Source organism: Zootoca vivipara, chromosome 9 (assembly GCF_963506605.1).
Source record: "Zootoca vivipara chromosome 9, rZooViv1.1, whole genome shotgun sequence".
In the NCBI taxonomy this organism is placed as follows: Eukaryota; Metazoa; Chordata; class Lepidosauria; order Squamata; family Lacertidae; genus Zootoca; species Zootoca vivipara.
The window spans coordinates 46,806,400-46,950,578 of record NC_083284.1 but is presented as its reverse complement, the minus strand read 5'-3'; the positions used below and the strand labels follow the sequence as shown (position 1 = coordinate 46,950,578).

The following is a 144,179-nucleotide window of genomic DNA, read 5'->3' as shown; positions in this document are numbered from 1 at the left end:
GCCATTTCCATAGCTTTGGGGTTTCAAGCCCCACTTACCCCATGAGCATCATCTGAGATGGTAACTATCAGATGCTACATTTAAAAAGATGAGGAGAGAGTCAGATATTATTTTTTTCTCCATGTCAGACTGAAAGTGGGGCAGTTTATCATCCAAGTTAATGACAAAGTGGGCAGCATGACTCAGAAAGAAAGAAAATCAAAGCTCTTCTAGGTAGCCCTTGTATTCCCATTAGGCAAGCATCAGACACTGCAGTGAAGTTCAATGAATCTGTCAGTTCAAATCGGTCCACCATAAACTGTTGAGCGGTGGGTTTGATCTGTCACATTTTTAGAGCCTTTAAGTGAAACATCACGCCCATTTAACAACAGCAGGAAATGTTAGCAGATTTTGATTTTGGATATCCATACCTGTTGCAGCAGTGCTCTGGCAAGGAAAGAGGATCAGATGTGTTGTTCTGACAGATGAAAGGAAACATTTTACCATTTAAATGCAAAGCTTATCAGCCACACATCCTTTCTGTAGGAACAGTTGGGCTATGGAACAAATTTCCCAGGAAAGCTTTGGAATCTTTTTGTCTTCAGATAAGGACATAAGAACAGGCTGGATGGTTCTATCTAGCATTCTGTCTCCAACCTGACTAGCCAGCTGTTCCTGGAAAGCTCACCAGTTTACTGTGACGAGCTTCATTCCTCATACGTTCGCATAATTTTTTGGATAGAAACCCCAATCCCCTGAAGCCTTTCTTCTTACGAAGATGACCTGACCTTGTAATCATACTAGTTGTTATTTTCTATTGGTGCACACAAACATGCAATGTCAGTGTTGAAATTGCTGTGGAAGCACACTCACAGTATTTTTGACACATGTCGGGGAAGCCTGTTTTCTGTTGTTTCAGAAGAAGATGGTTTTCCACATTGATTGGCTTGAATTTGTGTCATGAAGCTATCCCCCCCCCCCCCGATCTGCTTAGAGCAGGGCTGTGCACAGTGCTGATTGGCTGGTGCCTGGACTGTCAGTCTCTGCATGTCACTTACTGGCTTGATCTTGTGTCAGTGTGTCAGCCATGAAGCGCTCTCTCTCTCTCTCTCTCTCTCTCTCTCTCTCTCTCTCTCTCTCTCTCTCTCTCTCTCTCTCTGTCTCTCTCTCCCTGTGTGTGTGTGTGTGTGTGTGTGTGTGTGTGTGTGTGTTCTATCTCATAGCAGGGCTGTGCACAATGCTGACTGGCGGGCCCCTTTGTGTATGTCATCTCATTGGAGCAGTTTCTAATATGTATTTATATTTAAAGAAGGAAAAAAGACTTTGGCAAAGGACATAAGAAATGCTTAATTACAGTAGGTAATCAAGCTGGATTCCTTGGAAATCTTAATAAAAACGAAGTGGGCTACCAGCATGAGAGAAAGGCAAGGAGAGATAGTAGTTGTGTGCTGAGGTACCAAGACATCCCCCCAATAACTCACACCTCACACAATATTTTAAGTTTAAGGTTTTGGGCATTAATTTGGCCACAACTTTATTTAAATACAACTGAATGTGAGTGGTTGATTAGGCATTGGTTCTTGCCATCTGTCCCCCACCTGGGACAAATCTGACTCTCACTAGCCTAGTAGGGGAGCCAGGAGGTAAGCACCCTCTGGGAGAGATTGGGGCAGGGGCCACGCCCTTGACCTCATCCCTCAGGTGCTCCCCAAGGCTCATGCGTGGCCCTTGCCCCTACCGGGGATACACGGACTACATGTATAGCCCCAGGATTCCTTTAAAAGAATACCCCTAAAGGCAGCAGCAACCATGAGGGGCAGGCACAACCGAAATCCGTACCCCTCTACCATCCAATTTGAACCAATGCCTAACCGCCAACCTTACAAGTTGTGACATTGCAGAGTAGTAGGCAAAAACCACCTGGCACCAGCCAATCAGCCAAGTGGCAAAATTCCTACCAGGCCCCTGATCCAAAACAGGCGACCCCATGAGAGGCGCAGCAAGGCCAATGCAAAAACGCCTAAAATTAGAGGAGGGCAGGCGGGAGATTCATTGTGAGCAGCAAAAGTGGAACTGAAAGCTGCTCTCTAAGCATATATAGGGTAAGGCTGTCAATCAATCATTTGCTACAAGCAGATTTCCCCAGCAACAGCACACCCACCAATCACGCATGTTGCCATCCAAACTGACCCACCTCTCCCACCCTGGGATGTCTTGTTAACCCTTCCGCAACCCATGTTCTCCTTTAGGGGAAGAACCTGCTCCATCAGCTTCACTTGTACAGTGAACTCCATCAGCTTCACTGATAGAGTGAACTCCATCAGCTTCACTCCATCAGTACTCCATCAGCTTCACTTGCAGCTTCACTTGTACAGTGTTCTAAATGTGAGCACTCCATAGATTTATAAAAGGGCATTTAAAATCTTTTAAGGAAGTGAGATACCCACCACTTTGGAGTACACTAGTCTTTACTAAGTTACACAGATAGTCAACAATCCCTTCTAGGAAAGCTACCGGTATTTGCCTTCACCATCCCCCCCCCCCAAGAAGAACTGGGTAGGTTTTACAAAGCATCACTAGAAGCCTGCAACTGAGACCATTGCATTTCCACATTCAGTCCTCAAGCTTTGGCAGGAGTTGCTTGTCAATAGGAAGACAGAGTATAGGGCTTCCGGTCCGTCGCGCTGGTGGAGTAGGACGCAGGGACTTCACGCTCCGAAGTCCCTGGCTTCGTGGAGGGGGGGGGGGAAAGTCCGCAGAGCGAGCGGACTCCCCGAAAAAACACCGGGTAGAGAGTCCCGGTGACATAGCGCCCAGCTGCCTGCTCCAGACGCGATTCCTCCGCTGCCTGAGAGCTCCGTAGAGCGATCGAGAGCCAGCAGAGTGGAGTCGCGGGAGCCATTTTTGGGTTTCATCTTACCTCCTTGAAGTGAAGCTCCGAGTCCTCAGCCTGCAAGCGGCGGATTCTTCCAAGAAAATAAAAGACTTTTACAAAGTAAGTCAAATCTCTATCTGGACTTAAATTTGAAGAGAGGAAGAGATTCTAAAGTAACGGAAGCCGATCTCTTCCAAATGGTCAATCGGGAGGCGCATTAAATATCCTCAAGCCGAAAGGGGAAAAGTTTTTTCTGATTGTGGACCCGAGAGAAAGAAAGACTTTTTCAAACCTTCCCAGCCTCCGGTGTCGATACCCCTTGAGGTTCAGCAGTAACAAGGGGGAAGATGTTTTGACAGCTGTCAAAAGCTGTCAAAGTGCTAAAGGATTAAGAAAATTGATTTTACTGTTGTGGATTGTAAAAACTGATTGAAGAGGATTCAGAAGTAACTTAAGTGGATTTTAAATTCGAAATGTAATGAAGTTAAAGACAAAGGACAAGGTCAGCCAAGATGGAGTCGACAACGTGGTAGAGAGGAATTTTCCAGTACCCTTTGGTCCTTATCTCTGGTCTGCCTGTCGTTAAGTGAACTATGAAAACAAAGTTCTCTCGAGCCTTCCAGGAGGCTGTGCTGAACTATCTACAAACATGAGAAGATATTTACAAGGAACGGCAATGTATGAATCCAACAGCAAAGGAGAATGAGGTACAAGATCAAGAACTAGAGGACAATTTTGATGCTGAGATTGTGTATGAGGAGCAACAATTTGAGGATAATTTGGAGACTGATTTGGACCAAAAAAAATATGTGTTGGATGATGAAAAGGAAAGATCTGAATATGGAGACGAGGCCGACAAGGAGAAGCAAAGTGAAGAGAAGATTGATGGAAATGAAAATCCTGGAGGGACTGAAATGTGGAGTGGTGTTAGTGAGGGGAGGGATAGGCAGGAAGAGGGGGGAGCAAAGGCCTGGAAGTGGAAGTGGGAAAGAATTGGTGTGGGGTGAAAACTTTAGTTTAAGGTTTCTTTTTTTTGTTGATGAATAACGGTGTCTGAATCTTGGCCTGCTAAAGGATATGCTGATCCAATTGGGGGAAGGGACATTGGGTGGGGGGAGGGAGAGATTATTATAGTGTAGGGTTAAGAGTTTTCTGGAGGGACAGAAGAATGGCTGAGGAAATATGTTAGAGTTTGTTTTTAATATTCTTGGTGATCAGAGGTGTCTGGGTAGAGAACTGCCTGTCTCCCTCTCTTTACTCTTGGCATCCAGTGGCAGGGGGTGTTTTGAGGGGAGAGGGAGGGGTGGAAGGAAACCCAGACACAAAAATGGAACCTTTTGACTGCTGAACCCCTCGGGTTACCCTAGTGGCAGGAGGGGACTCAGAGGGGGACAGCATGAAGAAGGAGGAGGATTAAGTTAATATTATAAGGATAGGATTTTGAATTAGAATAGAAAACCCGCCATAAGCAAGTAAAGAAGTTAGGAAATCCAGGAGGAAGAGAATCGTGGAAGCCGCTAACAAACTGTTAAGAAAATAAGATTTGGAACTAATATTTTCTTCTTCTTTTTTCATCTTTCTTTTTTATGTTTTTTCTTTTTTCTTTTTCTCTCTTTTTTAGTATAGTGTTATATTGAAGAATTAGCTGGGGGACAAGCCAAACCCCAGAGATCCTCCGCCTCTGTCCTCTTAGTGGCAGGGGGGGGAGGGGGGAGGGAGGGGGAGGTTAAACCCAGCTTAAAATGGACCCCTTTGTTTCCCAATGTCCATGGGTATCACTGGTGGCAGAAGTGGTCTTGTGGGTGGAGGGAAAATGAAGGGACAGAATTTATTTTGTATGTTTTGTATGTTTTGTATGTTTTGTTCTCATAAAAAATTAATAAAAATTATTATAAAAAAAGGAAGACAGAGTATAGACAATGGTTATTGTGACCTTTAACCACATACCTCAATGGAACTGAGCAACTATTTTCCTCAGATCTGATCACCCCTCCACAAAGCTCCATGATGCTTTATAAGCACAAGGTGAAATCCAGCCTCTGTCAAAGTGAATGGCAATAAGCCCATTGGCTTCAAAGGAGTCAGAAGAAAACCATGCAATCTTTTACAGATCTGGGTTCATGCCAGCAGGATATACTATTCACAAGAATGAGAAGGCATGAATCTCTGTTCATGAATGAGACTGGTGATTGACTGAGCTAAAGGGTTATTTGCTTTCTAAAAAGTAAAAGTTACTGTAGAATTCTGGCTAAGAAACTAAGCCATGATCTGAGAAGTCACTTGTTTAACCTCTTCTCCTCCACGAAGACACTGAGTGGTTTTAATCAGTATCTTCCCAACCTGCAATTCAGGGACAATAACACTGCCCTACCTAACAGGGTTGTTGTCCGGATTGCTGAGACAATGAGTCTGAATTGTACTCTGAAGAATGATGTAAACATGATTTTTTTTAATTAAAAAAATCTAATTCTGATGTCAGATCACTGTAAAAATAGGTCTTAATTTTCATTTGTTAGGATATATCAGCCTTTGCCAATCTTGCATCCTCCAGTTGTTTTGGACTACAGTTCCCATCAGTCTCAACCAGTGCTGGCAGTTGTAGTCCAAAACATCTGGCAGGCACCCAGCTGGCAAAGGATGGGCTATACCAACCAGGTTCAAAATTCTGGAAGACACGTGTGTCAGGCACTTAATATAAAAGACATGAGTCAAAACTGACAGACTCCAGTAAAGTCTCCTAGGAGTGAGGTATTGCCAAGATTTTTTTGGCTCAGAACCATGGAGTTGCTCATCTATTTAGCAAAGGGAAGATATCTTCTAAACATGGTTTCTGCTTTCAATTGCATTGTGCAGCATAAATCATTATTTCATTCTTCCAAATGCCAGTATCTGTTTGTACGGTTTATTTACAGGTGGCCATAAATAATCACCAGGACTAGTGGTTTAAATAAGACAAAAACTTCAAATAACCTGATTAGAGACCACAAGAGAATTCTAGCATCAGACCTGAAGTGCCCAAGAATGTTAAATGCCTGGCTTTCCCCTAAACGTTTGTGAAAAATGAAATGTACCAAAAAAAGGGGGGGTGGGGAGACCTGGACACTTGCCACAACACCCATTATAGTGCAGTCTGAGGCCTTGACCTCTAATGTTATCCTTATTGTGTTTTTGACACATTTAGTCAATTAAAACGGCTGAAGTGTAATTTGTTTTTCTTAAGTTTAATACAGCATGTCAATAGAAGTTAGCCAAAATTTATAGTAGGAACACTAAAACTGCCATGTGCACTTAAACAAATGAACCACAATTTATCATGGTTGAAATAAAAATGAACATCACGCACGCTGGACTCTATGCTCCACATGCGCACGCGGGTTGCCAAATATAGCAAAGCATGTTGCAGCTGACACTTCCAATGGAAAAGACATTGCAGTCCGCATTAAATATTGGCGTGAAAAATCTGGACGCCCTCCAAACCTAAGAAGTGTTAACGTTGGCACTTCCACTGTGTACTTTTACTGTAAATTGTTGCAGCGTTTATTTGACATGGAATACCCGGTGGATTGATGACTGAAGAAAGGAAGACTTTTTATTGTACCATGTTACCTTTTTCAGTCATACATACTAAGCCTTTATGTCTTAGGAGTTTAAACAAGTCTCCACCTGTACTCAATCGGTGAAAGTTATTTTTCATGCAACTATAGTTTGCCTTTTTATAAACCCATGAAAGCACACATTTTCCATTTTATTGGCCAAAAACAATGGCTGATTTAACTATAAAACTTTTTAAAAGCTGGGGTTTTTTACAGAGATATCTGCTGCTTCTTTTTTTATAAAAAACCCACCTTGTTTAAATACCTCAGAACAAGTTAGCTCACTCCATGCCTTTCTGTTTCTCAGCAGAAATGAATTCTGATTTTCCATATATTTTTGTTCAAAATATGCAATATGACTATGATCTTCCATATATATATATATATATATATATATATATATATATATATATTCTCAAAAGGGACACGGGTGGCACTGTGGTCTAAACCACAGAGCCTAGGGCTTGCCGATCGGAAGGTCGGCGGTTTGAATCCCCGCAACGGGGTGAGCTCCCGTTGTTTGATCCCAGCTCCTGCCCAGCTAGCAGTTTGAAAGCACGTCAAGTGCAAGTAGATAAATAGGTACCGCTCCGGCGGGAAGGTAAACGGCATTTCCATGCACTGCTCTGTTTCACCAGAAGCAGCCACATGACCCAGAAACTGTCTGTGGACAAACGCCAGCTCCCTCGGCCTATAGAGCGAGACGAGTGCGCAACCCCAGAGTCATCCACGACTGGACCTAATGGTCAGAGGGTACCTTTACCTTTACCTTTATATATATTCAAAATATAGAAATATGACTATGTTGTTAACTCTTAGGAAGAACAAAGAGTACTGATGTAAAATTCCTAGGGGGAAAATATTAGTTCAGTTTAATAATAAACCTATATGTAAAGTCCACAGAAGCTAAAACTGGGGACATTAATATGCTTTATTGACACCTTTCCTATGTAAGAAAACTTAGCAAAGCAGAGTTCATCCTAAATTTTCATTTTTTAATAAAAAATCTATACTAGGGATGAGCCACTTAGGCTGCAGTTCTGATCTGTGTCATATTTATCAGACACACACACCCAATCCGCTGTTCTCTATTAGCTTCCACTGGTCTCAGCTGGCAGGGAGGAACTCCATACCCTCCAACATTTCTCCGACGAAAATAGGAACATTTCATTCCATAATGATAATTTTACTGTTTATATCCCACAGTTCTTACTGGGCTGCCCCAGCCACTCTGGGCAGCTTTCAAGATATTTAAAAACATAATAAAACATTAAACATTTTTTTAAAACTTCCCTATACAGGATTGACTTCAGGCAGCTTGGGGGGGGTCAGATAACTCCACACCCTCCAACATTTCTCCAATGAAAATAGGAAAAGTGGGACATTCCTGGATCAAATCAGAAACCGGGATGGCTTCTCTAAATGAGGGGTGTCCCTGGAAATTGGGGGCACTTGGAGGGTTTGGAACTCTGCTGTTGAAGCCTCCACCGCAGCCACAGAAACTAGTGTGAAAGGTTGCAACACTATAACACCAATGATACCCCAAAATGCGGTGAGGTGGGGCAGCAACAGAACTGGACCTGCCATGGAACAGGATATTTGATATTAAGTCTGTCTAGCTCACGTCTGGAGGTGGTGTGGTCAAAAATCCCTGAAAAGCTCTCCCTGCACCTTGTGCTCTGCCTGGCAGAAACAGTCAGACTTCGGGTGTGATGGCACATTTGCTGCTTTGGCCGAAGTGTAGCAGAGCTATCCTACAAGAGTTCAGTGGGACTCATCTGACCTTTGAGCAAAAGTGGCGTATGGCATCATGCTTGCCATGCCAGCTGCACAGCAGGCTCTTTAAAGGAGCCAGAACTGGAGCCATGATGTGATTATAGACACAAAAGGAAGCTGGCAAGGAGGAAACATGTAGAAGGATATCAGGAAGCTGGTAAAGAGAGATGATTTGTTTACTTGTGACATTCTATTAGGCCCTGGGGATAGCCGTGACTTCTCTGGTCTGTCCAGCTGAATAAGAGAGTGCTTGGTTTTAAAGTAGCATTAAGACCAATAAAGGGTTCAGAAAACATTGTTTCATAGAACTGGTTTTAGGCACCCATGAGCCAAGGCTTCCCCTTTCCTCCCAGAAATACCTTATAATGAAAACAACCTCTTCTGCTGCTTTTCTTTTTCTTTTTGTCAAGTTGGTGATAGTGTCAACCCTGAACTTTGGCGAGGTTAACCTGAGGTTCTGCATTTAATTCATATTCATCTTGTTTCTGTGAGAGGCTATAATAGCTGGGGTGGATGAGTATTCCATATTTGAGGAGCTGTGCCACTTTCCCTTCCCGATTGTGCTATCATCTTTAATGGTAACCGTAACTCACAGATGTCAGGAAGACAATCTTTCTTTGTTATTCATAGATCATTAGAAAAGTCTGGCTGCTACATTAATGCCTGCTAAAGCTATACGTACGGTTTCCATTTTATGGCTCGCTGTCAAGCCTGTCTCTGATAGCTGGTTTCCAGCTCCATTCTGTCTACTTTAAACAAACCCCTTTTTATTAGTCCCATCTCATTAGCACATACTCACTTTTTTGGACTTCTATCTTATTCTCTTTTAGCATTCACTGATCAGCACCTTGCTGAGGTCTATGGAAAAGATTTTTGTTTTTGTTTTGTTTTTTTATTTTAGTCAAGGCAACAACTTCAAGAGATACGTGGCAATGCAAGGCATATATTTTATTGGGACTGTAGAGGAAGGAAACAATAAAAGGACAACAAAAAACCTGACCCTACATGACTGCAAAGCATTCCAAGGGGCAGAAGGCAGGGGGAAGCCTCTGGACTTTTGTGGCAGGTTCTAGATTTTCTGCTGTGTGTGTGTGTGTGTGTGTGTGTGTGTGTGTGTGTGTGTGTGTGTGTGTTTAGAAAGAGCGAGAGATTGCTTCCAGGGTACCCATTATCTTAATTTCCCTAAGACATTTATGCATATAAATTAACATATGCAGATTTTATGCTGTGGGTCTCTGCCTCAGTTCTTTAAGCACCTAGCAAAGCATTGCCACACAGGAGGCTAAAATAATCTTGGATCCTCTTATGTGATGTTTAGGTTTCTGTGAAAGTGAAAGACAGAGGAGGTGAACCGTTTGTTAGGCACGCAGCCAATGTAGGTTTGACATTCTAATTCTAACCCTGGCAGAAGACAGGCTACATCCCTAACTACCAGGACCAGTGGTCAGGGTTGATGGGAGCTGTAGTCCAACAACACCTGGGGAACCAAGGTTGAAAAAGGTTGCTTTATACTTTTGTGTCAGTTGAAACATGTGTGACCCTGTCCCTGATACATTGTACCCCTTCCAGTGGTAGCCACCCATAATTTGTAGGACATATTACACATTTTCTTTTATAGCACTATCACAAAAAACATTGCTGAATCTGACAATGTCCAGTTTGAATGATCAAATGCATGCCAGGATTTCTAAAAACGTGTATGCGAAGCTCCTTGAACACTTTAAATGTGCTGTTGTTGTTACAATTACAAGGACTATTCTATTCTGCTCTTCCTCTAGAAAGCTTGGAGCAGCTCACCCTTAATAGCAAACACATTATTAGGAGGCCAAATCAGAAGGGCACCACGTGAAAGCAGAGAAAGCACACTGGCAAAGTACACTGATAAGGAATTGAGAAGGGAGCAAATCTCAAATGGCACTGACAGACATGTACTTCAATCCTTTATTGTTTTGTCATTGCAGAGGCAGCCTTTTGAATGGTAATCAGCAGTTTGTGTGGCCATCAGTAGGAAATAATAATAATAATAATAATAATAATAATAATAATAATAATACCGTAATAATAATAAATTTTTATTTATACCCCGCCCTCCCCAGTCAAAACCAGGCTCAGGGCGGCTAACACCAATAAAATTACAATAAGACATAAAAGAAAAGAAAACAATTAATTAAAATACAGATTAAAATACAATATTAAAATTTAAAATGCAGATGAGGGGTGTGAAGGAACTGTGAGGGGAAGGGGCAGGGTTGGGTGAGGTGTAAAAGGATGGGGTGAGTTGGCAATGGGGTGCAGGGTAGGCAAGCAACAGGAACAGGGGCATCAGCCCCTAGTTCCCATATAACAGGCATGTCCAACTCCCAAGAGACTGTGATCTACTCCCAGTATTAAAAAAAACCTGGCAGTGATCCACCCATTGTCATTGGAGGGAGGAGAAGCATGGGTGCGGTGGGTGGATTGCCCAGAGTTGTTGAGCTTTCTTGCTTTTGGGGGAAGGGATCACAATCTACTGGTTGGACACCCCTGCCATATAAAATCAATACAGCTTGTTATTACAAAGAAGAGCTTTGTTGTTAAGATTCATGGTCAGCACACTGAACCAAAGAACTGCCTGGCCGAAGGTGTTCAGTCTCATTGCTCTCATTCTAAGGAAAGTGAATTCCGAAGGTTAATGGAATGTTGTACTCCTGCTCAAGCAATGGGATCATCTACATGAAAACCTACATCTTAAGGCTTTGGGGAACAAAAGGAGATCTTAAAGTGGTTTTATCTGCATTTTCCAGTAGAACAGAAGTGATTACAAATTTTTAAATTAAGCTATTCCCCTCCTTGAATTATGGTGCTGGAGGAGACTCTTGAGAGTCCCATGGACTGCAAGAAAATCAAACCTATCCATTCTTAAGGAAATCAGCCCTGAGTGCTCACTGGAAGGACAGATCGTGAAGCTGAGGCTCCAATACTTTGGCCACCTCTTGAGAAGAGAAGACTCCCTGGAAAAGACCCTGATGTTGGGAAAGATTGAGGGCACAAGGAGAAGGGGACGACAGAGGACGAGATGGTTGGACAGTGTTCTTGAAGCTACGAACATGAGTTTGACCAAACTGCGGGAGGCAGTGGAAGACAGGAGTGCCTGGCGTGCTCTGGTCCATGGGGTCACAAAGAGTCGGACACGACTAAACGACTAAACAACAACATTCCCCTCCTATTGGAAACAATGGGAGACAAATATGCCAGCTCCAGAGTTTGTGGGGATGTCAGGGGACTGGGAAAACATTGGATCCTTTGAACCTAAGGCTTCCTCAGGTCCTTCCCCAGAACACTTCCAATCTGCCTTTGGAGAAAGAGATCTGGTCCACTGCCATGGGTTGTCTTTTATTTGCTGCATGGCATATTGTTTAGGCACCTGCACCACTGAATGATTAAGTGTGGCCTGTGGCAAACATCTGCCATTTCTTAGTCATGGAGTGGATACAAATTGCACCAGCATCTGTAGCAGAAAAAATATGATAAGCTGTTTAATGCAAACACAGACACAAAAGTGCTACCTAACGATGTTATGATTTTAGCTTAGTTATTACTTTCTCAGTGTGGAACACTTCTTTTTTAGAGGCAGGATCTCAGTTCCAGCCCTGAAATTAAATTTCCTATAGCAACAGACCTACCAACCCACTGTCGTTTGCCTCTTTCCTTTTTTGGCCCATCCTGGCTAACACACTAGAGGAGAATGAAAACAAACAACTCTGAAAACTAAGAGTAAAACTCCCCATCTGCTCTTTGTAGGAAGCTACTGATGCTTCAGATTAAAAGCTCATCCAATGATGTATCTAATAAATAAACTCAGCTCTGTTTTAAATCTAGCCCGTAAGTGCCTGAAACTGTCCCACACATTTGGGATGGGCCTCCTGTTTTAGTCATCATTTGTAAAGCTGTAAGATATAATAAAGCAATGATGAATCTGAGCTAACAATAAACAATGTTTGCATGGGGAGTGGGGAGGGGGAAGAGTCCTGGCTATAATAAGTTATGGAGGCTTTTCTTTTCTTTTCTTTCTCCCCCACTCCCCCCCCCCCCCCGGGCAAGCTGTCTGATTCTGTCATCCACTGGAGAGCAAGTTGTTACCTCCCACTTTGGACAGGAATGCCTTGGCTTCATTTCGGTATATATCTATTAGGTGCGGAGTGATGAGTCTATCTGACTGTTGATTCACACACAGGCTTTTCCTGGGGTAACATGTGACTGCTATCCCTCTGTGACCAAAAGGATATTTTCCATCAGCGGGAACAGATGTTACTTATTCGGAAGATCTAAATAAAGCATAAGATGTTGCAAAAGAAAGAAAGAAATGCCTCGTGTTCATCTGATGGCCGCTAAAGCAAGAGGCACATGTTGAAAAGCACTTTGGAATTGCTTTAGAAGTTAATAATTAGCACACTTGTGATTTTCATGTGTAAAACAGGGGGTAGGCAACCTGAATGCCTTCCTCTGAGGACTGCATGCAGCCTTGGGTGAATGCTCAGGAACCACACATTTTCATATACTGTATACACACAAACACCATCCTCATCTTCAAAGATTCTCCCTGCTGGGGCAGAGATTGGTATAAAGTACATTGAGGTCATCCAGCTTCTGGAAGTGAGATATGAAGGAGACGATGTAGGCGACAACAGCAGCACAGATGCTACTAGCCCAGAGATGGAAAGAAGAAAGAGTCCCTACCAGAGAGGAATGGCAAACTAAGCTATTACCGAATAAGCTATTAGCTACGCCGAAATGGCAAAACTGACCGGAAAGCTCGGACCAAGAAGACAAAAACTTCAAGAGGGAATATAATTTATTTGGGAGACCACTGTAGGCAGATGAAAACATTAGCCGGATTTTAATCTCACTTGTAATGTAACAAATACTATGGAAAATATGGATAGATATAAAATATAGATTATGAAATAATATGCAATTGAAAATGTTGACATTAGGACCCATGGAGGGGATGGGGGGAAGTCTAAAGGTGCAGAGAAATCTCTTTATATGGATATAAATTTATATTTGTAAAATCAAATAAAAATGATGAGAGAGAGAGAGAGAGAGAGAGAGATGAAGGGGACAGTATAAGCCAAATTTATGCACATATTTTGAAGTGTTGTGTTTTCAGATTGTTTCTAGAAATCTGAATTGACAAGACCTTTACAGCAAAAGATTTTGCTAGTTAACGTAGTTCAAAAGTGTACATGAAATTCCTTACTTCCTTGTCGCATTGCCATTATCTGCTTTTTCTGTCTAATCCATAATTCCTCAGATGCTGGAGTTCCCTTGCTTTTCCCTTGCACAACCTACCCTTCCCCTGCATCACACTAAGAACACAAAGCCCCTCCTGTCCCTTGGCCCTGGGTGAAGTTTTCATTACTGTACATACAGTATAAATTCACCTTTCACTTCCTGCACAGGGCTGTGCTATTTCTCAGTGTTCTAGTGCTAATGCCTGGTTCACATGATCACTTTGAGAAGTAGCTGCTGCTTAAACAGGAAACCATTCAGGTGTCATTTCACATGGGAGGCCAGATTTACGTGATGTCTCCCCAATAAAATTGATTTCAAGCATGTGAGCCCAACCCACTGAATATATATATATTCCCTTAAAGTTTCAACTTATGTGATTCTGAGATTTTTTTAATGCCTTTTCTTAATGTATACACACTTCTGAAGAAACAGCTGAAAATTGTGACTGTTCCGTGGTGATTTTTTTTCTTTATCTTTTTTCTTTTATGGGATATTATTGTTAAGAATGTATTCTGGACTTTTTGATGCTGCACAAACATATTCAAACATTGAGAAATACATCATAAGTGCACATATGACTGATGTTAATTTTATCTGTAACCTCTTTGGAACAGAAAACGAGACGTCTTAGCTTTTATTTTAACCCTAAAACAATGGATTTGAACAGATGTGAACCAGGGAGGAAATTTGTTCTCTTGGGCCTAATCTGAAACCTCAGAAATCAAGGAGCATATCTTTGCTGAGGATATGTTTGCAAAATATTGTGGATTTCTTTTACTTTTTCATTTTTTTCAGCTATTCCTTAGCTGATATTCCATCTTGAAGACTCTGGCTAAATGCAGACTTTATGACTTTATCTGTTTTTTCTGTCTAGTCCAGGTTTTTGCTCACTATTTTGTGGCATTCTTGTTGGTCCTAATAAAAGTTTTGCCAAACTACGGATTTTGGAATTCGTTTTTGTTACAGACCAGCAGAGCTTCCTAAGCCTTTTATTCTGATGCTGTTGCCCTTCAGATCACCAGAATAGGCAATATTTACTTGATAGTTTAATGGGTTTTTAGTCAGTTTAATGGAGAATAACTAGGATGTAATGTGACTCAGCTCATTTGGGTCCAATCTGGGAATACAGTTTACAAAGGAATGTGGGAAGCTGCCTTCTCCTAATCAGACCACCAATTGTTCCATCTAGCTCAGTAACAACTTGCAGCAGCTATCCAGGTTTTCTGGCAGGATTCTCTTCCAGACCTACTGAAGATGTCAGGAACTGAATCTTGGACATTCCACATGCAATGCAAATGCTGTAGCACTGAGCTATGGCCCTTCCCCATTTATAGTATGCATTGAATGCCAGGATCCAACCTTAGAATGCAAGTGATGGCTGTAGCCCTTTTTCTGATGTTCATTTGCACTCTTCAAGCATTTTCCCAATTGTGACTACCACAGTGTGAGGGGAGGAAGGCGACATGCTCCCTGGCCCCTCCCTCATGTCACTATCACTGCTTTCACACCCTGTTTAGGGCTAAACATCTGCAACATGGGGACTGTTCTTCTTTTGAAGGTTCCCCCATGTGATTTAGAATCTTGGAAGATCGGTTTTCTAAACTGCATTGGGTCAGGGGCAGAGCTAGTGCTCTGGTTCCCTCTCTCCATCTTCATATGAGGGATTAACATCCCTGCAGAGGATTCTTTTGCTACCAAAGAACATGTGGAAAGAGGTGGCTGGAGTTATGCATGCTGGCCTGCCTTCAAATATTATTTTGCATAGACCCTACCTATTCAAACTGAAACACGCACTGGGAACACTCAGTTTTCTAAGATAACCAAATAGAGCTTATTGGAGCCTACACACATACATATGTATACACTTAGATTCTGTTCAAACTGTGGACTTGAATGTCTGGCGATCACCTTTGCCAATGTCTCTTAACATGTGCAGAGGACTTCATGAGCAACCATGTCCAACCCTTACTTATTTGGAAGGGAGAGTCCTCGTCAGAGGCTAGAGTTTCTATGCAGCGCTGAGTTCCAACATCCCTTTTTAAAAAGCTAACTTCTGCAAACAACTTATGTTTGCAAGCTACACAATGTGCGAGTTTTCTCAAAGGGCAATAAAATCTTAACAGACACAAGGGACAATGCTCTTCAAAGTCTGCTATAATTACACTTTCAGTTTGGTAATTCACCAAAGCATTTGTTTATATCTTGCTAATATTGGAACCAAAGTGTGTTGTTTATTGACATAATGAAAGCTATGTCAAATATAGACCAGCCCACAGGAATTTACTGGAATTCTGGAAACATTCAATCTAATTCAGCTTTTTGGTTATATATGTATTAAGGCATTCTCCCCAGAGTAAAAACAAATGTCTCTGATGTAATACCCTCTTCCAAAAGTTAGAAAGTCTGTCATCTTTCTCAATATACTCACTTCATTAAATAGTTTACAACTTGCGAGGGGATCACAAAGTTTGCAGAACAAAATGACTGTCCTGACAGATTCAGACAATAAAATGACCAGATTGCAGCCTGAAGGCTTTCTCAGAGACTGTTGCTGCAGCACATACTAAATACAAATATTGAAACACCTGCATGATGTCCATAATACTTTTAGCAGATGTTAATCCCCTCTGCATGTAACCAGTGGATTTAGATCACATCACTGCACCTTACCCCCTTCAGCCCTGCCTGGAAAACGGCCAGCTATCTGAATACATTCCAAGCAGAGCAAGGCTTGTCCCTTGCATTTGCAGTTTCATTGTCAAGTCTGGAAGCATTTGTACACGAGTTTGCAAGCATATCTATTTATCCATCAGGCAGACCTCACTGTTTAGCCATTTGTGTGTCACTTCACAGTACAGTACAAGGCTATTTGTTCCTTTCTTAGGGGTGATTAGTGTGTGCTTATACTTTGGTGAGGTGGGGCAGCATCAAATGATGAACTGTTTGTGTGAATGAGATGTTGCAGATCAAATGCCAGAGGCAAATTTTCACAGAACCTGACATATCACCATACTCTTACATGAAAAGCTTTGCTTTATCTTAGAAGCAAGATACTGATTTATATTCCTGTCATTCATTTGGAGTCCCCAACTAGGGGGTGAGCACTTTTAAAAACACACACACACACATACATACAATTAAGAGGATGCAAGTGAGGGGAGTCAAACCTTTCCCCCCTTTCCAACTCTACCTCTTTGTACTCTGTTGCTTAAAGAAAATTTCTTCCAGCCCAATAAGAGAAGTGAGCTGGGCTAGACAGAAAATTTCTTAAAGCATCAGATCACAGCAAAGGAGGAAGGGGTGAGAGAGGGTTTAGTTCCCCTCACCCTTATAGTCCATTTCATGTTAAAAACAGACCCACCTGTTAATCTAATATGACTAAGGATGCAGTTATAAAATATGCATTGGATAATGAGATCTTAATAGGACATTTATTTTTTATAACAATTCAATTACAATAAAGGGTTTTCGTTGTTGTTTTTAAAGACCCCTACATACTTACTTACTTCTTTTCCCTGCTTTGTAGGGGAACAGGGCAGAATCCTAAATAAAACACATATGACTGCCTCCAACCATATAACTAGAGTTTGGTCCTTACTCATATTTATCTTCTTCTTCTTCTTTGGTGATCACTCGTAGCCAAGTAAGATTGTCTTCCATAAACACGGTTTTAAAAATGAGTCCATAAGTGACTGTGGAGGCCAATTCTGGATCCACATGTCCTCCCACAGTGGGGACATTGGTTTCTGGGCAGGAGTTGATCACGGTGGGGATTTGCCAAGCATGCCTTCCTCTTAGCACATTTCTCCCTTGTGTCCTGAGTTCGAGTGTCTTCAAAGCCCATGACACCTTTGGTAAAGGCTGTTCTCCAACTGGAGCGCTCGCAGGGTTTCCCAGTTGTCAGTGTTTATACTACATTTTTAAAGATTTGCCTTGAGACAGTCTTTAAACCTCTTTTGTTGACCACCAGCATTACGCTTTCCATTTTTAAGTTTGGAATAGAGTAGTTGCTTTGGAAGACGATCATCAGGCATCTGCACAACATGACCAGTCCAACGAAGTTGATGTTGAAGAATCATTGCTTCAACACTGGTGATCTTTGCTTCTTCCAGTACTCTGATGTTAGTTCGCCTGTCTTCCCAAGTGCTGTGTAAACATTTTCGGAGACACCATTGATGGAATCTTTCGAGGAGTTGGAGATAGCGTTTATAAGTGGTCCATGTTTCACAAGCATACAGTAAGGTTGGTAGTACAATAGCTTTGTAAACAAGCATTTTGGTTTCCCTGCAAATGTCCCGGTCCTCAAACACTCTGCACTTCAATCGGGAGAAAGCCGCACTTGCAGAGTTCAGGCAATGCTGGATTTCGGCATCATTGTTGGCCCTTGTGGAAAGATAACTGCCTAGGTAGGAGAAGTGATCAAAATTTCCAAAGTTACACCATTGAGTTGGATGTGTGATGATGCAGAGGGGTTATTTTGTACTTGTTGGTGCAGCACTTTGGGGTTTTTTTAGATGTTGAGTGATAGGCCAAGCTTTTCGTATGGTGCAATGTTGCAAAGATATTTAGGATGGTCCTTACTCATATTTATATGCCATGCTAACCCTTCAACACAGAGCACAATGAACATTCTTCAAAGATTGCTTGAGAAGATGAATAGGTAGCTAAAATAAGCCTATGCTTATTTGTAGTCATTAAATGTCAACTTCAAGTTTTTGTTTTTGTTTCTTTTTTTGTTAAAAACTGTATTTTATCCCTGTAAAGATGGTCAGGCTTGAACTTTGGCAGACCTTCAGGAGACGGAAATATCAGAACTAGAGAGCTGTTGCCAAAGATGCTTCCCTCTTTGAGCTTTCGTCTTCCAGGGGAGCAGCTTATTAGGCTTTAGCAGTGAGGTCACAGGTCCTTCACCGGGGCTTTGGGGTTTTGTATGTGCCCTGCACATTTTGAGCAGTGGCCAGGTACAAAATCTGTATATCAGCCTTCAGTATTGTAACTGAAGAATATCCTCTAGTAGATAAAAAAAATATATTATGATAGAAAGACACATTTGCACATTAGTGACTAACCCTGTTTACTGTGCCCTAGGGAAACACATGCTAAAATGAACCAATCCTATACACACTTACCTGGGAATGAGCCACATTGAAATTAGTGGGACTTACTTCTGAGTAGACATGTATAGGATTTATTTATTTATAATCCTAGGCATGTCTTGTCAGAAGTAAGCTTTGTTGATTTCACTACATTGCTCCAAAGTAAATAGGATTGCAGCAATCCTACACACCAGGGAAACCAGATACTGTTGGACTCTCATCAACCACTCACAGAAAAATCAATAATTTTATTATTATTTATTAAATTTGTATACCACCCTATACCTGCAGGTCTCAGATAATGATCAGGATAATGGAGTTGTAGTCTACATCTAGAAGGCCATATGTTCCCTGTCCCTGCTGTATACTTACCTAGCGGAAGGTCCCATGTAATTCAATGGGACTTACTTCTGAGTGGATGTGCATTGCACATCAACCACATTTCCCCCCATTTATCAGTGGGTAACATCAAAGTCCAGGGAGATGTTGCTCTTTGCTTCTCTCCTCAACATATACGCACACTACAATCACTAATGAATTCACACATGGCAGATAATAGTAAAGCTCTTGCAACAGTATCATGTAAAGAACTATCATATGACTTATAGCTTGGATTTTGCAAGTAACCTCAAAGGATACTGAATGGTCCTCATCTCCCTTTTAGGCTGCATTATTGCAGCCCATGCATGTGATGCCTTCCTTGTGTTAATCTGCAAGTAAGCAATCGATGCCAGACTTTCCATGTTATGGGTTCCCTCCCTAAGCTGTCCTGCTGCCAAAAAAGATAGCAGCAGAGCTTTCAGATTAGTGGGGGAAAGCCCAACATTACATCAGGCAACATTAAAAATGATAAGTAAACAACAACAGTAGATGGTGCCTGAAAACATCCCAGGTTGTGTACATACCATATATTTACGGTACACCCCCCCCCCAAAAAAAAGTCTTGGGAACTGTGGTTTGTTAAGGGTGCTGAGAATCATAACTTTGTGATTAATTAACTACAACTCCCGTGTTTCTTCGGGAGGGAAAGGTTCTCTTAAGGAAGAAGGGGAAAGGTGCCATCAAAGGCTCAACCTTACATATAAAACCACCACTTGTTTCTCTCAGACATTCCCTTTTTATGCAACCGCCCCCAAATCCATTCTGTCATAGCTCCCTCTGGTGTGTCCCTAATGCCCCCAGTTTTCAAACTGATTGCCCCCCAAAAGTAGTGATGGTAACGTGATTTCTATTTTCCCATCAGGTCATGTCCCTTTGGGAGAACTGCTGCACCAGAAGTTACTATGCCTACAATTTGCATCCAATGCTGGCATGGAGGGAAAGACTTCAGAAGTTATCTGCTCAATTAAAAAACCCTGAAATTTGATAGGATTAATCCAGTCTCCAGGAGATAATTTGCCTGCAAATTTTATCCACTTATGTACAAAGGCGAGAAAGTCATAGCCATTTTTATGTTCCCTATTATGGTTCCCTATCTGTACCAGGTATCCACAGTGGCAAGCAGACCAATAGTTGCAACACCATACATTACTCAGAGTGAGCAACTTGGTTCAACAAAAGCCAGAGGTGAACTGAAGCTTTATGGGTCTCTTCCTCTGGCCCACCTTCTCCAAGCTCCACCCCTTGGCCTAAAGCCTCTGAGCTTTAGGCTAAGACACTATGCTTTGAACATATGATAAACTATGAATTTAAACTTGTTTCTAATCTGTTTAACTGCCCATGTCTCCCAACCTGAGCATTATAGTGCTTTAATGGATTTGGGACCTCTAACCAAGATTTTTAGTGCTCTCATCAAACTAAGATCCTTAGGGAAGGGAAGCCATGACCATCAAACTAGATATAACCTGGCTTAACATTGCAGTGTTGATTAATTCTATTCATGATCCATCCAGCAGCAAAACAATAGTTTCTTTTTTATAGTTGATTTCTTCCTTGGCACAGAGCTCAGGCAAGATTGGGCATGGTCAAGGTAGTATGGCTAAAGGCCCCATGGCATAGGAAAAGAGGAATGTGGGAACTAGATTTCCTTAGATTTCCTCTCCTCCCATACCAGCTTGTTTACTCCCTGGATTTGCTGGGGACACTCCTTCTCATCCCAGTGATAACAGAGGCATGACTAGCTGGAATGTGAGAGGGCTTTTCTCTGGCTGCACCTAGATTGGGCAGTTTCAGACTGTCATTATTTTGGGGTGGGATTCAATTACATACCAGCAAATTCGGGTTCATTGGGAGGTCTTGCACAACAAACCTGCTTTCCCCAAAAGACTGGACTTTTGTGATACAAAAGTGACAAAAAATGCCCTAGAAATTGTAGGGTAACGCTTGCTTTGATGCAAGCATTTGATCTCCTAAATTAAGGTGTTCCAGTGGAATGGCTCCTTGCTCTTTTAAAGCTGTTTTTATCTGCTGTGCCTGTCTGCATTTTGTTGTGTTTTCTTATATTTGCCCTTATTTTGTAGCTTTTAAATTGTTGTTAGCGGATCTGAGCAATATGACTACAATGCAAGGGCAGGATAAAGATGGTCTTCAGTATATTGGGGGCAGGGGGGATAGATGTGGGAATTACATGGTGAAGCAAAATTGTCCATAGACAATACATGAGTCCTCAAAGTTCAAGGAAAATATTCTACATTGCTAGTACAGTTCAGCTGGTATTTCTCATAATTTCTAATCTTGCTCTTTCTTTTCAAATCCATTTTAACATGCACCAAAACCAGGCATGGTAGAACTACTTGCCCATTGGATAGACATGAAAGGTTTGGCTAACGAGCTTTACTGCAAAAGTGTATATGTCAAGTCCTGCTGATGAGAAATTTGACATTTGTTTTTTTATAAAGCCCCACCACCAGCGCAAGTGATCTGGAGGTTCCTTCTCTGGTATTCCATCATGCAACCTTCTTTAGCTCTCAGATATGTGGGCCAATCCTTTAAGGGTTTAAGTGTTCTGCATTTTAGCTCCTGGAATGTAGTTTATAGAATATTAGTGAATAACAGGGGCAGCTTTGTCTAGCTACTATAATCTATGGTAGACTTTTGGGTTTCCCACCCCACAGGTTGGCAACTGTGAAAGCAGGATGCTGGAATAGGTGGGCCATTGGCCTGATCCAACAGACTCTCATTATGTTCTTCTGTTCCATTGACTTTCCTGTGATATACATCCTAGCTAAGTCATGTTATATCTTTCAGTTGCTTGTTTCTAAGATACTTGTATGAAAAAGCAAGGGTCCATGGATTATAATATCCATGCCTGTAGTCTTCAAAGAGATTTTCTACAGCAACTTCTGACGAGCCTCCCGAAAAAGCAAAACAAAACACTGTTTTTGAATTGGAGGATCTAATAGGACAGTGATGGGGAACCTGTGACCTCCAGACAACATTTGTACTCTAACTCTCATTAGCCTCAGACAGTATGCCAAATGGTCAGGGATTATAGGAGCTGTAGTCCAACAACATCTGGGGGGCTACAGGTTCCCCAGTCTGTATTAGGACTTCTGATGGGACAGGTTTATTTCTATACACAAATGTGCATACAGCATAACTGTCATTGCTTTGTCTGCCTTTCTCCTCTCCCTATGATTTTTATGTGAACTGTAAAATGTGTCCAGACATTGGGTGGAATTCAATGTAGCACTAAGGAGATCATTCCTCCCGTACAATGAGTTCTGCTTGCCCAAGAGAACAATCTCCCCTTTCCTTCCTCTGTGTGATGTTCTGGATTTCTCTTGACTCTCCAGAGTGATTTGGGGGAGGCACGAATGGGGAGAGGAAGAAATGTCATTGCAGGAGTCTTTGTGCTCTGCCTTCTGCTAGCAAAAAGGATTGTTTGAATACATCCCAATGTATCTGATGCAAGCAAGTTCCTCCAATGCCTTTAAAAATGAATCAAATCAAATGGGAAAATGAAATTAATGATATTTCATTTGTTTTTTCCCCTATTCATTATTTCCCCATTCATTTTTAATACAAATAGACAGGGTGCATTCATATTTATTCGTTTTAAAAGGACAAAGAGCTTGAATGGTAGAAGAACACAATGCAATACTTTTCACACTGAGCAGATGCAAACACTAAAGCACAAGTCCAGCAGCAGTAGCTATGGTATAAACCTTTTACAATGAATAGAAATACAGTGGTACCTCTCTTTACAAACATAATTGGTTCTGGAAGTCTGTACTTAAACTGAAGTGTACTTAACCTGAAGCGAACTTTCCCATTGAAAGTAATGGAAAGTGGATTAATCTGTTCCAGACGGGTCCGCCAAGTACTTAAACTGAAAATACTCAAACCGATGTGTACTTAAACCAAGGTATGACTGTATTATTTTCAGTATTAACCCATTTCCCTCCAATAATTTTCCTTCTACTCAATGGCAATGCAAATTATTCTCTTTTTCAGGTGATATGCTTGCACATACAGAAGGGAGTCTTTTGCACAGTGTGAATTATATGGATGTAAAGTTGTAGCAAATATTTCCAATCACCTTTCAAACACATAGAAAAAAATTAGTCATTCTTTGTATGTGTAGCCTGCATAAATACATAAATCAGAGGACAGTATGAAGCATAATGTCAAAGATACTTTTTGACACTTCATCCATTAGGCAAATGCTGCCGATAAACAGTTGTGATTAAGTTATGGTTTGAAATGTGGGTCCCAAGTGGTCTGTGGTTCCTGGGGTGTTTTTATACAGCTTCTGTCACTATTGATTTGCAGTGCATGCCCAGACACCTGCGGTCATTACCAATGCTACTGTTACTTTATGCACTCTCACTGACTATAACATACAAATGCTACCAGTCCATCTGCGTCACTGAGAAATGTACCATTTGGTTGTCATCACATACATTGCCCATGACCTTCCACTTCAAAATCCAACAGGACAAAACTTGGGGGAATAGAAGCATCTTAGCTTTGAATGCACTTGTCTTCTACAAGGTCTTTAGGTTAGTTTAGAATGAATGACCTTCATCATTCATGAAAAAATAAGCACTTAAATTGAAATTACACCATTTCAGTGTACACTGAGCAAGGAATGAATCTCCATCTACTCTTCTGATTTCAGCTCCATAACAAACCCCCCCATTTGTGGATTCCTCCCACCCTAGACACACAGAAACAGACCTATCTATTGCTGTGCCTTCTGGGATGCAGAATTTCACATGGGATCTCATGGCACAGGGGAAGAAACAATTACCATGCTTTGCATGACCATCTAGTTTTCCCAGGCTAGCTCTCTGCATCCAGTTTTAGACATATGTTGTAGGAGAAAGGGTACTTTTTTCTCATTGTTGTTGTTGTTGTTTAGTCGTTTAGTCGTGTCCGACTCTTTGTGACCCCATGGACCATAGCACGCCAGGCACTCCTGTCTTGCACTGCCTCCTGCAGTTTGGTCAAACTCATGTTTGTAGCTTCAAGAACACTGTCCAACCATCTCGTCCTCTGTCGTCCCATTCTCCTAGTGCCCTCAATCTTTCCCAACATCAGGGTCTTTTCCAAGGATTCTTCTCTTCTCATGAGGTGGCCAAAGTATTGGAGCCTCAGCTTCACGATCTGTCCTTCCAGTGAGCATTCAGGGCTGATTTCCTTAAGAATGGATAGGTTTGATCTTGCAGTCCATGGGACTCTCAAGAGTCTCCTCCAGCACCATAATTCAAAAGCATCAATTCTTCAGCGATCAGCCTTCTTTATGGTCCAGCTCTCACTTCCATACATCACTACTGGGAAAACCATAGCTTTAACTATACGGACCTTTGTCGGCAAGGTGATGTCTCTGCTTTTTAAGATGCTGTCTAGGTTTGTCATTGCTTTTCTCCCAAGAAGCAGGAATCTTTTAATTTCATGACTGCTGTCACCATCTGCAGTGATCAAGGAGCCCAAGAAAGTAAAATCTCTCACTGCCTCCATTTCTTCCCCTTCTATTTGCCAGGAGGTGATGGGACCAGTGGCCATGATCTTGGTTTTTTTGATGTTGAGCTTCAGACCATATTTTGCGCTCTCCTCTTTCACCCTCATTAAAAGGTTCTTTAATTCCTCCTCACTTTCTGCCATCAAGGTTGTGTCATCTGCATATCTGAGGTTGTTGATATTTTGAGGTTGTTGATATCTGAGGTTGTTGACTTTTTTCTCATTACATAACTATAAATGATAAATAATTTCTCAGATTCCCCTTGACCCTCCAACAGTTCTTTTTTTAAAATTCCTTTAAAATCCTCTTGGGCATCTGTAGAATTTCAGTCACCCCCTAGAAAATATTCAGCAATACGCCACCTGCCCAACTCTACCTCAAGTTCACTGTCCAAAAACATTGTGGATAATTTGGGGCTGTCCTTTTTGCTCAGCCCCAACTTTTATGCATTTAATTGTGACCTACTTCCAAATTCTAGGGCTGTGTGAAATGGCTAAATCCTAGCAGGAAATATAATTGCTTTCTAGATTCAGCTGCCCACATTGCCTTTGGAGGCTGAAGGCAGAGAGTATAAGAGCCAGGCAGTATCTAATTCAGTCTACTCAAAGACAAATTGTACTTCTATAGCTGTAATTCTTTGGAGTAAGTCCCACTGAACTCAGTGGGACATCTTGTGGATAAGCATGGATAGGAAAAGCTGCAAGGCTATTAGCACATTTTCTTGAAGCCAGGAACCAATGGAAATTATTTTCTAATCAATATGCTTAGGATCAGAATGTACCAAGCCATTTTGGTGGCAAATTCCATCCATTCAATAACATGAAGCTCAGGATCAGATCTCCCCAGGGTCCATTACGATCGTGTTTAAAACATTTCAAGGATTGTCCTGCTATATAAAGAGTTGTCAGAACTGAAAAGAGCATGCATTTAAGAATATTTAAAATGTAGTAAAGATAAAATCGTAAACATGAAACATCTGCACAGAGCGTTAAAAAGCCAATCTGTTTATTGGGCACACTAATTTACCCTTTAAAGGTCACATTCAGTCTTTACAGTGTGAAGTGGCAGGTTTCTCGAAATGTTCTTAATCACATTGGTGACTGTGTGAGAGCCCGTTTGATTAAAGCTGTACAAACATATCATTGTGTGTTTGAGCTGCAACTACCGTATATATTTCCAGTGCAAACATACTGCATTGATTTTAGTGGCTTTTAAGCCTTCAGTGAAGGAGCAAGGCTCCCTGACAAATACATCTCTAGGCTAAACAGTACGAATGAAGAATGTGTAGGCAAAACTCCTTCAGAACAATATTTCAAAGAAGGACCACATGATTCAGTAGATTTACTATTTGCTATTCTTTCGGTTCAGCCCTTTAACACTCCTCCACAGAAATTTTACAATAGTATGCACTGTTTCATGAACAGGAAAGTAAAATGGTCCAAAATAGATCATAAATATACCTCTTAACATTTTCTAGAATTGTATCATTTGGACGATATCACCTTTTCATTTTTCCTTTGGTGATTTAGAATACTTGGTTTCATTAGCAGTCCAATCCAGAAATGGGTTACACAGCCCTGATTCTTGTGGTTAAGCCATCAATTCCCCATTGGAACAGTCTGCTGGCTGCTGGCTTTGACTGCTTGTCCATGGGCATCACCATACGTATTTTCCATGGGTGCATTCTGCAACATGTTGTTGATGCAATAATCGTGCATTAGTGGTAGATTTTTTTTCTGGACTGCCCACACATCATCCCACTATGCTGAATAAACTATGGAACTCACTCCCACACCAACTTAAAGGTAAAGGTAAAGGGACCCCTGACCATTAGGTCCAGTCGTGACCGACTCTGGGGTTGCGCGCTCATCTCGCATTATTGGCCGAGGGAGCCGGCGTATAGCTTCCAGGTCATGTGGTCAGCATGACAAAGCCGCTTCTGGCAAACCAGAGCAGCACACGGAAATGCCGTTTACCTTCCCGCTGTAGCGGTTCCTATTTATCTACTTGCATTTTGACGTGCTTTCGAACTGCTAGGTTGGCAGGAGCTGGGACCAAGCAACGGGAGCTCACCCCGTCACAGGGATTCGAACCGCTGACCTTCTGATCAGCAAGCCCTAGGCTCAGTGGTTTAACCACAGCGCCACCTGGGTCCCTGCCCACACCAACCTAGATGGCTTTAAAGGAGCATTAGGCAAATTCATGGAGGAGAAAGATGCCAACTGCTAATCGCAGGCAGTAATGCTTCTGAATACCAGTTGCTGGAAACTGCTGGAGGGCAAAGTGCTATTCTGCTCAAGTCCTGATTGCAGGTTTCCCAGAGGCATCTCTCTGGTTGGCTGCTGTGAGAACAGGATGCTAGACTAGATGGGCCATTGATCTGATCCAACAGGCTCTTCTTAAGTTCTTATTAGCTGTTCTGCAATGCTTTCCCCATGTTATCGCCCAATTGCAATCTGGAGGGACACTCTTGCACTACAGCACAACAAAAATGGGCCAAACAAACACAAATCAGAACGTCTGAGGTTCAAAAGGGTACAGAAATTCAGCAGAAGTTATGGGATGCACTGACTAGAAACAAAATGAGATTGTAGTATCTGTATCCAGAAAGGGTGTTCACTTCCAAGCTACAGTGACTTCTTTCTTATGGATACCGAACACACACACACACATGCACGTGCGCACAACCTTCACCTAGTAAGCCACAGTCTTAGAATTGACTTCATTACATTAAATAAAGCATATACTTTGATGGCAGCAGCTTCTGTGCAACTCTCAAACTCCAATGGCCTTTGTAGCCCAGTCATTAACATGCACAATAGAGTAGTCCTCCACTGCTTTATTCTGAAATAGCATTCCAAAATGAGGAAGGGCCGTAGCTCAGTGGCAGAGCATCTGTTTTGCATGCAGAAGGTCCCAGGTTCAATCCCTGGCAATCTCCAACTAGGTCTGGCAGAGTCCCCAGTCCAAAAGGCTCTGCCAGTCAGTGTAGATATTATTCAGCTCAATGGACCAATGGTTTGACTCGGTACAAGACAGCATCCTGTGTTCCATTTAGTTTAATTGACCAACTTTGTGGTGAATAGTGTAAGACTTGCAGCCAAAGAGGGAGAACAGCTTAAAGTCAAACATGTGGTCCTCTCATAAAAATAATATAGTGATTGGGAAATGGGTTGAGTAAAAAAAAACCCAAAATTTACTTTTAAAGGGTTGGTCCTATGCTGCCCCACCGATCCCCAGGAAAAATTGGCTTAAGCTTTAAAGAGAGTCATATAGATCCACAACACTGTACTGTAATTTACAATGTTTATACTCACTGAGACGTAAGAAGCAGAACTTAAACAGCAATTTATACTAATTTATATTAATGCCAAGTAGCAGCCAACACTTTGGGCATTAGCCAAATGGCAACATTTACATATTCCTGACACTTTAAAAAATACTTCTTTGTGTTCAAGAAAACTTTGAGAAACTTTCTGCTGTTTAGTTCTTAACACCATCTGGGCACTTTGAGACTGAAAAGAAAAGGAATGTAAAAATGTGTTGTCTCTCCGTGCTCAATTACTTTCTTTTAGATGGGATGGTGAAAGTTCCAAGCCAAAGGACTGAAAGAAATACACTCCCTTGAACCATAGTTTTTTTAAAATCCCAGGAGGGATCTTGTGACCTGGCATCTTAAAGGACAGACAACTTAAAACTTGTCTGCCATTAAAATGCAGACAAATCCATAGATTAAAGGACAGAGATAGGAGGAGGGGAAGGAAGCTAAGGCAACATACAGCCCTTAGATGCATCTTTTATTTGAGAGCCACCACTTGGGTGGCATGACCTTGGGTGGCAAGGTCATGATTCAGACACAGGAAACTGCTCCATACTTGCTCACCTGTATGGCAATGTTTTCTTTTTGGTGGCCACGCTCAAATGGCCACTCTCAACAGGAAACAGGAAGTACTGGTCAAACTGCATGAAGACTTTGTATTAACCACCCTGGAAGTAAACATTTAAACTATTTCATTCTCTCCTGTTAGAAAGCCTTCAAATGTATGAAGGTCTAATTTGATACTTGCCTCCATGGAGAAGATATAGAGGCCTATGGAAGGGCTGGGTGACTACTTAAAACAACCTCAAGGTCAACAATTGATTCTACTGCCTGAAGTATGTGCCTTCTGAAGTATGTTTATAACTACGTAGGATATTTTTGCATGTGCCCATAACTCCATTCAGTTGAATTTCTCCAACATTTCTCTGATGGAAATAGGGGCATCCTATTTAATATTATTATTATTATTATTATTATTATTATTATTATTATTATTTTATTTTCACTCCACACATTTGACTGGATTTCCCCAGCCACTCTGGGCAGCTTCCAACATATATAAAAATATAATAAAACATTAACCATTCAAAATTTTCCTAATAGAGGGCTGCCTTCAGATGTCTTCTAAAGGTTGTATAGTTACTTATCTCTTTGGTCACATAACCGTACCGTCCAACATTACTCCAAAGAAAAATAGGGATATCCTAAAAGTGGGACATTCTGGGATCAAATCAGAATCCATGACATCTTCTGTAAATCTGGAACTGTCCCTGGAAAATAGGGACACTTGGAGGGTACCGGTATGTCCTAGCCTAAGTGTCAGGTCCATCAGTCACTTCATAAAGCTCTATCTAGAGGAACTGCTTTTCGGGGGGAGTTACAGGAAGGCTCAGAGTTAGAAGACACAGTGCCAGAGAGAATTGGCCATTAGAATCTCTTCTGTCCCCTTCATTGCTGTCTCCAAATTCAAGGAGAGGCTTAAAGAACAGGAGCAGCAGTGAGGAATCTCCAGCACCTGGGGTTAATCAGGTCCACACTTTTGTTCAAACTATGCAGACCTGCCCTACAGGAAAAAAAGACATGGCTGAGCTAAAGGGGGTTTACGGGTGTGACTGATCAGCTGATTGGTAGCACCTGCAAAGCCCTGTGCAGATAATTATGCAAGTGCTGACATTCAGCTGATTGAGGGCAACCAATAGACCATCTAGTCCAGCATCCTGTCCTCATAGATGCCAACTTGATGCCCATGGAAACCCTCAAACACAACCGAAGCGCAAGAGCACTCAGCCTTTCTGTGAATTACAGCAACTGCAAATTTGCCTCTCTGCAAATCAATCTGGATGAACAATAAATAAGTCATCTGGAAGTGACCAATGAAAAGCTTGATATAAAGAAAAGAAGAGATGAGGTCTTATATATCTGAATGACAATTCCAAGTCTACTTGAGAGAAAAGGCCACGTTTGATCACGTTTGATCAGGTGGCATCAGTGAAAACCACTGCCAGCCACTTTTACAGCGAGAGAGCCCAGCTGTAGATAAATCTGCTGGTAAAAGCAAACTTAGGAACAATCTGTTTATGAATGATGAACAAATAACTTGGATGCAACAGGTTACTGATGCTTGAAGCCAGCCAAAAGACTTCGACAAAAGGCAAAGGCTGTAACAATAAAGGTTTCCAGACATATAGCAGAGTTATGGGCCCCTGTTTAAAACTATAACTTCCACTATCAATTAGCCCTGTTCATGTGTGCTATCAAAGCTGGGGCATAGACCAAAGTGGAACGAGAATGGCATTTCCATTTTACTAGTGTTATATATTCAATTAAACATGGTTGCAGCTATTTACATAGCTGAATGGCACTGCGTTTACACCGCACAATCTCAGGTTATTTCTGTGTAAATATTTCTCTAAACTCCAACGTAAGTTCAAATTAGTCACGAAAGAGCTACTAAAATAAAATAAACCTCAGTTTAAGGTTGGTCACAAATTATGCTTCAGCTTAAGCAGCGGATATACCAAAGTGCAGGGGGAACAACACCCAGCCTTAGATGAAGTTGGACAAAGTTGGTAAAAACCACCTGGCAGCCAATCTAATGTGATAATAAATAGCTCTCCTGTGTGGAACAAACTCTGCAACTTTATGGCAACTGTAACGTACATGAAATTGAGAGTATGGTACACAGCAAAGGGAGGTAAGACAGTATTTAGTTTTCTGTTACCAGGACGTGGAAGTCATGTACGCTATGTACAAACCATATGTTTATTATTATTATTTTCAAAAAAAATTATTGCTTTTATGAAAACAAATAAACAACAAATAACACAACCACAACAAATAAAGAAAACGCAACATTACAAACAAAAACAAGAACATATAAAAGAAGATATACGTTTCACAATTTTTCATCCTTTCTAATCATTTTGGGGTGACTTCCTCGAGCCCCCCCCCCATGCCACGATTCACTGTAATTCCTCTTTAGCAATTTCTATTTCTTAATCTTTTCAACATATTTTATATCCATCTATCTATACTTATTTTTAAATCTAACCATTAACTATCATTCTTTCATATTACCCTCAATCCTAAAATAATCTCTAAAACTACAGCATTATATATATTTCCAAGTCCATTTCATGCTAACTAATATTGCAATACTTCTTCAAATAATCCTTGAAATTCTTCCTATCTTCTTCCACTGACTTCTCTCCCTGGTCGCGGAGCCTCCCGGTCAGTTCAGCTAATTCCATATAGTCCATCATTTTCATCTGCAATTCTTCCACCGTTGGTATTTCTTGTGTCTTCCAGTTCTTTGCTATCAAAATTATTGCTGTTATTGTGGCATACAAAAAGAATGTAACATCTTTTTTGGGAATTTCTTTCCCGACTATACCCAATAAAAAGGCCTCTGGTTTCTTAATAAAGGTATATTTCAACACCTTCTTCAATTCATTATGAATCTTTTCCCAGAAGTCTTTTATTTTGGGGCAAGTCCACCACATGTGGTAAAAAGTTCCTTCAACACCTTTGCATTTCCAACATTTGTTATCATGTGTATGGTAAATTATTGCAAGTTTAACCGGTGTTAAATACCACCTATACATCATTTTCATCAAATTTTCTTTCAAGATATTACATGCGGTAAACCTAATAGACTTTTTCCACAACCTTTCCCATTCCTCCATCATAATATTATGCCCCACATCTTTTGCCCATTCAATCATTACCAATTTTGTTTGTTCATCTTTCAAACCATACGTTTAAAGCACATTTAAAGCAGATAACTTCCTGAAAGATTCTTAGGAACTGCAGTTGGAGCTACAATTCACAGAACCTTTAAAAAAAAACCTACAGATCCCAGAATTTGGGAGGAGGGAAGTCATGTGCTTTAAATTTATGGTGTGTGTGCAGCATAGCTGCCAAGTTATCCCTTTTTTTAAGGGATTTTCCCTTATGCTGAATAGGCTTCCTCGCGAGAAAAGGGAAAACTTGGCAGCTATGGTGTGCAGCCAAAGCAGCATGCAACTGTGTGTGTGGATCTTTATTAGAAGGTGGGCAGCCACAGCTGGCATTGAACATGGTGGCTCAACTCATGAAGAAAAAGAACGCATTGAGGAACATACCTGAGTCCTGATGAGACCAGGATCAGCAGGAATATGTGAGGCCCCTAGCACAGATGGAGACCCTGTACACCTCAAGAAAATCCATTCGAGGAATTGGGATCTTATGGCCTTTTATTGGGACCCCATCCTAACTCTGAACCTCATCACACCTGAGACCTCAAGAACAGTGATTATGATTATGGGTTAGGACTCAAGCTCAGGTCCAGCAATGCAGTGCCCAAGGCCTTCCATCCACCAGTAGAGGATAGAGGGGGAAATTGTTTGGTCCACATTTTGAGTGTAAAGATTCTAAGCATGTTGAGATGGAGGAATCAGCTAATATACTAGGATTCACACTTCCATTTAACACACAAGGGTCAATGGTGGAGCTGGTGAGGACACTGAGGACAGGACTAGCATGCAGAGCCCCATCCTTCCTTCAAGTGTTCTTCTCAGAATATATGGAGATGAATGCTGGAACAAGGCTTTGGTTAGGTGCCGGGTTTTTAAACAAATAACTGCACAAGTTTACCATCAGACATCCCACACATTTTTAAAATGCAACATATAATAATAATAATAATAATAATAATAATAATAATAATAATTTATTATTTAAACCCCGCCCATCTGGCTGGGTTTCCCCAGCCACTCTGGGCGGCTTCCAACAGAAAAATAAAACACAGTAATCTATTAAACATTAAAAGCCTCCCTGAACAGGGCTGCCTTCAGATGTCTTCTAAAAGTCTGATAGTTGTTTTCCTCTTTGACATCTGTTGGGAGGGCGTTCCACAGGGCAGGCGCCACCACTGAGAAGGCCCTCTGCCTAGTTCCCTGCAACTTGGCTTCTCGCAACGAGGGAACCGCCAGAAGGCCCTCGGTGCTGGACCTCAGTTTCCAGGTAGAATGATGGAGGTGGAGACGCTCCTTCAGGTATACTGGACCGAGGCCATTTAGGGCTTTAAAGGTCAGCACCAACACTTTGAATTGTGCTCGGAAACGTACTGGGAGCCAATGTAGATCTTTCAAGACCGGTGTTACGTGGTCTCAGCAGACAATCCCAGTCACCAGTCTAGCTGCCGCATTCTGGATTAGTTGTGGTTTCCGAGTCACCTTCAAAGGTAGCCCCACGTAGAGCGCATTGCAGTAGTCCAAGCGGGAGATAACTAGAGCATGCACCACTCTGGCTAGACAGTCCGCAGGCAGTTAGGGTCTCAGCCTGCGTACCAGATGGAGCTGATAGACAGCTGCCCTGGACATGTGATTTGCTCCTTGCTCATGCTCTGTATCGGTAGTAGTTTCTCCATAAGACTCAATAGTTCTCATCTACTACAGTGATGATACATTTATGAATCTGCTTTAGTTCGGTAACTAATATTCAGGGTATTTATAAGGATGGGATGAAGCAATACCTGCTGGGATATGAAGGTTCAGAAGAAGAGGTTCCTGTCAAAAAGATGAAGGTGTTTTAATACGATTTGCACAGTTTGTTTTATGCATAGAAACTGATTGCATTCTACCCGTATACTTTTTTATACATGCTATCCTTCATATTGCCTGCAATTCAAGTGCTTAATGCCTAAGATGTCTGGTTCCCCACATCACATACATACTTTTACCAGCTTTCACACTTTCTGTCCAACTGCACACACACAAAATAATCTTGTTATGCACACCACAGGAAGCACCAAGCTTCATGCTTTCAGTTCCTCTACAAAGGAGCTTTAGCTTCTCTCCAATGCAGGAGATGCACATGTTCCCAGTGGAGTAATAACTTGTGCATCTCCCTGGTGAAGAAGATGGAAACATCATATTTCAGACCAGTAGGGAGTTACTGTAAGAACCACCCTGTGATCATTGGGTGAAGGGTGGTATAAATGAATGAAAAGGTGAAGGGGGAAGAGGTAGAGGAGATGGGTAAGGAAGAATTTAAATTGCAGTGGAGGAACAGGTGCAAGTGACCAGATTTTTACTTACCTTTCCCATTCCTTTTAAAAGAGCTTGTGCAGCTTGATAGCTGTGGTATGAAATGGAATATGACCTCGCACCACTCAGATAAACACTACAAAAAATTGAACAAGGAGAAAAATAACTGAACTCTTTCTGGAATAAAATTATACATGAAGGGCTACACAAGTGAAATGAATTATATATTTACAAGATGAAACTGAGGTGCTGTTTTGTAAGGTGAAAAAGCAGACAGCTTGAAGAATGGTTTGATGGTAAGTGAAGGATGTCAACTGGAGACTAAATAAGAAATGAAACTGCTATTGGGGGGATCTTTGACATATGATTGCAACAAGAGCAGGAAACCTGATTTTAAGAAATTGGACTAAATTAAAACACCTTCATTTGGTTTGATCTGTGATAATTTGGAAAATCAATTTTTAAAAAAATTAAGAGCTTGTGCAAAACGTCCATGTGGATTATGCCCATCCTTACAAGAAGAAAGACTGCGGTTGATCTTTTTACCCCTCAACAGCATCAGCCAAGCTATGAGTACGTATTATTTTTCTTCCTTGGGGAGTTATTCATTGGATAGAGGGAGAGCAGCTTGGCTCTCCTTTGAAGTTAAGCATCTTGCTTGAAATTAAAGTAATAAAATGACAAAATGCTTTACTAAATCTTCTTTATCATACTATTGTCTTCCAAGAGCACAATCTAATTAAAGATCTCTGCGAGCCTCTTTTCATCTACAGGTTAGTTTAGGGTCCTTTGTTTCTTTTGAAACAATGTCTTGTGAGTTCCAAACCTTCAAACGGCACGGTGTTAGCAGTGTTCTCTGGCAGACATTTACATGGTAGGTACCCATCTAGTCATAAAGGGACAAAGAATGACTATAAAGCTGAAGACATGTGTTCGTTATTCTTGTAGCAAATATTCTGACCTTTTTTTAAAATAAAGCAATTACTCTCTGCAAATCAAAGCAGAATAAATCTTCCCTTGTCAAATACAGAACTCTGGGAAACTGGACTTATCGAAACTAGAATCCTAAACTCGCATCAGATGCTTGAATTCTGCCCAGTACTTGTGCCAAGAATCTGAAAGGAAATGAACATAAACAACCATACCCCATAAAGATTTAGGTCATAATCCTAAACACACTGACATGGAAAACATTGTAGCTAAAAATTAAAGGGGGATTTAGGCTGATGACCAAGCTATATCTTTTTATACCCAGGCCAATGTAATCGGCAGGGAGGAATTAACAAGGTGGTTAAATAAGCTACAGTGAGGATGGCTAAACTGTGGCTTTCTAGGTGTTGTTGGCCTCCAACTCTCACCATCTCCAACCAGCATGGCTAATGATCAGAGATGGTGGGCACTTCAGTCCAACAGCATCTAGAGGGCCACAGGCTGCTTTCCTTTGGTCTACGGGCTGAGAGCACTTCCCGAAAAGTGTTTATAGCTGGATCTGTGTTCCTTGTGTGTGCTTTTTTTTTTTTTCAGCATCCAAACAAGATTGCTGCATCAAAATGCTGGCTGGTACCACACCCTTCCTTTAAAAAAAATACTTTTCTTAGACACTTTCTTGTGTTGCAAAACAAACAAATAAATAGGGGAAAGTACATATAGTATCTCCATTTTTTATTTTTAGAGTCTTTCACAGTTTGTTTACATTCTGCATGAGAAAATGGCAGAGGCTCATGTCACTTCCAGACAACCTTATCCTAGTGAACATTCATCCTGATTTATTTACTTATTTATTTCCTTTTTATCCCAACATTTTTTTCTCCAGGGGGTGTACATGGTTTCCTCCCAACTCATTTAATCCCTGCAACAACCCTGTGAGGTGAGTTAGGCTGAGAGGAATAGTGAGCTTCATGCCCAAGTGGGGATTTGAACCCTGGTCTCTCCCAGGTCTTAGTCAGACACGCTAACCATTACACCACCACAGACTGTTCCCACCCTTCCTTTTGATCTAGATGTACCCTTTCTGGAGAAAACACAGTAAGTAAAAAGAACATGTTGCCAATAGCCCATCAGTAAGACCTCAATGGCATTCATGCAAATTACGTCCTGACCTGAAAGCAGCCTGGGACAGTGCTGTAATCTAAATATTAGAGAAACTATGACCGCCTTGTTTCTGCTCTGAGTGTCCTGAAAAGTCTTGCAACTCATAGTGCAGAGGCTGCACCCATTTTTACATAGGAATGCAGATAGAAAACATTTTTGAAGCAGACAGCAGCAGGAGCAGACAAAGCTCTGCAGTGCAGAAGATAAGAATAAAGTAGGTGGGAGCTAGCCTGTCTCTGGGTGTATCAATGCCTTTGTGTATGCTTACCATTTTGTGTTGACGCTTGGCAGATGGGCCAATGTACCTGTGGCGCTTGGTGAATCTACCCTAGAATTCAGCATACATCCCCAAATATGTGTGTGTGTGTGTGTGTTGTTGTTGTAAAGTGGCAGTGCCAGCTCACTTTCTTACAGTAGAAGAGAGTCACTCTATTTTTGACTGTGTGTACAAAAACAGGCTTCCAGTGATTCCATTTCCCCCCCCCCCAAAAAAAAGTTCCTATGGGATTTGGCTCTTCCATGTAATTTATTTAAGATAGAGATTCTCATCACTGAAACAAAGGAACCCTGTAAAATGCTGATTGGTCATGTGGGGAGGACCAGGTGGCGGTAAGGGAGTCTTGAAATTAATAAATGAGTTCTTTGGCCTCCGAGGTTTTCCTTTTTAGCTGTTGTTTCCTGCATCATTATTCTGTTCTTTGATCTTATTCAAAACATTCCAATCTATGTCATCTCTCTCGTGCCTTTTTGATAAATGTAGCCCAATATGTATACTTACATATTTAGGAACACAGATCGCTATCAACGCTGCACAAGCGAAATTTATTATTCACATGAAAAACCACAAAGATAGTGTTTAAAGTGTTTATTAAAAGATGCTTTCTATACCACAACATGTAGAGAAAAAACAGCTGTAGGTAGTGCTGTCACTGGAAAGAAAATCTGAAAGCAGCATAACAGGTCACTTTCCTTCAGGTGGAAGAAAGTACTGGAAAGTACTAAGTTACTAAGAAATGTCTTCGTAACCTCTTCCCAGGCAGTTTCTCTGGCCAAACTGAGCTCACTTTACACTTTAACTGTGCCTTTTTCCCATGCTCCCAAGAAAATGGATGCAGTACCAATTTACTTAACAGAACACAAGGGCAGGCCTGCAACAACATTTGCAAAAAACTGCATACTATAGAATTCTTCAGGACTTTCACTCACAATCGCAAACAGAATATATGTTCTCCAACTATTAGTAGGGCTGAGCTGGATATGAAGTAGGAGCTAAGTTTATCAGGTACTCATTCAGCAGAAGTCTCTTACAATGTCAACCAGGCTTATCCATTTTATTATTTCCTGTTGAGTGTGGAACAGGTATTACCAATTTATGGCTATTTTGAGATATGAAAGTGAAAAGGAATGAATGGAAGGAAATCAATTGAAGGAAATCAACACACCCAGAGGAACAAGAATGAATATTAATGAGAAATGAAGAAAGACTGTTCAAGAGGTTATTAACAGTTTGTTGCTAATTTCACTGACACTCAAGAGGAAGCAATAAAATAGGCAAAACAGGCAAGCAGGAAACATTTAATTAAAGGCAAAGAAGCCTTGAAACCCTCAGTGGCATTTTGTCTTTCTGCATTTGACAGGCTAGCACTCCAACTGCATTTTTAGTTTGTTTGTTTTTAAATGTCCAAAAGCACGTATGATAAAAGATTGAAGGACACAAAGATATGACATCATCCTGAAATGATATCATTTATATTCCTCATAATAATTTATATTCCTCATAAACAAAGCCTGGGGTGAAGAAATGAAGGCCAGAGGGAGGACCCTTGCTGTTGAATTGATTCTTATGGATTTATTGTATTGTTCATACTGTGTTGACACAAATTTGGTTTTGACCTGTTTTATTTTTTGATATATGCTTTGTTTTTAATTTTTAAAAAGCCAACCTTTATTCTGATATTTTATGTTAACCAAGTTGTTTGTGGTAGCAGTGGGACATAACCAAGGAATGAAATGAAATGAAATTATAAGCACAGGAAAGACAGTCCCCTGGCCAAAAGTACTGATCATATAAAGTTAGGCTGTAAAAGAGAGAACAGAAGAAGGGGGAAGTAAGGAAGGAAAGAGATGTCTATTAACCAAGAATGAATGAATAAATAAATATAATACAAGAACCACATACCTAGGCTTTGTTTCAATTGCTCTGATGCAATTGCATTTTCAATTTTGTGAAATCTAAACTCAAATTTCAAAATGCAAGGCCATCTTCAAGCAATTTGGAAATCAAATTTATTTTGCCCAGATAAGGCTTGAAACGTTTTTCTCTCTCTAATTTTGTGCATTTCCCATATTCAAATGGAAATGTTGCTATGATTACATTTTTCTTGCTTTCTTAAAAAAAACAATAAAAAACCACCCCGTCATTTATCTGACATCCAGGCATCAATTAATTGACATGTTGGTCTCTTGCCCCCTTTGCCTTCCTTACTGACTGTTCCTTTGGCTTAACCCTTCATCAATGACCAAGTTAAACGCTAGATTGAATTACACCCTTTCCATTTGAACTAGCTTTCTAGTAGTTCACTGAAGGGTTTATAGTTATCGTGAGTGACCAAAGTGCTTGGGTGTGTGTACTCAGGTCAGCGTGTAGAACGGTACATGTGTGGTGGGGGTTAGATCTTTCTAAAATAAAACAGCTGCATAAGAAATGGTCAAGGCACTGAAGGCAATATGATAGCTGCTATTAAACCCCACTTTGAAACGCTTCCTTTAGCTTTGATGATGTTTTCATCTCAAAAGTTGCAATTGATTCCCCTCACCACCACTGACCTTAATTCAACCTCACAAAGCACAGCTTAACTTTTAGCCTGCTCATATTTTTATCCTTCTGCGTAGGGGATAAAGGTTTTTCTTCATGTGCCTGTTGAAATGTAGAGCTTGAGTTCCATTATACCTAGGAATGAAGGGGGGAAATGGAATGGTTCTAAGTTTGCGGAGCCTTGAGTGCTGTTTGAAAAGGTATTCTATATTCACGTTTACTATTCTCTCTTCATTCCACCCACAAGCATAGGGCTCCCTCATTTAGAGGGTATAATATATGAACTGCCCAATAATTATAGGTACAACACTAATTATTGGACAGTTCAGATATTATACCCTCTAAATGAGGGAGCCCTATATATCAAACTTATGGGTTGAGTAACTAATTGGTAATTGAAATTGGCCATGTACCAATCTGATGAACAAGAAGTGCCTGCCTAGTCAAGCAGCGGTGAGCCTGTGGCCTTTCAAATGTTATAGGATTTCAACTCCCATCAGCCCCAGAAAGCCTAGCCAGTGATCAGGGGAATAATGGGAGATGCAACATTTGGAAGGACACGGGTTCCCAGTCCCAGAATGCATCGTGATAAATTTATGGAAGATATCCTTTTGCCAGGATGGGAGCTAAAATGTGCCAAAGAAGGCTTGAAGCAGTGGTTGGATATAGGAATGACATGGCTAGGTTGACACTGGCATGCCATGCCAAGCATAGGAATGACGATGGCACGCCACGTCACTTCTGCCCAAGGCACTGGCAAACCAAGCCAAAGGTCAGAGTGGGATGCACAGGTCAGTTTGACAGGTCAGAACGGGACAAAACAAGGCATGGCAGGATGAAACAGGAAAGATCAGGTTGGAGCAGTGGGGTGAAACCAATGGGATGGTCAAGGAGGGGTGTTTGGAAAGTGACATATGACAAGAGCATGGGCAGAGTACGTGAGACATAGCACGTTCATAATGGTGGTCATTTGGGAGAGTTTCGGGGTGTTGCCAGGAAGTGACGTGCCCAGGAACATCACCTTGTATGGAGTCGCGCTACCATCATTGGCTAAAAGTTGCACTAGCGGGTTAATCTTTGACAGCTTGTAAAATCACTAATAAAAGGGAGTGCCCAACGATTCTCGGGGTCACCTTCCCATTGATACCATTCTGTCTCATCGTGTCGTTCTTCACCGGCTGCAACAGTTGGAATTTAGCTGGGAAGAGATAAAAATCAGTGCAAAGGTTTTGGAGTTCACTGGCAGAAGCTATATGATGCTGCCCTTGCTTTGAGATGAATATTATTGTGAATCTGTGACATTACCCTGTGACACATGCTCAGTCTGTCAACAAACTATTGTAAGACTCAGTTGAGACGTTTTAAACATGATCAGTTGTTTCATCATCACAACTCCTAAAGCAGAGGAGACCAACATGGTGTCCTCCAGATGTTGGACTCCAACTCCCATCACCCCCAACCTTTGACCATGCTAGCTGGGGCTGATGGGATTTGGTGTCCAACAGCATCTGGAGGGCACCATATTGGTTACTCCATCCTCAATGAAAATGCACTTTTGATTAGTTTGCAGGTTCAAAGGGAACTTATTTATTCCAATCATGTTTGAAATAAGGTTAAAGAACTTGGCAATACCTTAATTTACCACTCATTCATCCCAGGATATAGGATTATAATGGACATATGATTGCAATGGATGAAGTTCATAATTCACAAACAGTCAAGAGATAAGATGTGGCAAAATTCTTAGAATTTCATGTTTATATAGACAGGTTTTTTTCAGGATTAACAATACAGTACTAGGATACCAGGGGACCAGGGGACCCAGGTGGCGCTGTGCCTAGGGCTTGCTGATCAGAAGGCCGGCGGTTCGAATCCCTGTGATGGGGTGAGCTCCCGTTGCTTGGTCCCTGCTCCTGCCAACCTAGCAGTTCGAAAGCACGTCAAAATGCAAGTTGATAAATAGGAACCGTTACAGCGGGAAGGTAAACGGCGTTTCCTTGTGCTGCTCTGGTTTGCCAGAAGCGGCTTTGTCATGCTGGCCACATGACCTGGAAGCTATACACCAGCTCCCTCGGCCAATAATGCGAGATGAGCACGCAACCCCAGAGTCGGTCACAACTGGACCTAATGGTCAGGGGTCCCTTTACCTTTACCTTACTAGGATAGCAAGTCAAAATTAACAATCTAGTTATATAAATGACCCCTCGTGCCTAGTTACCTTTATTGTTAATTAGTTTAGGGGTTTGAATAGGTATGGTGGTAGATATTTTCCCTGAAGCAAGGGGAGGTTGGAATCTAGCCAATGCTAGCAGATGAAAGAGAAGAAATGCAGAGGGGCTATCATCACAAATTAAAAATCCACTTGCCCCAGCTAAAGTTAATCCTTACTAAATCCATTGCAATCAATAGGCTTTCTTGATTATAATTTGTTTTCTGTCTTTACTCCCTAAGGTGAACAGAGTAGTACCTGCTTTTTTAAAAAAATGAAAAGAATAGGAAGAGGAACCAGCAAACAACTAAACTCAAAGTAGCTGAAATATCTAGGCCTCCTGAGCCGAACTTAAAAGAAAAGTTTTGACTGCCCTCTTAAAGGCCATCAGTGAAGGATCTCAGGAGTGGGGCTGCCACAGATAAGGCTCTGTCATGTGTTGCTTCTTACAAATACCTGAAGGGACAGAGAGAGAGAAGTGCCTCTTTAGAAGACCTCATTCTTGGGCAGGATTGTATTGATGATGGCAGTCCTTCAGGCAATCTGGTCCCAAGCTGTTTGCAGCTCTATAAATCAAAAGCAACACTTTCAATGAGCTGCAGCAGACTGTAGATGGATCAAGGCCTCCCATGGAATCAGGATCCCATAACAAATGAACAATCCCTTTGAGATAGCTGTAAATGTTCCACTGAAATAGAGTGCAAGGATAGGTTTCAACAAAGTCTTCTAATGCATGATTAGATTATGTGGAAGGGGCAGATGACCATAAAAATCTTCAAGTGCAAACAATGGTAGATTCAGGTACTATGATGCTCTGGGCTAGCCCAAAATTTGGCACATGACCCTCTCCCAGCCGTCATGTTGTTCCCAAAGGCACGCGGCTTTGAGAAGGAGGTGCAAGGGCTCTGGCAGGGTTCTAGAGCCCTCCTTCCCAAAGCTGGGAAACCATCAACTAGGGAGTACTCTAGGACCCTGTCACTTGAGATGGTGTCCCCTTGGCTCAGCACATGTGTGTGTGCCCTGCTCACCCATAGCTCCTAGCCCAGATGCATGAAAGGGGAGAAGACAAAATTGTGTCTGTCAAAATGGGGTGAACTGGAGAAATTGGGGGAGAGACTGGTGCACCATCCTTCATCCCTTTCGCACTGCAGCACTCCTATAAAACTAGTAACTGATCGGGGGACTAAAATACATACATGACTGTGTGTACAAAACCATTAAACGTGCAATATTTTACAGGCAATTTTTAGGGTTTAGAATCCTGTTGTCTTAGCAGGCAGCCTGCCCGTGTCTAATAACTCTGGAAACATTGCTTTGCAAAATTACAAATTGCACTCCTTGGCGTTCAGGTTCAGAGACGTTTTATTATTATGAGATTACTCCAAGATCTGATAAACTATCTTAATCTTCTCTTATAAACACTTTATTAAACATCACACTATCTCAAGCTCAGGAATGCTGTACAACAAACACAGCCACATTTCATCATTATAAAATGAAGTATGATTAGAGTCTATGAAGAGCAATAACCATAAGACAAACAAGATAATCCTTGGATAAACAGTACTGGGCGCATTGAGCTCAAAAGAGCAGACAGGCAGAGCAGGGATCGCTGATCATTTTCCTGAATTGTTTGTACTGGCATAATCACAGTTTTAATTACGATGCTCTCATTGTTCTCCCTGACAAAAATAGCTTGATGCATGTTGATGAGGAATAGGGCCTTCTCTGTAATAGCACCCTTTTTGTGGAATCCACCCGACCCCCTAGAAGTGCAAATGGCCTCAACTTTTGCTTCTGATGCCAGATTAAAATATAGTTGTTCACTTGAGCATTTGGTGAAGTTGGCTAAACTCTAGGGAATGGGAATTTCTGTCTGCTGTTGGTTTTAATCTTGGTTCTTATTGCTTTAAAATATTTTAGTGCTGACCTTATAACATGTATGTTTTTCTATTTAAAAAAATATTTGGAAACCCACCCTGGGATGCTCTGGGATGATGGGTGGTTTAAAAGTTTAACTAACTCACAGACAAATTATGTATTATTTTCCAAAAGATCTTTTCACCTAGTTCAATAAAAGGATACCTCCTGGAATATGTTCCTCTGTAATGACTCCACTTTGTTTGTTTTTGACAATTTCTTCTCTTTTTTGCACTAGGGGCAAAGAAAGGAATGGAGCAAAGCAAGGAAGGGGGTTATCTAACCAAGTGGAGATAAAATGCCTCAGTTGTCATGGGAGTGTTCTGTTTGGAGCTGTCCGTGGTCCTGATGCTGTCTGAGTAAACCACCTTTGTGTCTCTATTGCACCCCATGGGCCCCCAACTCACAGGACATGGATGTTCTTCTACTTAGAATACATTGAAATTAACAGACTTAGCTTAGTGATATTTGTTAATTTCAGTGGATCTGCTCTAAGTAAAACTAGTTGAATACTACCCTATGACACTATCTTTCAAAACCTGGCAAATGAGGTAGTTGACAAGGAGAGGGAGGTCTTTTGGAAAGGTATGTGAACGTACATGACAAAGGGAGCTAGACTGCTTTGTCTTTATTTCCTGCCTCCGCCTCTCCTCCTTTTGGGGGGGAGAGGCTAAGAATGGGCAACTACTCAGGGTAGTTCTTGGAAACCTCAGGCACTGAATATTTCCATAGCCATGAAACATTTGGAAGAAACTATGGGCACATGCCAATATTTTGGGTCTGTTTATTACTAGCATCACCAGATGTAGTCACTTTTAAATGTTTGTTTTCTTACAGAAAAGTGGGGATTTACAAGTATAATGGGTTGTATCCAATGCTAGTCCTATTCAGAGTAGGTCCATTGAAATTATTGGGCATGACTAACTTGGCCCCATTAATTTCAATGGGTTTACTCTGAGTAGAACTTAGTTCGATGCAATCCAGTGATAATGGTGAGCAAGACCCCTTGGAACACAATCTTCCAACTTCAGTGAATGTTAATAAAGCACCTAGAAACTTGGCTGAAGGGGAGTATGCTCAAACTGACAGCTCCCGGAAACAGCCATCCACAACTATTCAATCTTCTTCAAGTTCTTCCACATTGTTTTACTGTTTATTTACAGTCTAATCTTTCTTTGCTTTTCAAGTCGAACTCCCACACTATAAAACTTTAGAGAGTGGGTCTAACTTATCCACAATCTCTCTCAAGACACCTGGCACTGTTTCTTGGGGGGCGGGTTGTCCCTCCCTCCCAAATACATCTTTAGACAGAATGAATTACTGTTTGTTATTATGAAGGGCTAGAACAGTGAAGACATAGGGGATTGATTTGGTGATGTTTTTGTTTTAAATTGCTACTGAATGCAAACATTTGAATTCTTTGTTACTTTTGGAAGTGCTGCAATAATCCTAAATCAACATCCATATAAGAACTGCATGCCATTTTATTCTAAATGCTTTCTAAAACAATATTTTTCTTAACTTTTTGTTATTTCCTCCCTCACACCTTCCTACTTCCTGACTATTCCATTTTTTCTTTATTTTTTCTTGCTAAGAAGATTAAGACTTGGAAAGAAAATTCTTGTCATACAAAGTGTGGGGAATTACTCGTGCTTTGTAATGTCTGTGGTGCAAGCACATCTTCTTCTGCTATGTCAGGCAAGTATGTTTTGTGGAATATCAGATATATTAGTGGTCCCAGCAAGCATTTGCAGCCTCTTGCAGAATTTTATAACTGGGGTGCTGCTATATTTTAGCAAGCAACTCACACAGAGAGAGCACAGCCATCCATATTAGAATGCAGATAAATTCATATAATTCATGATCATGGGAATTGACCAAGAACATGAAATTATTGGGTATATCAGAAATTAGATTATGAAGCTGGTAAAGGAGGAAACTTCTAAATTTTGGATGGCACTCAATTAAGTTTTACTCAAAGTAAATCCACTGGAACTAATGAACATAACTAAGTTTTGGGCATGAATTTCAATTATGTTGTAAACTGCCCTGTGATCTTGAAGGGTGGTATATATAAATTGAATAAATAATAATAGGTCAACTTTGAGTGAAACATCGTTGAATGCCACCCATTTGAAATATCAATTGAATGTCAACTAATGATATTTATGCCCCTAATATATACTCTGGACATTTTCCATAGTTTTATATGCTGTAACTGACTAGGGAAGGGGCACATCTTGTGATTACTAGAGGAGACTTTAAGGAGGTACTTAATTGTCTCTTGGGAAGTAATCTGCTAAAATTAGAGAGGCAATTTTAGGATACATGGAAGGCTAAATGCATATGGTATCTGAAGTATATTACACCTTGAAAAAGTAAAGTTATACTTCTATTTCTCCTCTTAACTGATTTTAATTTTAATTTTTTTTACTAACAAGTTACATCAGCTTTAGATTCAATTTCATTTTATTTTTAACTAGCCAATTTCTACAATCTACTGTAATGTGACTACTGTGATACACATAATTGATCCTATCAATACCACACACTGTGCTTTGGCCGTCATAAAACATTGTTGTATTGCCTTTAGATGAGAGCATCAGATGTTGCTCAAATGAAAACAAAACCAAAATTAAATTATTTGATTTAAAAAAATTTTAATGAAATTTGGCCCCCTAGCTCAGTGAAACTTTAAATCAACATTATAGCTCCCATTCTCAAATAAGTATACTTGTATGCCAAAATTGCTATACCAAATCAACACAGAGCTCTGTTATAAGGCAGCATGTTGATTACTGTGCATTAAACGGACTGTTGGGAAACAAACTCTTAGCATTTGTTTAATGAGGGGGGGAAACACTAGGACTATTAAGTCAACATGCAATAAGCAATAGGTTGGCCAACCCTGAAGCCCGGGGCTCACATCTCATTTTATATTGCCTCTGATGCCTCCTATCTGCTCCATTCCTCCATCCCATCAAAGATCCATCATCCCATATCATTTCCTCATCACTTTTTATGCTTAATAAAGTATCTCCCCACCCTCTCTATGTACCTTCAAACAATTCTATGTAGTTTCAGAACAACCAGGGCAGTATTTTTATTCTATTTTTTTGGATAAACATAAATTGATGCTTTTGTGTGTGTTTTGTTTTTACTTTTTCCTAGCTTGACTTGGGAGAAATGATCTTTTCTCCAGCTTTCTGAGAATGAATTGGAAGGCTTCTGCTGTGTGTGTGTGTGTGTGTGTGTGTGTGTGTGTGTGTGTGTATGGCACATTAAAGCAGAAAATGAATTGCTTTGTTTTCCAGAACAGTAACAAACTTATCTGCTGTACTGTGGGGGACAGTAATCAGTATACTCAATCTTTTTTAAAATATAAAATAAAAATCTGTTTCACGTGTTGTGTAAAGGGCCTTCTGTGTTCAGTCAAGCTCCAAAATGCCCAGAAATTACAACTGTTAAGGGCCACAGCCTTAACAGGCATGTTATTTAGGCAATATTGGATAAGCAATTGTTATTATCCTGTGGTTAGTTCCAGCTGTATCACTATCATAGAGCTGAATGGCTGTTAATTTCAGAGTGGTGGACCAAAGACTCACATTTGTCCATTCACTGGTATAGACACATGGAGTCTGTACAGCCGAATCAATTGTGCAACTGATGCTACAATTCCATGCTACAAATGAAATGCATGGTTTGGTTGCTGGTAGCTGGTAGCATTTTAGAGCTTTTTGTTAATATTTGAACAAGAGGCAATATTTAATATTTGAACAATTTGAAAAATGTATTTTAAAAATCCACCACAGTTCTTCTATACTACTATAGTCATATAAATGCCCCAGCAAATAAGTGATTTACAAAACGTAAATCTTACATTGTAATAAATGTTGTTTTAATATTGTCTGATCTAGAAGAGGAATTTCCTGCCCAATGCATATTGTCCCAGCAACCCTCTCTGGGAATCCCATTACCTACAAAGGTATTAGGAAAGTGATCCCAGCTGAAAGCATTTATCCAATTCCAGTTGTTGTTTGGACAACTAAACCATTAGAGGGCTGCATCATTCCCCTTGCTACTGTTTTAAAGAAACCCAGTGGCTGTTTCGAGTTTAACCTTGCTTTGTAAAACACGGATCTTAATTGTGGATGTTATCTCCTTCTTTGGATCTAAAAATACACTTACATTGCCGAAATAAGGTATGTTTGCAGAAATGAATATCCAATACCTAATGGCTGTAGGAGGTTTTAATTTTATTGCTTTGGGATAGCCATTCATGTATGTTACATTTTACAAGGGGTGTGTGAACATATAGGCTCTATTATTATGTGAACATATAGGTTCCATGCCTATTGTCATATTTAACCAGTCCTCACAGCTGAATTCAGCTGAGATGTACCACTGCAGCCTCATGGGTTTGGAGTGGAGTAACTGCCCATTTGCACAAAAGTTTATATTGTGCATGGCACTAATCACAACTGTGAAGCTTGCCATCAAAAGCATTGCAGCAATCCAAATATGCAGACTTTTCAGTTGGCTACCATGTAGTACAGGTTCTTATGAGAGTCAGCCCTACTGGATGATAATAATAATGATGAGGACGATGATTTTATTATTAATTGAATTTATATACCACCCTATAACCAGGGGTCTCAGGGCAGTTCCAGGGATCTAAACAATATTGTTCAAAACTACTTGGACCCAGGTGGCGCTGTGGGTTAAACCACAGAGTCTAGGGCTTGCTGATCAGAAGGTCAGCGGTTCGAATCCCTGCAACGGGGTGAGCTCCCATTGCTCAGTCCCAGCTCCTGCCCACCTAGCAGTTCAAAAGCACATCAAAGTGCAAGTAGATAAATAGGGACCGCTCCGGCGGGAAGGTAAACGTTGTTTCCGTGTGCTGCTCTGGTTCGCCAGAAGCAGCTTTGTCATGCTGGCCACATGACCCGGAAGCTGTCTGCAGACAAACGCCGGCTCCCTCAGCCTATAGAGCGAGATGAGCGCCGCAACCCCAGAGTCGGACACGACTGGACCTGATGGTCAGGGGTCCCTTTACCTTTACTTGGACAGCAAATACTGCAATTGTGAATCAGGCCATTTTGAGCCTGACAAAGATCTCTGTTAAAGCAGATTACTGAATTTTAGCCATTACAGTATGTCCCGCATCACCAAATGTATTACATCTATGTACTCTGGTTTCAGGGACTTTGGGATCAGGCTGTTTCTCAGAAGAATGTCCCACTGACATCAATTGGGCTTATTGTCATTTGCAAAATTGCCTTACCCTCCCTCCCGACCATAACTTGGTCAATGAAGAGTTGGTCAAACTGAATATGTATTCTCAATTTGTTTTAGAGTCAAGCAGCTCTGCAATAAATATTCTGGTTCCAAAAAATAGAATTTACAAGGGAAAGCTGTGTATGTGTTGTTTACACTCAACTCTGGAGCCAGGCCATTTAATAGAATGAGTCTGGTGTCTCTCTCTCTCTCTGTGTGTGTGTGTGTTCTTTTTGAATAGTTCTTTTTTATATTCCTTCTGTCCAAAACCTTCTTGCTGTAGAGAAAGCACAGACATTAGTAGGATAACTGTATTAGTAAATAGCTTAGAGACTGCAGTGATATTGTTTTCTCTTTATGTGGACTTGTATCTGGCTTTATTGAGCATCAGTTGAGCTGCAAACTTATATCTGCTGAATACATTATCACCTTCTTAAAGGGGGGGCGCCACTCCAAAATCTTAGTCTACCCTCCCATACCATTAGTTTTTCTGCAATGTACGCATCTGGGCCCACACTTTCACTGCTTACACCCATTCCTGGAAATAACATGTCCTACAAATGCCAGGGAACTTTTTTAGATTCTCCAAATGCTCTCCACATGTTTCCACTCACGTTATTTCTGTCCATACTCTTACCGCTAAGATGCTTACACAAGGATCTAATTAAAAATTGTGAGTGTAGCTCCCTGGCAGATGAAAGGTACACAGCAGGGCACAGCCAGTGCGATGGACAAAGCCTAGAAGCAGAACCACAGATGAGTCGGAAGATGCTTTGGATGCAGACATGAACCTGACCCGAAGTGCTCAACAAAAGAGGCAAGAGGAGAGGAAGCTCGTCGTAATGGCTATGGCATACGCACGATCTATAAGTCGTGTCTTTCTTGGAACTTGACATTGACTTGGATACCTCTGCCCTGCTGAATGGGAGGTGTGCAATTTTAGGGCTGACCCCCTTTCCCTTTTTGTCCCTTTGAAATCTGATCCCTGCATTTCGCCTTTGTTCTGATCAGGTTCACAAAGGTTGGCTTCGTAAGCAACCCCTCTGGCAGCCCGAGCTATTCAAGAGCTGAACCCGGAAGATCAGGACAAAACACTTTACATCACAGCTCAACTCTTTTCTAGCTAAATTACTTCACATAATGCAACACTGCTCACCTCCTTGGTCAGCAAAATGGCCTGCACGCTGAATCAGTGCATGCTTTTCGCCAGCATGTGTCAGGTGTACCCTTTTGTGCATACACACTGCGCAAAGAAAAAGAGAGAGGAAGTTCTCCACTCTGCATAATATTCCACCCAGATGTGGACCAAAAGTGTCTTTGAGAAAGCGCAAAAATGTGTTTTTGACAGCCAGGGAGTGATAACAACCATCCCTTAGGCATTCCAGATAAGGATTCCAAGCAGGATGGCATCTCAAGTGTCATAATCTATTTCATTTTAGAAATTAAACTGAGGTTGGGGATGAGAGACACTTACACCTAGGTTATATCATATGTTTGCATAGAATGTTTACTCACTGCACAATCCTATGCATGTTTACTCAAAAGTAAGTCCCACTATGTACAATGGGCCTTACTCTTAAGAAAGTCTGCCTCTAGAACCCTTGAAAAGAGTGTGGTCAACACTGATTGCCATGTGCAGGACGGCAACTATAGCCAGGAGGGCAAGGTAGCCACCAGGCAAGCAGTAATTACAAAGGAAACAAGAGGTGAAATATTAGATTGGTCCTGCCAGTGACAAGATTCTCGCTTTTTCTTTGCCGCCCATTTGTTTAACAGGCACTTGATTGAGGAAATGTTGAAAATAGCAGTTAGGGCTTCTCTAATGAGACCTCTAGAGGAAAGCAATGGTGTGCAGGGGGGTCAGAAAGAATGGAGTAGTGGAAGGGGGTGGGGAAGGAGACTTAACCCTTTCCTGGAAGAAAGGTTTTCTCACACTAAGTTTAAAAAGTGATATACAGAATATGGGGGAATATCCCAAAGTGTTTAATCACAGCAGTGCCTAGACATATTCACAGCTCAGTTTTAATATTATTGGGGGTGGGCTTTGTGATAGGTGTTTCACATCCAGCTGATAACTGGATTACTATCTTCTACCCCAAATGCAAGAGCACTCTCTGAACCAGAATTGATTCACATGGGGGAGGGGTGCGAACCAGTTGGATTTTTTTCCCTTAACTATCACTAATGTGGTTTGGAATACACAACCTACCAAGAAGAAAAAGAAGTATGTGCTATTTAATCTATTTTTAATCCATCCCAAGGGCCAGGGTGTCACTGGCAATTTGAATAAAATATTGGGGGGGAGAGGTAAGCCCCACCCCACATATTTGCTCACAAGACATGGTGCGCACACACCATTTGAATGGCAATGCAATGCCTATCAACGTAGGGGGGCAGCTCTTGCAAAAATTTTATTAAGGGGCACTAAAGGGAACTCAGCCCCTAGGAGTCAGCTCCTATGATCCATCCTGTTTGTAGGTTTTGTGCACACTACAGTGGTACCTCAGGTTGCAGACCCAATCCGTTCCAGGGTGCCGTTCGCACCCCGAAAAGTCCGCAACCCGAGCGGAGCTTTCGTGCATGCGCGAAAGTGTGATAGAGCACTTCTGCGCATGCGCTTGTGGTGGAACCCGGAAGTAAACACTTCCGGGTCTGCGTGGACGCAACACGAAAAAAAAGCAACCCATAGCAGAAGCAACACGAGGTATGACTGTATACCTTTAAAGCACATTTGAGGCACATTCTATCTCTCAAAGAGTTCTGGGCACCGTAGTTTGTTAAGGGTTGCTGGGAATGTTAACTCTGTGACAGATAAACTACAGTGTCCAGAATTCTTTGAACAGGAAAATGTGCTTCACATTTGCCTTAAAAGTATAATGCATACACAGAGCATCTCATCTCAGAAATAGGTGCCCCTCCCTTTTTTCCATCACTCTTCCTTTCCATCTTTATTTTCAACAGTATCCGTTTCCTATACTCTTTCTTTCCTTTTCCCCAGCTTTATTGCAAAGACCCCACCTCCTCTGACAAATGACAGATATGTTATTTTCTCCTTTCTCTCCTTCATCAACACACTCATTTATCTTTATTTTTCTCTCACTGTCATTGAATCTCCATTTTCTTGCTTCTGTTCTGCCTTCTTCTTTTTCTCATCGACAAATATTTCTTTCTCTTTGGCCTCTCAGTTCAAACCCAGAGCATCTCACACTGCCGCTTGGTTTTATAACATAAGCAGTTAAAATAGAGTATGGAGGAGCAATCCTAGGATTTACCTAAATTAAAGCTTCCATAGAAGTACATAGAAGTAATCCTGCCGAAACCAATCAGGATTCAAATATACTTCTCTAGGGCTCAGTATTTCCACCCAGGAACTGTGTTACAAAGAACATTGAATAAATATACAAAAGTAACAGAAAGCAGTGATGTATTTGGCAAAGTATACTAGCCAAAGAAGGTATTGCCAATGCAATCAATTAAATCTGTATGATGAATTCAGCTACCAATTAAACACCATTAGTTTTTAACAGGACAATTTAGTTCAATAGGCAAGTGGGTATAGTGTTGCAACCCTTGTCTTGCAGTACAACCCTAAACAGGTACAGTAGTACCTTGAGTTACAAACGCCTCAGATTACAAACGCTTCAGGTTATAAACTCCGCTAACCTGGAAGAGTTACCTCGAATTGAGAACTTTGCCCCAGGATGAGAATGGAAATTGTGTGCCGGCGGCACAGCGGCAGCAAGAGGCCCCATTAGCAAAAGCACGCCTCTAGTTAAGAACAGTTTCAGGTTAAGAACGGACCTCCGGAACAAATTAAGTTCGTAACTAGTCTAGAGGTACCACTGTACAGTATTCAGTGCACTTTACCCCCTAGTAGGGATGCTGGTGGCACTGTGGTCTAAACCACTGACCCTCTTGGGCTTGCCGATCAGCAGGCTGGTGGTTCAAATCCCCACAATGGGGTGAGCTCCCATTGCTCTTTCCCAGCTCCTGCCAACCTAGCAGTTTGAAAACACTCCAGTGAAAGTAGATCAATAGGTACCACTGTGTCGGGAAGGTAAACTGTGTTTCCATGTGCTCTGGTTTCCTTTACGGTGTTCCGTTGCACCAGAAGCGGTTTAGTCATGCTGGCCACATGACCCAGAAAGCTGTCTGTGGAAAAACACCGGCTCCCTTGGCCTGAAAGCGAGATGAGCACCGCAACCCCATGGTCGCCTTTGATTGGACTTCACTGCCCAGAGGTCCTTTACCTTTACCTTTTTACCCCCTAGTAAATCTGTTTCGGATTGCAACCTCAAATTCTTAAGACCCTGCTTTGACAAAGAAAGCTTAAGGCTGAGTTTTGCATTTCAAACATATGACTGATTTCACGAGGAATACCTAAATCAGTTTTTCCCCATTTTCTGCATAATTAATACAAATAAAATGAATTTAATATACATGATATTGAAATGGATATAATATACATGAAAGTGAAGGGCAGTTTTACACAGAAGGCTAGGGAGGTCCTTGCTTCAATTGATTTGCATTGCAATATTGGGGAGAAAGGAGGGGAAATTAAAAGTGGTTTTGCACAAAATGTGAGAATCTATACAAGTTGTTTGTTGTTTAGTCATTTAGTCGTGTTGCCCATTTATACATGTGCCAGCCATGATGTCACATGTGGACATTGGAGTGCATGCATTTATATAGTACGTGGAATAGGTTAACCAGCTGCACAGCCCAATTAAAAAACTCAAAGGCGTGTGGGCAGGTGTCATTTGTGAAAAATGCCTGTAAATGATGAGCATGCCCACTTTTCCCCAGTCTAGAGAACCTGCAACTCCACCCAGCGAGGTCAGCTTTCTGAGTGGTTTCTGGAGGGATTAACAGGTCCTCGAAAGCACAGGCCTGCTCTTCATTCCATGCGCGCCTAGATAACACGAGGGCGCCGAAGAGCCCAGGCCTGGCTCAGAGGATGTGGTGGGCGGGGTTTGAGCAAGAATGTCCTTGGAATCACCAGCCTCAAAGGCGCGTCTCTGCAAGATTACGCACGTTAGAGGGAATTAATACATACGATTGTAATCAGCGGTGGGGTCAAATGGCCATGAAACACACACAAAAAAGACAGTCTGCGTCAGTTTACTTAGGTGATCCTTTTCATAGAATTACCACAGACTGTGCTTTCAGTTTTATGGCCGTTTGGCCCCCATTGTTTATTGTCCCCCTCATATGCCCATTTTACGTCCCTGTCAACTGAGAATAACTATTGAAGAAGAAGAAATTATGCAGAAAAAAGGTATGTCATAAGAAACCTGTTCCTTGTTGAGATGCCACAAAACTCTTTGTTGTGATTATTTGGATAAAGTAAGATGAACGCAGAGTGCGTTTCCTCTCCCATGGCGTAGCCAGCGCCTAAGCCCAAGCATCTGGTACTCATAGAATCATAGAATGGTAGAGTTGAAGGGATCCCGCGGGTCATCTAGTCCAACCCCATCACATTCAGGAATCTTAAGCATCCGTGACAGATGCTTAAAAACCTCCTAGAAGAGTCCACCACCTTCCGAGGGAGTCCGTCCCATTGTCCAACAGCTCTTACCGCCAGAAAGTTCTCCCTGGTGTCTAGTCAGCATCTCTTCTCTTGCAACTTGAAGCCATTGGTTCGGGTCCTACCCTCCGGAGCAGGAGAAGACGTCTTCAAACCTCGATCCATCCTGTTGGTTTCGGTGCAGAAACAAATCCAAGATTACTGATATCAGGATTGTTCCTTAAACTGCCTTCAGGACCGTGATCTTTACGTTGGTTACTGACCCCCCCCCAACCACGCCCATGCCATCTTCTCCCCACGCACCTTTGGCTTCTGCTGGGGGGGGGGGGGAGTTCGTAATGAATTTGCCTTCCTCTCCCAATGGCTTTAATGCAGAATTCCCACTGAGTAAGCCTTCAAGACGTTGGGATCTAGAGAAGGAGGTTTACTCTGCTGAGTCTGACTTTCCTGAAATTGTTCAGAAAAGAAGAAAGGGATTAAACAGTATAAGCCCTTCAGGGAGGGGAATAGCAAAAAAAAACCTCTTGTGTGGCTCTGAAGATACAAATCTCGACCATATAGGTATAAATTTCGAGCATAGTTCATTTGCGAAAGTTATCGTTTGATTTTACACACTTTGTTCGTGCGAAGAGTTAATATCTCTAGTGGATATTATCTCTAGATACATACATAGAAACATACATATCAGGTTCAAAATGAAAACAGAGAAGTAAACATTCATTTATTTTTATTAAAATTTATATACCGCTTGATTGTTTTATAAATAACTAAAGCGATTTTACAAAAATAATAAAACAATGATATGATCAATTAAAACAGTTAAAAGCAACTATTTAAAGCATGTATCAATGCCTGCATTTAGAAAAGACTCCTCGTAACTTTTCTTTGCCTTTTGTCTACTGCTCACTTTTTGCCTAAGCTGACACGCGGGGTGTTTTTTGTTTTTGTTTTTGTTTTTTGTTTTTTTTGTGAGGGCAAACAGTTATTATTTCTGGAGTAACTAGACAGAGACAGGGGTTGGTAGGTTGGTAGATAGTATATAGACTACTTTATTTGGGAACTATCCTGATCTGTTTCAGTCAATGCAGCTTTGTCAGGATTTCACAGTAACCTAGAGTGGCGATTCCATCCGCTTGAACTTTCTCACAAACAAAGTTTGTTTACGGCTGGACCATCAGAACTGAGTAAATTATCTAAATGTCTCTCTCTTGTTATGTGTGGGTGATCACCAATGTTAGTCTATGGATTTCAGTGGGTCTGCTCTGAATATGACTTACTTGGATGTCACCAGTACATAGCCATTTTTGTTGGGCGTAGAATTATTGCCATTTCACTGATTCACTTCTCTCCTCTAGCGAAATTTAACATCCCGATCCTAAGTAGGACTTGTGAATAATGGGACTTCCTTTCCCCCCTCATATGTTCAGAATATCTCCTGGGAGTAGTCCTGCCTGTTTTGCCTAAATGCTTCCAGCTGGCTCAATCCCAGGAAGATATTCGCCAGCAAGCAGAAATGGAAAGCTAAAACTGCAAAGGATGGTCAAAACACACGAGCTGAACTATATTTTTTGACAATGAAAATATGAAGCACGATTCAAGAAGGCCGTTCCCATTTCATTGGGACATTCGTTCATGACGCTTCAAAAAGGTCATTCTGTTCTATGCAGCTAAGAAATCATGTGGCAATTGTTTACTCATGGCTGGAGGCTCTTTCTGATGCCAATGTGCCTTCATCGATTTATTATTATTATTATTATTATTATTATTATTATTATTATTATTATCATCATCATCATCATCATCATTGCAATACAGTCCTTCTCCACTTCTGTATGTTCGCCTATCCATCCACTGGTATCTTCAGGGTCCAATCTGACGAGGTAGTCTCTTGCCTACAGTTCTTGATGCCATCATAACCTGTTAAGGCTTGAAACCATAAATTCAGCCAGCCAGCCTTTATTGGCATAATTTAAACAATAAGATCATGAAAGAAAAAGAAAAAAGCAACCACTTGCCAGGGAGTCAGTCCCATTGATCTTAATGGGGTTAACTTCTGAGTGGATTTGAGTGGGTGGGTGTGTACATGCAGAGGAGGGGGACTGCTAAGGCAGGATTGCTAAACTGTGGCCTGCTGGATGTTGCTGGACTCCAGCTCCCATTAGCCCCACAGCCAAGCATGGCCGATGCTCAGGAATGATGGGAGTTGCAGGCTAACAAGATCTGGCGAGTCACAGTTCACCCACCGACACAGCTTGAAAGGGCCACTGCTTTTTTCTGATTTTACTGAGATTAGGCCCAACGACCAGCGGGAAGTGTTTGTTGTTGTTGTTGTTGTTGTTGTTGTTGTTGTTGTTGTTGTTGTTGTTGTTGTTGTTGTGTTGTTGTTTCCCTTCTCTCTATCTCTCTCTACCTCTCCAACTTTTTCCGTTTGGGAGCAGGGGTTAGTTTCCGGATTTCCCTCTTCGCTACCAGCAGCATTCAACCCCTCTACAAACCCACACCCGGCAAGGCTTCAGCTCGGTCCGCAGTCTCCCGGGTTTCCAACTGAGGGGACGGGAGGAGGGAGGGGGGTCTCCTTTTGCTGGCGCCTTGCAAAGGAGGAAGCGCAGGCAGGCAGGCAGGCTAGCGAAGGAGGGAGGGCTCCCAGCGCGCCCCGCGCTTTTCCAGTAAGCCTCTCTGTGTTTACGTTATGACATTTTTCTGTTTGTAATTATTTTTTATTTTAATTTATGTCATTTTTAACATGAGCCAGACCATTGCTCTCCCCTTTCGCCTTTTGTACACAGTGACTCTCTTCATGATAATATGTCCTTTTCCATGCACATACATATCCCCTGGTATATTCCCCCACCTCTTCCCTTTTTCCGAGCGTGTTTACTATTCTTTATTCAGACTTTTTCCTAATATTTCTTCCTCTTCCCAACTCACTCCCCCCCCCCCAGCCTGCCATTCCCTGGAGTGTCCGCTTTTTTATTTTGTTTTGTTTTTTATAAAAAAATTAAAAAAAGAATTTGCCCTGTCTTGCTTTATTTGTTTGTGTGAAATTTAGTTTGAAAGGAGATCAGGGGGAGCAGGAGGGGTTTGTCATGAGAGAATGACCAAGTGACCCGAAGTCTGATTATATGTCATTATCTGGAGACTCGGTGTATCCAAATTACCAAAACGGCCTAACTCAGCCAGATCAATTACATTTAGATACGGAGAGGAGGGGGAGAGAGAGAGACAGAGGAAGGGGGGCGAATGAGGGAGGGGTTGGATACGCAAATACGGTATAGGCACGCCGACACCTCTCTCTCTCTCTCTCTCTCTCTCTCTCTCTCTCTCTCTCTCTCTCTCTCTCTCTCTCTGAGGGTGGAAGCGCAGAGCCTCACGCAACTTTCGCCAGTGCAATGTGCTCAGCCTAAAAAAAAATCTCGGTTTGAGCGGCGCCGTGGGATCGCGCAGGTAGAACCGAGCGCTACCTGCGTAAAAATGTATTCACGTGCCCCCCGAGGTTCGGATTCATCGTTTAGTCGCCCCCTGTTCTAGAAGGCTAGTGTGAACCCAAAGGAGACCGCGCTCATCCAAAAACAAGGTCTGAAAGCAAACGTCAAAAGGCGTTAACCACAAGTCGTGAGGTGTGTCGGGGAACTAGAGCAAGGGATCTCTTATGAAGTATTAAGTCGTGTAGGAAGACAAACTTGCCAAAAGCAAGGAAATATTGCAGTGCAGAACAAATGTAAGATTGGCAATCCTCCCCAAGAGGATTATAATGGGAGCCCCCATCACTCCAAGACAGTTTTGTGATATTTCCAAAAGATGGTCTGGTCAGCGTCTGACTGCGGCGATTCTCCATGTTTTACTTTTCTTAGCTATTACCACTGCGCACATAATATAGATCTACCTAGAGGTCAACTTCAGAATCTGTAACTAGGATTGTCACTTTTTTCTTGCCATCGTTCAGTTACAGGGCAGGCAGAACTTGTCTACAGCGCGCAGGAACTTGTCTAAAGGCACAGGAACCCTGGCAAGGGGAGAGGAGGTAACGCACGCTAAATTTGTTAACAATTGCAATGCTCTGAGAAGGGGAGCAAGGCCACCGTCCGCAGTCCGCACGGCTAAGAAGCAAGGCTCCGCCTTCCATCCGCTGTTACGCCATTCCATCAGGCTGTAGCAGCGGGTGGAGAGGGGCGCAGGGGCGCAGGGACCAGTCCACTGGTGCAGCTGAAAGACCAGCAATTCTCGCTTCCTCCTCCTCCTCCTCCTCCTCCTCCTCCTCCTCCTCCTCCTCCTCCTCCTCCTCCTCCTCCTCTTGATCGGTTTCCATCGCAGCTGGTCATCAGAAGAACTTGTGACTAAAACTGGTCCCTGTATATACTTATTTTCTCCTCCTTCCTCCCTCCTCCCAATATGAGAAGAATCGATGCCTTGTGTTTATTGGTCTGCAAGTTTCTCTGTTTAGTTCTGGGGTGGCTGTTGTTTTGTTTTTGCTGAAGAGCAAGGTTAAAAAAAAGTTTTCAATCAATCAAGTGGGGAACTACATATCCATATCTCCCAAAAAAATGTGATCGGCCTACCCCATTTCTTTCTTTCTTTCTTTCTTTCTTTCTTTCTTTCTTTCTTTCTTTCTTTCTTTCTTTCTTTCTTTCTTTCTTTCTTTCTTTCTTTCTTTCTTTCTTTCTTTCTTTCTTTCTTTTTATATACCGCCCTATACCCAGAGGTCTCAGGGCGGTTCACAGAACAAAATCAAAATATAAAACCTCAAAATAAAAACAACCCAATAACACACACACACACACACACACACACACACACAATTCCTTCTAGCATTAAATGAAATTTGGATCCTTATACAGATGGGTTAGGGCCATAGCTGCCAAGTTTTCCCTTTTCTCGCGAGGAAGCCTATTCAGCATAAGGGAAAATCCCTTAAAAAAAGGGATAACTTGGCAGCTATGGTTAGAGCTAGGCCGTTTGTTTCAGATACTTCATATTTCTCCCACAGAAAGTGATAGGCCATGCAGTGGGAGAGTCATCCGTCCTTCTAGATAAATTTATTTATTACATTTAGATCCCGACTTTCTACTAAATATCTCAGAGGAGCTATTTGGTTTTCCCAATCCACCATTTTTTATACTCCTTGTGAGGTAGGTTAGGTTACGAGTGTGACTGATCCATAATCACCCAGTGACATGGGCGTAGCGGGGGGGGGCAGGGAAGGGCAATAAAAATCAATAAAAATACATAGCAAACTGAGGTTCTGTGCCCCCTCAATCCTGGCTATGTGCGCATGCCCAGTGAGCTGAGTGAGAATTCGATCTGGGTTGTGTCCCCCCCCCCCCCGCTCTAACCTGACCCTGCAAGCACTTCAGCTTTTTGACTTTACCAAAGGGTTGGGCTCGGGCTGCCTGAAGAAGGATCGCCCCATAAGAATGGTGCTCATTTGCCCTGGACTTAAGTGGGAATGAGTTTTCGTCGGAATCTTGTAGAAGCTATGGATCCGAGAGCTGGGCATTCGTAGGCATCCTGTCTCAGTGTGGCACCAATTATCCTTAGAATAGCTACCTTGCAGGCAGCCCTAAAGCATGCTTACTCTGAAGTATTTCGCACTTGGCTTTCTGGAATATACTTCCTGGTGAATATATTTAGAGTTTGAGTCTTAATTTGCTCCTCTTCCTTCCGCTCCCATAGACTCAGGGCCTTCGGGGTTGAATGGTTGTTCCTCCACCGCTTCATCTGCAGCTCCCAAAGAGACCAATGCAGTATTTATATTCGTGAAGGGTGGGCGCATGTAGCAAAAGCAAGTTCACAACCCAACCAAGCCAAAATATGTACTCGGGTTAGTCTTACTTTTATACCATTAGTTGATCTGGGGTCGAAAGAAAACCTACTAAGCAACACGCGTAGAAGCAAATGCACTTGAAAGCAATGGGCGTTCATTGCTCAGAGGTAAAATGCAGGTTGACCCACCAGCCCACGTTAAAGTTCTAGGAATCTGTAAAGTGGTTTTCTCCCAATGGAAGTCATCGAGACTCACTCATCCTATATACTTTTACTTGGAAGTAATTCCCAATTAATTAAGGCTGAAGTCCTTCGCGTGCACACTTTTATAAATTATGGAAGATAAATAATAATGAAATAAATAATATTTCTAACTCCCTTCTCATAAAACATCCCAAGACGATTAACAGTAAAAACATCAACAACTAGGCATGTATGAATGGAATCTTCGCACATTTCATATTCAATAGTGTACAATATGTGTGCCTGCAGTCACAATGGCTTGAGCTGCACAAATCCACAAGTTTCACACAAACGCTTGTATTGCGACCTTAGACGTGATCCACATATTGTTACCAGTTTTTTTGCAGTTGGGGCAGAATTCACTCATTCATTTATTTGAAATAGTTCTTAGCCACCCCTTCATCAAAAGATTCCAGGGTCGTTTGTACATAATACACGTGTTCACTGTAATGCCAGAATAATCCTTAGGGAATCGGAAATGGAGATACCCGCCAGCCCCCTTTCAATTTTGAGTGAGCACTCTGAAACCTTCGTTCACACAAGCAAACAGGTACACCGTGGCAGAAATGGTCCGGTTTCTTTTGAGTAACAATATTAGCTTGTATCTGACGAAGTGTGCATGCACACAAAAGCTCATACCAAAATAAAAACTTAGTTGGTCTTTAAGGTGCTACTGAAGGAATTTTTTAATTTTGCTTAGACTCAGACCAACAGGGCTACCTACCTGTAACCAATATTAGCTTGGTAACACCCAGAGAGGCCCTCTATGCAATGGCTTCAAAAATAAAATAAAATTTAAAAAATCCAGAAAAGGGGGTTAGATAAAATCCCTAAATTGTTGTAGTGATTCGGAGATTTAATTTGAAATCAAATTGAATTTTGTTTGAGTCTCTGTACCTCATGGATGTTGGCACATATTATGGCTGTATGATCTGCATGGTTTTATTGGTACTGTTGCTGTGAGTTTGTCATGGCCTTTGACTAGAACAATAATCTTATATTGATCCTATTGAGTGAGCAATCTTACTGGGCAATCTTTTGCATGTTTACTCGGAAGTAGGTCCCACTCTGTTCAGAAGAGGTTACTTCCTGGTAAACGTGCTTAGGATCTCCGCCTTAGCATCATGCTGCAAGATCCATTAGGCTGTGTCCAACCTTACTCCTACTCAGAAACGACCCATTGAAATGAACGGGTGTGACTAACTTGGGCACATTGATTCCAATGAGCCAATTCTGAGTAGGACTAACATTGCTTACAACTCATTTTGATTTTAATATTTGCTGTCCGCAACTATAGAAAGAAGTCCATTAATCAACCCTGCCAAATGATGAAGCTCCGGCAGTTTCTTCCAAGTAAACATTGTTAATGTTGACAGCCTTACTTCCAAGGCTATCATCTTCAGCTAGAATTTGATTATTGAAAGTAAAAGACGACACGGAATAGCAACAAAATCGCATGTCATTTACTCTGCTTAATTCTAGAGATTTTGTGCCATGGGTCTGTAGACTCTTACACGCAAAAAGAAAATAACATGGAACGAAGATCACAGAGAGATGTTTATATTTATTTTTACCTTTAAAATTGCCCAAGACAAATTATAAAATGTGCGGGAGGGGGTGACGACATTACAGTAGAGATGAGAAATAAACCATGCAAAAAACAACTGTTTAAATATGGTGTCCATATTTGTTGTATATAGGAGTGGGCAGGAAGAGAGAGAGAAAAGCGAAAGTCACCCTAGCAAGAGTTCCCTTAGATTCTTCAGCAGGACAGAATAGGATTTAAGTACCATAGTGCATTTCAAACAGGACTTGAGATCGGAGTTGGGTCAGTCGCATCTTAAATTTGCTGCGAGCTTAGGCAATCCTTCATTCATACATTCAAATAGTTCTCTAGTTTGTCGAATAATAAATAACATTGGGAAATGGCTTAAGAACCTAGGAGCGCTCCAGTGCCTCGATGGCGCGTCAGACAAGCCAGCCCTGGCACTTTATGATACCACCCACCCACAAACAAGTATTTTCTACTCCCCTAGTCGATTTGTGTAACTGGAACTGCTGGGGTGGGGACGGGAGGGAAGAGGAGGGGGAATGCAGCCCACCAGATGTCAGCTGGCCTTCAAGACTGCCGGATTTCTGCATAAATTAATAATCTGAAGAAAAAGAAGAAGGTTTGGCGGAAAGATGATACAGGCCTCTGCGAATAAACCTGTCAAGCTGTAGCCTGACCCCCTAAAACACAATCAAGCTTGCTTGCCAATGTTTCCTCATGACTTCAGTGAAACTTGTTTCTGTGGCGTTTTAAGCCAACCGTTTCTCCTGGCTTGCCTCTAATCGGTTTAATAGGAGGAGATGCAAACCACAAACCCGCTGGAGTCGCAGGACGGCCTTTAAATCCATCCAGCCCCTGCGGTCGAGCTGGGAAGCAGACTGTTCCGTTGCCATTCTCGCTGCCCCGACCCCCGAATGACTCGAAGTCCGTCTGCAGTGGACGCGAATCCAATGAAGCTGGGCTTGACACGAATGGAGCGCATCTGAGAGAAGAGCGGGATATAAATACGCAGCTATAAGAAATATGCCAGCATTAAGATCTTTCCCTATAAGGATTCGCTCTCTCTCTCTCTCTCCCTCCCTCCCTCTCTCCCTCCCTCTCCACGAACGTGGCGAATTCTGATGAAGAAGGTAAAGGCAATGATTTGCCTCCATTGATATTCGTGAAATGCAGTTCCCAGGAAAGGGGACGAGAAAGAATTGCTATTGCAATACAAGGGCGGGGTTGAAAACATGCAAACAAACAAACAACGCGTCATGTGATGACAGCTGGTGTGCGGGGGGGGGGGGGAGAGATGAAAGGGGAAGGGCGCACGACCTCAGGTGCCACCTTGCAAATATTTACTACTCCTTGGCCTTACTATGGCTGAGCTAATAATGCTGAGTTGAAACTTTGGCAGAACCTGCTCGCAAGACCCACCAACAAATGTAAGGAGGAGCAACTGGTTTCAAAGGCGATTAATACACCCAGGACTTGATTTCATTTCACTGCGATTTACTTCCAGGTGAACCAACCTGTTTAGGATTAGGTTGTAAAGGGCACAGGGCAGCCGGATCCTAAACACAGGTTTTGATTGGGATACGAAAAGTAACTACGGTTTAGAATCCCAATTTGGATAGGAACAAACAAGCGGGAGGCGGGAGAGAAAGTGGCGATTGTCTTCTAAAGAAAACTGTTTAGCATCCGCGCGTTATTCGGGTTATAAATGCAGGGAGTCGTTCGCTGGGTACAAGAAAGAAAGAAAGAAAGAAAGAAAGAAAGAAAGAAAGAAAGAAAGAAAGAAAGAAAGAAAGAAAGAAAGAAAGAAAGAAAGAAAGAAAGAAAGAAAGAAAGAAAGAAAGAAAGAAAGAAAGAAAGAAAGAAAGAAAGAAAGAAAGAAAGAAAGAAAGAAAGAAAGAAAGAAAGAAAGAAAGAAAGAAAGAAAGAAAGAAAGAAAGAAAGAAAGAAAGAAAGAAAGAAAGAAAGAAAGAGAAAGAAAGAAAGAAAGAGCAGGACAACATCACATGCCGAAGTGTGTATATTAGGAAGGCCACACAATGCCTGGTTTGGAGAGGTTGCATTTCTTATTGGGGACCGTCCTGTAGCCTGGTGTATCTGCTGTTTTCACTGTGAACCCGAAGAAGCTGTTTAATAGTACAGTACAAGTCGGTGACTGCAATCCTACTGACACTTATATTTAGGAGCAAGTCCCATTCATCCTGTTGTTGTTTGATTGTATTTGGGAGCGGCTTTAGAGGCAGAGGAGTCAATACGGGGGACCAAAAACCGGCACAGAAGTAAATCGCGGAATTTGCTTCCGAGTCAGTATGAATCAGATCGCCGTGCATGCAGAGGGTGTTGGGTTTTTAAAAAATATTAGGGGGAGAGCGCTCTTGTATTACCCATCAAAACTACACAGCTTACATTATATTCCTGTTTTCCTCCATTTGCTTGGCTACATGACTTTAGAACTCATTTTTAAGTGGCAGTTTAAAAGCTGTGTGCCGGCTCCTTCATTGCAAGTAAGTTGGGAGGGGCACGAATAAAAACTAACTACATATTAAAACACAAAAAGCGTTTCTTTTCGATTCCCTTCAGTTAGTCTTTGAGGCTCCTTTGGTATGAATTTTGCAAGCAAAAACAAACGCCTGCAAAAGTGTGCACCTCTTCCCCACCCCCACCCCCAGTCCTCTGATACAGACGCATAATATAAGCACATATTTTCCCCTACTTGGGTTCATTTTTAAAAGCAAAAGGGGAAACGGAAGTTAGAAGGCAAGGGAAATAATTTGGCTCCCAATAAATAAATGTGTGGCTTGAAAGCATGTGGACCGAAAGGGTCCCAGTGCATCCATCTAGCTGGTCCCGTCTATGTCACCTGTCCAGTGCCTTGCGCACGGAGGACTCTAGTCCGCGTCTACGAGGCGGAGCTCTCCCAGCACACGTAATTGAGGACCCTCTCCGGGACATACCTTGACCTGCGATTCAGTGACACACTTTGCTGAACTGCGCCCTCCCTCGGACTTGCCGAATATCCACTCCACTGTGCTCCAGTTCCGCCCAGGCTGCTTTTATTTTCCACACCAGTTTGAGAAGGCTCAGACCAGAAGGACAACGAAGCTCCCTTGAAAGGCAACAAAGAAGCAGTTATGAATGTATTGCTGGGACTAGAATCAGGCAAAGCGAGCAACCTCCTTTCTTTCTTCTTCTTTTCCTTCTCTCCTCTTTATCCTCCAGATCATAGCTGCCAAGTTATCCCTTTTTTTAAGGGAAATTCCCTTATGCTGAATAGGCTTCCTCGTGAGAAAAGGGAAAACTTGGCAGCTATGCTCCAGATCAGCATCCGCGCATTTCCTCGTAGCCATCCTCCTGGTTTATAATTTTCTCTTCCCTTTATCCGTTTGCTCGTCCACCTTTCCTTTTCTCCCCTTCCTGCTTCGCAATCCATAACTCTGAACATCCTCCATCTGTGTCTCCGTTTATTTATTTTTCCTGCATCCCAGGAAGCAAAAATATTGGAACTGAAACCGGTTGGGATCCATCCTCCTAAACACGTCTAATCCGCAATAAAGCGTTTAGAATCCTGCTCTAATTCGACTGAATCCCACAACCACTCTCCTGCGCATGGTTAAGCTGCTAAACCATCATTTACTTAAGCAACTTATAAGTGTGCAGATTTTCAGTCTGAGCTAATAATACCGTTTTAACTGGGATATATTACGACTAGAGAATATACTGCTATCACCGAACGTGAGCTCCTGTCTGTTTTACAGTTTATAAGCAGCACCAATATTTGGAAATAATCAATCATAAACCTCTCGAAGCAAAACAAAAACAAAAACAATGCTGCATTGAAGTGGAGTTCAGTGCGCATTTCTACGAAGTCACGCCTTTAGAATTTGACTAGAAAAGAAGGGTCAAACAATTTTTATTAGTATTATTCGTAGGGTGTGTATCTGTGTGAGGCAGGCCGAGTGTGCATGCCGGTGTGTGGAGAAGATTTCAAAGGAGACTATGGCAAAGGAAAATAAGTGATCCTGCGCAGGATGCGTCGGCCTGGCGGTTTGGGGTAAATAAATAAACCCACAACTTCTGAGAACAGCAGGACGTTGCATCCTATTGGCGCGCTTTGCAAATCAAGAAGTGGCGCTTTAAAGGCCGCGGTTTGGACGTCTAGATAAGGGAAGCCGCTCCCTCCCACCCCAAATTGCATTCCTTAAACGGTTTGCGGGCTGCTCTTCTGATCAGTATCTGAGGTGGCTCTGGTCGCATTTCGCTCTGCCGCTTGCTTGCCAGAGCTTTTTATCCCTGGAGATATTAGGGAACCAGCTGCAGCGGTTCACCACAGCCGCTCTTAAGTTTTTCAGGCTTGCGTTGGGGGCACGCCTGAGAGATGGCACTCCATTTATTTGCACTCGAAATTGTCTGCAAACAAATAGGTCCATTCAGCCCTTGCAAAGCCCACCTTTCTGGACTGATTAATTAACACACACGCGCACACGCGTGCATCCAACCACAACGCATCCAACTATTACTGTATTCAGATCCCCTCATAGCTTTTTCTGGAGCAATGAACTCTTGCTAAGCTTTGGTGAACAGCCGGATCCGCAAACTCAAAACTGGATTGTGGTCCAAACAAACCTAATCTAAAAGGATTTTGTTCTAGGTGGAAAGGAGTCCCGTTGCCTATGTTCAAGGGATCTATTTCCCAGTAAGGGTGCACAGGATTGCAGCGTCAGAAAACATAAAGAAGCATATACCTTGCAAACAAAATCAATTGAGGCCAAATGCGGGATCACTTTGCTCGGAGAGCTGGGTGTTAATCGACTTACAGTTCAATGCCTTGCATGTCTGTTCGGGAGCGAGCCACACTGAATTCCAAGGGCCTTGTTCCCAGAATAACTGTGGGCATAGGATTCCCACCAACATATGCCTGGACCTGAAAATCGGAATTAAGCCGAACGCTTGGATGCAACCGTGGTCCGGGTGAGGACTCGGATTTTCGCATCCTCGCTGCTCTCCTGACAGCCATCTTTCACTGTAAGTGGGCGCGACCCAAGTCCCACCGAAAGCCATGGCCCAATTCTCGTGTGACTGAATGGTTAGGATTGCGCTCGGTGTTCTTCCCTGCGTTGTACATCACGGTTTCGCAAGAATAATAGCCAACCACGAGAGCGCCCTGGATTGAGACAGGAACACGCTGCAATACTGTACAGTATACTGAAATAGGTCCCATTATAACATTCATGTGGCTTATATTTGTGTTTATTTCCATTATACTACCGCTATTTACTCTGCGTATTTAATTCAGCTCTCCACTCCCGCACTAAGCTACACATACACACCCACCCCACCGGGATATACCGTGCACTTAGGTTTATTTCAGACGCGCAGTATTCTGTTCGGAGCAAACGAGAGGAACGGTTTTTAAATTATGTAGGATCTCCCTGGTGCTAGGATCATCGCCGGCGGCAGACCGTTCTCGACACTCTGATGTTAAGAGTTCACAAGCCTAGCCATAATCCAATTGTACACCAGATTGCACTCCCATTTGAATAGAACAGGATCAGAGTGTAAGACTTGTTTCCTTTTTTTCTTAACCCTAAGCAAACAGCAAAGCTGCAAAACAGCAACCACGCCCTTTCATTCAATTTCCATTCATATTAAAGCCGAGGGCACGCTCCGGTCTTAGGTGTGCTATGCTTTGCAATGCACCAGCTGAATTAGGTTGAAAACCGCTGTCGCTGTGAGGATGCATGGCAGGGGGAACCTATAAGCCTTTCGCCACTGTCCTAGCATGCTTACTCGGGAGTAAGTTCCGCAGGGTTGTAATGAGGTAAGGGCGCACGGGACCGCAGCCTTAATATTTTCCCTTCACTTTTGCCGTTCAGATTAGACTGTAACCAATAAACTGGAAGAGAAGAGAAGCGACCTCCATGTTTAACCTGCCCTTCCTTCTCTCAAAATATCAGGAACCCAAGAACATTTCCCCCCTCTGTGGGCCTTGTAAAAGCCTGCGGTGTGCAAACAGTTAAGCCGATGTGCTCGGATTTGAGCCCATGGAAGCGACCACAAATAAAGAAATCGTATTTCCTTCCAAGGATTCTCCTGGATCGGTGATTTGTTGGACTCCGATTTTGGAACCGCGTCCTAATCTGCTCCAAATCCTACCAGTTCTCTTGCCAAAACTGGAAAGATTATTTTGCCCAGCCATTGAGTCTTCTTGGAGGAAGGAGGAAGGGAATGTACTCAGATTCCTTTCTCCAAGCTACCAGTTTCTCTGTGAAATGCAGTTGGGGATCTTTTTTCCTGTTACAATGTGTTCGACATCCCCCAAGCACAAAAATCTATCCCTATATCTGGTTACAGGTAGGTAGCCGTGTTGGTCTGGATCGAAGTAAAATAAAAAAAATTCCTTCAGTAGCACCTTAAAGACCAACTAAGTTTTTATTTTGGTATGAGCTTTCGTGTGCATGCACACTTCTTCAGATACAGTGAAATGGAAGTTTCCAGGCACTTATGTAGAGAAGGGGTGGGGAGGGGTGGGGATGGGGAGGGGGGATCACTCAGAAGGGTGGTGGAAATGGGTGATTGACTGACTGATAGCTGTTGATGACTGCAAACGACTGCAAATGGTTTTGCATGAAAAAGCAAGGGTGGAGATGGCTGAAGATCGCTTATCATGTATAATGAGATAAGAACCCGATATCTCTGTTCAAACCAGGTCCCTCCATGGTTTTGAGCTTGGTGATAAGTTGCAATTCAGCAACTTCTCTTTCCAGTCTATTTCTGAAATTCTTTTGTAGTAAGACAGCTACTTTGAGATCTTGTATAGAATGTCCTGGGAGATTGAAGTGTTCTCCTACTGGTTTTTCTGTCTTCTGGTTCCTGATGTCAGATTTATGTCCATTTATCCTTTGGCGTAGGGTTTGGCCTGTTTGTCCAATATAGAGAGCTGAAGGGCACTGTTGGCATTTGATGGCATACACAATGTTAGAGGATGAGCAATTAAATAGTCCTGAGATGGTATGTTGGAACCAGAAGACAGAAAAACCAGTAGGAGAACACTTCAATCTCCCAGGACATTCTATACAAGATCTCAAAGTAGCTGTCTTACTACAAAAGAATTTCAGAAATAGACTGGAAAGAGAAGTTGCTGAATTGCAACTTATCACCAAGCTCAAAACCATGGAGGGACCTGGTTTGAACAGAGATATCGGGTTCTTATCTCATTATACATGATAAGCGATCTTCAGCCATCTCCACCCTTGCTTTTTCATGCAAAACCATTTGCAGTCGTTTGCGGTCATCAACAGCTATCAGTCAGTCAATCACCCATTTCCACCACCCTTCTGAGTGATCCCCCCTCCCCATCCCCACCCCTCCCCACCCCTTCTCTACATAAGTGCCTGGAAACTTCCATTTCACTGTATCTGAAGAAGTGTGCATGCACACGAAAGCTCATACCAAAATAAAAACTTAGTTGGTCTTTAAGGTGCTACTGAAGGAATTTTTTTTATTATCCCTATATCTGTTGGCGTTGTGCCGGGCCTGCCTATTAAACGTATCTTTAACAACTCCCTGCTCATAAGTGAAACCCCTTTTACTTTAAGTTTTCCTAAGCATTTCGATATAGATAGATATATAATATATTCCGTATTATGATTATTGGTGAAACAAGAGAAAGACAGGCAGATCTTTAAAGATTGGTGAACTGAAAGGAGAAATAAGGTCAAGACGTGCTGTTAAAAATATTTGGTTACTTACCCAGTTGGGCTGGCTAAGTGAAGGGGAAGCGGAGTTCAGGTAGGGAGGGATTGTGTGAACGCCCTATCTGCTGAAATAAATTGATTCGGGTTACATTGCTTTCTTTTGGAAAGTAATTTCTTCCTTAAAATCTCTCTTGCACCCGACCCCCGTGCTTTGTTGGGCAACGGACTGTTTTGTACAGACAAGAAACAAATTCCCCCGCTTTACAACTGATTCGATCTAGTTTTTGCTTGTTTAATTTTTGCCACGTATATGGAGCGATTGACAACTCCAGATAAATCCTAACCAAACCAGAAGTCTGCTGTAAAGTGAATTGCAGGAGGAAACTCATTAACAAGGGCCACTGCAATTGCATTTTGCACTGTCAGAGAATTTCTCCTTGTTACACCGATTCCGATTACATTGTAGGTAGAAATGGATCTCATTGATATATTTTTTTTGGGAGGGGGGGCTTCCAAGTGACAGCAAATTGCGGCACTCATTGGGGGGGGGATATTCTGATTGTCTCACACTACCCTAAAAAAAATATCCTGAAAAAAGTCCCAACAAACATTTGTAACTTCATAATCTATCACATCACCGCTATGCTGTCACTACTCTGTGTGTAACACAGTCTCTACTGCAAGATCATAAACAAGCACACAGTGATAGAAAATATACTCAAATGCGGGTGCATTATAATTATAATAACATAATTATATTCCATGCAGAGTATATCCAAACCTTGGAAGCATAGAACACTTTAATTGAGATAATCAGCTATTTTAGTCCTTTTATCTATCAGCCTGTCTATTCCTCCATCTGGCTCTCCATATCATCAACCCAAATAAATGCATGCACGCCCGTATACTTACAGCGAAACGTTGTTAAACCCTCGCGTTAACCTCTGTTGATGCTTGGAGGGGGGGAACCTTTGCCTCGTTTGTTTTAATTATATTATGGATAGGAACCGCAGCCAATCCTAAAAGAGAAGCCGAACAATTAGCAGCGCGAAGATCAAAAAAAGTTTTATGGCCCGCAGAGGGAGGCCCCGCCTCCTGGCTGCCCGGATTGGCCCGGAGAGCCTCTGACGACATATATTAACCCGAGCTGCCCTAAACATGTAGCTGTACATGGAGATCGGCTGGGAAATTCGACCAGTGCCCTGCGCAGCTCCGAGACCGGGAAGCCCTTTTTTTGAGCGTTGCTTTTTTTTTTTCTTCGTCACCAGCACCACCATCATCTTCATCCTCGTCCTCTTCCTCAGCTTCTCCTTCGGGGCCAGGAAGAGTTGCGGATTTCCCCGGAGGGGTAGCTGCAAAGCAGCCAGGAAAGCGGATGGGAGCCGGTCAGATTTAACCGCAGGAGTCTCTTCCCGTCCTGAGAGGAGAAGGAACTGGACCCAGTAGGCAGGCTGGGGGGGACATTCCGGCCAAGGGGAGGCTGTCGGAGGAAAATGCAGGTGTAAGTAAACATCCCCCCAAGTTGTATTCATATATCTATATATATAATTGAAATCCCTCTAAGAAGACGCCACAGGAAAAAAGACAGCGAGGGAAGCTCACCTCTTGGAGACGGGAGGGGGTCCCTCTTTTCAGGGGGGACCCTGCTCCTCTTTCTTGTCTTGCTTCGCCTATTCAGCCCCAACCTCCCGGGCCGCATGAGTGCCGAGGGAGGCCCTGATCCTGCTGCCTCCAGGGGGCTCGGGGGCCTCTGCAGCTCTTCTCCGATGGCCACCAGCCTCTGTTAAGACGTTCTTCTCTGCAGCGCAGATCCAGGGACCGGATCGGGGCGCGGGGCTCCCGGGGCCCCGGCGATGAGTCTGGTAGGGGGCTTCCCGCACCACCCCGTGGTCCACCATGAGGGCTACCCCTTCGCCGCTGCCGCAGCAGCCGCCGCCGCCGCCAGCCGCTGCGGCCACGAGGAGAACCCCTACTTCCACGGCTGGCTGATCAGCAGTCACCCTTCGGAGATGTCTCCTCCCGACTACGGCATGGCGCTCTCCTACAGCCCCGAGTACGCCAACGGCGCGCCGGGCCTGGAGCCCCCCGCGCACTACGTGGGCGGCGTGCCCCCCCCGGGCAGCGGCGGCGGGCCGCCGGGTTTAGGGGGCGGCCCGCGGCCGGTCAAGCGGCGCGGCACGGCCAACCGCAAGGAGAGGCGCAGGACTCAGAGCATCAACAGCGCCTTCGCCGAGCTGCGCGAGTGCATCCCCAACGTGCCCGCCGACACCAAGCTGTCCAAGATCAAGACGCTGCGCCTCGCCACCAGCTACATCGCCTACCTCATGGACCTCCTGGCCAAGGACGACGCCAACGGAGAGGCCGAGGCCTTTAAGGCCGAGATCAAGAAGACCGACGTCAAGGAGGACAAGAGGAAGAAGGAGCTGGTCAGTAAGACCCCGGAGGGAGGAAGGGAGGTAGTGGGGAGGGGGCGCTGGAGCACAACCACACACACTCCCAAGCCCAGACCCAAGGAGGACGCTCTTCTCCGGAGTTTGGAGCCGGGCCTTCCTTAGCAGTCAAGAAGAGGGAGGCGGCCTCCTTCTATTTCAGGATCTGTCGGAATGCAGTTTTCCAATGGTCAAGGGTGGTGGGAATGAGAGGTGTAGACCATCAAACCGCGGAGGACCACAGGTTTCCTGCACCTGTGCTTTAGGGAAAGTGTGTCCAAAGAAGACTTTCTTGAGCCCCTGAAAAGCATGACCCAGTGAAGTGCAAACACGTCTAGGATCAGGTTGTAAGGCTACGTCCCGAGAGAATGGAAAGGGAGATGTAAGCTTCTCGAAGGGGAGCAACGCTCCATTGAAACCAGTAGAGTGTACCTAAGAACGCAGTTATTTGCTTTTGGGGAAATCCCGTTTACTTCTGGAATATTTGCTCCACCTTATTGTGGGGGAAAGGAGCGCCCCGTGTCCTTGCTTTCCATGGGATTTAATTTCCAATGAAATATTCCGAGGGCAGCCCCTGCTAAAACGTTAGCTTTGAGCTCCAAGTCCATTCATACCCACGGAAGATCGCAGCCTGCGAAGGTTGCTCTCTGGGCTGTGGGAAACCAACGTGTTGGACACGTGAAATACTTCCCCCATCCGCTTCCAGATGGGATCACAGTAGGCAGGACCCGGCTCGTTTACAGCCTCCCTCTCGCACACACGTTCTTTATTTGATAGGAAGGCTGTAAATCCGTAAATACGTGAAAGATTCCAGGGAGAGAACGCGCAAACGGGAGCCACTCCATCACCTTCCTTCCCCGACTTGAGAGGCCTTAGGGCAGGGGGGGGGGGCTACAGCTCCCGGCAGCCTCAGCCAGCAGGGCCAATGCTTTGTAGTTCAGCAACATCGCGGGGCGGGGGGGGGAGGCACAGACTGGTTTGGAGAGATTGCTCTTCGCTATCCCATAGTAATCCTTCTTGGCCCTTCAAAAAATACGGAATGGGGTGTTTCCCACTGACTTTGCTGGAACATTGTTCTGAAGCTCTAAATTTAAGGAGCCCAGCCTTTATTGGGGGGCGGAGATGCCGTAAACCCCATTCGTTTAACCTGAACCAGCCTCTTGAGTGATTTTAATTTCTACAGCCTTGTTTAAGAAGCATAGGCAAAAGCTCCGCAAACCGGTTAAACTGGTAGGCTTTGGACTGAAGCTGTTTCAGAGGCCATCCCTAAACCCTTGACCCTAAACGCAGACTCCCTTAGAAAGTAAAGTCGCCATGAAAACCGAAGGGACCGTTTTCAAACGTATCCATTTGGAAACAAATGAAGTCCAAAATCCACGTTAGGGCAATGCCGTTCTTAGGGCAACCAAAATGTCACAAGAGACTCCCTTGATGCCAGGGACAAGTTTCTAGTCAGTTTCAATTCCAGCCTTTCGCTTTCGCCCTAAGTTGCGGATCCGAGTGGAAATGTTCCGGCTCCGCTTTCTGAGCTAAACTGTCGGTCTCTTAATCGACAAGTCGCTGGTTTCAAGGGGCTCTCCCTTAAAGCAAACGGGATTGTCTTTAAATTAGTGAGTTGTGGATTGGAATTGATGAGTTGTGGATTGAGGCCCCAGCCAGCAAATCTCCTGAGAGCCTGCGGTCTAAAGAAGCGTCGACAAAGACAGATTCTTTTGGGGAACGAGTAGGGGACACACACAGAGAGAGAGAGAGAGAGAGATCAGTGGGGTTTCAGACGTGCTGTTCCAGGCTGCAGTCCAGCGGAGGGTTGTGTGTGTTTGGAACCCACTTCCTCATAAGGCTGCAATCTGCAGGTCACATAGCAATATTGAACCCTTTAACTGGAGTTCCTGAGCTACTTGTTGATCACACAGTAAGTCAGGAAGGTTCTATTTACTTTGAAATTTATCAGGCAAATGTATTGGGGGGGCGAACTCCGCCTTCCACCAATAATTCAAAATATCATGCCCTCTTCGTTTCCTCCAAGAATTTAACCTATAGAATACGCCTAGTTAATCGCGAACGGGAAGAGGAAACCGGTTACAATCACAAGTTTTCTGTTTTTCTTTAAATATAATCGGGAAGGATATTAAAAATAATAATAATCAGCAGTTGCTAAGGGACCAGGAGCTAGCAATTGAATCTCAACCCGGATTAAAATGTTTAAGGTTACAAACAATCCTGAACAAAAACACTTGGGATGCATTTTTAAATAAAATAAAAATCCAAAGTAGCCTCCATACATTTGCTGTGTTATCTTAAGCGCTGGGAAACATCTTCTATTGAAATAGGTGGGATATCCAAACAATTGCATTTAGCACTCTAAACTGGGATTTTTTAAAAGAAGGTTTAAGTGCACAATACTCGAAAGAGACGATCCTCCAAGGGGGTGGGGGTGGGAAGATATTTCCAAGTATTTTGGGACTCGGATATTGCCCATATACAATACTCTCTCAGTACTCTCAGATCCTAAGCATGTCTATTTCACAAGAAAACCAACGGTAGGTGCTTCCAGGTCTGCTCAGGGTTTAAGTTAACATTTGGGGGCGGGGCGAGGCTATACAGCACATCTCATACGTTAATTCCTTAACTTGAGATGCCGGGGTGAGGCATTCATTGCCTTGGAAGAGACTTTATTGGAAATACAGGAAAGCTATAAGCAGGCTCTGGTGACTATCGTCTCCAAGAAGAACCCCTGGGTCTTATCCCTCCTTGTGACTTGGCCATTTATAACCAGTAAACATATGCAACACGTGTGTGTGTATAGGGGAATTTTAAATCTATTTGTTTTCCATTCAGTTGGAGAGAGAGAGAGAGAGAGAGAGAGAGAGAGAGAGAGAGTGAGAGAGAGAGAGATTGTGTGTAGACAGTATAGAGACGTGGGGGGAAGAATGATGAATGAGTAGATGCAAAGTCGTTTGGGGGGGCTGATTTATTTTGTAGGTTCAGTGTTTACTTAGACACATATCCCACAACCTCACAGGCCATTTCTCCAGCAACCTGAGATTCTGGGTAGCTTATACACTATTGGTCTGTTCAGTGAGCCGAGGGACTTTTTCTTTTGCTTTGCTTTAAAGTGTGTGTCCAGCGCCTGCAAGTATGAAAGTCTTTTAGAGTTAAAATAAAGTTCATCCTATATTTGGAGAAGCACTTAACAGTCTATTCGCTCGCGTTTGGAGAGCGAGCCGATTCAGAAAACCGTCAAGCCGGAAAAATAAGCAGGCCACAACTGCTACAATTCTGTGCACGCTTCGCTTGGGTCTAAACCCCACAGAACTCCCAGGCCTTTAACTGAGTAGACGCGTGTTGGGTCGCCGTAGGAGCCGATTCCTTCCCAGGGGTTGCATCCGGCTCCTCAGGCGATCCTGTACACACAGCGGCTGCTCAGAAGGCTTAGGGGAGCGTTTTCCATTGGACCAAGTGTGTTGAGTGTGTGGATCTGATCCCTCCACGTTTTGCGAGAAAGCCCGTTTCAGAAGAAGCGCTCGGTCTGCTCTGCTCCGAGGCCTCTCAGCAAACGGGCCGAGGCTCCTTTTACGCCTCCCTCCTGCCCAAGAGGTGCGGGCGGGTGGAGGTTAACCCAGATAAAACGCAGGGATATAATCTCTTTGTTTCCCTTCTCCGTCTCCTCTCCCGGAACAGAACGAGATCCTGAAAAGTACAGTGAGCAGCAACGACAAGAAGACGAAAGGCAGGACGGGCTGGCCGCAGCACGTGTGGGCTCTGGAGCTCAAGCAATGAGGCGCTCGCAGGACTGCAGGGAAGACTCTCTCGTCTTGCAGGGGGACTCTCTGCGCCTTCGAGAGAGCCGCTGCCGAGCTGAGGACTTGTTGTTGTTGTTGTTGTTTTGGAATCGTCTGGTTTATTTATGTGCAATTTCCCTCCCCTAGTCTCGCCTTTAAAAAAAAAACCCAAGAAGAAACCCGCGGATCTTGGAAGAAAAGCATTCCATATTTGAATATATGAAGAAGAAAACTCCGGCGTGGTAAGGGGGATAATGGCGTCTCCATAGTTGTTCTTTTTTCCCCCTCCTTCCTCCTCTCTCCCCTTCATTGAATGTTATTTTTGCTTTATTTGTATAGAACACACGGGACAAAAAGAAAGAAAGAAATATCGCAGGCATTAGTGTGTCATGTGAAGTGTATGTGTTTAATACTTGCCCCGTTGGGTCAACATGTTGATGGCGATCTCAGAGCAGGAGCCCGCAATGTCTGCGTCTTGGGCCGAGTCCGGGGCTTCCCAGGTTTGCCCTTTCCCCCCATTGTGGTCGCTCAAAGAGCTGGGAAAGATTTTGCGACAGCTCTTTTGTCCAAGTGCACTTCGGTCCTTAAGGAAGCGAACCGAACGTTAAAAATTAAAATAAAAGTAAAAACGAATCGTCCGTGGAGCTGAATTTAATAACGCAAAGGTGTAAACGCTGTACGTATTCAATAAACCACTGTGTGTGTGTTTTCTAAAACGAAAATGTTCGATGCCTTGAAATGTTTTTTAACCCCTTTCCTTCCTGAGTTTTGCTATTGTCATCCTGGACATTTGCTTCCAAACGTTAGCTAGACAATAGCTAACGTTTGGAAGTAAATGGCCAGTATGACATATCAAGGTGAGATCCTATGGGCTGGTGTTGTCTCTGCGAAAGCCTCGTTGGAAGCGGTGACACTTACTTCCGAGTAAACGCGTGGCATGGGGTTGCAAGTTTATGCCTTTTGTTTTGACCCCGGTGAAAGGGTAAAAGAGAAATATCAAAGGCGGGAGATGTTTTTTTCGAGACTTTGGCTGCGATCCTGACCAAGTTTCCGCGGAAGTAAATTCCACCCGTGCTCAGGGGGCAGGGAAGCATTTACACTGGGCCAAATTCTATTTCTCAGTTTGATATTTTTATAGTACTTCATATGGGCCGTAGTAGAGCACTAGATCAAGTCGGAAACAAATTTTGCTTTGTTTTCTCTGAGACAGAGAGGTTGTTTAGTTTTACTGAAGCTGTAATAATTTAGTGATTTCTAAAGGTGTTTGCTTGCGAATGGGGGAGGATACTGCAGACGAGAGCTAATCTGGATATTTATTTCTTGCTTATCGGAGCGAGCTGTTTTTCTCGGCGTGTTGTGTTCAGAGGTGGCAACCGGCAGGGCGTTGTAGGGAGAGGTTTGTGCTGTGGAAGCGCCCTCGTGCTTTGGCTGGGGCCAGGCCAAAGATGGTGTAGGAAGCCTCGGTATACCGTATAAGTGATTATGTAACTTGGAGCTTTATGTCAAGTATGAAACAGGGAGCAAGGCTAGGGATTTCGGAAAGGGGAGAAATGCAAGATTTACAGTGAGATACGGTGACCTGAATATTAACTTTGTGGTTCCCCAAAACTCTCCTGGGTTGCACTTTTCCTTCCAATTGACTGCAGCGAGTCCATTTATTTAGTTTTGTGAGTGTGTATGTGTGTGTAATCCTACTCTGGCAAGGGCTTCCGAATTGGGCTCTGTAATGTCCTTAAGGGGAGCGAGGAAGAGAATAAAATGGGCTTGTGCTACCGAAAATTCTCTGGGATGGAAACGCCACCAGGCCGGGCAAACAGACTCCCCTGCCTTGAAGCTCCTTGAAACTGACCAGCGCTAGAAACCGCCTAGATAAGGCGACGCTGCCTTCTAACAACAACCCGAAGAAACGCTGGTGTCACGAAATAGAAAAGCCCCGCCATTCTCGTCCCTTTTTAAAGGACCTCGCTCCCTCTTCGCAACAGCATTGCCCAAAATTTCCCAATACTGCTGCTCAGTCCTGAGTTTTCTTTTCAGCCTTTTCTTGACCGGCCTGAAAACATAAGCGGCGCTAACGGAGTTTAGGTTGAGGACTTAGGAACCGAATGGCGTCCGTCGTTTTGCGTGGGGTTTAAGCTTGTCCCCTGAGGAAGCTTGCTTGGGTCTTAATCGGCCTTTCAAGGTTAAGCGAGAGGATTTTTCATTCTTTCTCCCGAGCTCACTTTTATAGATCTGTAGCCGCCGGGCTCCCGGCGTGAATGGAACAAGACATCCGCGCAGGCTAGCTGGCTCTGCCCCAGATGTCTCTGATGTGCGTGGCTGTTATTTTTTGTAACCGCCCCCCTTTTTTTATTAAAAAAAATGGCTCGCCCTGGCAGTGCTCTGACGATGAGAGAAGGTAGATTTCCAGCTGCCCATAAAAAGATAAGCAGGGGCCTTTTACACTGCTGGCTAGGCCGCCTTAACAACAGGAAGGTTGCGAGGTTACAACAACGAGGCCAGCGTGGTGTGCCCTCTTCCAGTCCCGGGGTCAGGTAGCTGGGGCTGGGAAGAGCTGTGTTTACAGACACTTGCCTGGGAAGGAACCTTCCCTCTCCCCCCACCCCAACCCCACATCACACTTTTATTTTAAAAAAAATGTTAACTCCAGCTGCTGTTGTAGCTGGATCCAATCTCTCCTTTCCAACCCAGTACGATTTCTCCTAGATCTTGCTCAACGCTATCCAAAGTTCTGGATAGAAAAGAGAACAGGTTCCAGGATCGCGCAAGCTTCCCACTCCCAGACGCGTGTTTGTAGATTTCTGGCCCAGAATATCGACTGACAAGTCTTTCTATGGTTATGTTTGCACTGTTACATCCACTCAATGCTTTGAACTAGGATTTTAGAAGAAGCGGGTCTACCGCTATGTCCCGAGGCTGCAGCGAGTGCTTGGGGTTTATTCTTCACCACCTCCTCTTCTTTTAGGATTCCCCCCAATTTAATGAATAAATTATTCTTCATTCAAATGTCTCAACCCTTCCTTCCCAAGCAGCAGCACCAGCAGAAAAGGAAAACCTGCACTTGATTGTTTGCAGTAGAGAGCATACTTGAGCGATCTAGGCTTTCCCTCACACACGTGTACGCACGAGCTCACACGGTTACCAGTGCCACTCTTCCTGGGGAATAAGGCCCGTCCTATTGGCGAAAGAGTCGATCATCCAGTCGCTTAGGTGGTATTATGGAGAGAGAGACTATGTTAACTTCGTGTGAACATGTTTATGCATTGCTTTAAAGCTCCCCACCCCCGTAGAATCGAAAGATGCTACAGAATCGTCAGGATCCCATCCAAAGTCAAGAGCTTTGAGACTGCGATCCTACCCACGCCTACTTGAGAAACTGAAATTCGCGGAGCTGACTTCCAAGTAATCATAGATACTAGCTCGGTTGCACCATTTTCAACCCCTGGTGCTAGAAATAAGAGTCCAGCACGAGTATAATAACAGTGTCTGCCGGGCCAGGCCTTAAATTTGTGTACAGGTCGCTAGTGATCTAAGCTCTCATACATAAAAGCCTCCGCCCGCCCCCCCCCCCAAACCCCAACAAGTCCTCTGACTTCCGTGAAACGGTATTTCTAAGTGAGCACGGAAGATCTCAACCATAGAAACAGACCAGGTAGTGGCCGGCTGACTGACCGACATTTTCCCCCTTTCCACCAGATGATCAATAGAACTTTTGGCTTCCAGTCCTCCTCCTCCTCCCTCTTTGTCTAAACGAGTGGGGCCATCGGACCCACTGAAAGGTGATGGCGGGTGGGCGGGCGAGGGTTAAGAGGGGAAAGGGGGGGAGAGAGAAAGGGGGGGAGAGATCCTTTTTAATTGCTCGGTAATGGGGCTGTTGCTATTTTCTCAGGAGCAATCATTCCTGGAGCTAAATCGCAAGAGGCCTAGACAGGCCGGAGCCGACAAAAATGTAGCTTTTGACGTTAAAAGCTAAATGGGGAAGCGGGGCGGTGGAAGGTAAATTGATGGTCGATTGGGATGTCAGGAGCCCTGGCCCCAGATCGCTGCGCGGGAGCTGAGAGCCTGATAAGGCCCTCTCTCGCTTCTTGGGACGTGGTCCTTTCGGCCAGCGACTCGCTGGGAACTGGGAACGAGCCTGGCAACGTCTCCCTCTCCCTCTCTATCTGTAAAGTTCTCGCTAAGGTCAGGCCTGAACTTCTCCGTCGCCTTGTCCACCCCCTTCCCTGGGATGATAACCGCTGCGCAACCAGCGCCACAGGGAGGGAAGAGATAGAGAGGCCTGAGAAAAAGATCAGGATCCTTTTCTCTCGCGTCGCCTCCTGGCTGGCAATAATGGCTTAAGAGGCCGCAGGAACTATTTGGTAGGTAATCCGAGAGGGGAAAATAATGAATGAGCCACAGCCAAGGAGAGAATCTTCTGCAGCTGGTTTGGAAACACGCGCATCGCAGAGAGGACGAAGCGCTTGGATGCAAGCCGGGAGTTTCACTGAAGTTTCTTTAATCCTCAAAGAGACCCCACTTCCCTTTCCGCTAGGCGTGTTTGTTCTCTTGAGAGTAAACAAGCATAGGATCGGGTTGGTAGCCTCCGTCAGATTACCCTCGCAGAGCCATCCCCCTGCATGTTGACGCAGAAATCTGGGGGGTGACTTTCTATTGTGAACAAGGCAGGGGATTCTGCTCTGATCCGTGGGACTTTTGCTTCCCAGCAAATCTTCCCAGGTCATTAGCTTCATGATCCCGAATACATTTTTTGGGAATCAAATTGCCTCGAAATAGATTTGGTTTTCCGGCCCAGTGAAATGGGATCAAGAAATAGTCCACATTCTACTTGAAATCCCTGGTTGGTTTTTATCGGCTGCGGATCGCCCTGTAATCCTGTCTAGTACTATGATCACTTACTTGGGGGGGGGGGACACGTGCGAACCTGGGTTGCACCCCATCCACTAGCATTGGCGTGCGGCATTAACCCCCTAGGGACTCGCTTCCATGCAAATGTATTCTGCTTGTGGGCAACAGTTTTGCGAGAATGGAATATACATTTTTATAAAAAGTGATAGTAGCATATGCCATGCTGTTTAATGATTTTCAGATACCTGTATGGATCACAAGTGAGTTTAATTCTCCACGATGGCCTTAAAAACTAGCATCTTGCCCCTTCTTTCCTTTACTAGCATAAGGAAAAGAATCGTGTTAGGAAGGCATATAGAACTTCTTCCTTATTAATGTGAATTATCTTTACTTACTTTCCCTGTTTTGTTTTGAAAGGATTATTTGGAATGGTTTTAAGGCTGCAGTACTCTGCAGGCTTTCTTGAGCGTCAGCCACACGGGCTTCAGTGGGGCCTGCAGAGTTGACGCGCGCAGGATTGGGGCCGTGGAACCTACTGTTTGACTTCTTTAACAACGCGGCCCTAAAAAGCGTTCCTTGAGAGAATGAAGCCCCTTTGACTTCAGTGGGGTGAGCATGTCACATATGTGAATGTGGGACAGGAATGTGCCTTTTGGACTCTGTTCCTTCCCGTCGCTTATTTTTAAATAGGCAACTGGAACTACGCGAGAGTAGCTGGCTTCCAGATTGCAGGGAGGCACTCCGATCCTAAACACATTTGCTTGGAATTAGCTCCCTTTGATTTCAATGGGACTTCACTTATCTATAATGTCTTCAGTGTGGGGTGTTGCTTTCTCTACAGCTTCAGCCTGTGTTATGTACTGAGCTGAATCCTAGAACAATAGGATTCAGAATCAGCGGGAGCTACCCAATCCAACTCCAGGTGGAAGTGAATCCGCAACCTGATTGGCCTGCTGGAGCAGCCAATCAGGCGGCTGGCAGAAGTGAATCTGCTACCTGATTGGCCTGTAGGAGCAGCCAATCAGGCTGCAGGCAGAAGTCAATCCACAATATAATTGGCCCACAGGTGTAGCCCTGAAGTAGCCAATCACGCAAGGCCCATTGTGTAAATAATGTATATAAGCAGATGGTTTTGGGAAAAGAGCCATTCGTCTTCTCTTCTCCTCCTTGATGACTATGAGCTGAATAAAGAGCATGAAATTCACTCTTGACTCCGAGTATATTTCACTGGCGACGAGGATGGGATCCTGCTGAGCTGACCGCCACCACGCACTGCACCGCAGCACCGCCACCTGCTGCACCGCTGCATCGCACCGTGCATCCAGGCTTCAGCTCCAGGACCCAAGGAACCCAGAATGGCAACCGACAGCAGCTTCTCGCCATTCAAACCAGCATCAGGAGACTGGGAAGGGTACGCCGCCCGTTTCAACTTCCTCCTGCAAGCGAAAGAAGTCACCAACGATGCCATGAAGAGGGCGACATTCTTCAGCGTCTGTGGAGAGGAGACGTTTGAAATCGCCCGGGCTCTCCTTGCACCTAGAGATGTCGCTACCGTCTCTTACAAAACAATAATGGAACGGCTGAAGGAGCACTTCTCACCACAGCCCTCGGTGGTAGCTTGCCGAAATGCCTTCTACGCAAAGCGGCAAGCCCCGGGGGAAACCATAACTGGGTTTGTGACCTCCCTCCGCCAAGCCGCCCGGTTATGCAACTTCTCAGAATTGGAGAACATGCTTCGTGACCGCCTCGTCGGTGGCCTGAGGGACGAGATGTTGCAACGACGCCTCTACGCCAAAAAAGACCCCACGTTCCAGATTGCTCTGGAGGAAGCCCTGGCAACCGAAGCCGCCGAGAGGTCAACGCAAGAGGCACGACCGGCCCCGCCATCCCAACCGAGGGTCTACCACGAAGACCTCACCGACGAATCCGAATCTGACAGGGAGGAAGTACACCGAGTACAGCGGCGCACTCAAGCAGCACACACACCACAGCAGCCTCGACGAGAAGGAGGGAACTGTGCAAGCTGCGGGGAGAACCACGAGAGGAGGACCTGTCGTTTCCGCAACGCAGAGTGCAGGCAGTGCAGAAAATTGGGACACATCGCCCGGGTGTGTCGGGCTCGACTCACCCGTCGACAAGCATCAGATGACCGACCCAGGAGCCCCAGGTCACACGGCACCATGCACCAAGGCAACTCGACGGAGATCACGGACTACCAGGTATTCCAGTTGCCCCATCCCAGCACAGAGAAAATTTATATAGAGGTACAGATAGAGGGAGCCCCATGCCGCATGGAGCTGGACACGGGTTCAACTCTATCCATAATCTCGGCCCGAACATTAAGGGAACTGTGCCCTAATGGGGGTCCCAAACTAAGGCCGGCCCCATTCACCCTCCGGGACTTCCAGAAACGTAAGGTCCCTACTATGGGGGTGGGGACCTTCAGGGTGCAATATCGAGGGCGAAAGCAACAATTGGACTTGCTGGTAGTTAAGGGCCCCTACGTTAGCTTACTGGGACTGGCATGGTTTGGACCTCTGGGGCTAGCCGTTACCGGGGTGAACCGCACTAGCTTACAAGTGGACGTGGACGCCATATGCAAAGAGTTTCCAGGGGTTTTCGATGGGGCATTGGGACGATATACAGGACCCCCCATTGCCCTACAGCTAGACCCCGCTGTACGACCCATCAGGCACAAGGCCCGCCGGGTCCCGTTCGCCCTGAAACCCCGCATAGACGAGGAATTGGACCGGCTCGTGGAGCAAGGAGTGCTGGAGCCGGTGCCCAACGCCCCCTGGGAAACTCCAATTGTCACACCTGTCAAGCCTAACGGTTCGGTCCGCATCTGTGCAGACTACAAATGCACCATAAACAAGGCTCTCACGGCCCATGCATACCCAGTGCCAGTGGTCAGCCATGTCCTCGCCACCCTGGCTGGGTCAAAAATCTTCGGCAAACTGGACTTGGCCCAAGCGTATCAACAGTTGCCTGTGGACGAAGCCACAGCAGAGGCTCAGACGATTGTGACGCACAGAGGGGCATTCAGAGTAAAGCGGCTGCAATTTGGCGTTAGCGTGGCACCAGGCATATTCCAGAATCTAATGGACTCTCTCCTTAAAGGGATTCCAGGCGTCACCCCCTTCTTCGATGATGTACTGATCGCCGGGCCCACACCAGAGGAATTTGAGGACCGCCTCCGCTCCGTCCTGCACCGTTTCCAGACGGCGGGCCTCAAGGTGAAGCGGGAAAAGTGTTTACTGGGAGTGCCGCAGGTGGACTTTCTGGGATTTAAGGTGGACGCAGAAGGGGTCCATCCAACCGGTGACAAGGTACGGGCCATTTGTGAGGCCCCAGCGCCCAAGAGCAAGCCCGAACTTCAGTCATTCTTGGGACTATTGAACTTTTACCATGCCTTCCTTCCCCATAAGGCAGCGGTAGCGGAGCCCCTACACAGACTCCTAGATAAAAGGGCCCCTTGGGTGTGGGGCCAGCGACAAAGGGCCGCATTCCAGGCAGTCAAGGACTTGCTCGTCTCGAACTCGGTCTTAGCACACTTCGACGAGAGGCTGCCAGTGGTGCTGGCATGCGACGCCTCTCCCTATGGCATCGGCGCTGTCCTGGGACACCAACTCCCGGATGGAAGAGAGGTGCCGGTGGCATACTTCTCCCAGACGCTTGCTGCAGCCGAACGAAACTACTCACAGATTGACAAGGAGGGTCTGGCAATCGTGAAGGGCGTAAAAAAATTCCATGATTTCTTGTACGGGCGGCCCTTTACCATAGTGACTGACCACAAGCCGTTGCTTGGCCTGTTTGCCCCTGAGAAGCAGACCCCCCAAGTGTTGTCTCCACGTGTCCTCAGGTGGTCAATTTTCCTTGCCGGCTACCAGTATGCACTAATCCACCGCCCTGGGAAGGCGATGGGCCACGCAGACGCCCTCAGCAGGCTACCACTACCAGAAACAGGCCCCGACCCAGCGCCTGCGCAAGAGGTTATGACCCTGGAGCTGCTTCCCGACCGACCTATTCAGGCACAAGAAGTTGCGCACCATTCCACAAAAGATAGGGTCATCTCCCGGGTCCTGGACTGGGTGTGGCGAGGATGGCCCAGCAGCAGCCCCGGGCCAGAATTCGCTGGCTACACAAACCGCAAACATGAACTGTCGGCCCACAAGGGGTGCCTGTTATGGGGAAGCAGGGTTGTTGTTCCCCAGCCCCTCCGCCAAAGGGTCCTCACAGCCCTACACGAGACACACCCAGGGGTAGTGAGGATGAAGGCCCTTGCCAGGAGTTATGTGTGGTGGCCGGGGATTGACAGAGAGATAGAGGCCTGGGTCCAACACTGCCAGACCTGCCAAGAATCCCGCCCGGATCCCCCAAGGGCCCCAGTCCAGCCCTGGGAGTCCGCCCGACATCCATGGTCACGCTTGCACGTGGACTTCGCTGGCCCCTTCCAGGGAAAAACATTCTTCATAGTGGTGGATTCCTACACCAAATGGCTGGAGGTCGCACTGGTACCATCCACTTCTACGGCGGCAGCCATCCGGGTACTACGTAAGCTGTTTGCGACCCACGGGCTCCCTGACACCCTCGTCTCGGACAATGGAACCGCATTCACGTCAGAGGAGTTCCAGACCTTCACAGCGCAGAACGCCATCCGCCACATCCGCTCAGCACCATTCCACCCTGCCACCAATGGCCAAGCGGAGCGCATGGTGCGGACCACCAAGGACAGCCTCCGCCGCATGACACAAGGGGACTGGGAATACCGCCTTGCCGCATTTCTTCTAGCACAGCACAGCACCCCAAGCACAACGACGGGCCGGAGCCCAGCTGAATTACTAATGGGCCGGCGCCTTGCAACTAGACTGGACCGACTTCACCCCGACAGAGCTCAGGATGAGGTAGTGGTGGGGAAAGGCAGGAACCCCCGGACATTTGTGGCCCAGGACCCAGTGTATGCAAAGAATTTTGGGGCAGGCCCAGCATGGGTACCCACCACAGTCACCAAGGTGACCGGTCCCGTGTCGTACGAGGTACTAACGGAAGGGGGGCAATGTTGGCGCCGCCACTGCGACCAGCTACGGCGACGATTCCCAGGAGGAACCCGGGAGGAGAGCAGGACAGAGGGGTCCCAAGGGGACAGCAGGGCAGTGAGGCTTGTAGAGCGAGAGGGGTGGGCAGGGGAAGCAGAAGCAGTAGGCACAGAGGGGCGCCCCGAGGCTGGAAGGACACCGGAACCAGAGCTACAACCTAGTGGTTCAGTGGCGCCAGACCAGACAGCCCCGGCACAGCCAGCAGCCTCGGAACACGAGCCAGAACCAGAACCCCTGACCAAGGAACACCCCAGGCCACAACGCACACGGAGGCGACCAGCAGACCTTGGGGACTACGAATGCAACTTCCCGGGCAGGACTGGAACTTAGAGGGGAGGGGTGTTATGTACTGAGCTGAATCCTAGAACAATAGGATTCAGAATCAGCGGGAGCTACCCAATCCAACTCCAGGTGGAAGTGAATCCGCAACCTGATTGGCCTGCTGGAGCAGCCAATCAGGCGGCTGGCAGAAGTGAATCTGCTACCTGATTGGCCTGTAGGAGCAGCCAATCAGGCTGCAGGCAGAAGTCAATCCACAATATAATTGGCCCACAGGTGTAGCCCTGAAGTAGCCAATCACGCAAGGCCCATTGTGTAAATAATGTATATAAGCAGATGGTTTTGGGAAAAGAGCCATTCGTCTTCTCTTCTCCTCCTTGATGACTATGAGCTGAATAAAGAGCATGAAATTCACTCTTGACTCCGAGTATATTTCAGCCTGGCTGCAGTGATTTATTTTAAGAGCCCGCGAAAATCGTTTATTTGTGTAGGGGTAAACTGTAGGTTCCTGCCAACCTAGCAGTTCGAAAGCACGTCAAAATGCAAGTAGATAAATAGGAACCGCTATAGCGGGAAGGTAAACGGCGTTTCCATGTGCTGCTCTCGTTTGCCAGTAGCGGCTTTGTCATGCTGGCCACATGACCTGGAAGCTATACGCCGGCTCCCTCGGCCAATAATGCGAGATGAGCGCGCAACCCCAGAGTCGGTCACGACTGGACCTAATGGTCAGGGGTCCCTTTACCTTTACCTTTTTAAACTGTAGGTTAGGAATCTGAAGTTTTGCTTGTTTGGAAGTGGATTGCATTGAAATAGGTGGGAAATGCAAAGTTTTAGGAGGTCGGCCCTTGTTGGGAGCCATTGAGAATGCGCTATTTGCTTTTCATCTTCCTGCGGGGAAACTTAAGTCGCAGTGCATCAGAGCCTGAAGAAGTCAAAAGAATAACTATCCACAATATTTAAGTGCTGACTTCATGTCCCTTTAGATTCTGTTTAAAAGCTGCACACTAGAAAAAGGCCCTGATTCACCTGCGTGAATCGGATTTCAGAATCTGCCATCGAAGGCCTACCAACCAGTATGTTTTGTTGTCGTTTTGGTTTGTGGCCATCTTTCCCATCTCCTCGTCTCTTTCTCTCTCTCCATCAACATGCAAAGTTATTTAAATATATCTTACTTTTAAATAAGTTATTTAAATATATCTTACTTACCTTTGAGCTACGTTTGTGGACAAGATGCAGCCCAGAAGACCTCAGGGCGGTTCACAAAACATATATATATATATATATATATATATATATATATATATATATATAACCAGAGAGGAAACCCTACTCAGCCGAGTGGGTCTTGCTTCCAAATCAACACATATTAGAATTGTACTATGTGTCTCTCCCCATTCAACTTGCCCAGGCTCAGATTTAATATGTAGATATAAATGTGTGGACCGTTTGCTATTTCAATCCACACAATATATTCCCTCTCCACGGCCTTCCATTTTCACAGCTGGAATGAAGTACCTGGATTTCATTCAATGTACAACCCACTTCTTATATTTCCAAAAGTAACTTAAAAGTGAGCATGTCCAATTTGGGGTACCACTATCCTTTCCACATATTTCTTCTTACAGCTGTTGCTCCAAATACATCTGTTTGGAAGAAATGCTTCCAAATATTTGGAATATAAGCTTCCATATATATATATATTGTGCTCCAGAGGACGCTTCAAATACCCTACGAATGTAAGATAATGTTGATTTGCTTGCATGTTTACTGCAGATAGTTTCCTCCTGTCCACATATTTCAGAATAGCTTGTTTTAGTAGTACTAGTATAGCACACACTTATTATTTTACTACTGATTTACATTTGCATGGAAATCAGTCTCCACTAGTCTGAACAGGGCCTACCATTACAAAACTCACATTGAAGCTCCTCAGTGCAAGTGATGGGTTGGAATATATTTAATTACAGAGCAAATTCTCTGAGATCAGTACTTCTCTCCGTTGAAAATTAATTGAACCAGGGACTGTTTACACCAGCACTGAAACCTCTTTAACAGATGTACCCCTGTGCATGTTTGGCGGTGATGAGGGACAGTTCTCATGAACTATAGGGTACCTTCAATTTATGGGAATGTTAGGGATGTGGATTAGGATATATTATTAGATAGATCCTATCCAAGCTTGTGTTAGCAAGCTTCCAATATCAGCAGAGTGACATTCCCCTTTTGTGCGCAGCAAAGCATGTGCGTTAGATTCGCTAGAATCTCTATAACAATATTACACTTCCTGGCAAAGGTCCCCTTTGTCCCTCTTAAAAGAAATACACAACACAGTGTTTATAAAATAAGATAGAGTTTACTTACAGTTTCATCCTGAGTTACAGCATAATCTCAGAAAGGCAGGCTTGCTTAGAAAAGTTACAAGTACATATATATCTAGAGACTACTTAGTAAAGTAAGACTCCATTTGGTCTCACTCTTGGCTGCAGGCCTAGAGTGAGAACCATGCTAACTGGAGATTCTCTGGAGATGTGTTCCCATCGAAGGAGGAAGTAGTTAAGAGAGAGAGTGATTGCAGGCTAGGGCTTTTGTCTAATCCAACTCATTTGCATGTCTGAGGGAACAGGAACTGACCTGTAGTCAGGTGTCCCTCCAGGTGAGTTCCTGTTAGTGGACACTCTAGGAACTGTTGTGACTTGTCTGCCCCAGTGTTCCATCCCACAAACCCCTTCTCAGGCAATTCACAACATTCATTACATACAAAACAAAACATAAGCAACTTTATTCAACCACCCAAGAGTCCCAGCTTGACACGCAGGTTCTGGAAACTCTGTCTTGGCAGGGGTTTCGTCAGGATGTCTGCTGTCATCTCCGATGTGCAGCAATACGACAGTTCGACAAGTCCATCTTGTATCATCTGGCGAACGTAGTGGTACCTGACCCCAATGTGTTTTGAGCGTGCTAGGAACTTCTCATTCTGCGCCAGCTTTAGACAGCTTTGGTTGTCCTCCAGCAGGCTTATAGGTTCCTTTCTCTCCACGCCAAAGTCTGTTAGGAGTTGGTCCAGCCAGGAAATCTCTCTGCACGCTTCTGTAGCCGCAACATATTCCGATTCTGTAGACGATAAAGCTATACATTTCTGTTTATAACTGCCCCATGTAATAGCTCCGCCCCCATACATAAAAACATGCCCGCTTGTGGATTTATAATCAGAATTATCACCCGCCCAGTCAGCATCAGTGTACCCAATGAGCTTAGGGTCACTGACAGCTGGTAACTTTAATTTACAATCCATTGTACCCTTAAGATATCGAACCACCCTCTTCACACCAACCCAATCATGCTCAGTGGGACTACTCACTTTCCTGCTGAGAATCCCTACTGCATTGGCTAAATCAGGTCTGCACGTGGTAACTAAATACAAAAGTTTACCAATTGCTGAACGATACTCGGTGTTGTTTGGCAGCAGCTTCGAATCCTCTTGGTTCTTTAAGAAGTCTGTAGCCATCGGGGTGTCGACGGGTTTTGCATCCTGCAATTGCATACTCTCCAACAGTTCAATTATCTTTTGCTTCTGATTAAGTAGAAATGAACCATCCTGTTCTCTTTCCACTTGAATCCCAAGGTAATACTCAACTGGTCCTAATTCCTTCACTTGCACTTCCTTGTTGAGGTGCTGGACTACATTTTTATAATCCCTGTCATTTGACGTTGCGATTAAAAGGTCGTCAACGAAGGCAAGAATATAAGAAAATTGTCCATTACTCTGCTTAGTGTACAAACACTTGTCAGCTTCACCTTGCTTGTACCCAAGTTTCACCAGCATTCCATGCAATTTCAAGTTCCAGGCTCTGGCTGCTTGTTTTAAACCATACAGTCCCTTTTGAAGCTTGCAAACCAAATGTGCCTCATTTGGCTTTATAAAACCTTTAGGCTGCTTCATGTAAATTTCTTCAGAAATTTCCCCATGCAAAAACGCAGTAGCTATATCGATGTGTTTCACCTCCATCCCTTTAGATGCTGCGATGCTTAAAAGTAATCTTACGCTACTGTATCTTACTGTCGGTGCAAAGACTTGGTCATAGTCGTGGCCATATTGCTGTGAAAAACCTTGTGCCACTAGTCTTGCTTTGTAACGTTGCACCTCCCCTTCTGAACCCCTTTTAACCTTGAACACCCATTTGCTCCCAATTGCTTTCTTACCAGCAGGCAATTCTGTGAGTGTCCAGGTCTTGTTCTTGTGCAGTGCGTCAATCTCCTCCTGCGCGGCTTTCCTCCAGAGACTGGCTTCGGTGGCTGGCATCTGCTCTACCTCTTCCCAAGTGGAAGGTTCTGGTGGAGACGCCGACCCTGCAAAGTAGGACAGTCGTAGTGGCGGAACGCCCTTGTTGGTTCTGGATGAGCATCTGACCTCTGGTTGTGCAACCGCATCAGCATCCTCATCCTCCTCCAACGCTGGCATGTCCACGTACAGCTCCTCCTCTTCGTCTCTGGTGCCGCCAGGGGTCTGGACCTCTGCGTCTTCTGGGGTGTCGCCTGTAGGGGGTGTTGTGACACTAGAAGGTATATTAGTTCCTTGTGCTAAAGGAAAACTTATAAACTCTTCATCTGGTGACTCTCTAGAACAGTCAATAACAGTGTTCTTTGTATCAAACTTTCCTAGTTCATCAAAATGAACCACATGGTATGGGTCTACTCTGCCACTCTTTGGATCTAGAACTCTATATCCCTTTCCTCCAGGAGCATATCCAACCAGGATACCTGCTTTTGCTCTGGAGTCAAGCTTGTGTCTGCGCTCTTTGGGCACGTGGTAATAACAGACACTTCCAAACACACGTATGTGCTGCAGACTTGGGACTCTCCCGTGCCAAAGTTCAAATGGTGTGCGTTCTGCACCCTTTGTAAGCAATCTGTTTTGCAAATAAATCGCCGTATTCGCCGCTTCACCCCATAGCTTCTGTGACAAGTTGGCCTCTTTTAACATGCACCTTGTCATCTCCATAATAGACCTAAACTTTCTCTCAGCAATGGAGTTCTGTTGAGGCGTGTAAGCAACCGTAGTTACATGTGCTATGCCTTCTTGTGCCATGATGGCCTTCATCTGCCGTGAGCAAAACTCTCCACCATTATCCGAAATTAAGGTGGAAGGAGCTCTCTGGAATTTGTTCTTCACCATGTTTAAGTACAGTTTGAACAATTCCGGTGTCTGACTCTTTTCCTCTAGAAAATATCCAACACAATATCTTGAGAAGTCATCTATAAATATCAGAATGTACTTATTGTTTCCTAGGGAAGGTACATTCAGCGGACCACATAGGTCAGTATGAACAGTGTCCATGACTTTTGTGCTTCTCTTCTCTGTACAACGTGGGAAGGAAGGCTTGACTGCCTTTTCAGTTATGCAAGTTGTACAGTTTGGCATTGGTGTACTGCAATTCTTTACCTGTAGACCTTTTACCAGATTTTCCTTCTGCATTTTCAGGATAAGGTTGGTATCCCTGTGTCCAAGCCTTTTGTGCCAGAGTTCCAGATCTGGTTGATCCTTTCTGCTGGGTTGTGCAACCCTTGCAGACTCATTCTCTGAAATATCAATCTCATACACATCATTGATTAGTTTGGCTTGAATAAACACTTCACCATCTTTTATCACATTGCATTGTCCATTTTTAAATATAATTTCAAAACCTTTCTTGTCCAAGCTAGACACACTTATTAGATTACAGTTCAGCTTTGGTGCATACTTAACATTACTCACTGTAGTATCAAAAGACTCATTGTTCACTTTGAAATTCAAGTTCAAAGATCCTGCACCTATTGACTTTATAACATTTCCATCAGCAATTTCAATCTCAGACTGTTTATTATTGTCTATTTCATTGAAATATTCCCTTTTATAACAGAAATGGCTGCTTGCTGCACTGTCCAGAAGCCACTTATTGCGCTTTCCTTCACAGCTCTGGAAAGCTACATTTCTTTCTTGCAATATCATTGCCCGCCCACGCCCCCCCTTCTTTTCGCCTTTTGGTGGAAAGGGGCGGGATTTATTCCTAGGTGCCCGGCATTCCTTCGCCATGTGCCCTTTTAAATTGCAGTTAAAGCAAATTATTTCCTTTGGCGTTTGTCTGGACCTTTGAAAATGCTTGGAAGCATAATTAGTGTCCTTTCTCCCTGTATTCCTTTCTAAAGAATCAAGGCAATCTCTGCATTCCTCTCTCAAATGATCAATCAGTTCTTCAAAAGTCAGGTCCTTTTTGTGATCCATGCAACTCTTGAATGAACTGAAGCTTGGTCCTAGAGATGCTATCAAAAATGAAACCTTTGTTTCTTCATCAAGGGCTTTAGGAGTAAGATCAATCCTCTGAACAATTTCACTAAATTTGCTGATATGGTCAGTGAATTCTTCTCTTGAATTCATCCTCAGCGCAGTTAATTTGCTCATTAAATTCCTGTAGGAGTTCTTAGTAGATGCTCCATACCTGCGCTCAATATCTTTTAAGATTTTAGCTGCATCATCTTTGCTATTAACTGATGTTAGATGCCTGTTGCGAAGTCCACTCAAAATTATGTATCTGGCCTCGCTGTTCATGCGTTTCCAATTTGCTATCTTGGCTAAATCCTCTGCTGTTGTGCCAGTGGGCATAGCTTTTTCAATGGCATCCAAAACATTCCTTGCATCTAAAAATGCTATCAGGCGTTGTTTCCAAAATACATAATTGTCATCATCTAGAGCCATGAATCCTGGCTTAACTCCACTATCAAAATCTGCAAAAGCCATCTTGGAATCTCAAAATTCTAAAAATTTCTCAAAATTCAAAAATTTGCCAAAAATTCCAAAATCAAAATCTCTAAAAATATCTCAAAATGCAAAATAATCTTCACTGCCTCTGAGTTCTCAGTGCTGTAAACTCTGAGGGAGGGGAGGGGTAGCTAATCCCCTAGGCACACTGGAGAACAATAGACCATGTGCTCACCAGGAAGTTCTAACTGAAAAAATCCTACCCAGTTCAAAATCACAATCCAAAGCAATCCTTCAAAAATACACAAAAATACGCAGTCCTGGGCCGTAATAACCCTTTATGGGAATGTTAGGGATGTGGATTAGGATATATTATTAGATAGATCCTATCCAAGCTTGTGTTAGCAAGCTTCCAATATCAGCAGAGTGACATTCCCCTTTTGTGCGCAGCAAAGCATGTGCGTTAGATTCGCTAGAATCTCTATAACAATATTACACTTCCTGGCAAAGGTCCCCTTTGTCCCTCTTAAAAGAAATACACAACACAGTGTTTATAAAATAAGATAGAGTTTACTTACAGTTTCATCCTGAGTTACAGCATAATCTCAGAAAGGCAGGCTTGCTTAGAAAAGTTACAAGTACATATATATCTAGAGACTACTTAGTAAAGTAAGACTCCATTTGGTCTCACTCTTGGCTGCAGGCCTAGAGTGAGAACCATGCTAACTGGAGATTCTCTGGAGATGTGTTCCCATCGAAGGAGGAAGTAGTTAAGAGAGAGAGTGATTGCAGGCTAGGGCTTTTGTCTAATCCAACTCATTTGCATGTCTGAGGGAACAGGAACTGACCTGTAGTCAGGTGTCCCTCCAGGTGAGTTCCTGTTAGTGGACACTCTAGGAACTGTTGTGACTTGTCTGCCCCAGTGTTCCATCCCACACAATTGTTACAGACAAGCTGCGAGGACTTGACTGCAGTCCTATAACCGAGGGGTAGGAAGCCTATGACCCACTATTAACTTGGCTCACCATACCTGACTATCACCCACGCTGGCTGAGGTTGATGGGAGTTGGAGTCCAACCACAAATGGAGATCCGCATGTTCCTAACCCCTGAGGAAAGGACTGCAGCCTAATCTACGCAATGCAACCATCCATTACAAGCTGAAATTCCCCTAATCGTAGTTCATGAGAACTACCCCCACCCCCATCAGCACCAAACACACGCGGACATACATCTGTTAAAGGAATTTCAATGCTGTTGTAAACAACCCTTGTGTTCAGTTCAATTACAGTACTTGGGCGTACCCCATTGAACTCAAAGCGATTGCTGCTTAGAAGACGTCTATCGGACTGAGCTGAAAATCCATGAAAATTCCCCAGTTTTAAAGATTATACTTTATGGAATGGGGTGTGTACAGTATATATGTATTACAGGATCCCTATAATCTTATTTGTGTTAGATGATTAGGTAAAGAGGTCAGGCTTGAAAAAGAAAGCTTTTCATTCCTTGCATTCATTCCTTTTTTCTTCGGTACTTATTCCAAAAACAGCAGATGGCGTTAGTAGTAGGAACTGGAAAGAAAACGTGTTAGGAATTAATAGACTGTATTTCGAGCACTGGGATCGATCGCTCTTGTCGGTAGTTCTTCCGTGAGCTGTGTTGTGGAAATGTTACATATTGCTCACTCTACCACCCCAACCCTGTTCCTGAAATTTACAGCGGTTTTTCGTTCGAGCCAGATAACAATGGCGAGCCTCTTCGTCAACGTTGGCGTCAGAATGACGCGCGGAGCCTCTCGCTGGCCTCCTCTGGCTGCGATCCGCATATCACTTGAGGATCCCTATATGTGTAAGCCCCATGGAACTTCAATGGATTCTCTTCTGAGTAGACATGGACACGAGGGTCGCGTTTACAAAACCCTACACTGTCAAACTATTCGGATATCCTGACACCCTCCAGCCCCGCAGCCGTTTAAAATGCGCGTATCATTGATTTTTATGCCTGTCTTTGACGCTTGGCAATAAGTCCAGGGGATTTGCAACATTAAACTGCGATCCCAGCTATGCGAGGAAGGAGATTCCGTTGAAATAAAGCGATTGACTTCCAAGTAAGGTTGCAGTCCAGCCCTACCATGGGCGGTGGAAGTGCTTTTGGACTTGAAAACTGGGACCTTTTTTAACTGGACTGTGTCTGTTTCCTGTGAATGGAGCTGCCCTTGACAGTGGAAAATAAACGGATGGCCACGTTCCTGCCGCTGTTGTAACCTCTTCTGCGGTTATAACTCAGGCTTATCATTCTCTCACGCTCTTCTTTCTGCTTTCCAGTCTATGAAATATGTACTCCCCCCACAACCCACCCCAGCACCTTCAAATCTTTTCCATTTCTAATTGGCCGGTTACGGTTCAGCTGTTTAAACCTCCCCCCATTTAATGGAGATTAAAGCGCAATGGTTATCTGAATGATATATTCACATAAATTCTGGAGAGCCTCGAGAACGGGGCGGGGCGAGGTTAGAGACCTGTTCCTTTCAGGGAACTCTTTTGGGGGCCTGTCTTCTCTTCTCTCTCCTTCACCCCCAAAGGTAGCCATTCGAGCTGAGCGTCTCTTTCTCTCTCCCCCCCTCCTATTCCTTCAGCAATGCCACTGCTTTGATGATGGGCTCCCGCGGAGCCCTGATTACAAATGTATTCTTAGGCACCATATAAGTCTTGATATTTGCTATTAAGGACATCTGGCAGTGATTAGAACTCTCCTCCCTCCCTCCCGCCTTGCAATGAGAGCCTCTATGGACACCCTGACGTCAGATCAGACGGCGAGGAGCCATCCTGCTCAAGACTTGGGTGTAATCACCAAGCCGCTTTCCAAACACCAGCTGAAGTTCCAGGCCACCAGCTGGAATGCGAGGGGATATAGAGGAAGCCTTTCTTTGCTCTCTTTTCTTTCTTCTCTCCTAATTCTGTCTTTTCATCCAAGAAAACCTCGGTTTTCTAAATCCTTTTTGTCTTATCTGCATGCTAGATTCATTTCGTTTTGTTGCAAATCTCTTGGAAAGCAGAGGGCAAAAAAACCCCAATGACCAGATAATGGAAGCAGGGAAAAATATTTCCAAGGACTTGGGAATGTCTTCTTAACCCTCAACAATGGGCCGTACCGAAAGTTACTCCGACTCAAAGTAGACGCATTTAAATTGATGGACTTGATTAATTTACGTACATTCCATTCAGTGGTTCTACTCCAAGAAGTTGGTTGGATACAATGGTGGCAATGCTTTTATCAAAATTTGGGCCATTTTCAGCTTGGAGCTCTGCTCCAGAATCGACATAGATGCCAGGGATCTGCAATGGACAGAACCAGAGGAAGACTTGGGTTGGCTGGCGTATGGTGCATACTACTGAAGTCCCATCGAATTAATTTGGTGCCTAAGGCAGAAGCGCCCCTCCAGCCTCTTCCCCATTGCTGATATTGGGGGAAATGCAATGATAATAAATTAAGCAGCAAGCAACTTGCTGCCCTTTCATGATACCCAAAATCTGCTTGCCCAAAGCAGCTACCTCAAAACACCTAATGGTAGGGCTGGCCCAGGTTTCACAATGTAGCACAAACTTTCAATATTTACAGCATAGTACTTTGCCATATCTCATTGCTGGGCATTTCCTGCACTTACTGATCCTGTGCACAAAAATCACAAAGGTATGGGTTGGGGGGTATAGAGGAGTTCATATTTCTCCCCAGAACCTGCTATTGGGAGATGGGTTTGCTGGTATTCTTTTAAAATAAACAATCCCTTAGAAATAAAAACACCCTGAGATCATTTTTGTGTTATAAAGGCTTCCAGTTTACACAGTGAAACACCTTCATTTTCAAATATGTTGCATTAGAGCAGGCATCCCCAAACTTGCTTTGGACTACAATTCCCATCTTCCCTGACCACTGGTCCTGTTAGCTAAGGAACATGGGAGCTGTAGGCCAAAACATCTGGAGGGCCGCAGTTTGGGGGTGCCTGCATTAGAGAATGAGATGGAAATATTTCAATAGATTTGCACAATGCAAATCTAGAGACTTACATACGCCGCAGTCAAGTTGGTCAAAGCATGAGCAGAGTGCCTCTTTTACACCCATCTTTTTCTTTCTCCTCTGTTGAAGAAAGCTGATCAGCTGTCCAAGTAAGAGGAAGAACGTAATGCTGCTAGATCCTGTAACTGAAGCCTACAATGATCTGAAACCCCCTTCATTTCAAATTTCCCCCCCCCCATTTCAATAGCTGTAATCTACCCACCCTGGGTAGCTCAGTTGGTGGAGCATGGTGCTGATAATGCCAAGGTTGCGGAGTCAGTCCCCATATGGGACAGCTGGATATTCCTGCATTGCAGGGGGCTGAAATAGATGATCCTCAGATACCTTCTAACTCTACAGTTCTATGAATCCAGAGTGAATGGGATGCCTTTCCCCTTAAATTTAAATGGTCTTGCACAAATACTAACTGCTAGAGAGGAAAAACTGTTGAGAGGATAACAGAGTAGACAGACCTATTGATAGATTATATAGCACAATACTGCTGAACATAGATGAGCCACTTTCTTGTTTTGCTGTGTACCACTCTTCCACTCTGCCTGCACCTGAAGAAAGAGTTGCCTAGAGAAGCTGCACCTAGAAGATTTGCCTAGAAACTCTAGTCCAGGGATTGGTAACCTCAGGCCCCTGTGGCTAAATGTAGCTCTGCCCCTCTCACCCCTCCTGCACTAAATTTAAATGCATTCTGTTATATACTGTACGTTATTTATTTCCATCCAGGGTTCCAGTTCTCAGCTCTGCCCCATCCACACTATACATTTAAAGCAGTATCATGCCACTTCAAACAGTCATGACATACTTCCTCCCAAAGAATCCTGGGAACTGTAGATTGTTAAGGGTGCTGAGATCTGCTAGGAGACCCCCTGTTCCTAATACAGAACTACAGTTTCCAGAACTCCCTAGGAAGAGCAACTGACTCTGAGATTGTGAGGGGAATAGAAGTCTCCTAACAGTTCTCAGGGCCCTTCACAAAGTAGTGTTCCCACCCGGGATTATTGCGGGAATGTCGTAGATGTTCAAAGTGCGATGATACTGCTTTACACGTATAGTGTAGGTTGGGCCTAAAAGCCGGTCCTGGGGGGAACTCTGTCTCATATCAAGCCCTCTTTCGCTCCTCAGGCTCCTGATCCAAAATCTATTTCCCCTCCCCCAGGAAAGCAGCCTGTGAAACTTGTTCTAAGAGAGCTGTGGGGATCCTTCTCGCGTAAGAATATTCCTCAACCAGATTGTGCAGCAAGCGGATCTTTGAAGTCGCCCTAAAATGGTGGGACCGGGAAAGCGAGGCGGGGCGACTGATAATATATTCAGCAGAGGAGATAGAGAGAGAATCTTGCGTTTATTTGTGCGCCGGATTAAGGGAAGACGCCGAAGGCTGGCCAGGGGCCCTAGAGACGAGAGGCTGCAGCCAATGACACGGCCAAGTTTCACTGTCTCCAAAAGGAAAGCCACAAGTTCCACGTTAAGCCAAGGGAGATGCGGAGTTGAGGTTTCGGATTCAATCTGGTCCAACCACATCCGAAAGGAAAACACGGGGCGTTTGCGCTTTGACCAGGGGCGGGGGGCGGGGGGCGGGAGAGAAATAGCAACACTCTTATTTCAAAGTATTGAAATCAAGCGAGAAAGCAGACGGGATAACTATACCTAGACCCTAAAACAAATTAATTCGTAAATAAATCCTAATTGGTGTCAACGAGTGTACTTCTAAGTAGGCGGGATTAAAACGGCAATAGTTTCTCAGGAACTAAAAATTTTGTCTTTCAAAATTGGCATCGCACCCTAAACGCAAGAGAGAAGCGCTGCAAGCGACTAGATGGATTTAGGAATGGGGGGAAGGCTCCCTGGGAGGAAGCCCCATTGAATTCAATAGGACTTGCTTCTGAGCAGACATGATTGTGCTCCGAGTCTTATTCTTAAATGGCTGCTTCAATTGATACCCTGATCAAAATGAAGACGTCAGGCACCTCTGCGTTTATGCTTTGAGGAGACTAGATGAGGAGCGCAGTTTTCCTCAAAAGACGACACAATCTGCACCTAGTAGAGAATATATAGTAGAGAATATATATCTTAGATATCATCCTTCCTTACAAAATAAAAAAATTCCTTCCAGTAGCACCTTAGAGACCAACTAAGTTTGTCATTGGTATGAGCTTTCGCGTGCATGCACACTTCTTCAAATACGACAGACCAACACGTAGTTTCGACTACAGCAGACCAACACGGCTACCTACCAGTAACTATCCTTCCTTACGTTTGTGAGTTCAGCATAGAACATCCCTTTGTCCCCCCCTAAAACAATAATCCCTCAAAACGGTCTTCTTATACCGTAAGTAAAGTTAGACTCACTCAGTTTCACAGTAGCTGTCTTGAGGCAGCCTTAAAATGTAGTTACAGACATATACTATAGTTTGGATTAGAACTGGAGCCTGAGCTGGGACTCAGCACATGTCCTACGTCCCTAGTCATTGATGAAGCATCAAAGAGAAGAGATCAGATAGTAGGGATCAGAGAGAGCAGGCCGCCGGGGTGTAAGCAGCTTATATAGTTGTGCCCCTTTATCTGTCTGGACACAGTTGTGAGAAGCTCTCACCTGGAGGACTTCCTGTAGAGATCCTACTTCCTCTGTGCGTGTGTGTGCCTTTCCAGCAATCAGAAGTTGTTGGTTTTGACTTCCTTATTTTAGATATCCCACAAAAACTACAGAAAGAGCATTGGAGAACTGCATTTAGCAATGAAGAATACACTTCCTTTCAGGACTGCAATCAGAAAAAGAATATCCTGGTCACCGGATGTAAGTCCCTCTGAATTATGTTCAATTAAGCCGGAGTGCGGTGGGACCATCGGAGCCTAGGGCTTGCTGATGGGAAGGTCGGCATTCGAATCCCCCACGGGGTGGGGTGAGCTCCCGTTGCTCGGTCCCAGCTCCTACCAACCTAGTAGTTGGAAAGCACGTCAAAGTGCAAGTAGATAAATAGGTACAGCTCCGGTGGGAAGGTAAACAGCGTTTCTGTGTGCTGTTCCGGTTTCACCAGAAGTGGCTTAGTCATGCTGGCCACATGACCCGGAAACACTGTCTGCGGACAAATGCCGGCTCCCTTGGCCAGTAAAGCCAGATGAGCCCCGTAACCCCATAGTCGTTCGTGACTGGACTTAACGGTCAGGGGTCCCTTTACCTTTAAGTCGGAGTGCAAGAGTGTGCAAGTCATACTCAAGAGTAGTTTCACGCAAATTCATTGATTTCTATATGACTCAGTTGGATTGCATTCTAAGTATTTTACTCAGAAGTAAGTCCTAAATCAGGCTGCAGTACTAGTCGCACTCTCTCCCTGGAGCAAATCCATTGCACACTGTGGGACTTCTGAGTAAAGATGATTAGGATGCTGCCCGTTCAATGAGGAATTAATCACTAGTCATTAAGCTTGATGAGCCCACTTCCTTTGCAATTACCTCACTGATCCCCCCAAAAAGTTGTCGTCGTCCCCGCCCCCGAGTAAATATGCTTAAACTGAGACAAAACTCCTGGGTGGGCCGATCCTTCTTTATTAAGTGGGACATTTTTAAAAAAGTAACGGTGTAGAAGATTGCGAACTTACTTTCCCAAAGTACGGCAGTTTTATATTGGAACATGTGAAAAAAAACAGAATGTGAAAGAAAAATGCCTGCGCTGCGACGGTAGATTTGGGGAAGGGGGGAAGCGGTGAGAGAACTACAGTATATAGAAGGGAGCAAAGAGGAGATGCTGCTGCTGCGTCCGAGAAATCGATGGAAGTCCTGAATAAACTACTGTAGTTATTTGTGGTAATAATAATGGCAATAAAGAAAATAAGAAGCCACAAACAGAAGCCACCTCTCCTCCACGCGAAATTGTTATACTAGGGCGCTAGAACCAGATCCGGTTGTGTGGCGACGGGATCCAGCTCACGCCTAGGCCACATTTTGCAAGTGGAGACCAAAGGCTTACTCACGTCATGGCCTCCACCCACTGAAGAAACACGTGGTTGTCAGACAAGAGGCCAATGCTGCTCACAGATCTCTCTCTCTCTCTGTTGTCTGTACCTTAAAACAGCTGGAGCTGGAAGCTTCTAACCCAGGCTAGCTTTGCCGAGGGCGTCCATGGGAAATGAAAGCAACAATCTGTTGTAAGATGAAACGCATTTCTGCCTGGCCCACCCTTACAACAGAGCATACAGTATCAGATGTAATATGCAGGGGGAAGAATGTTATTTTCCCACCCCCAGCTTTAGGCCCTGTAGAAGATGTTCTGTAAAGCCTTTGTCTTCTGTGCTGGATTTAACTGTTCAGCTTGCTTCCCGAGTCAGTGTTGGCTGAGCCTACCGACATTAGTGGGGCGGGCTGATTGTAGCTTGTACACGTTGCCTTCAGAGCAAGGTTTGGGAATCTGCGGCCCTGCTGGAGTATAAGTCACATAACCCTTGGCCATTGGCTATCCTGGCTGGGGCTGATGGTGGAGGGGTCCCTGCAAACCTTGCCTTAGAACAAGAGTTGAAGAAGAAGAAGAAGAAGAAGAAGAAGAAGAAGAAGAAGAAGAAGAAGAAGAAGAAGAAGAAGAAGAAGAAGAAGAAGAAGAAGAAGAAGAAGAAGAAGAAGAAGAAGAAGAAGAATTTGATATCCTGCTTTATCACTACCCTAAGGAATCTCAAAGTGGTTAACAATCTCCTTCCCTTCCTCCCCCACAACAAACCCTCTGTGAGGTGAGTGAGGCTGAGAGACTTCAGAGAAGTGTGACTACCCCAAAGTCACCCAGCAGCTGCATGTGGAGAAGCTGGATGCAAACCTGGTTCACCAGATTACAAGTCCACTGCTCTTAACCACTACACCACACTGGCTCTCCCTTCTATAAAGGGCCTTTGACCCAAGGTTGGTGGAGCATTCACTGTCCATCTCATGGACATGGTGCAACCCACTATAAAGACAATTGAAGACCAGGGACTTAATTTCAATGCCTTGCAGACAGATCCCACCATAGGAGCCAACTCCTAGGGGCTGATAAATAAAATATTTGATGGGGCCAACCTCCCAAAGTTGATGGGCATTGCCGGTGCCCGATTTACATATAAGCCACGGGTGTCAAACACAAGGCCCGGGGGCCAAATCCGGCCCGCCAGACCTCGTCATGTGGCCTGCCGAGCGCCCCAGCCAGCGGGACCCAGCAGCGGGACCTTGCTGCTGAAGCGCCGCGCCGACAAACAGCTGGGGCCGGGGGGGGGGTAGAAAGGCGGCCGGAGCAGCGCTGCGTGGAGCGCCCTGAGCCACAGCAGGAGAAGGAGGAGGCAGCTTGCTGGGTCAGCGCCCGGCAGCACTGTACTGAGAGTCCCGAGCCTCTGCGACCCAGCAGTGCTCTGTAGCACTTTGAATCCTCCTCCTCCTGCCATGGCTCGGCGCCTGGAAACGGCTGCTGCTGCTGAAGCACAGACAAAGCACCCAGCAGCGCCGCGTGGCAGGAGGAGGAGGAGGATTCAAAGTGCTACAGAGCACTGCTGCGTCCCAGAGGCTTGAGACTCTCCGTGCGGCGCTGCCGGGCGCTGACCAGGCATGCTGCCTCCTCCTCCTCCTCCTGCTGTGGCTCGGGGCGCTCCACGCAGCGCTGCTCCGGCCGCCTTTCTACCCCCCCCCCCCAGGCCCCAGCTGTTTGTCGGCACTTCTTTTCTGTTTGTCGGCGCCACAGCAGGAGAAGGAGGAGGCAGCTTGCCGGGTCAGCGCTCAGCAGCACCGCACGGAGAGTCCTGAGCCTCTGCGACACAGCAGTGCTCTGTAGCACTTTGAATCATCCTCCTCCTGCCACGGCTCGGCGCCTGGAAACGGCTGCTGCTGCTGCTGCTGCTGAAGCACAGACAAAGCACCCAGCAGCGCCGTGTGGAGGAGGATTCGGATTCAAAGTGCTACAGAGCACTGCTGCGTCCCAAAGGCTCGGGACTCTCCGTACGGCGCTGCCGGGAACGTGAGCTCAGCAGCGGCTCAGCCTCACGAATGTGCAACTCTGAGGCTTTACGCACGTCTCCTAAAACGGACACCCGCTGCCTCACGCTGCACGGGAAATGTTTTTTGCCCCTGGGTCCCTTCGCGCTCTTTTCTGGCGCTGAGTCAAGGTGGCGACCCCCCCCCCTTCCCTTTCTTTCTTCCTCTCTCTCGTTCTTATTCATTCTTTCCCTCTCCTTCCTTCCTTCTTTATCTCTGTCTTCTCTCCCTCTTTCTTTTTCTTTCCTTCTTTATTCCCTTCCTTCTTTCCTACTCTTCTTTCTCTCCCCTCTTTCCTTCCTCTCTCCCTCCTGCTCCCTCTTTTCTTCCTTCCTTCCTTCCTTCCTTCCTTCCTTCCTTCCTTCCTTCCGTCCTTCCCATCTTTCTTCCTCTCCCTCATTCTTATTCTTTCTTTCCCTCTCCTTCCTTCTTTATCTCTGTCTTCTCTCCCTCTTTCTTTTTCTTTCCTTCTTTATTCCCTTCCTTATTTCCTACTCTTCTTTCTCTCCCCTCTTTCCTTCCTTCCTCTCTCCCTCCCACTCCCTCTTTTCTTCCTTCCTTCCTCCCTCCCCTCCCTCTCCTCAGAAAAATAGGATGCTGCTTTATACTTCTGGCCCTTAAACCCTGGAACCAGGAGAACAGCTCCAGTGAGTCAACCTCAGCCAGTCCCTTTGGTGAAGGGTGGTGGCTCACTGGCAGAACATCTGTCCTGCATGCAGAAGGACCCCAGCATCTCCAGGTACCAGTAGCTCTGCAAAGCTCCTGCATGAAACCCTAGCGAGCCTCCACCACCCAGTGCAGTTACCAAAAATCATTTTTCAATAAATTGTACAATAATTGTACATTTGAATATCTACTTGCCATTATTCTGACTATGCTAGTTATTACTTACATTATTACAAAAAAACAGTAATAATTGAATGCAGTGACAATAATTTATTATAATAAAGAGTGGACACATAGTCCTACAGATACAACCGGCCCTTTGAGGGTGACCAAACTGCTGATGCGGCCCCCGATGAATTTGAGTTTGACACCCCTGATATAAGCTAAACTAGCTATAGCTTAGGGCCCCACTCTCTTGGGGGGCCCAAAAAAAATGAAAGCGAAAAAAACTGAATGTACATTTCCAAAATATAAGATCAGGGCCGTCTCTAGGCCTGGGCTGGGTGGTGCAATGCGCCAAGGCACATGGCCACCAGGGGGCGCCCCAGCATTGGCAGGCCGCCACCGCACGCTTACCCAGCCGCTGTGCGCCTTCAGCCACTCTCACTTCTCCCCGGCCAAGTAGGCGGCCAGCGCCTCCGCCACAGTGGCCATCTCATCGCGAGCGCAGCGCTTGGCCAGCACTGCTAAGTTGCCGGCGAACACGACCAGCGCCACCACCTAGCCCCCAGTTGAGGCCTCCCTTGGCTTCCATCTGTGCCGCCACTCGGCCCAGCTCCTATGGCAAGGCAGCCGCCGTGCAGGCGCTGCGGAAGAACGGCCATTCCAGCTCATTGGCCTCCCGACGCAGCATCTCGGCCGCGTGGCTGGGTGGGAGCGCGCCGCCACCGAGCCGGTGCTGCAAGTAGTCGGCCATCAGCTGCACTGTCTCCTTGTAGCAGTAGAACATCAGTCAATGGGGATAGGAAGGGAGGAGGAGGCAGCAACCGGAAAACGCCTTCAAGGTTCCCCTCCGCGGTGCCTGGACCGGGCGAGGGGAAGGCGGAGGTTGGTGAGGGTGGCGGCTCCGGGGGGGTTCCCGGGGCCGCGGCGGGAAGAAGCGCCCCTGACGGGACTTGCGGAGGCACCCCTTGAGGCTCGGGACCGGAGGCAAGCGCAGCCCTCCTGCTGCTCAGGGAGGGGGGCGCTGGAGGGACCTTTGCACCACGGTGTTAGATGTGCTTAAGACGGCCCTGTATACGATAAAAAACAAATTAAATAAAACCTACATACAGCAACAGTGTTTTGTCTTGTATAGGCTCCTATGCTGTAAGTAATGGGCCCCGCCTGCTAACCTGCTCCCTAAAATATCACTGGTTTGCTCATTTCTATATATAGGGTTCCTACATTCTGCTTGGTCTGGTTGCATGGCAACATGTGCAAATGGCTTTAGATACCTATTAGGTCCATAAATTACCATATAAGGCAGTGTTTTTCAACCTTTTTTGGGCAAAGGCACACTTTTTTCATGAAAAAAATCACGAGGCACACCACCATTAGAAAATGTTTAAAAAATTAACTCTGTGCCTATATTATTGAGGTTATTAGCTGCTTGAGGTTATTATTGAGGTTATTACCGTGTTTCCCACATTTTAAGACACCGTCTTATATTTATTTTACCGAAGAAAATAAGCCTATGGCTTATTTTCGGGGGATGTTTTTTTTTTACTGTAATTACCGCAGCCAGCGTTGCTGCTGCTGGGTCCCGGAGGCGGCCTGCTGGGTCGGTGACCAGCAGCGCTGCAGGGAGCGCCGGATTGAGGAGGCGGCCTACCAGGTCGGCACCCAGCTGTGCCGGTGCGGGACACGGGAGAGAGCAGGAGACTGAGCAGCCACTGCGGCATCGCGCTGCCAGAGACCCGCAGCCACTGAGGAGCTCGCGGTGCCGGGGCTTGCAGGCGGCTCTCGCCTTGCCGCCCTTTTTCCTGCTCCCGGGGGAGACGCGGCTTCCATCCCCCATTGCCAAGGAAACAGCCCGGGGGAGAGACGCCAGAGCTGAGGTGCCCCCGCCCGCGGATCCCGCGCACCGCCCGCCTGTTGCCGCCGGCAAAAACGGCAATGCTTAGGGCCACCCACTCCTCGCGCGAGGTGGAGTAAGCCCCCCCCCGAGCGGTCCAGGGCTCGCTTCTGAATGCGCAGGGGCAGGGCTGCGCTGTTAAACTGTTTGCAAACTCCTTGCCCAAAAGAAAGCTGTCCCGCAGAGTGCCGGATCGAGGAGCCGGTCTGCAGAGTCAGCGCCCAGCAGCGCGGCGCTGGATTGAGGAGGTGGTGCTTCGTGCGGAGCTGCTGGGCGCCGACCCTGCAGGCCGCTTCCTCAATCCAGTGCTCCGCGCGGCGCTGCTGGGCGCCGACCCGGTAGGCCGCCGGATCAAGGAAGCGGCCTGCCGGGTCGGCACCCAGCAGCTCCGCACGAAGCACCGCCTCCTCAATCCAGTGCCGCGCTGCTGGGCGCTGACTCTGCCTGCTTTCCCCGCAGAAGCGCTTTCCCCTGCTGGCGCCTGCCAGGCTCCTCTTGGAAGGAACCACACGCGCTCAGCCAGCCAGGGATCCTGCAGGCGCGACACGGCGGCTCGCTGCCCCACCGCCGTCTTTTCCCCACGGCACACCAGGCAACATCTCGCGGCACACTAGTGTGCCGTGGAACAGTGGTTGAAAAACACTGATATAAGGGACCCAGGTGGCGCTGTGGGTTAAACCACAGAGTCTAGGGCTTGCTGATCAGAAGGTCAGCGGTTCGAATCCTGCAACGGGGTGAGCTCCCGTTGCTCGGTCCCAGCTCCTGCCCACCTAGCAGTTCAAAAGCACATCAAAGTGCAAGTAGTTAAATAGGGACCGCTCTGGTGGGAAGGTAAACGGCGTTTCCGTGCGCTGCTCTGGTTCGCCAGAAGCAGCTTTGTCATGCTGGCCACATGACCCGGAAGCTGTCTGCGGACAAATGCCGGCTCCCTTGGCCTATAGAGCGAGATGAGCACCGCAACCCCAGAGTCGGACACGAGTGGACCTGATGGTCAGGGGCCCCTTTACCTTTACCTTTAAATTACCATATAACATACAGTGATACCTCAGGTTACAGACACTTCAGGTTACAGACTCTGCTAACCCAGAAATAGTACCTCGGGTTAAGTACTTTGCTTCAGGATGAGAACAGAAATCGTGCGGCGGCAGTGGGAGGCCCCATTAGCTAAAGTGGTACCTCAGGTTAAGAACAGTTTCAGGTTAAGAACGGACCTCCAGAATGAATTAATTCTTAACCCGAGGTACCACTGTATATTCAACACAAAAAACAGCGGCAATTTGTTGTTGACAAAGGACAGCTGGACATATAAAGGGCCCCATTACCTTCAGTAGCTTAGGGCCTCATCAAACCTAAATCCTGCCCTAGGCATTGCCATTTAAATGGGGTGCATGCATGAATCATGTAATTGATTATGTGAGGCGGGGCTTACCTGTTCCCTGCCTCCATATTTTATTCAAGTTGGCACCTCTGGATCTCATTGACTTTCGCTTTGAAGTAAAACCTTTCCCATTCAAAAGCTCTTATATCATTGGCTTCTAAATACTGTATACATGGGTGGGATTACGCTGTTGACTGGCTGAAGAAAAAAAGAGATGGGTAGGGCAGCGCCCTAATGGATCGACCTCCACTGACCATTGGCCTGCAGTCCTGCAAGTACTGTAGTTTCCTGGGAGAAGGCCCATTGAATTCCACACAGAACTTACTTCAGAGTTGCACTGTTAAGAGTTGGAGGAGTGCAGTGGGGTGGTGGTGAACTTCCCAGACCGCGCATGCGCAGAAAAGCCTTTCCCTTCCTCCCCGCCGGCGTTTATAGGATTTCCAGGTCCGACGGAGCGGGTTGCCAGGCAGCTCTTCTCTTCAAGCGGCTTCTGCCGGGAGCCAGGCGAGTGGCCCGGCTGGAAAAGCTCCCCCCTCCCGAGCCAGCCGCCAAGTCTGGTTTTCATAGAGCCGCGGCAGCAATTACCTCAAAGCCGTAACTGTCTCCGAAATTATTCATTAAAGTCATTTCGAGGAGCCCCAGCAAAGCCCCGCTTGAAGATTATGGCCTTTGGTGGCCTTGAAACATGACATTGCCCTTCAACAGCTAGCGTCGGAGGGCTCTCTGCCGCCCTCTCTTCTTAATTTCCCCCCTCCCCGCAAAAAAGGGTCATAGATCGCCCCCTCCCACACACAGCCCCTTGTCCTCTTTTGAAGGAACCGGGAGGTGGGGTGGCGGTGCTGCTGCTCGCCTGACTGACCAACTTGCCTCCGTGTGTGCGCGCGCGCACGGGAGCGAGCGCGCTCCCGCCCCCCCCCCCCCCCGTCGAGGCTGCTGTCAGCGGTGACACATCCCAGACTCCGGCGCTACTGTAGGGCAGATTAAGTTTCTCAGGCGAAACCTCCCGTCCTTCCGCCCTCTCCGCCCTCCCTTCTTCCATCGACGTCCTCCCCAACCAGGGAGAAACCTTCCCCAGATCCTGCTGCTGCAGCCCCACTTCGTCAGCTCCAGCGGGTAAAGTCCAGGCCGTCTTTCAGGGCTTCAGCTGGGGGACTTTCTCCCCGCCCTCCTAACCTCTCCGCTCCCCCAGAGGCAGAGCAACCCGCCGTCTCAGTTCTCCTTCCTCGTCTCAGCTTCTTTCCCCCAAACGACGCCGAGAGATCGACGCCGCTGAAACGCACCGGGAAGAGATTTCAGGTAACTAGCAGCTGGCCCTTGGGGAGACGCGGGGGGGGGGGAGCCCCCGTCCTGTTGGCACGCGTTTACACGAAAGCGGTGTCGGCAGACCACTAGGACCAGGCCAGGTACTTGACTCCCTCCCTCGGCCCCTCTGGAGCTCTGCTCAGCCCCCTCCCGCAGCGCCACAGAGCTCTGGAGAGGCCGAAAGGGCCTGGCCTTGAGCATATTTGGCAGCCAAGAAAGGGGGTAGTCCCTGGGGCTCGGCGTTTCTCTATGATCTCCTGCTCCGGAGCGAGGGCCTCTTCCCGCACAAGGCTAGGAGAGGGGGCGGGTGGTTAGCACTCAGTTATCCCAGGGAAGGCGCGCGCGCGGACCCTGACCCACACCCCCACACACACGAGACTCTTTAACCTGCAGGTTCTTGAGATAGGCAGTAGAGCTGGTAATCTGGATAGATTGCGGGGCCCGATCCCTCATTCCACACCCTGAAAAACTGAGGTCTCGGCACCAGCAGTCCGGATAGGTCGGTTTTTCCGCCCCCACTGTTGCGCCCTCAACGCGTTCCAAAAATAATTAAGCCGAATATTTAGTTATGACTGGGTTTTGTTTTACGGCAGGATCCGCCTCCCAATTTAAAAAGCGTCTTAAATCGCTGTCTAGCACAATCCTATGTTTATTCAGAAGTTCTGCTGCCTTCACTGAGGCTTGCTCCCAAGTAAAGTATTCATAAGATTGCAGCCCTTAGTGCCTTCCAGAGCCACGCAGCTTCTCTTCCAAGTTAGCAAAAGTTAGTGACCGGGTTGTAAATTGATTTCTGCTTGGATTGCTAAACTGGCCCAAGGATGTAGTCCTCAGGATGTTAGGGTTTACTCGCGTGGTTCAAGGACCACTTGAAGATGCAGACCGTGAGTGTGGAGAGTCAGGCTTCTAAAGTGGGACGATCCTGGCTGTGGCTGATTACTCTCAAGTAAATCCCACTGATTCAAACGGGATTGTCTTCTAAATTGGCATGCTTAGGTTTTCTGAGCAATCAACGCCAATGAGAGGCGCTTAAAACGGGTTTGGGATCAGAAAGCTGCGGGGTACGTGTGTGCACGCAACCCTGTGTGTCATATACACGCCTTATCTTGATACCCAGATCATACACATGTTTACTTCGAAGACAGTGTTTTGGAAGAGTCCATCCTTGCCTTAAGAAAGTAAAGGGCTAGGGTTATAATTCTGGTGAGCAATCAGATTCATTCAAAGTGACAAAGGTTTGCTGTTGATTTTACTAGGAAACAGATTTTACTATTGAAACCCTATTGAACATATCCTGGGAGACTGGCACCTCTATTTAAAAGGAAGAAGATATCTTCAGTTTTAAAGCTGGCACTTTATTGTTGTTTGGAATAAGTAAAAGAAAAAGTTTCATTTATTTATTTAAGAAATGCCCTTAGCAATATGCGTTGCAATCCAGCTCCACTAAAATGAATGGAGGTTTTGCCACTCTTTCCAAGTAAGTGGCAAATATATATATATATATATATATATATATATATATATATATATATATATATATATATATATATATGCTTGCACCCCGATCCTCGGAACATTTTTATCTGGAGGAGAAATCCAATGGATGGTCATTTCTTGGTTCCTGGTTCCCTGCAGCGTCATCAGTTTGTATCGCGTTAGTTCCCACTATGTTCAATGAGGCTTATTTGAGCCTGAATTAGTCCCGTCCCCCCCGTCCCCACTTAAGCACACTTCCTAAGCAGAAAGGTCTAGCCAGTGCGACTTACTTGTGGGTAATTTCAGGATCAACCTATTAATCGCATATTTTGTGGGGAGTTGTTATCAGTCTCTTACCGTTCCAATACGGGAGCTTTCTAATTCCTGGTTCCTAGATACTCTTTTTAATGTGGGGGAAATGGAAAGAGGCTGCGAGGAAGCTTCTTGGGGTTTACACTGCAGGATCGCCCAGGCGTTTTCGTTCGTGCTCTCTTTCAAGGGAGCGGTCGCTACTACCTGGTCCCTCGGCTCTTAAACGGGAGTGATCTGGAAACAAAGCGTCTTTGCTCCTTCACATGAGGATTGATCCAAGCATGGCGAGGTCCCGATGGACAGATGCGCCGCTTGTTTCTTCTCTATGATCGCATGAGCATAAAACAAAATAAATCGGAATAGCCCAGTGCAAATCACCTGCCGGTGTCATGGCTTGATTTTAGCGACGGAAGGGATCCAATCTTCAATAAGATGTGGCTTGTTTTATCACTTGTCATTGTTCCTGTAGGTAAAATACGGTCAAGGACGCCACAACAAATGCCTTCCTTAGTTCATAAAACCGTCTGTAATATTATTACATATAAAAATAAAAAAATAAAAATTAAGTTTGTTCTGGTATTGTATAAGCTTTCATGTGCATGCACACTTCTTCAGATACATGCACACGAAAGCTTATACCAGAACAAACTTAATTGGTCTATAAGGTGCTACTGGACTTCCCCCCCCCCCCGACTGCATCATCAGACCAACACGGCTACCTACCTGAAACCTAGAATTATTACATATAGCTACTGTAATTACATCCCAAACAACAAACCGGCCCAGATGTTCTTGGATCAGGTTCGTGGTTTTAATGGGGACTGAATTCAGCTCAGATCCAAGTAGGATCCCATTGATTCCCCTAGATTGTGGACTGTGCAGGAGATCCACAACGCAGTTTATCTGGCTGGACCCGAAAGCCGGTGGGTGTTGAAGCATCTATTAGGCTTTAGTAATCATGTGCACGGTAACCTGGAAACGAGGCTTACTTCTGAGTAAACGTACAAAGGATTAGGCTGGAATCCAGCCAGATGGGCGGGGTATATATAATAAATTATTACTATAAATTATTATAATCCCTATCCGCCTGTGCATGTTAACACGGAAGTAAGTCGCACTGGGCTGAATGGGACTTGATAAAAAATAAGCCTACATAGGATTCTTAGCCTTCCCGGTGTTTCGGATCCGGTTTGAACAGCTGCAAGGCACAAGACATATATTCTTTATGTTTTTATGCTTGATGTTTTATTATGTTTTTATATGTGCTGGAAGCTGTCCAGAGTGGCCGGGGCAACCCCCAGCCAGATGGGCAGGATATAAACAGTAAAATTATCATTATTTTTATTATTATCAGTAAGTTTCCTTAGAAGTTGCTGTTATAAAATGTGCAAGGCAATCCCACTAATTAAAGGGGAATCCTTGACTTTTAGTATAAGGCAGTTAGGTTTTGTGGTGACACAACACTTGCCGCGCAAATCTATAGGTCATAGATGGCTCATCAAAAGTAAGCCCCATTAAGTTCTACGAAGCAAGAGGACTGGCGCCTTATTTGCAAGCAAGTTCCAGGGGGAATTTTGGAAAATAACAAAAAGGGTTTTGTACTCAGGCAGAGGAGCCGGTGGGTGCTTCAGACAACTATTTGCCCACTCCCATTAGCGGGTCCCTGGGGTGAGGCTGAGGCTGCCTCTGCAATGCCTCTCTCTTCCTCCTGAGAATGTGTTTTGACAGTCCTCACCACACTCTCGAATTCTGGAGAGTTTCTTCCCATCACAACTGACCCACCCTCTTCGCCTGCAGCCTCGCGGGATTCAGGAGGACTTCGGCTTAAAGACGCCCGTGGTGCAAACAAACAAACAAACAAACAAACAGCCTTGGCAAAGGCTCCAACTAAACCGGGTGAGACAGGGGGAGGGGAGCGGGCTCCGGCCTTCCTGGCCTCTGATGAATGGAAGTGGCTTTTTCTTTCCAGACTCCCCACAGCCTTTGATAGGTCTCTCTTCTTTTCTTTTAAGCGCTTGTTTTTAATTGTGACCCTGGGCTGGTCCACGAAGTCTCCTGTTGGGAGTTGTTAGCGGTGGCTGCCTTAGTTGGGCAGGACCTCCCAAGTGGCTCCGGCCGGCGTGCCAGAGAAAGGGAGACTCTGCTCATCGTCCAGTCGCGCTCCCATCAAAGTCCCCGGGACCGAGGAGCCTGCAGGGCGTGCTCGGAGGCGGCGGCGAGGAGACCAGTAAACAATCGCCAGGCCCGCTCCCGTCACTCCCTCCCCAAGCCACAACACAGCGAGCGCGCTCTCACACATACACAGAAACCAGCTCGTCTGAGGGATCACCCATTTCCAGAGAGATCTAAAATCTTATATCGTTTCTCCCACCACCTCTGTAACTTTTTGAGGATACAGAGTGGTTTAGATTTCCGACCGGTTTGACAAGGTGACTATAATTTATCGTGTGCGCGAAGTAAAAAGTTGTTGTGGTTGTCCTTGTTGTTGTTAGCCGATACGCTTCTTTTTCATATAGGAAGGGGATTGTAGTGGGTGTAGGAGCCAACAGTATCCTAGGGACCGAGGTCCCTTCCCCCCATAAAATATTTGAGGAGGCTACCGCCCCCCCCAAAAAAATGTTGATTGGCATTGCCATTCAAAGGTGCGCATGTATCATCCATTATTCGAAACGGGGCTTACCTGCCCCCCGATATTTCATTCAAATTAGCATCCCTGATAGTGGTGATTACCAAATTGGCGGTGGGGAATCTTAAGTGCCCATCATTCCCCAAAATTGATTAGGGTTGCTCAGACGCAACTTTCATTCTGTTCAATGGAACCTACCGTACTCCAAAAAAATGTGCGTAGGATTACCAAACATAGTTCTGAGGAAACATCTATATGCTGTGAGACTGCAATCCTGCGTGCACAGTTTTCTCCTATTTCTGTACTTAAGGGAAAGCGCTTTGGAAAGCACTTGGACTTACTTCTGAGTAAGCATTCCTGGCACTGAGACCAAATAGCCTTTAAAATGAAAGCAGATCTAGATAGATACAGTAGAGACTTCACAAGGATTGGCTTGCTTGAAAGTGTTGTGCAAATTGAAGTACTGTAGTAATAATAAACAGTATCCGATATTACAGATTCGGCAGGTTGAGATCCAAAATTCGTTTACTTGCAAGTAAGGCCCTGTGAAATCACCTAGGACTCCCAGCTCAATCAAAATGCATGGCATTTAGCCCAGGAGCCGGCGATGGTTATTCAGGTTAGTTCCAATATCCTTCCAATGGAAAGATTGTATAAATCATCCTTTAGCTGTGCTTAAGCTGTTTAGTTACTCTGGAGCCGCCTTGGGTTTTTCCAATCAACCGAGGCTGGGACAGGGTAAATTTTGCTGCCTTAGGTTTTGATGGGTACCCAACAGAATAGAGTGGATTTATGAATGAAAAGTTTTGTTCTTGTCCTGTACACAGATCTGCTATACCTCCTAGATTTCGTTGGCCCCACCCTTCACCATCCCAACCCCCCATACAAGTGTTTGTGTGTATACAACGCACCTTGCATATTACCAGGTGAGGTGGGTTCTAGTCCACGAAAGTTCATCCTACAATAAATCCGTTGGCCTTTAAGTGGGCACAAGCTACTCCTTGCTATTCGGGATGACTTCAGATGGACTGACTCCGAGGTTGTGTGCCAGAGAAAGATTTTCATAAAAAAAACCCGGTCCTGCCAAGTTCAAAGGGATTTTCTCCCAAGTACCCCCATTGTAGCCAAATCGAATGGATTTCAGTTGAAAAAAAGGTGGCCCACCATTTAATGGTGCTCACATGCCGATTGTTTCCTTTTTAAAAAAACCAAAACACCCTTTTCTTCCAAGTGAAGGTCAATTTATTTAAATTTAAATTACTTATAAGCAAGCAGGTTACTATTTGTAGCAACTACAAAGTCAGCTTCGGTTCTGGTCATCTACTATTCAGATTGCCCCTTCCTCAGAACTGCACTTAAAGACTGAGAAAATTTTAATGTGAAGTGGTTGATTAATCTATTGATCAGTTAAAGACGTGGTAGCTAGTGGAGCAAATCCCTATAACAGGTCAATTGATACAAATATACTAACCTGGCCTCTTAAAGCTGCCCTCAAATTCATCCCTAGTTTTGTTTGAAATGGGTGTTCCCTTAGCTTGCTTTAAAAAAGAGAGAGAGGAAATGAATCACTAAAAACTTTTCACTGATTATAATAGGCCTAACCAGAGCCCAAATCAAGGTTGGGGGTCTTTGGGACTGTCATGCGACAATACCAAGTTCCTCATTTGAGTTAAAACGAAATTTCCACTAGAAACGCAAGTGCAATTTTTAAAGTCACTAAGGCTGAGACAAACAGACTGACTTGAAAGTAGTTCCCGGGGGGGGGGCACCTCCAAGTAAATGCACTAAAGGTAATCAATTCTATTCCATCTGAAATACAGAATCTGGAATAAATTCTACAATGGGCTTTGTAGAATTAAGGAGAGCAAAGTATGGAGGTCTGAATAGCAGTACAAACATCTGACCGCCAATTTTCTCTTAGTAAACAACTGATCCACAGTCCTGTTAAGCCGAAGGACAAGGATTCATGCCCGTTCCCACCCCCCAGCCACATGCTGAAGTAAACTGAACTAGCATTGCACCTCACAAATTTGGGAACGAATCCCATTGTTTAGAAAGGTTTTGCAAGTGGATCCTAAGGAAACTTCCTTGGAAACTTCTTGCTCTGAATAATCAGTGGGACTGATACAACAGCTCCGTCCAGAAAACCACTATTATTGGTTAGGATTGCAATGTCATTTTTCAAGAGACGTGTGCAAAATTCAGCTGTTACTTGGAAGTCTGCTAGAATGCAGGCACTTCGGTTTAAGTGTACTGGGCTTCTATTTTTGGTTGCTGTACTTGGTCTGTAGCAATGCCCAAGAAAATAAAAAGAGCAACCACCGAGTCAAGGACTGAATTTTCTTTTTTTCGAAACCAGAAATTGCAGCTGTTCCTTGAGACGAACTTCTAGGTTTGCCTGTTTGGGGACTCGTTGCAATCGTTTCCCAGCCAGGTCCTCTCCTTCTCCTCGTCTAGGCTAGTTAGGGAATTACTGGCTCAGTCTTAATGCTGGAATCAAAGCGCCACCACCCTGGCGCTCGAGCGAGTCTGTAAATCACAACTATGCGAACAAGGAACAAAGAGGGTGGAGTTAGGGGAGTGCGGTAAATTGCATGTAACGGCGACGGCTGCTATTAAGGCGTTTTGTAATCGTTTACACCTGAGAATTGGTTTACTCCGCCGGCGATTTGAAACATTAAATGCGTCGTTATTCTATATCATGACTGTATACAGACAAATCGAGTAGCCTTATGGGCAATTTCGATGGTTTTGAGTGCCCATAAAATGCAATGTAGTTCAAGGGGCTGCGCATTTACAGACCTCCCTTCCCAACTACCCCCACTCTCCTTCCGCCTCTCCTGGAAGTACTCTTGAAAGCATTTCCACTGAAGTTAGGAATGTCAGAAACTTGTGAAATATGAAGAACTTGTATGGGAAACGCTCACGATGCAGAGGCAAGGTCTGAAAAGAGGCGTCTGCTAGGGCTACCGGAGTTATTCTCCTTCAGGATGGCCTCTTGTCCGTTTCGTAACTGCGATCCCTAATCACTCAACTCAGGGAAAAACTCAGTTTCCCAATAGCAATGTCATTCAGAAGCTTCTTCATTTTCCCTCTCCCTCCCAGGCACAATCACAGCATGGGACCCAACACAAGGGTAATGATTCAGGCCAATTCCAAATGCGTTTGCTTGAAATCAAGTTTCACTTCGTTCAGCGGCTTTGCTTTCAAAGAAGCATGCATAGGATCGCAGCTTTTCAAAGCACTGCTTTCAAGTTCAGGAAAGTGAGGCCGCCTCAGTCAACAGACAAACCCGAGGACTGGAATTAAACTTCACCGGATGCTGCCAGCGCCAAATATTTCAGTAATCAACAACCAGAGAAGGATCAATATGTCTTTTCTGCCCGAGGCAGGAAATCCGAATGCTACCCCGCGCTAAGACTATAATATTAACTTAAATAAGAGTTAATTATTTAACTGCCTAATGGTAAAGTCAGCAGGCAAAAGCCAACAACAGGATCCTTACAACTATGTCCCAACACCGCGGCAATCTAACTCAAGAAGAAGGTAGAAACCGCGGTCACATTGTGGCTCCTCCTGGGCACTTAATCTGTGTGAAGCACCCAGGCCATGAGGTGAGCTGTGCATATTCTTCTGCTATATCATAGCTGCCAAGTTTTTCCTTTTCTCACGAGGAAGCCTATTCAGCATAAGGGAATTTCCCTGAAAAAAAGGGGTAACTTGGCAGCTATGGGTATATATCTGAGGAGTTGTGCTGCAGCCTGTTTAACGGTGTGTGGAAGTTATTGCTTAAAACAAAACACGTTTTAAAATAAGTTGCAGCTCATGTTCCCCCCCCCAAACATCCCCATTGTTTTCTGTTAACCTAACACATGCCAGTGTTAGGTTAACAGAACTGAGACTCCCAAGTAGGCAGGATAACACCACTTTAAAATAGTCCTGCAGTCCACCCTTGCCCATCCCTATTGCATTACTGCAGATCTATTGCAGTACTATAACCTGATCTTCCGTGGACTACATTGGAGCAGATGACGTCTTCTTTTAAGATATCACAGCATGGCTTGCTACTCGCGGCTGGCTCATAACACCGTCGTTTGGAGGATCCTCCGGCTCTTCCTTCGAAGGCTTTGCCCAGTCCAGGATGCTGGAGACTTTTATGTTTTGCCATCTTGGTTTTAAAAGCCGTGTAGAATACCTGCTCCTGGCTCCCATAAACCTGAAATGTAATAATGGAGAAGAAATCCACCTTTTCGTGGTTAACGTGTTGTAAACTTAACTGGGCCGCTCCGGGTGATCTTAACTGTGTGCAGAGCACCTGAAGCACCGGTGTGGATCCAATGAGATTTCTTGCTTCCCAGTAACTTGGGGGTTGCAGCCAGCAGCAGAGAGATGAATCCTCTAGCTCTGGTTCTCTAGGCGGGGGCTTTATTCTCACCGGATGTGGGGGATGCTGGAAAGACTCTGGACAAAAAAAGATCCCACGTATTTGAAACCGTTCATTCAGGACAAAGCCTTTTCCATTCAATGCCAATCCCCTTTTGCCCTCTAGTTCAGTAAATCGATGGGAGTTTTTGTTTCTTGGCTTGTTTTTTAATAAAATAGCTGGCAGCTGGTTGAAAAAAAAAAAAAGTTAGTTATTTATGTTCGTTCCAGCTTGTTGAAGGAAACGATAATGCCCAATTCGAAAACACACATCCTGGGAAACAGGACGCAATAATTCTGATATTATATTCTAGACCGAGCTGCCATGGAGACGATTGTTTCTCATGAATTGTTTTTTTTAAAAAAGAGGTAGTTGGGATCCCGATTCAATCTTTCTGTTTTTGTGCTTATATCTATGAGTTATACTCTTTCGCTAAATCCTGTTTGAGATTCAATGTAAAAGCCACTTGCCTTCATTTGGAATTTTAAAACCAGGCATTTCGGGCACTCGGGATTTATGATGAATGATGGCCTATGTATGGCTTAGGCATTCATCCCTGTTTTGTGGTGTGGTCTAAGTTGTTTCTCAAGCTCACCACTATCAGCGACCGCTAAAGCACAGCCTATGGAACCTAATTACTGTCGTAACCATTTAAAATATTCAGTGCTGTCCTCATTGACTATATAACATCCCCCCATTCTCTTTTCTTCTAATTCTTCGTGTTTTTTGCCCCTGTGTCTAGTTAAGATTCTGAAATGTCTGAACCATAGCTGCCAAGTTTTCCCTTTTCTCGCGAGGAAGCCTATTCAGCATAAGGGAAAATCCCTTTAAAAAAGGGATAACTTGGCAGCTATGGTCTGAATACACAACACAGATCTTCTGCATAGGTGCTGGAGCCCTGTTAGTCTGGGGTTTTAGAAGTCCTGTCACATCCTGTTTTCAGTGGGAAGACCTCATACAAAGGAATTGTCAGGTATGTAGAAGGGAAGAAGTATTCAACGGCAGACATACTACCATTATAAAATGATTTTTAAAATAAAATTTACACCACCCTTTAATAAAAAATAGACGTTTTATGTAGCACGCTGAAAGATGAAGGATAGGTATTCTTAATAAAATTAATAATTAGATTTCTTACCTCCCCCAGGTAAGAAGGAGGAATTCCAATGATTTAAAAATACATTATTATAAACAGTTAAAACAGGCTATACTCAAGAGAATTGTGTGTGTCCTAAAATAAATCTCTCAGGTGTTAAAGGCCAGGGTTTGTTGTGTGTTGAAATGAATGCAGAAGAATGATAAGAATTATTTATTTTAAAAGAAAATTTAAAAAGTAGATAAAAGTATGAATAAAATAACATTGAGAAAGGATTGAAAGAATGAGGGCGAACTCCCTCCTCCCCTAAATGTAAATAAATAATCATATCCATAAAATTCACTCTTGGCGTGAGACTTGATATGTTAATGTTCTGCCCAGAGCAAATTTTTATGTGTTACAAAACTCTTCAAAGGAAGCATTTTATAATGGAGACACTGACAGTTTCCAAAGAGTGCCTCCGTAATAGTCCACGGATTTTAGTTATATCGCTGGCGCCTAGACACGCCCCCCCCAATTGTAAGTAAGATAAATGATTGACTGGTCCATCAGCTAAACCAGACTGCCATATTCAAGAAGTATGCCATTATAAACCCGAAGACAGGGATGCAGTGATCCTCAAGGCGTTTGCTCATAAATAAATGGGGCTCCTTCAAGACTTTAAAGATTCCAGTCAAGCCTAGGAAATAGCTTTCTTGTTATCAATAGCAACATATCAAAGATGCTGTAGGGTTGCAGTCCATTTCTGAATAGGATTACTCTGAAGAAACCGCCAGAAAAGCCAAGGGAGTACGTTCCCAGGAAGGCTGTTTCGGACTATGGCCTTACACTTCTTCTTTGGCGATCCCTCGTAGCCGAGTACAAGATTGTCTTCCATAAACACGTCCGTAAGTGACTGTGGAGGCCAATTCTGGATCCACACGTCCTTCCACAGTGGGGACATTGGTTTCCGGGTGGAAGTTGATCACGGTGTGGATTTCCCAAGCGTGCCTTCCTCTTAGCGAGTTTCTCCCTTGGGTCCTGAGTTCGAGTGTCTTCAGAGCCCATGTCTTTGGTAAAGACTTTTCTCCAACTGGAGTGCTCGCAGGCCAGTGTTTCCCAGTTGTCAGTGTTTATACTACATTAATAATGCCAGCAACACATCCCTCTGTGCTCAGATGTAACTCCCATTGAGTTCAATGGGGCTTACTTCCAGACAAGTAAATGGCTATACAATTGCAGCCTAAATTGCATTTTCTGAGCTTCTCGTTTCTTTGTTGTTCCCTTCTCAATACGACATAGAAGCATGCATTTTTTTAAAAAAATGTGACCGCTGTTAAGGCCCCAGTCCTCCACATGTTCACTTTATGGACACTCTGAGACTTACTTCCGAGCAGGCATGCATAGGATTGCACTTAAAATATAATGCAACAACTCAGAATCAGGACCAGCCAAGGCCCATTCGGCAACCCTGTTAAACTGCTGCCCACACATAGGATTGGCATCATGTGGGCATGATTTCCTTCATTTCAGTTGGATGTAGCTCCAAAGAAGGCGCTTTAGGCTTGCCTGCTACTCCAGCCATTGGCTTCGGTCGGTGGGTTTAAAGTTCTGGCTGCGCAATTGCAACTTAGGGGGGTTGTGTGTGGATTTTCAGCAGGACCGAGAATCCTATTCAATCCAAGGAATGCAGCTGAGATGAATTGGATCGACTATGCGCAGGACGGAGCGTCCCCTGATCCGCAGAAAGCAAGAGAGAGAGACGCAAAATAAAAATGCAAAAAGGCTGGGTATTCGGTTAAAAACAACAACAGTACCGAACAGGATAAGTATGAGAATACTGTAGCTACCTTTCGCAAAACTCTGCCTCATTCTCTGTTTTTAAGATGCCACAAGATCCCCTCGGTCCCTTGCAACAGTCAAATACAGCTGTCCTGCGGAAGACTCTCAGTTTGTCTGTTACACAAAACTGGGGGGTGGCTTACCCGTAAGTATATTTTTTCTAAGGGTTTCTCCTAGGGGGTCATGATAGAAGCTGCTTCCGCAGCGCCCGATAGTCTGGGTGATTCACGACATTCTTAGCAGACTGGTTAGTTTTGTTTCTTCCCAGTGCAGAAGATCACTGGCTGCACCAAAGCAAATGGAAATTATTTTTCTTCTTTCTGACATTAACAACCGGTCTGCGTTTTTGAGGATACCCAGAGTTTAGCTGTGCAGGAGCCGAATCCTAAAGGCCCCGTACTACTATCTACCAAGCTAGGGCTAGAGCTGTGACTGAAGGCGTAGGGACATGCCTTTCCCAACCACTAGGCAATACTACCGAATTTGGCTTTGATGCGTTCTGCTTCATCTAAAATAAACCTCCAGGTCTTCTAACAGCAAAAACTGCCACCGTTTCCTCGTGTGTGTGTGTGTGTGTGTGTGTGTGTGTTTCATTCTGACACCCCCACCCCACCCCACATTCTGATTTTTTTTTCTCATTCTGGTTCCACTCACCCTTCCATATTCTGACTTCCAAGCTACTGTACTTGAGACTTCCGATTCTTACCAAAGACCGATTCCAATAACTGCTGGCGTTGATGTTTTCAGAGGGAGAGAGAGGCCACTGCCTTCCCTGCTCCCATAATGCTTCACGGTCAGGATGCTTTGCTTTGGGACAAACAGTGATTTGCAATGGACAGAAATCGCCGTCATGACGCCTGCTTAACAAGCAAGAGATGGAGCTTCCGCTATGTCGTCTAACTAACGCATATTTTATTCGTCTCTTTTCTTCTTTCCCCTCAACTTCGTGTTGTTTAACATCGAACTTGGAGAAGATTCCTGTAATACTGGAAAGTGAGTTTACCGTTTTGTGATTTTTTAAAGTGGTCCTTAGAGCAGTTAATGGGACTCAATGGAACTTCTGAGTAAACGTGCCTGTATTTTAATTCTTGAGCAGTATTGTTATTATTTCTTTGCAAATATATTCGTGGGGCATTTCAAAAGATGAGAGACAGTTGGTTAAGACCAGAGATTTTGTTCAGCCTTGGTTCTAATCCATCCTGGCGTGGGATGCTCTCTTTATTTTAATTGGCTGTAAGTGCAGAAAGAGAGGGACGTCTGGAGGAGCTGCGAGCCATCTCTGTAATATCTCACTGATAAAAAAGGGAGGGTGTATTACAGAAAACTGTATACATTGCCTGTAAGGAAACGGTGGCTTACAACGTGCAAACAGCAGCTGTTTGTTGTGTGCTCCAAGCCGAGGGAGGCTATGGGTGGTGTCGGTTTCTGGAATGTGTCTGATATCGCAGGACATCTGGAGCGCAGGCCTCCTGCCTCTCTGCCACAGGTTTCCATGGGTGGCCTTGGTCAGATCCTACCATAAGGTTATTCGCTTGCAGCACCGACCTATTGCCCAGTCAATCACCAGGGGGATATTCAGGTGGAGGTACCGGGACCCAGGTGCCGCTGTGGTTAAACCACTGAGCCTAGGGCTTGCTGATCAGAAGGTCGGCGGTTCGAATCCCTGTGACGGGATGAGCTCCCGTTGCTTGGTCCCAGCTCCTGCCAACCTAGCAGTTCGAAAGCACGTCAAAATGCAAGTAGATAAATAGGAACCGCTACAGCGGGAAGGTAAACGGCGTTTCCATGTGCTGCTCTGGTTTGCCAGAAGCGGCTTTGTCATGCTGACCACATGACCTGGAAGCTATACGCCGGCTCCCTCGGCCAATAATGCGAGATGAGCGCGCAACCCCAGAGTCGGTCACGACTGGACCTAATGGTCAGGGGTCCTTTACCTTTACCTTTTACCGGGGCTTTAGCTCAATGGGCAAACACGTGCAAGTTCCCTTAGGGGCATATTTAGGGTTAAAAAAGATCAAGTAGCAGACTCGGGAGGACTAGTCAGAATATAGACCCATCAAGCTGGGGCTTGATAACGAGTTGTAGCCCAAAACATCTGCGCTGCACCAGATTGGAGAAGACTGAAAAGGCAATGTTGGAATAGATTTTTTTGGGGGGGGGGGGGTAGCCAACGGTGGCCTCCAGATGGGGTTGAACCATAATTCACATTAGCCGCACCCGCAGTCAATGTGGACTACAGCTCCTATTATCCCTGATGATCAATGGCTACGTTGGTTGGGGCTAATGGAAACTGCAGTCTAGCCATATCTGGAAGCCACCACGGTGGACTAGACGGGGAGAAGGAGAAACCACGTGGTATAAAACAGATTCCCGCCCCTCACAGTGGCAGGTGAGGAAACGGAGAAAGGACAGCACCTTCAAAGCTATCATTGCAGTTTGACATTTCGACCTTATACATCGCTTGTTTGAAATGAGTGTACTCCCAAAACATCATGGATGAAAGGAAAGCTTGGGCTTCTTAATGGAGCTGTGGTCAGAGTGGGGACAGGCCACCAGTGCTCTAAACGTGGACCCTTTTGTTCAAGAGGACTAATGGGCGTAGCCAGGATTTATTGGGGGGGGGGAGGCTTTATGTTGGGGGGGGCAGAACCTCTTTATCTGTGACGCAATTGATCAGTTAGTTAAGTATTTCTATTTATTTACTTGAGTTAGGGGGGACAGTATTGTCCATGACCAATACTTTAAAAAAGGGAGGGGGGCTTAAGGATTGTCCTCCTCCCAAGGCGTGCCTTAATATCCTCAGAGCTCGATTTGATCTAGGACTCAGCCTTGTGACATGCATTATCCGTGATAAAATGGGGGGAGGGAAATGCCACTGGCCTCTGGACTCCATCCTGCCCCAGTTTAGTCTGATCGCGGGGCAATGGCTGCAAAGTCCTCTGTTAGACTAGTCCCGAATAGTCGAACGAACAAAAAGAGCTTCAGAAGTTCACGTTGGCGCGAACAAGTTTTCTTCCTCTGCTTCTAACCTCGGTGCCTTTCGGTTTTGAGTCTAAGGGCCCTGGTTGGTTGGTGGTATCTGAGCAAAGAGAAACCTTGGGCCGTGAACGTTGCCCAAGAAAGGGTTTGGAATCTTTCCCGTTTCTTGCACGGCCTGGGCTTTTGCTCAGATCGAGCGTGCAGGCGTTTTGCTCTGGGACAGTCCCCATTCCTGCCTCGTGGAGAAGCGAACTGAACCAGAGCAAAGGACGGATACCCAATTCTACTAGCAAAGACGGGAGAAATGGACCAGGGTGTCGCTTTCTTGTCAGTCTCTCCCGGTGTTCTATCAGCCCGTGTGGAATGGCGCTTTCCGTTTCTGTCTCCTAGTCCATCTGAACACTTTAGCAGGCTGCCTGTAATGGACAGTACAAGGGGCCCGAGCAATGTCATCTCAGCAAGCTCATAAATGTATTCAGATGTTGGCTTATTCAATGGAGTCTGTTATTGAGACTGATGCTGGCAAGGTTATTAGGATTAAGGGAGCAAATGAATCGTGTGATCGTTAGAGAATATTGAAAGGAGGTTAATTCCAGCGCAGCGTTGCCTTGTGTCCCATAGCGCGGGGATAATTGTATTTGACTGTCTCCGAAAATCAATTTGGTCGTCCTTGACTTTGAAGGGGGGGGGCACTTTACTTTGCGCACACCTTTACAGACGTGCACAAGCGCAATATAAGGAACGGGAGAGCCTGAGTATATAAGTGTATGGGTGTGATACTTTGGTAAATGAATATTTGGTCAGGAGCCTTGTCTGGCTGTGAGATAGTGCAACATTCTCTGATCCAAAGCACTCCCTGATCCAAAGCACTATTCTACCTGCAGGGATATATTTACACAGCAGTTTATTATTATTATTATTATTAAAAATGCCCCTCATCTGTTGTCAGAAGTGACATTATTATGCAACCACCTCATTTCCCATTCTTTCTGTTGCTGGGGTAGCACATGCCTTAGGCTTCAGTCTTGCAATCTACCATATAGGCTGAAAGAGTTTAGCTCAGCCTTTTCTACTATAGGTCGATATTTTTAAGAAATAATAAATGGGGGAAGCATTCAAACATATGATCCCCTGGTTTATGTGTCCGCCCACGATCTTATTCTGCTAAAATGACCGTTTATCAATGTGAATAAAAACAAAAACCAAAAAAACCCAATTGGCTTCAGAAGCATAACAGATTTGATCTTTCTTTCTCTTGGCCTAAAGTGCTAAATCAGGGGAAATCTCCATTCTTTGAATATTGCAGGAACGCCAACTGTTTTATATGATCTAATCCAATCCTTTATGTGGGAATTCTTCAAACGGTTTGGGAATATAAGCATTTTTGATTGACCAAAAATAGCCTTTCCTAGAATCCCTAATTCTGTCTAGGGAGACATCTTAACCATTTTAAATAGCAGTCTTTTTTAAAAGAAAAGAAATGTTATTCTAAAAACATTTCAGCTGCCCATTTCTCTGCCTCGGTCTCTCCTAGAGACGTGTGCCAGCCAGCCTGAGTCAGCCCACAGCACACAGCATCCGTCGGGTTAATAATGCGAGGGAACTCGAGCGCCACCCACCGCTTTCTTTTGGAAAAGCAAGAAGAGCTTTTGGCACCGTTCAGGGCTGGGCTCCAACCGGGCTGAGTTTGCCAACTCCTGAGTTCTTAGGGGCTCTCCAGAGAGCGATTTGAATGGGAAATACATCGGATGGACTGCAATAATCACTTCGAAACGCCCTGTCGGCAAACATCAGTGGGAAAGACTCGGTAAAAAGGTGTTAATGGCGAAGCTGCGGTTTGCCAAATTCTGGCATCAGTACTATGACTTAAGATGGAGGTATAAATAACCGACAAAAGTAAATGGAAATTTCCAAAACGGAGCGAGGAAGAGATTTAAGAAGAGGATAATGGTCTATAAGGTGAACAGGACATAATGGACACTTAAATAAATCCTGTGTTTTTGGAAGCCCTTTCCTAAAAGGAAGACACACTGAGTGAACTTCTCAGAAAATGTGCTTGGACTCTCAGCCTGAACGTGTGTCTTCGCCGTGATCTATGCGGTATATAACATATAACATGAGAAATGATTTAAGAATCCCAAATCCATGCTTGTGGCTTTGCCTTCAATTAACAGCGTGATATACTGTTTCACGATGTGCAATGTGGTTATGCGGCCCCTTAAAGGCTAGCCGATTTATCGTGGCACCCTTTACACGCCCTCAAATGGAAGGGCCTTTTCCCGGGAAAATGAGTAGGCCATTTGGACTGACAAAATGGCAGGTGATTGTGGCAAGCGGTGTCTTGGCCTAGAAAGGACTCTCATCAGGAATTGATCGGGAACTTAGAGAGCAACTGGGACACTGCAATAAAATGTTGCAGTTGGGAGTTTTTCCTCTTGACCGCAGCGCAGGGATGGGGGAACCTTTGGCATCCAGATGCTGCTGAACTACAACTCCCATGAACCCCAGCAAGCATGGCAAATGGTCAGGGACGATGGGAAGCGTAGTTCAGGAACATCTGGAGGGCCAAAAATTCCTCATCACCGGTTTATCATCATCGCTTTTCATATTCCGGTTTTCGCGCGGGGTGTGTGTGTGTTTCTCTGTCTTTTTAGGTCAAGATAAGCTGGTGCCACAGTAAACACGTTAATCTTGCAAAGTGCCAAAGAACTCTCTTTGTGTACTTAGAATCACAGAATTGTAGAGTTGGAAGGGATCCCGAGGGTCATCTAGTCCAACCCCAAGAATCCTGCCCACAAGCCGTCCCTGGCTGGGTTCGAACCACCAACCTTCTGGTTAACAGCCAGACGCATTGTGCCACTGGGGCTCCTAACATGGCTTTCTTTAAAAAAAAATTATTTATTTTTTGCTAACAATTTGTATGCAGAGAATTGTGATGTCAGTGGTCTCTCTTGCTCTCTGCCAGGTGCTGAACCCGTCTTAACAAGCCAGTGTGCTCCAGTTTAGGGTTCCAGGGAGTGTTTGGGGCGAGGAGCTTCCCATGAAATCCGACGTCGATGCCCTTACACGTCCCCCTCCACAGTCCCGTCGAGGCTCTCCTTCGGCCCTGGCTCTGCCTTCTTCCCTCTGAACCCTGCTTCTCCCTTCCTCTCCGTCTTGCGCGCATTTCCTTGGAATGCATCCCATTCATTCCAGTGGGGTTTCTTCCTGCTCCGGAATGCAGCCTAAAACTCCCTCTGCAAAGAGTCCTAGGCCAGCCCTTCACGCAGCCGGCCTCTCATCGCGATGGCTAACGAGGATGTGAAGAGCCCAGGGCGGGGGGTGAGGGGTCGTCGATTCCCCGGGGGAGCGGCGGGTCCTTTGACACCCCAGTGACTCCCCCGGCCGGGCCCACGCTCCAGCCTTGCTCGCACCCACCGAGTCCTCGGTGCGCAGCGTGACCTCGCTCCCTGATCGTCCCAGCCAAATTGGCTTCGTCGTCTTCCCCTCCTCTCCGGAATGACATATCGCTGGAGCCCTAATGAAGATGAATAAGCTGCTTCCAGAAGCTGTTGACAGATCGTCCCAATAGGAAGGGGGGGAAACACACACCGCATAATTGCTCCAAATACCAGAAGACACGGTTCGGTTGGGAATTGGGGCGGCGGGGGGGGGGGGAGAGAGATGGGGGTGGATCTTCTTATGCGGAAGCCAGGCAAAAGAGCGTCGCTGCTGGGAAAGGCAGGAGGAACGAGATAGGTCTGACTCTGAGCCCAATCCTGTCAAAAGTTCGGCGCCTGTATAAACCCCTCCCAATCGCAGAGGCTTATGAAGGGAGGCCAAACTCAGGATTGGCAAAGTTGTGTTTGGGCTGCAGACCCAACAGAACTGAAAGATCCTCACTATCCACCCCTCCCAATTGGGGGTTTCCCCTGATTTTTTATTCTTCTCCAAATCTTGGGGTTCACCAGATCCTGACAGTACCTCCCTCCTGTCTTGGTGGTGGTGTTTTGGCTACATAGGCAGCATCACTCATACCCTGAACATCGGAACTTGAAGGAACAAGTGGACCTCTGTAATACTGTAATTCAGTGTGGAGTGCTTCTGTTCAGAGTTTCAACAAATCCATCCATCCATCCACCCATCCACTCCTCCCTCCTTCTCTCCTGTTTTCTGCTCCTGACCTCCCTCAACAGCCAGTCTGCATTCTATGTCCATATTCAACCCTCATTGGGTTGCTGTGGGATGGGATTCCTCTTCCCTGTCAGATTTAATTTGGAACCCATAGCATCCAAGTGCTGCCTTCCACCCATTGTTTCACTGTTTGCATATGGCTTTAAAGGGCAACATAGAATCATAGCCTGCTAGGTATCCCTAAAGCAGATCTTGGACTCATTTAAGTTGCCATAGCAGTGTGCCAGCTGTTCGGTTTCAGAGAACTTCCTCTTCAGGCTGACTCAGATGCTATCACATGACCACCCTAAGCTGAATCGGTGCAATGTTCGAAGTCCAAACCCTGAAAATGAAACTCCATGAAAAAGCTACCTTGGAGAGTTGTGACTTTCTTCCTCTATTGCTTAGCAGTAGAACATCTGCCTTTCATGCAGAAGGTCTCTGATTCAATCCCTGAAGCTCCAAGAGACCCCCGTCAAGCAATATTTAAGGACATCTCCCATGTTCAGCCACAAATCCACAGACACATTGCAGACTGCCTGAATGAAGCTCGTGGACCACAGTTTGGGAACCTCTAGTTTAGGAGATTGCCAATTCTAAAACTGCATGTATTTTACTGTGAATTTGTTTTTATCATTCCTACCTCCTGGGTAGGTGTCAGAAAACCTCAGTGGTGGCTGGTGCACTTCATGCTGGTAGGCCAACAGTAGGTGGAGTCAGAGTCGATGATAGATAGATAGATACATATTCTAGTTTTCTCTCTCTTGCTCCCCACTTCCCACCAAGTTCTACAAGGACAATGCTGTGACTAAGGAGGAGGAAGCTGGCAGGCAGTGCCACCCTTGGGCTTGTAAGTAAGTAAGTAAGTGAGGGAGGGAGGGAGGGGGGGTGGGAAAACTACCCATTCACTTTAATGGATTAGCATCCTCTGGAAAAACCACACTTAAATTATTCAATACCTACAACAACATAGCACGTTTAACGCAGTAAGACCGTGACACACAGGACTTGGCTATCAGGTAGGATGTGAAAAAGAACTTTTTTCATTGTAAGAAGACTTGTTTGTATGTGACCTTGAAGTCTTTGCCAACCCTCTGCCCAGCTATGAAGCACGTGGCAAAGTAGACTGTAAGAGGTTTCTTTTATTTCTACCTGGAACAAAAGCTTTTTCCTTTCATCCTACAGATGAGCACTTGGTGGCAGTTTCAGCTTGAAAAGGTATGTCATAAATTAGGCAGGGATATTCTATAGAAAGTCCATAAAAATAGTTGGCTGCTTCAGCCTGCATGGTCTTCCATCCTCTCTCTCTGTTTATCATCTGGCCAGCTTGGGCATGAGATCACAGCTTTCTATCACTTAATAGTCCCCCAAATTGGATGGGAGTAGGGTACATGGTAAGATTTTCCTTCCTTTGGTTCCTCTCTCCCCACCTTCGCACCAGTCTCTTGAATCCAAACCAGTAGACTTACTTCTGTGTAAACTATGAGTGTGCTCTAAAGACAGGGTAATTATTATTATTATTATTATTATTATTATTATTATTATTATTATTATTTTGAAAGGAAAGAATATTTCATAGAATCATAGACTTGAGAATTGCAAGGGACCCTGAGGACCATCTAGTCCACCTTCTGCAATGGAAGAATAAGCTGCTGTCCCATATAGGAATCAAACTTGAAACCTTGGCATTATCAGCACCATGTTCTAACCAACCGAGCTATTACATCATAACCTTCTAGAAGGCACATACCTTTCTTAAATGCACACTGGCCAAATAGTTTGGCGATAGCTTTTACTTGCCATAGAATATTAGATTGGTATCTCTTATAGCTTTGCCTACATTTGCTCATTTGCAAACAGCATGGTTTCTCCACTTCCCTCATAGGGTTGATGGGAGAATATAATGGGCCAATGCTATGATCACCTTTGAGAACAGCTGGATAGAAAGATTTGGATTTAAAGCAGCATGGAGTTAATTTTGCTTATGGAATGGGGGCATTTGTGCTACCATGTCCTGTAAGCAGCTCCCTCCTGCCCTGAAAACCCCCTCCAGATGCTTGGAGACCTTCAGAGCAGCTTTCAGGAGGGGCAAAGGGCTGCAGTCAGGGTTGGTGGCAGTGGAACCTGGTCCATTAGGGCAGATGAGGCATGGCCTCACCAATCTCAGTTTTCCTTCCACCACCCCCAGAATTCTCCCTTGTTACATCTCATCTGTAGGGACGCGGGTGGTGCTGTGGGTTAAACCACAGAGCCTAGGGCTTGCCGATCAGAAGGTTGGTGGTTCGAATCCCGCGACAGGGTGAGCTCCCGTTGCTCAGTCCCAGCTCCTGCCCACCTAGCAATTCGAAAGCACGTCAAAGTGCCAGTAGATAAATAGGTATTTGGTAGTAAAACTGGTAGAAGAATAAATATTTTCTAACAGGTTCCCTGAAGACTGACAGAAAGCTTCTCAGTATTTGCTGTCAATGAACTTTCGTTATCTACCAATTCATTCTTATTATGTAACACAATTGTCTCAAACACTCACCTCCCAGAAGAGCCTAATGAGTTTCTACACTTATTAGAGAAAGGGTGGCAATGTCATCAGTACACAAACTGTATTTTTGGAATTTGTAGAACTCTGTGAACTAATGAGGAATGTGTTTGCTATGCACAAGCTTTCCAGGAATGTTGTATCCCAAAGATAAAGCTATACAGGCTAGCCAGATACCATTGGGGTCCCCTGCCCTTCATTAGGGAAAGACAGAAATGAGAACAGCCTGTTCATAATTCCACAGTAGTCCCACAGAGGATCACATTTCGAATGCCATGTCTTATTTAACTGCAGGCCTGAGCCAGAAATCCCAATACTGTATGACTATAAATGGGCAAAAGCAGACTCTGTATTTTACACCCACACACACACCCAACACACATGTATAGGTGTGCATGTGTCTGAGTGTGCATCTTCCTTTTTGTACAGGGTTGCACATTTATTTTAATGTGCATACATGCAATATGTGTGCGGTTCTTTTGATTAATTTATATTCTTTCAAAAGAACACATTGATTTTGGGGGAAATGCAGACAATTAAGGCTGCAAATCCAAGGGAGGTGGGGAATAGGAAGAAAGTGTCTTAGCCTTCTACCCTGCTATCTCAAACATGGCAAAGCACAAGTAAGGGCAGAAGACTACTCTGCTAGGCTATGTAGACGTTAGAGGCTTAAAATGCAATGAGGTTGATTTCCATACACACCCTCACATTTCAAGTTGCATTGCACACTGCTGTACACACTAGAGAGATGATGATGATGATGGAGATGTCCTCGCCTAATACATATTACCTGTCTGGTTTCCCCACACCTGCAACCCCTCCCCAAACTCCTATTCATGAAACTGCCATCTGCACGTATGGTGACATCTGGGCACGTCTCTCATGTACAGACCCCAGTGGCTTAAGTTTTCAAAGGGAAGCTGATTGGAGGGAAAGCACATCAAGCAGCAGTGTTTCTCAAGACGCTGTAGGATGGATATGGGTCATGGCTAATGCAGTAGGATTTTTGCTTTGCAGGCAAAAAGTCCCAGGTTCAATCCCCAGCATCTCCAAATAGGGTTGGGAATGCACTTGCCTGAAACTCTGAAGAGCTGCTGCCAGTCAGTGTACACAACAGTGAGCTAGATAGCCTGAAGGTCTCACTCGGTATAAGGCAGCTTTCGGTGTTCTTATTTTCTACAGTTCTCTCTTACATATTTTGGTTGTTCCCTTCCTGTTCTCCATACTTCCTTCCAAGGGGAATGGAAAGGGAAGGATTAAGGCTGCAATCCTTACCTATAACAATTAGGATGATGACGAATAATAATAATAAAATTTCTACCCCGTCCAACAGAATATTAAAAAAATGATAAAACATCAAACACTAAAAACTTCCCTAAACATGGTTGCCTTCAGATGTCTTCTAAAAGTCAGATAGTTGTTTATTTCCTTGAGATCTGATGGGAGGGCGTTCCACAGGGCGGGCGCTACTACCGAGAAGGCCCTCTGCCTGGTTCCTGTAACCTCACTTCTCGCAGTGAGGGAACCGCCAGAAGGCCCTTGAAGGTGGACCTCAGTGTCCAGGCTGAACGATGGGGGTGGAGATGCTCCTTCAGGAAGTGGTGTGGTGTCTTGACAGACTAGGACCTGGAAGACAAGGGTTCAAATCCCTGCTTGACCATGAAGCCCACTGGGTGACCTTCAACCGGACCTACCTCACAGGGTTGTCGTGGGGATTACATGAGGAGTGGGAAGATCCATGCACACTACCTTGAGATCCTTGGAGAAAAAGGTGAGATAGAAATGCAATTAATTCATTAATGGACAGTTGAAACCGACTCTTCTTAGCTCGCATAGTGGCAGCATCGTAAGAGATATTTGGCAATGAAGAAAAGAGTCTGAATATACACTGAGGCAGCAATAATCCTAAACAGAAGCCCCCACGGAAGGCAGCGGAACTCATTTCCGAATAAGCATGCAGGATTTAAAAGTACATACACACATCTCTGGTGTATAGCCTATTGAGAGATGATCCTGCTGCCCCCATCCCCCGAAATCAGTGGGAGATCACCTCTTTGGGAGGAAGATGGCCATGAGGTATGTTTTATGTGTGGGGATGGGGGGAGAGAAACATCAAAGGGTGCTCAAGGCACAATGTGGGACGCACATGGGCAACCCCAGAGGCCTCACCGTCAGAAACGTGTTTCCTAGAGTTTTCCAGCTTCTACCCCACCCACCCACCCATGATTTCTTTTCTTCACAGGCAGCATAGCTCAAGGCCGTAAACACACCATTAAGGTTTTGTTCAGAGGCAAGAGAAGGAAAGAACTTTAAACAGACTTCTCCGTTCCAACGTTTCCATTAAGTGACTATTGAAGAGGCACTCGGGAAAAGTTGTCAGATCCATTTTGTTCACGATCCGGTAGGAATAAACATCAAAATATGTACATGTACCACATATTTTCAGGGTGTGGTGTTCTGAAAAGAGAGGGAGAGGTGTTTTGATTAAATTCACAGCCTATGTAACAGAGCCCGATAGCAATAGATATCTTAGGGATATAGTTCTGCTCAGTTCTATTTTTAAAAACGTACAGAAACTACTATAGCCATTTAACTTTATTTCCACAAGCAGCAATTTGAAAGGGCTGTAGTCAAAGGCAAAGTCACCATAGGGATAGTCTATGTCTCTCCATGTTCAACCTTTCAACCCCCATCCCCACCTTTAACTTGTACTGTAGCAATATAAGGGGAAAACATGGTTACAAGGCTTGGATTGTCACCCCCAATCTCTGCTGAGCTGTGGCAAGATTTCAGCCAGTTCCAGGTGCTCACCAAGGGTCTGTGTTCCTTTGAGAATCAATATGTGGTGGAGGCTGTCATAGCTTTAAGAAATATGATTTATTCATAAATTGACACCTGAATTTAGATGGAAGAAGTCCAGATCTTACAGCATGGCCATCTCAAGTGAGGCTTCTCCCCCACAGCAGTACAGTACTGGAGACCTGACCTCATTGGTTCCCATCCCAATACCATGGAAGCCGCTGCAGTTCTAACCCCAGTAATGTTCAGGGGTGCCAACGTGAGTAAAATATGAGGGGGGGGGAGTGCCAGGTAATCCTCACCCCACATAATTGATCACAAGACACAGCACACACACACACACACGCCCCATTTGAATGGCAATGCCCATCAGCTTGGGTGGGCAGCCTCCTCAAATATTTTAGGGGGGGGGGCGGTGAAAGGACCTTGGCCCCTAGGAGTTGGCTTCTATACTAATGTTGACACTTCAACAAGGGTGGAGGTGAAAAGGAATTCAATCAGAACAGGCTGGGGGTGGACAGAGGGAAGGCTCCACACCCTGCTCCTGGACCATTGCAATGGCACAAAATCATAGCAATGTTTGTACAACAAGATTGCTGCACCAGTACAGCAACAAGCAGGTCCCATCCTGTGGTGAGTTTTGGGATCAGTCTCCAGCTGCAGCCCAACAAACCCAAAGGAATTGAGTATACAGTATAACCAAGGTGGTCTATCTCCATTTAAATCAGGGGCCAGCAGGAGCAAAAGCAAAATGGAAGATCACTCTACAGTAGAGGAGATACTGCAGGTAAATAGTAATCAGTTGTTTGAAAACTTTGAGTGCAGCTTTTGCCAACCTGGTGGCCTGCAGATGTTTTGGATTGCAACTCCTACCAATCTCAGACAGAAGGGCTGTGATGGCTGGTGCTGATGGATGTTGTAGTCCAAAACACCTGGAGGCCATCAGGTTGGAGTAGGTTGTCCTAATATCCTCTGATGAACCTGATCCTAGAGATCGGCTTAATACACAAGTAGCAACACACCTTGCCAAGCACAGTTCTACTCCTGGAGAGAGATTTGGAATTAGCTGCCCCAATTGGCAGCTTTTACCTCTGTCCCTACAGTCTGTGGCAGGGTTGGGGAATCTGTGGCTCACTGAAAGATACTGGACTCCAACTCCCATCTTCCCTGACCTTTGGCCATGCTGACTGAGGCTGATGAGGGTTGCATAGCAACAACATCTGGAGGGCCCACAGCAGCTGGTGCAACAGCTGGTAGCTGGAGGGGGGGGGGGACTTTCCCAGCCAGATGGTTGCATTCGATTCTTGCCAGCTTTCTGAAGGTCACACTTGTACCTTTGTTTTCCAGGTTGTTTTCTAAACACACCTCTCACCGTTGTCCATCCAGGCAAGCAAGAAGCATGGTCAGAGTTCAAGGGCACATTCCAGCTAGGCAAATAAATATTCAAGGACAATGTGAAGCAGGGGTGATGAATGGTGTGGCACAGGTAGAGGGGCATGGCTGAGAAAAGACTCCAAATAACAGATACAGTGGTACCTCGGGTTACAAACACCTCGGGTTACAAACACTTCAGGTTACAAACTCCGCTAACCCAGAAGTGGTACCTCGGGTTAAGAACTTTGCTGCAGGATGAGAACAGAAATTGTGCAGCAGCGGCACGGTGGCAATGGGAGGCCCCATTAGCTAAAGTGGTACCTATGGATAAGAACAGTTTCAGGTTAAGAACAGACCTCCGGAACTAATTAAATTCATAACCCGAGGTAGCAATGTACTGTTTTCATTCATTTGAATGATTTCTTACCTGCCCTTTGCCACAGGGTGGGTTACAACAAACTTATCGTGAATTTTTTAAAAAAAGCTCATTCAATTGGAAAGATAAGTAAAACAATTCCAATATAGGTTAAACAAAAGAGAAGAGGTGGGTCCCCCCCCAAAAAAAATTCTGTCAAGATAGAGAGACCTGGAGCGCCTCTAGGATGCCACTCAGTGGGGTGAGAGAGGCACCAGTCTTCATTCATGCATGGATCAGAAGCACAAGACAACCAGGGTCAGTGTCAATTCTTTCTTTCTTTCTTTCTTTCTTTCTTTCTTTCTTTCTTTCTTTCTTTCTTTCTTTCTTTCTTTCTTTCTTTCTTTCTTTCTTTCTTTCTTTTTCTCTCTCTCTCTCTCTCTCTCTCCCCCCCCCTCTCTCTTTCTTATATATGAGAACTTATATATGAGAACATTTTAAATACACCAACTAAGTCAACTTAGAGATGAGCTTGCTCCTCCATAGTTATAATTGATCCCTGCTGCTGGATCCTAAGGATTGCTAAACTCTTAGAGGATGGAGCTATTCCTCCGGGCTGGGAGACTAAATAGATGCTGAAAAGCAGCATTTCGCTAATATGAACATGTTGTAGTCAGAATGAAGTATTTTTCAAACAACACATATTTCTCTTTTAAATCAGGGCTTGTGGAGAGCAAAAGGACATTCCAAGGGACCTGGTGAATTTTAATAAAAATGTCACGTTTTGTTTATTTGTTTGAATATTCAGCAGGGGTGGGGGGTGGGGGCAGAATAAACCACATTACAGTATTTTTCCAATACAAATGTCATGTTCTGAATGCCCTTACACTCAATTTATAAACTGGCAAAGGGAATATGTCAATAATAAAAAATTATCTTGACTGCATCTTGGTAGGGAAGCGGTGAGATCCAGATCCAGAATGTTTTGGTGTCAGTGCCCAAAACTTTTGAAATGATTAAAATTATAAGCCAATATTTTTAATTTTATTAAAATTCTATTCATATTACTCAGCTGTATGTTTCATTCAACATATCATTCCATATGCATTTATTTATTTATTGCAGAACCAGCTGTAGCATGCACAATGCAGCTGATATATGGATTTAATAAATAAAAAAGCCAAGGAAAACATTTAGATGCTGGCACAGTGCTCCATGCATGTATGAGGTTCCTACATGAATGGGCGTCTCCTCCTCTGGGGTTCAGTAGAAAGGATGGGTTCATAAACAGGCACCCTTTTGCTGTCTCTTCCACTTAGCAAACTCTTTGCTTCCACTAAGTGGAAAACACTTGCTCCTAAAGAAAATCCACACACAGAGAAACGTCTTGATCAAACGGATCTCCCTTTCTGCAGGCACACCAGAATCACTTAGCCAGAGATGATCTCTTAGGTGCTGTCTACATACCCCAGCCAATCATGGGAGTTGCTTTTCTACCCAACAGCGTCGCTGCCATACTTAAAAGCCTGTAACCACATGGGCAGGGCCTAGGGTCAGGATCTTTCCTTCAGAATAGGCACGACCCACCACTATCACCACCAAGAGGAAAGACTCACATGATAGACCTCATTCACATATTTGCACACTTTAAAAAGTGACAGCTGCCCTGCTGTCATGGAGAAGTTGGAGAAGTTGATTCCAGGATGGGGCTATGACAAGCATCCCCAAACTTGGCCCTCCAAAATGTTTTGGGACTACAACTCCCATCATCCCTAGCTAACAGGACCAGTGGTCAGGGATGATGGGAGTTGTAGTCCCAAAACATCTGGAAGGCCGAGTTTGGGGATGCCTGGGCTATGACATGCTGAGGGAACGTGAGTCAGCTCCAGATCTCACCTGCAACAACATTTGGCAGCCACTTTGCACTTGAAGCGAAGTGCATTTGGAGATTGGCTGGGGATTTTGTGTACATTGTACTGCCTTGATTTCCATGATGCAAAAGAGGTGGGATATAAATATCCTCAACAAATAAAGGCATTCGAAACAAGATCATAAGATCCTAGAATGTCAACTTCTGGGCCCAAACCAGGGATATTTTCAGTGGATAGATTAATTACTTCTCCTCCCATTTGGACTACTGCAGTGTGCTCTACATGGGGCTACCCTTGAAGACAATCTAGAAACTGCAGCTGGTGCAAAATGTGACAGCCAGACTGTTGAGCTGAGCAGTGAGGTAATGCCATGTGTTGCTGGTCCTAGAAGCAATGCATTGGCAGCCTGTGAGCTGGTGGGTCAAAATCAATCTGGTGGTAGAAGGCAGCTTGGGGCACAAGTACCTAAAACATCCCTCTCCCAACCAACCTGAGCCTTTAGAGCAGCTGGGGTGGCCTTGCTCACAGTGTCATCAATGAGCATGGGCTAGAGCAGGCATCCCCAAACCGCAGCCCTCCAGATGTTTTGGCCTACAACTCCCATGATCCCTAGCTAACAGGACCAGTGGTCGGGGAAGATGGGAATTGTAGTCCAAAACATCTGGAGGGACGAAGTTTGGGGATGCCTGGGCTAGAGGGTAGTGCCCTGATTATGAAACACCCTCCCTATAGAAGCCTGCTTGTCCCTCTATATTACCATCAGTTAAACACAATCTGAAAACATTTTTGTCCACCAAGGCATTTAGTATGTGAGTGGTGGGTAGGTTTTAAGCAGATGGAAATTGCTGTACATGTTTTGAAATGGTCTTTTGGTTGTTTTAAACTTTTGAAATTGTTTTAATTAGAATGTTTTAATTAGGATGTTGCATGGTTGCCCAGGACTCTTCAGAAGGCAGGGCGGAAGCAAAGTCATATTAATAACAAAATGATGATGATAATGCATTTATACATACACACACAACAATGTGATCAGTAGCTAGAAATACACACTAGTGTCATCAATGCTCCACCTCAGCCACTGAGATCCTCTGATAGAGCACTTCTATGGTTCCTCACACCCCTGAGGTTTAGTCAGCCTTTACTAGGGGCCAAACTTTTAATGTGGCAGGCCCTGCCCTGTGGAGCTCCCTGCCAGTAGAGGTTTGGAAGAAGCTAGTCCTGCCTTCTTTTAGACATTGCCTAAAAATGAAGCAAGCCTTGGAAATATGAATTTTCCTTTATTTACAGTGAGTTGGCCTGATATTTTTCCTGATGCCTTATGGATGCTTTAATATTATAATTCTTGTATATGGTACACACCACCTTATATTTTTACAAAAATGCAGGAAAGAGAGAGAGAGAGAGAGAGAGAGAGAGAGAGAGAGAGAGAGAGAGAGAGAGAGAGAGAGAACATAGCACTTTACAAAGTAGCATGAGTTTGGTGGTGTGAAGGTTAGGCTGAATGTCTGGGCCCTAATTCTTGGAATAACCAGGCTAGTTTCTTGGGGAGGTGCTAGTCTGGGTGATGGGCCATTTAGGGGAACAAAGCAAGGGGCTCTGTCACTGCATCCCCTCCCTCAACTTGTGGGTAGTTGGAAGGAGACAGGCAGAGTTGAGAGCAGAGAGTAGGAGTGTGTAAGCTAGAAGCTGGAGAATAAGCAGACTGAAACCTGTGTGGAAGAGTGATGCCTAATCTCTATTTGAATCCAAAGCTGTGCTATGAGTGAAGCAAGACTCTCTTGGGGTATTAATGCTGTGAGCCCCTCCATTGTGGGCTCAGGTTGTATATGTGTGTAAATAAACCATATATCATAAAGACACCACAGTCTCTGCTGTACCTAATTCCAAAGGAAACATGGTCCCTGGGTAAGCATCCGAAACTCCTGGAATCTCACACCTCTTGGAGATTGGGGTGGCGTGCAGCAACATGGAAGAAAGGGCTTCTGCCTCAAGGAGCTCTTACACACTATTTCGAGAGCAGAGACAACAGAGGGAAGAGGAGCAAAAGGAGAGACATTTGCCAACTTGACATGAATGCTAAACAGTGGTTCCCAATGACATCTGAGGCTCACAACATACGCACTCTTGCTATATTATGCTAGATGGATAACATATGCTGAGAAGCCTTTAAAGTCACTTGTATTAATAGCTGTTGAAGTAAACATATGGGTTTGGAGGCTTTGTTTTTCGTTAAGTCCATGCACCATATGGGAGTGTCACCATCACCTCTGACAGCAGAGCAGAGATACAATAATTACCGTAAATTTCAGAAGAGTGTGTGTGTGTGTGTGTGTGTGTGTGTAAGAAACCAATGAGGAAACATTTGGAAAATACACTATAAATAGAAGAAACCCCCAAGTAGACGCTTTGTAGCAACTAAAAGAAAAAAGAAAAAGATTGTTTGGAACATGTGCACTAAATACCACAATGGAAGGAGGATTTCAGGATCTGCGAGGCAAGCCATATTATACAATAAGAGCCCACAGTCATTTGAGAAGCCTGAGGCCACATTGACACCATACATTTACACTGTAATCTTTAAACAGCCATGGCTGCCCCAAAGAATTCTGGGAGCTGTAATTATATTATCATTATCATCATCATCATCATCATCATCATCATCTTAGAATGTAGAAGGGGTCATGGCTGTGAGAGGATATACAGTAGCTGTCACTCTCAAGAAGGGAGCCTGCACTTCTGAATTTGTGACTACACGGTTGTTTATACAGTGCAGTGAAAGCATGACAAAAAAAAGAAAGCTTCCTGGAACATTTATGGTTTGAAAAGTTAAAGTCTTTCCCCCCCAGGAAAGTACAGGTCATGGACTTTTTGCAAATGAAGCAGCGTAAGCCAGGACTTGTGCAATGGTATTGAAACTATGATTGTGTATAACTGCTAAATCAAATGGATGTCTAGAGGCATCCCAAAAGATTAAGAAGGTTTGTATAATTGCTGAGGGTTTTGGATATTGTGTTTATATTAAAACTCGCTGACATTATTAGGGTCAGAGATGGTAGACAAGGAAATACTGTAAAAGCTTTCTCAAAGCATTTTTGTTTTGTGTAGCAACGATAATATTCAGGATAAGGTGCCATCTTATGAAATATTGATTACATTGTAAAGCAGTTGTTAATAAAAATGTTACTAACATAATATGTTCTAATCGCTAGTGAACCCACCCAGGACCTCTATACACACTGCACCCCAACGAGGTCATTTCAATGCTGCTAACACAGTGAGTGGTTTGACTTCACCCCCAGAGGCCGGCTCCATTGTCTCTTGAGACAGACAGATACCCACAACATAACATGTAATTTGGACTCTATAGGGAAAGGGCTTTTAAAGCCATGTGAAGAATGCTAGTTGTTTCAAGAAAGAATGCAATGATGCAACCTCCACAGTTCAATCAGAAAGGGAGAAAGCAGATTCAGAGAGATTGAGGGGAAACCAACATTTCTCGACATTCGAAAGCAGAGACTTCCCATGCCTCAGCACAACATATGGAATCTTTGATGAAGAACAGCACAAGCATTCATGTGGTTACTGATGGATATGCAAATGAAATTAGGAACACATTCTAGGGGGTTGCCCACATTTCAGCATTGTTTAGCTGTTTGTCCATCCCCCTGCCCCAGTTCAATTTAGACCTAGGAATGAAGAGGGGAAACTGCAAACAGTAAGACTGGGGGACACACTATGGCTGCTTTTGTGGTGAAAGAAAAAAACCTTCCTTGGACAGAATGCACATTTGATTTTTAAATGGTTTTAGTTTGTACCCCTCTTTGTATCACTGTCTCCTCCAACCTGATGCCCTCCAGATGTTTTTGGACTGCAACTCCAAAACATTTGCAAGGCACCAGGTTGGCAAGGAAGGCTGCTCTATCATATTTACAAACTTCACAAGAGATGGATCCTTAGAGCAGTGCCGTCTGTGTCACTGCTGAAAGGGTCTGCTGAGCTAGTACAGCCACAGAAACATCAGGGATCCTGTGTTGATATGTGCTCTTGGGTTGCCAACCAAGTGAGCAAATAAACTTCAAGATTAGCATGCAGATCAGATGAAAAACTGATGGCAGCTGATTTAGGACCGATTCTATACTTAACCTTTAAGGCAGAGCTTTCCAAACTGTGTGTTGCAACACTTTAGTGTGTCAGCTGCAGTGTGTACGTGTGTTGTTTGAACACTTCCCACGCTTCTCCCAGGGCTGGAAAGGGGTTGGTTTAACCTCCAGTTTGCTAGTAAAACTGAATTGCTGTGTCATGAAATGATGCATGTCTAAAAAGTCTGTCACCAACTTGAAAAGTTTGGAAAGCTCTGCCTTAAGGTGTGAATGCTGCTTCAGCAATGTGGACAAAGTGCTCCAAGTCAGATCAGGGCCCCCGGAAAGGCTTATGTTGGTCTGTCGCTGTTTTTCTGTACTCTTTCCTCTTCTGATACTATATTTCTATGTTTTTCTATGTTTCTCTAGATCCATGGGCTTTGCATAAAGTGAGGTAGTCCAGAATGCTGCCTTCAGAGCTCTGAAGAGGTGTGGATAATTTAACTTTTTAAAAAACCATGCATTTCTGTGGTAGAAAATAAAATCCTCTGGAGCTCTTCAGCACTCCATGGGCAGCATTCTGCACAGCTTCAGTTTGCGATGCCTTTTGGAAGATGTGCCTTCTCTCCAAACACAAGCAAGTACCAGAAAGTTAGGCTGGCCGTTGTGAAGCTGCTAATGTGTTTGAAAGTGTACAATCAAGAAGACACCACACTCAGCCACCTCTTATTTATTTTAAGGTAAGAAAGAGCAAGAAACAAACACTCCCCACTTTCAAAATATCAAACTAATATGAAGTTTGGACTTTTAGTTGGTGTAATAAAAGTATATTGCCCAAATATGGATGAAAGTGAAATCCTTTTGCTTCTCCCACAAAAGCCCCTGGACCAATTTGTCTGCCATTTAGTAGGCTCTGGAGGGGTTCCTGTGCCTGGAAATTTCATCCGCTTTTGCCAAAAGGGAAAAAAATGTATAGCCACCCTTAGATTCCCCATAAGAGTGAATGGGGAATACAGAACTTTGTTTTATGCAGAGCATTCACAGAATGAAGTTGCCAGAGCACAGAGTGACTCACAAACAGATTGGATTGTAAAAAGAAAAGCATTGGTACAGATAGAAGCTGAATATCAGGCCTGGTGCCCACTCTTACTATGTGCTACCTTACAGTGTCAGAGATCTGAGATTCACAGGTGGGGAGAGTGTTGTTGCAGTCATCTCCTGGTTAGGGGCTTCCTATAGGTATCTGGCTGACCACTGTGAAAAGAGGATGCTAGACTAGATGGGTCTTTGGTCTGATCCAGCAGGGCTCTTGTGGTCTTAAATGCTTGAGGCACAGAGGGAAGGGTTAAATTCCAATTCCCGCATGAAAACATACCAATCTAGGTTTAACCCTTCCCCATGTGACTTTTTTCTTTTTTCAAAACAATACCCACAGTTTCTAGCCACACATTTCTCATACTGTCTAAGTTTTGCCTTTAGCTTTTGTCAGATTTTTTTGGTTAAAAAAATGCCATGATTTGATATTCCATATGGTTTTTAATATGTTTGTTTTGAGGTTTGTAATTTATTATATAGGTAATAAATAAACGATAAATGCATAAAATGACTTGGCCCCAACTTTGCTTTATCCACCCCCCCGCCCCTCACATGAAGAGAATCCAAGTATAGCAGATAATCTCATAAAACTCAATTTACCTTTTTCGACACTGCAACACATCTGGGAACCATTCGAGTAGACCTAATAGGTTATGAAGTGAGTTGGAAAGCAATACGCTCTGCCTCTGTAGATTTTTGGAATACTGTAGTGAAAATCGTAGATCAGGGCCTTAACCTTGGTATATAGCCAGAGTAGTAGGTATCTGCAGCAATTTTTTTTTCTAGTTTCCATGGCATCAAAACTCAGGGATCAAGCAATCCTGTAGTGGGGAAACTGCCCACCACATAGTTTCACTGCAGACATTCACAGACCAGTCAGAATTGTTTACTTCAGGGGTGGGGGACATGTGACCTTCCAGGTGTAGCTGGACTACAACTCCCATCATCATTGGCTATGCTGGCTGGAGCTGGTGGGACATCATCTGGAAGACCGCATGTTAGCCACTGCTGTTCTACTAAGTACAGTGGGACTAAGTTCCAAGTGAGTGAGTGCAGGATTGCAGTCCAGAAGGACAAATAGGTCTAGTGACAAAGACAAACTCTGGCCCCATCTGGCCGTACCATACCACTTTAAACAGTCATGGCTTCCCCTCACAGAGTTGAAAATCTCAAGAGTGGTTTAGCAATCCCTTTCCCAGAGAACTCTGGGAATTGTAGCTCTGTGAGAGGAACAGGGATCTCCTAGCAACTCTCAGCTCCCAGGATTCCTTGGGGGAAGCCATGTGTTTAAAGAGCAACAATGCTTTCAATGTATAATGCAAATAGGCCTCTCTCCTTCCCACCCCTATAAATGACTCAGGTTGCTATGCTTTGTCTGAAGCAAACTAATCTGGAGACTAGTATGGATGTAGGTACTTCAAATATAACAAGGCTGGAGAGGTTTGAAAATATAGTCTCAGTCAAAGCCATTTTTGGGGAAAAGAAGAAGATAAGGGTATGAGAAAGTTAATAAATTATTTCTAAAGTACTTTCATTTTTTAATTTCTATTGTAAGCCATTTGGAGAATTCGTTATTACTGGAAAGACAGGGTGTAATGGATGAAAAGGATAAAATAAATAAATCTTCTTCCCCTTTGGAGATCACTCGTAGTTGAGTAAGATTGTCTTCCATGAATATGGTCTTAACAGTGTGTCTGTAAGTGATTTTGGAGACCAATTCTGGATCCACACATCCTTCCACAGTGGGGACATAGGTTTCCGGGCAGAGGTTGATCACAGTGAGGATTTGCCAAATGTGCCTTCCTCTGAGCTTGTTTCTCCTTTTTGCCCTGAGTTTGTGCTTCTTCAAAGTCCATTATGCCTTTGGTAGAGGCCATTCTCCAATTGGAGCACTCATAGGCCAGTGTTTCCCAATTAGCCATGCTTATACTGCATTTTTTTTAGATTTGCTTTCAGAGTGTCTTTAAACCTCTTTTGTTGTCCACCATGATTTCACTCTCCATTCTTAAGTTTGGAAAAGAGTAGTTGATTTGGAAGACGGCAATCAGGCATCCGAACAACATGACCAGTCCAATGAAGTTGATGTTGAAGATTCACTGCTTTGACACTGGTGACATTAGTTCGCCTGTCTTCCCAAGTGATATGTAAAAAATTTCAGAGACACCATTGATGGAATCTTCCGAGGATTTCATAAATAAATATGCTTATGCAGCAAGCAGTGGTTCTACTCTGCCCTAGTGAATATCAATGTGAACAAAAGGAGACGTGCTCTTTGTTCTGGATTAATTAACAAAGAGTATGATTGTAAAATCTTGGTGATGTGTCTTGGTTCCAAAATCCTTGAAGGATCCCCAACTCCCATCCCATGCTGCCTGATTCCAAGCTCAGAAGGAGAGACCATTCTCTGTGTCCCACATAGGATGGAGAGTAACAAGAGACAGGGACTTTTCAGTGGCTGCACCCCTCATTATTGCAGAACACCTTGCTCTGTGAAGCATGGATGCTCCTCTTTGGCTGTTTTTCACTAATTGGTGAAAGCATGATTATTCCAGCAGGCTTTTGTTTGCTATCAGCCATAAAGGTCATACTTTCTCCATAGTCTCTCTGCCAGTTCATCTGTTACAAAAACCAATTTGTTAAAAACGATAAATTAATATTTAACATATTTTCATTTTTATTGCTTTTTATGATTTTTTTCTTGTATTTTTCTATTTTAAATTGTTTTAAACTACCCTATGTGGCACATAGACATTAGAAGGGCAGGAGAGTAATCTGTTAAGCAAATAAATAAAAAAATGATGTAGTACAAGAAACTCTGGGGAGGTGATCTAGATTTTTTTAAAGTGGGGTGCAAAGACATTTTTGGGAGATCCAAAATGTTCACTTTCCCCTTATGAAAGCCTGAGCCGCTTGCTAATACCCTGACATCATTCTGCAAACATTTGCGCATGGCACAGTCCCTGTAAAGCTTGGGCTTATGCCCCCATCATTCTACCCAGGGCAAGGTGGGGAGGGAATCACACTTTTCCAATTAAAAAGTGGTTTTCTCTTCAAAGCGGCTTCCAATTATCCCTCCCCAACAACTTCCAGCTCAAATTAGATGGTTTCGCTAGTTGGGATCCAACCATTAGAACACAGCAACCTCTTCTGGATTCAGAGCAGGTGGGAAACAGGCTGTTGGCAATCAAAATTCCACATTAATATTAAACTAACAGTACTCAAAGCTTAAGCATGTGAAGCAGCTGAATATTCTACTGTGCCTATTACTGCCAACAATTGGATCCCACCCCCCATCCCAACCTATAGAGCAATACTTTCATTCTTTGGCTTTGGATAAATGAAAATCCTTCCCTCTGCTCCAAGAAAAGACCTCATTAAATGGCCCAGTGTTCTTGTTTCTCTGCTTTATTCTGGGAACACTAAGTCACCATAAACTGCCTTCGCCATCCACATTAAACCACGTTTATGACTCCTTCCCTCAACAGAACAATGTCAAATACCTCAGCTGGATGGATTCCATCGAAGTCTTGAGGCTACCAGGCCTTGACTATAAAGACTGTTTTCATAAGCTTAAACCACTTTTCGGTTTCCTTCCATCTGTAAGGGCTGCTTTGCACATTTGGGCTGCAGTCCTGTACACTCTGACTTGGG

At 44.6% G+C, this 144,179-nt stretch overlaps 2 protein-coding genes and 2 long non-coding RNA genes across 12 annotated transcripts; 3 read left to right on the top strand and 1 right to left on the bottom strand.

Moving 5' to 3' along the window:
• Window positions 1–61,024: 61,024 nt before the first annotated feature.
• On the bottom strand, window positions 61,025–70,077 carry LOC118084562 (uncharacterized). Of its 4 annotated transcripts, XR_004692506.2 has the most exons (5): window positions 69,844–70,077; window positions 68,987–69,053; window positions 66,052–66,398; window positions 64,192–64,343; window positions 61,025–62,222 (listed from the first exon to the last, which is right to left on the bottom strand). It is a non-coding gene; the product is annotated as an uncharacterized LOC118084562 (long non-coding RNA). The 4 variants fall into 4 exon arrangements; XR_009558155.1 differs by having other exon boundaries at window positions 64,192–66,398; window positions 68,987–69,056; XR_009558154.1 differs by having other exon boundaries at window positions 64,192–66,398.
• Window positions 70,078–70,178: 101 nt separating this feature from the next.
• HAND2 (heart and neural crest derivatives expressed 2) lies at window positions 70,179–78,705 on the top strand. The gene is made up of 2 exons (XM_035112607.2): window positions 70,179–71,357; window positions 75,042–78,705. Exons 1-2 carry the CDS (start codon window positions 70,785–70,787, stop codon window positions 75,138–75,140), a joined length of 672 nt encoding a protein of 223 aa, XP_034968498.2. The 5' UTR covers window positions 70,179–70,784; the 3' UTR covers window positions 75,141–78,705.
• A 3,539-nt stretch (window positions 78,706–82,244) lies between these two features.
• Window positions 82,245–86,625, top strand: LOC132592642 (uncharacterized protein K02A2.6-like). Its single transcript, XM_060278709.1, has 2 exons — window positions 82,245–85,866; window positions 86,126–86,625. Exon 1 carries the CDS (start codon window positions 82,279–82,281, stop codon window positions 85,411–85,413), a length of 3,135 nt encoding a protein of 1,044 aa, XP_060134692.1. The 5' UTR covers window positions 82,245–82,278; the 3' UTR covers window positions 85,414–85,866; window positions 86,126–86,625.
• A 19,180-nt stretch (window positions 86,626–105,805) lies between these two features.
• On the top strand, window positions 105,806–135,258 carry LOC118084148 (uncharacterized). 6 transcript variants are annotated; one of them, XR_009558150.1, is made up of 6 exons: window positions 105,806–107,534; window positions 119,336–119,436; window positions 120,266–120,284; window positions 127,608–127,640; window positions 130,574–130,726; window positions 131,198–135,258. It is a non-coding gene; the product is annotated as an uncharacterized LOC118084148 (long non-coding RNA). The 6 variants fall into 6 exon arrangements; XR_009558149.1 differs by lacking the exon at window positions 105,806–107,534 and having other exon boundaries at window positions 109,121–119,436; window positions 131,198–131,356; window positions 131,919–135,258; XR_009558153.1 differs by lacking the exon at window positions 105,806–107,534 and having other exon boundaries at window positions 109,121–119,436; window positions 131,198–132,013; window positions 132,483–135,258.
• Window positions 135,259–144,179: the final 8,921 nt, after the last annotated feature.

Coding starts and splice junctions, on each gene's coding strand:
- HAND2 (XM_035112607.2), top strand. CDS start 70,785: ATGAGTCTGGTAGGGGGCTTCCCGCACCACCCCGTGGTCCACCATGAG. Junction 71,358..75,041: donor ACAAGAGGAAGAAGGAGCTG/GTCAGTAAGACC, acceptor CTCCCGGAACAG/AACGAGATCCTGAAAAGTAC.
- LOC132592642 (XM_060278709.1), top strand. CDS start 82,279: ATGGAGCTGGACACGGGTTCAACTCTATCCATAATCTCGGCCCGAACA.